The sequence below is a fragment of the Tympanuchus pallidicinctus genome, unplaced genomic scaffold, assembly GCF_026119805.1.
Source record: "Tympanuchus pallidicinctus isolate F22 unplaced genomic scaffold, pur_lepc_1.0 scaffold5, whole genome shotgun sequence".
In the NCBI taxonomy this organism is placed as follows: domain Eukaryota; kingdom Metazoa; phylum Chordata; class Aves; order Galliformes; family Phasianidae; genus Tympanuchus; species Tympanuchus pallidicinctus.
In genome coordinates this window covers 58,775,817-58,907,444 of record NW_026294769.1, presented here as the reverse complement: position 1 = coordinate 58,907,444, position 131,628 = coordinate 58,775,817, and the positions used below count along the sequence as shown (strand labels likewise).

At 39.6% G+C, this 131,628-nt stretch overlaps 1 protein-coding gene across 3 annotated transcripts; it reads left to right on the top strand.

Annotated features, from left to right (window-relative positions):
• Positions 1 to 23,535: 23,535 nt before the first annotated feature.
• Positions 23,536 to 120,483, top strand: RSPO2 (R-spondin 2). 3 transcript variants are annotated; one of them, XM_052704431.1, is made up of 5 exons: positions 23,536 to 24,262; positions 73,398 to 73,586; positions 83,964 to 84,107; positions 85,810 to 85,998; positions 86,121 to 87,329. In XM_052704431.1, the coding sequence occupies exons 1-5, from the start codon at positions 24,169 to 24,171 to the stop codon at positions 86,138 to 86,140; spliced, it is 636 nt and encodes a 211-aa protein (XP_052560391.1). In that variant the 5' UTR covers positions 23,536 to 24,168; the 3' UTR covers positions 86,141 to 87,329. The 3 variants fall into 3 exon arrangements, with proteins under 3 accessions (XP_052560391.1, XP_052560390.1, XP_052560389.1); XM_052704430.1 differs by lacking the exon at positions 86,121 to 87,329 and adding an exon at positions 117,850 to 120,483 and having other exon boundaries at positions 23,538 to 24,262; positions 85,813 to 85,998; XM_052704429.1 differs by lacking the exon at positions 86,121 to 87,329 and adding an exon at positions 117,850 to 120,483 and having other exon boundaries at positions 23,541 to 24,262.
• Positions 120,484 to 131,628: the final 11,145 nt, after the last annotated feature.

The following is a 131,628-nucleotide window of genomic DNA, read 5'->3' as shown; positions in this document are numbered from 1 at the left end:
TATTTGTAGTAGTTTCCAGTAGATGCTTAAATCTGACTTATCAGTGTATTACAATCTCTAATCCTGTAATGTTTTGTGCTTTTTTTATTAAGTACAAAGGAATAATACTGACAAATTATCTTTCTTGATATGGTACAAGGGATGGAACACCTTCTCTTTGAGAGCAGGCTGATAGAGCTGGGGCTGGTCAGCCTGGAGAGGAGAGAGCTTCAGGGAGACCTGATAGCAGATCTTCAGTATGTAAAAGGGCGCTGTAAGAGGGAAGGTGACAGATTCTGTGGCAGGGCCTGTTGTTTCAGAACAAGGGGAAGTGACTTCAAACTAAAAAAGGGCAGATTTTCTGTAGATATAAGGAAAGTTTTCTACAACAATGGATGAGGCACTGGAAAAGGTTTTCTAGGGAGGTGGTTTGTGGATGCCCTGTCCTTAGAGACATTTAGTATGGACCAAACTCTGAGCAACCTGATCTCTGTAGATGTCCCTCTTCACTGCAAGGGAGTTAAACTAGGTGACCTTTAAAGGTCCTTTCCAACTCAAGTGATTCAATCATTCTGTAATTTTGCTTTAATAAATACTGCTTATTGTTACTGCTTATTGTTCTTACTGATGCTTCTCATCTCATGACTGTCAAAACAATTTTGCTGCCCTGATGGAAGTTAGCAGTTAATGGTGAGTTGTTTTGGTCTGTACACATGAATACAGAAAGCTGTTCTAATGCACAAGGATTCGCCTTGCTAATATATGGGATTAGTTCCCAGGATGAGAATGGGGAGGGAGGAGGGTGGGCAGAATCAGAGCTGGAGGTAGTATTTGGTATTGTAGTTTCCTAGAGCTGAGCACATTCATCTATGCTGAGCTTCTTGCTGTTTCTCAAGTTTTCTCTTGAGAGTGATGAAACTGCAAAGTGTGAATTTGTTCCAAATTATTACAGTGCCAAGCTGCTAAGTGAAGTAGCTTTAGAGCAATCCAAATAGTGTAATAGCCATGTTCTGTTTGATAATGCAGTCACAGTACTGTTGTGTAATAATTAAAGAATTTTAAATGAGATAAAACTTGAATTTTTTTTTTTTTTTTTTTGTGAACTGAGGGGAAGTGACCCAGGTACCTCTTTACTTTTGGCAGTAAGAATTTCTTTGAGTATAGTCATTCAGTTTTAAAATCATTGTCATGTTACAGCTTTCAAATCTTCAGTTTTTTCTGACCTTTCATCTTTCAGATATGCGTATACAAGGAGGTGTGTGCAGACTGTAGCACTGCTTAAATTCCAGAAGTATGAGCCTTTATGGGATCAACTGCTTGCTGCAGTGAGTTTCAGTAACATGTCAAACTCAAATCTTCACAAAATAGAGTTGTGACTGAAACAAACAAAACTGGGAAGCAAAACATGTTCTCAGCCGAAGGATGAAGCTGTCTGGAGCATGTGTTGCAAGAGGCTGGCAGTAGATGAAACTCATTTTAAGCATGACAATTGCAAATTCCATCATAACTTTCTTTCCATTGACTAATCTTTATAAATATTAGTAGTGATGTTTTATAAGCATCCAAGAATAGTTGCTCTCATCCTCAAGTTACATGATAATATCAACTTTGTGCATCTTTTGACTGTTTCACAAAAATATTTGTAGCGACTGTCTGAAGGAGTCCTTGAAAGGGGAAGAGATGAAGAACTTTAAAGATTTTTGGGAAAGAGAATCAAAAGAAAAAACAGGAGGGAAGAGGGAGGAAGACTGAGGATGGAGAAGTCTTCTAGTTTTACTCCTGCAATGGCGTTTTGAACAAAGCTTTTTTTTTTTTTTCCAGTAAACTTGAGCATTTGCAATGTTATGTTAAGTTCTCTGTTAGTAGAAAAGATTAAAAGATTACAGTCTTTTTAAAGATAGAAAAGTGCAAATCTGTAAAGCTGTGATTTATTTATTTTTTCTGAGGGCTAGGTTGTTGGTCATTTCTTAATTTTATGACCGTTTCGCAATGTCTTCTGATGGCAGATGAACACAGGAATAACTCCTACAGCATCCATTCAAGAATTCTTAAACAAATAGGGTTCTGCCTCAAATAACAAGCTCCCTGTAGCATGTGGAAGTGTAAGAATGGTATGAGGATCTCCCAGTGTACAAGTTATGTTCTTTCCCTGTCCACTAATTATCTTACTGCTAATGAGCTTTAACAAGCAAAATCAGGTGGCTATGAGCTGTGTCAGCAGCTTGGAAAGGCAGGTGTGTAGAAACATCATGAGGCTGTAGCTTTCCTGTGAATGGGAAAGGCAATTCGTCTATTTGTTGGAATAGGCAGATGGAGGGAGTTGGAAATCGTGGTTGACACACTGCTGGAAATCTGACTATGTTTACCTTGTGCCTTCTGTGGTGCCTTGGTGTACTATCTCTGTAAGTAAACATGGCAGCAGTGAAGAAATACCTGCCTCCTCATAGCAAAATGATGCAGACAGTGGGTATTGTTATGGCATGTTGCTCAGTACTGAGAGCAAGTTGTGGAAAACATGCATAGGAATTGCATGTGAGCTCCCTGTGGACACATTCATAAATCCTGTATCCTACGAAAAGAAGACAACTGGCATCAGGAGCACAGTTACAAAATATTTGTTACCAGATCTTAGCAGCAAGCTAACAGGCTATAAAATAACTCTTTTTTTTGCTTGTATAATGCAGTCCTGAGTGAATAAACTATACTTTTAAATAGATGGAGATGCTTCTCTGCAAGCCTCCTAATGCATATTTTCACTTCAGGAATGAGTGGTACTTTACAAAGAGCAAAAGCATCATTGAATTATAGCTGTCCAAGGATATATTAAGTTACTGAAGTAAATGTTATGGTACTTTTGCAGTCTGAGCTAAACATTAAGCTACACCTCAGCACCTTTCTTGGTTCTACTCCCTCCACAAGCACCACCTTGGAGATAGGATGTTTGTTTCTTGTTCTGTGTCCTCAGTGTTATGGAGGCATTTTAAATTCAAATGGTATACAATCTCTTTTTCCCCTTTGTGAAAGAGTAGGTTTCATGGTGGCAGTTGGACTGGAAACAGCAAGTCCACACATCTACACTGTGCTAATGATGTGGACTAAAGTTCTTTATCCTGTGTTCCTAGACATCCTTTATGAGAGTTTGCATTCTTAAGTCATGGACTTCAGACACATTTGATCTTTAGTAGCCAGTAAAATCACGATGTGGTATAAACATGTTCTATAGCTCAAGGAGCATGAAAATATGCATTAGGTTTTAATGTTGGAGCTTGTTTTCCTGGAGATAATTAAGTACCAGCTATGGACATACTAAGATAGCTGTGAAGAGAAATCTAGTGCTAACTATGTGAACATTTAAGCCTATTTAACTAGGTTGAGGTTTTAATACCCTGAACACCGAGTATCCATAGGAGACTGGCACAAGGAAACACCTGGGTGCTGGTGAGAGGGCTAGCAGTACAGGGCTAGCTGTGCATGTGCAAAGAGGAGCTAGCCCTGCTGCTCAGCTCCCACAGACTGGATCCCATGCTACGAGACTCGAGGGTTTTATTCCTCTGATAATAACCATTGGCAGCGTATGCAGAAGTCACTAGGTCAGAAACCTTTTTATGTCCAAGTTGGGAACGCTTATTTGTTAACTCTAGTGAGCACAAGGCCTGGTATTTATCTCATGCTGCACCTAAGGGCTCTTTATTGATTGCATAAGCAGGTTTTGATGTCATGGTTAATACAAGACTGGATGTGATGCGTGGCTTGTGTACCTGGCTTCAACATGGAACTTTTGTGCCTGCAGTAAGGAGTTAAAGCACCTTCTTAGAGTATTGTGATGTTAACCAACTATTTCAGTGTTTTCATATCCTAGTACTCTAAAAAGGGTACAGAAATACATGATATTATTTCTTCAGATGATACTTAATTTTTTTGGCCTATTTTCACTGCTTTAATGAGCATGTTTCAAGGATCCTTGTTTCCTCCCTTTATTACTAGATGGATATGTTTTGAGTAAATAAGAAGGTAATAATATTTACATAGTACAAGTTTATCCTACATAAAAACATAGTTCATCCTTCCATCCTGCCAGAGTGTTGTGATGAGTAATTTCTTTGATGTGAAAACACTTTTCCTAAGATTTTTGGAGGAAAAAAGCTTGTTCTTAATGGAGGAAATTTTGACCGTTAAGCATATATAAAATAGAGAGTTATTTTCCTCTCTGTTCCACGCTTCCTGGTGCCTGAAGGATCTGAAACTCGCTGAAGGCAGTCAGCCTCCAAAGTTTGCAAAACATTTGTTAGGAGGTATTAGTACAAAACTTATAGTTCGTATGTTGCACAATTTGAATATAAAGACTGATCAAGAGTGGGAAATGACATAATTTCTCTTGGACTACAGGGGGTTCAAATTGAGTTAGAGGGAAAAAAAAAAAGACACAACTATTTTAGCTTTCAGTGTGTTTAGGTGTCAGTTTCTTGCACAGATTCAACTGGGATTACTGTGTGGTAACTGTTGAGTCATGGCCTGAACCACTGATTGATCACCTGGGGAAAGGACCCAGTTAGTCCTGGGAGCACAGGTGAAGGCAATTCAGCTGTGTGACTGAAAGGGATGGAGTCTGGCTGCAGCTCTCTTAGACATCATTTAAGGGCTGACTGCCACTGGGGAAGAATCTCTAGTTGGAGAGCCCATGCTTGTAGAGTTTCCCTTGTGAGCCTTGATCTTTAGAGATGGGTGAGCACTTTTCCTTTTGCAATACCTTCCCACTGTGCTAGTCCCTTTGTCATTACAGCTCTTGAATCACCATTCCATCGCGTTGATCTCTGATCATTATAAATACATCATAGCCTTAGTTCTGAAGGCTAAAAAATTATTTGCACCATTCAAAGGTGCCAGTAATTTGTGAAGCCCCCTCCCACACAGTAAACAGAATTTGCGAGACATCAAGCATTTGTGATTATCAACTTATTAACGATACATCCAAGTAAAGACCAAGAGAAACCTAATTTGGGTAGCTGTGATAATTCAAGTCTTGGTTACAGCGCTTAAAGTGCCTTTGGAGTTCTTTGGATAAAGGTGCTTCCTTTAATAGTATGTTGAGGAAATACCCCTGATGTGAAGTGAGCTTTTTGTTTTGACTTCATTCCATCCTAATCCTCCCAAAAAACTATCAGACAGCATCTTGTTATATAATTTGTCAGCTCTGTCAAAAAAAAAAAAAAAAAAGAGCTTGTGTTACTTAGAGGGCCTTCATGCCAGTTTCAAAATAAAAAGCACTGCACACTGCCAGTGCAGCAATTGCCTTCAGGCTTATTGGATTTCTGTCTTCACTCCCACTCACCACCAAATTCAACTCAGAAGAAAAAAATCCTCAAAAAGTCTTGTTAGAAGGCAGCAGAACTGAAAGCTGATAAAATGCTAAAACCAGAATTTCATTGGGGAGGGGTTGGGAATTGCACATTATTTATAGCCTATCGTATAAGTGCTTTAGTAAAGTGTAGCACTGGAGTCAGTAGGGCTGTTTAACATGTGGGCCAAAGCTACAAAGAAGTTAATTGTGTGAGTTTATGAACACAGGTTTCAGTAGCCTAATAAGTTCTCTTTACCTTTGCTTTGTCTGCTAGATCCTGGATTTATTTGGAGGGGATTGTCACAGGACCCTCTTTTTACCCCCTTTATATGTTGACTGTGTTATGTGAGGAAAGCAAATAGGATATAAAAGTATATCTACCACCTGGCATTATCCTTCCATAACAGCATCCATCAATTTGTGCAGACTGCAGCAGGGAATCTGAGATGCACTGCATGCCTCACACAAGTTCTTTACAGCTCTGTGATATGCTTGAACTGAAGCTTTTTTTATGGACTGTCACAAGGGAGTGTAAAGGGTGCAAGGGGAAGCCATGGGGGAAAGTCTCTGCTCTAGAGGAGAGTTTGAAAGAGATATCTAAAGAAATGGGATGCAGAAGTGGAAGAGAAGACTGAGGGGAAAGCACAAACAGTGCTAAGTGTGTTGTGGAGAAGACAAAAGAAGCTGTTAGAAACAAATCAGTAAGTACTGAGCAAAGGTAGGAGGAAATGAGAGCTGAGGTGTGGAGAAATAAGTGTTAATGGCCATGTATATGTGGAAGAAGTGTTAAATTTGCATCAGTGTAAGGGGTTGTTGGCCAATGACCTGGCAACTTTTTCTCTGAATACCTTTCTACTTTAGTTAATGGCAATAGTGGGGCTGGAGAGCCAGGCAAAGCATTTGGGGAAAAGAAAGAGGATAAAATAGTCTAGTGTTTTTCTCTTAATTTTATCTGGTCTTTTTTTTTGTTGTTGGCTCATTAAGAATCCCACCCATCTTCCAAGAGAGAAAGCAGTTTGGTTTCTCCTTGATAAGATATTTCAGGCACACCATGCTGTTTGCATGGAAATATTACAATTGAGGAGTTAAATGGCAGAAACAGAAATGGAATAATAAGCTTGGGGAAAGTAGTCTCTGGCAGCTGGTTGGAGGTTTTGGTTAGTACTTATAACAATCCAAAGGCTTCTAGTACCACAGGCTTCTTCCTTTCCTCTTTGGTTTACTTGTGATGAGAGAAGAATGACAAAAAAGATCCAATTCTAAATTTCCAACATACTTTATTTTTTTTCTCTTGTGTTGGAACTCTGATTTATTAAGTGACGCCGAAGCAAGCTCTCTGCTGGGGGAACAGCTCTTGCTATCAATCTGATGAAGGCTCCAAACTAGAATTTTCATAGGAGCTGCAAGTAAATAATACAGCATGAGGACGGCTGAGAGCAAGGAGTCAGCACAGTCCAAACCTCCCAGAGTTAGAGGAGCAGTCTGGCTGGGAGATCGTTGGCTTGAACAAGGGGGAGAATGCTTCTCATACTGAGGTGGCCTGCCAGGAACTGTAAGAATCAGTTTATTAATGCTAGATTGATCTAAAGTGAGGGCAGAAATTTATGGAGTGTGATTGTTCCAGGTGGCTTGTGCGTCCTGGTGCTGTCAAATCACAAAATTGTTGGGATTAGAAGGGATTTCTGGAGATCATCTAGTCCAACCCCACTGCTACAGCAGTTCTCTACAGCAGGTCACAAAGGCAGGCATCCAGATGGACCTTGAATATCTCCAGAGAAGGAGATCTAGAGCTTCTCTGGGCAGCCCTGTTCCAGTGCTCTGTCACCCTTGCAGTAAAGAAGTTTTTCTTTGTGTACATAAGGAACATTCAGTGTTCCAGTTTGTGCCCTTTGCCCATTGTCTTACCCACTGAAAAGAATCTGATCCAATCCACTTGACTCCTGCACTTTTTGTATTTATCAACAGTGATGAGAGATCCTGCCTCAGCCTTCTCCAGGCTCAGCGGTCCCAGGTGTATGAGGAAAGGCTGAGACAGGAGATGCTCCAGGCCCATCATCATCCTTGTGGCCTCACCGCAGCAGAGTGGAGGGGGAAGATCACCTCCCTTGATCTTCTGGCCATGCTCTTTTTAATGCATTCCAGAATATCATTGGCACTCTGGGACACAGGGGCACACTGCTGGCTCATGGCCAACCTGTTGTCCACCAGGACACCCACCCAGGTTCTCTGCAGAGCTCCTCTGCAGCAGATCAGCCCCTAACTGGACTGGTGTATTCCTGCTGCCTGCCTGCCTGCTAGGTGATGCTCACAGTGCAGATGTAGTGTGTTTAAAAACACCTACCTCAATCTGCAAAGCCATAGCAAAGTCATAGCAAAGCTAGGATCACCCAGTGAACATCAAAGAGTCAGGTTATGCCAGGGCTTCTATAGCAATACTGTCCTAGCCACACTGTACATCCCTAAAATTTTCTGCCTAACTTTCTAGTGAGCAGTGTGCTAACTGTACTTTTACATCCAGTGTCAAGTAGGTGGGGGATTTACTGCAAATATTACTTGGATCCTTAAAGACTTACAGTATGGTGTTTTCTTCATGTTTTATTTTTAAACATAACTTCATTGACAGAGAAGGAAGAAACGTGCTGCTTAGCACACTAGGCTGCATGTGTTAGTTCAGCAGACAGAAACATGTAAAAGCAGTCTGTATTCAGCTATCTCTCTTCAATCAGCCAGTGGGACCAGAGCAGTTTGGGCATCTAGCTGACAACCATTGCAGCTTTTGTCAACAGCAGTGTCCCTGTGTGACCCCACAGGATGAATTAGTGGAAATCGCTCCTTTCACCCCCAGGTGCTTAAATCCGCAATTTAAATCTGTGCTGCCTTTCCCAGCTGCAATCCAACCTCTGGGGCTGCTGAGCTCCCTGCGTGGCTGAGATCCTGAGGCCATGCATGCAGGCACAGCTTTCCAAGCACTCCTGGTGTGATGTGTGTGCACGCAGTGCCCAGCCTGTGTGGTTCACACCCCGAGTGCAGCTCTCAGACCTGGCCAAGAAGGAAAACAGAGAAAATACGAAGGAGGGAGATTGTGTGATGCCTTGTCTCAGCATGTGTCTCAGCTGCAGGCGTAGTCTGTCTCTTGCTGATTTGGAACTTCAATATCACACCTTTCAGGAAAGCATTGGAGTGGCTTTTTGTCTTTCTGTTTTTGCACTTCTTGAATGGTTTCTTGGAGCAGTTCTACTCCAGCAAGTGTTAGTTATTCCCTTATAATCAGTGTTTGCGTGCTTTTTTTGAAAGCCAAAGAGCTGTCTCGAGGAAAAATAAACAGGCTATTAACCTAGAAGCCAGTAACACAAACACACATGTTTTTTATACCTCACATACAAAACAGCATAATTTAGGGAAAGGTTTGAGCAAAACTCCCCAGTAGCTTGTCAGTTGTGACAGCTTTTTTGGTTGATGCGTCAGCTAATGATATCAGAGATAACTGAGACAGACACAAAGAAAATCATTCTAAGTGTAGCCATGCTAATTGCTAACTTCAAGTAGTTAACTCAAGTTGACTTTGTTCAAAAAAATTTTGTAATACTGCAGGATTTTTCCTATATGTCCTCAGTCTGTTTTATCTGTTAAGATACTGTTTGCTTTTACGAAAGCTCTCTGCTTCCCAAGGAAGACTGAAAAACCAAATCATAATAATGAATCAACTCCTTGGTCAATATTGTAAGTATTACAGTGGAAAAGCAAGAGCAAAACTGGGTGCAGACCACTGGAGGTATAATTAAGCGTGCTGGAGCTACCTCAGCCAGATTTGCTGACTTGGTGGTACAAAAAGACTACCAAGTCAAGTGCTGAGATCATACTTGTCACATAATGTTTGTGACCTCTATTCTGATGAATCTGGAACTGTATGTTTTGGTGGCTTATCAGCTTGTCTGATGAGGTTTTCCATAATAAGACTCAGACCTGTTGTCCTTGTGCTACCCGAACAGAGTCAGGACTGTGTCCATCTCAGCTGGCATTTCTGTGCCACCATTCATTTATCCCATTCAAGAGAGAAATGGACGTATTCAAGTGATCCCAAGAGAATTGTGGACTTCCTGGAGTGAGCCCAGAGAATGGCCACAAAGATAGTGAAAGGACTGGAGCATCTTCTATTGAAGAAGGGGCTGAGAGAGCAGGGACTATTAAGTCTGGAGAGTGGAATGCTCAGGGGATTCTTATCAATGCGTATAAATATTTGGTGGAGGGGAATGAATAAGAGGGATATAGGCTTTCTTGGTGCTGTGTGACAAGGTAAGACAAATTAAAAAGCATTCCATTAAATCTGAGCACAAGAAAACATATTTTTACTGTAAAAGTGATCAAACTCTGGCACAGCTTGCCCGGAGAGTTCATAGAGTATCCAAAGAGTTATTCAAAATCTGACTGCTCTAGTTCTGGGCCCCCAACTCTGGGTGAGCCTGCTTGAGCAGGGTTAGACCTGATGGTTCCAGAGGTCTCTGCCATGCTCAGCCTTTCTGTGGCTGTATTCATCTCTGTACTTGAGATAGCCGAATGGAAATGTGCAAGTACCAAGCAGTGCAAGGCACCCATACTTAAAAAGAATGTCACAGCCATGCTAGGGCTAAAGTCAGGCCCCTGGATGGGGCCATAGAACTTGTTAGGAATGCTTTCTCCAAGGCTGGCAGTATGTGCTCCCTCTTGCCTTGAATGGAAATCCAAGCTTTCCACAAGTCCACAACCTGTCCACACAAGGGCGATGTCTGAGATAAATTGGTTCCTACCCAGCAATTGCAATATGGGTGCAGCCAGGATCTGGCACGGGACTGGACAAGGCTGACTGGTGGAGGTCTGGAAAAATGTTTTAAGGGTACTGATGGGGTCTTTGAAGACAGAAGGATGTCCTGCTCCTTTTCCAAACATCTGAGTCATACTCTGGGCATGAACATAGATGGAGAGCATTCTGGAGGAGCCATCTTCCTTTAAAATTAGTTTGCATTTCTCAAGAGAGAAGCTCAATATAAGAATGACATATAGCCTGAGTGAGTAAGAATACTGTTGTTGGATAATGGTATGGAGAGGGCTGCCCTCTTGCCAGCAGTATTTTGTGCTGCAACAGTATTACCCGTGCACTGATAAAAAAGGTGATTTACAGCCCTCCCATCTAAGAAGTGTAGAATTAGCTCCTCAGAAATTTTCCTCTCTTTCCACATCCCTCTAATTATGGCTGATTTTACAGTTGTGTGTAATGGGTTTGCTGTCTTTCAGCATATCATGCTGCTGCTGGCTGGCCCTGGCTCCTACTTGTGTCCTCCTGAGGACAGCACCGTTTGCCTTTTTCCAGGCATCTTCCAAACAGGAATGAGCAGTTTGGTTGGGCAGTGAGCAGGACAGGCTTTATTGACAAAGCTATATGTTGTGACCCAACCAACTTGGTCTCTTCTATGCTCACCGCTTTTGTTCTGTGTTGGTCACATTCCAGCACATTGTGACAATCTTGAGAATCCAAATGAAGGTACAGAAACAGCAAATATAGCTTGTTACAGAAGGAACAACATGGAAAAAACTTGTCTAGCTTTGGAGGTGTATGTGCTGCTCCCTGCCTTCCTGTACCATCCATTCCCTGCAGACAATGATAATTTAAGCATCAAACGTCTGACAAGACATCTTGGTGATAAATGTGAATTTTAACCTGAAGTAGCAAACCAGTGCCATTTATTACACGTCTTGTCTAACCTGGCAGGCAGCTACTTTGCCATATCTACACATTGGATGATATGAGACATGCAAATACTGATCTGGACTTCCTGTAGCTCGGATGAAGAGGTGTTTCCATGCTCTGGATTATCACATTCTGCAGTTTTGAGGACTACAAGATATGTGCCAAAGCAAATGAGTGAGGTTCAGCAAACACTATTAGTGCTGGTTCTCTTTTTGACAATTTTCCCACCCTTGACTCATGATAGGTATTTTTTAAGACTTGAAATAGTAGATGGATGCAAGCCAGTGAACCACAGAATTCTGCGCCCTTCACAGTACCCCAAAACCTTCCCTGATCTGTTGCATGGAGAACTGCTGAGGAAGTCCAGGTGTAGATAAGAGTTCTCTATGAGCAGCACCATGATTCAGGGTGGTGGGGAGGCAAAACAGCGTGCTGAAGCCTGGCGGGAGATGTGTTACTTCCTTTACTCACGGCAACTTCATCATTATTGACCACAGCGTGTTTGCTTTCTGACTGCTCAAAAGGATACACAAAGGAGGCTCCTTTGTGAAATGGTTTTGAATTAAAGAATCATAAGGGTTGAAAAGACTACTAGGAACATCTTGTCCAACTGTCCACCTATCACCAATATTTCCCACTAAACCATGTCCTTAAGTACAACATCTAAGTGTTTCTTGAACAATTCCAGGGATGGTGACTCCACCATCTCCCTGGGCAACATGTTCCAGCACCTAGCCACATCCAGAGAAAAAATTTTTCCTAATATCCAACTTGAATCTCCACTGGTGGAATTTGAGGCCATCACCTCTAGTCCTATTACTAGTTACATGGGAGAAGAGGCTGACCATCACCTTGCCACCACCTCCCTTAAGGTAGTTGTAGGTCTCCCTGAGTCTCCTTTTCTCCAGACTAAATAATTCCAGTTCCCTCAGCCACTCCTTATAAGACCTGTACTCCTCACAGCTTTATTACACTTCTCTGGACATATTCCAAAGCCTCAATGTCTTTCTTGTAGTGATGGGGCCTCAAACCAGCCAGCTTCTCTAAAAGAATACTGTGTGAGACAGTGTCAAGTGTTTTGTTGGACAGTAGGCAGACTACATCAACAGCCTTTCTCTCATCCACCAGACTGGTCACTCAATCATAGGAGATCAGGCTGGTCAAGCAGGACCTGCCCTTCATGAATTCATACTGGCTGGGCCTCACGACCTTGTCTATACCTCTTGAATATCTTCAGGGTCATGACTCCACCACCTCTCGGGGCAGCCGGTGCCAGTACCTCACCAGTTCTTCTGAGAAGTAATCTTTCCTAATATCCAGCCTGACCCCCGCCTGGTGCAACTTGAGGCCATTACCTTTCATCGTATCACTGTTACCTGGGAGACAAGGCCAATCCACACCTTGCCACAACCTCTTTTCAGGTTGCTGTAGAGATCGATGATGTCTTAACTCAAATAAAATTTTCTCTAGTGACTGATGATGGACATCTTTTGGGGCATAGAAACTGAAAGCTCAAGGATGTGTCTTTTTGATGCTACAGACTGGTTTTTCTTGTGTCCCTCTAATTTAATAAATCCTGGTTCAGTGCAACGTAGGGACCCAGCAGCAAGAAGGAAGATATAGATTGCATCCACCTGCCTGCCCTGCCTTCTCCTCCTGAATTCTTTGGTGACATTCAGAATTGGAGATTTGGGTATTATCAGGCAAATGAGGGAAAATAGTTACATAGTTAGATACAGTTTTAGTAAACATATATTAAAAAAACTATACATACGTATATATATAAACTATATCTATAGTTGGATATAGTTTTTTCACCCTGACAGTGGTGACACATTGGAACAGGGTGCACAAGTTGGTTGTGAATGCCTCATCCCTGGAGGCATTCAAGGCCAGGCTGGATGTGGCTCTGGGCAGCCTGGTCTGATGGTTGGTGACTGCACATAGCAGGGGGGTTGAAACTAGATGATCATTGTGGTCCTTTTCAACCCAGGCCATTCTATGATTTTATGATACTGACTGAGTCTTCAGGCAAAACATTTTGCAAGTGGGCCATTCTGAGAGATTTTTTCAAAATGTATGTGGTAGAACACTCCAACAGAACGAGGGTGATAGACTGAAAATAGCAATATACATTTTGTGCCTGTTCTGCATTTGGAGTTTGAGAATGATGCTGTCAGAGAAAAGCTCTGCCTTTCACATTTGCTGGTTTGAGGTAGACACAAAACTCCTCTCCTAAAGGGTATTTGAAATCAGACTAAAAGTTGCTATGGAGGTAACAGACTGCGGGATGAGGAGCAACCTGGGAGAGGATTTAGTTTTATCATTATTTCAATTTTGGACTTAGATGCAATAATTCAGGTGAAATTCAGGTGCAGATATTCAGATACTTAATCCATCCTTAAAGCTCTTCAGGGATTCAGCCCCCAGTTTCTATTCCACACATATGTAGCACAATATTTATGGTGTCTCACCTTTTCCAAATACTTAAAAAGCATCTTAATATTTCTAATCTTAAGAATAGTGGCACTGCAAAGGGGACAGCAATAGCACAAGATGAATTCACTTTCAAAATCAATTGCTTGAAGCTTTCCCAGCCACGTCCCATGATGATAAAATGTGGATTTTGATACTGCAACAACTGCTTACTGTGCAAGATGCTGTTCCATAGCAGAACTAAGCAGCAGGGGATGGGCTGGGGCCGAATGTTATTACTGGTTGTATTCACCAACCCAGCTATCAATCCAAAAATATTCAGCTTTCAGTGATGGGCCAAACCAGGGCTGGGGTGAAGGAAGGTTGGAGAATGTCATGAGGGCACTGCAGCTGATCAATAGCTGTTTTCAGACTGTGCCATGTGCTTTGTTATATTCCCTTTGTTAATTGTCATGCTGTCTGAAAACCCAAACCTTGTGTTTTACCTAGGGAGAAAAGCTGATATTAAGCAACAAAATCATCACAAAGTTCCATCTCCAGTCGCAAGATATTCATTTAAGTGGTAATGAAAACTTCAGTGTTGATTTCAGGGAAAGCAAAGTGAAATATCTCTGGCATGTCCTCACTAATTCTGTTTAAAAAGGCCCTATGGAGAAAAAAAAAGAATGGTCCAAAAGGAAGCAGTAATTAAAGGTGGATATCATTTACTCGATTGCTATTTGTATTATTCTGCCGGTGCAGGACTGAGTCCTTTAATACTTATTTAAGCCTTTTAGTCCCTTAAGAGTGAAATTTATGGGCTCTCTGCAGAAGATTAGCAGCACAGAGCCATAGAATCACTAAAGTTGGAAAGACCAATAAGGTCATCCAGGGCAACTACCACCCCATGCCTGTGACTGTTCTAGACCATGTTACTCTACTAAAGGCATGGTTAAAACCTAACTCTTCTTATGTGCTGTGGTTTATGCTTTTGTCTCTAGCAGTCTTATTCTGACCTCGCAGTTCTTCTGTTCTATTTTATAACTTCATTTCACACTGAAGAAAGATAACCTTAAGATTGCACTTTTTCCCCCTCACTGTTTAGCTTTATCCTACTGTAAGGACAGTTAAGGTTACATGTTTGTTTCAGAAGCTGTATGATTTATCTTTCCAAAATGTAATAAAGCAAAAAGCCATTCGGTTTTGGTCCCATCACTACCAGAAAGACATTGCAGCCCTGGAGCGTGTTCAGAGAAGGGCAGTGGAGCTGTGAAGGGTCTGGAGCACAGGTTTTATGGGGAGTGGCTGAGGGAACTGGGATTGTTCAGTCTGCAGAAGAGGAGGCTCAGGGGAGACCTTATCACTTTCTACAACTATCTGAAATGTGGTTGTGGCAAGGTGGGGGTCGGCCTCTTCTCCCAGGGAGCTTCAGGTTTTGTATTAGGAAAAAATTCTTCACTAGAAGAGTGGTTGTATTTGCACAGGCTGCCAGGGAGGTGGTGGAGTCACAGTCCCTGGAGGTGTTCAAGAAATAAGGAGATGTGGCACTGAGTGACATGGGTTAATGAGCATGGTGGTGATGGGTTGATGATTGAAATAGATGATCTTACTTGTCTTCACCAACCTTTATGATTCTATGAAAAATTGGCATTCAGCTCCTATCATTATTAGCCGAGCATAGAGCCAAAACAAAACAAGATTCTACTGTGGTTTTTGCAGTTTTTAAATTAAAAAACTGTTGTGACTCTCAAGTTGTAAAAATATTTCCTTGGGGACATCAGTGGAATTCCTCTGGCAAGACTGAATGTAACTCCTTTTCTTGCTCTTTCACTGGAAACCTTCTTTTCAGTGTGTGGATATTTGTCCCAACACCATGCCAAGGGCTGGTATGCTGAGCAAAGTGATGTTTCATGTCTGTTTCCTATTAGCATCACCACTGGTGTGACCCTGGCTCCTCTCCTGTAGGGTTATCTGCCAATCCCAGCTTTCTTCTCTGATGGGCTGAAGAAGGTAACAGTGTTTCAGAGAGAATAATAATGAATCCTCTCTTAATTTGTTTTCCTCAGCTTTGTTTGCCAGATAAATAAGACACGGGGTAATCAATGAGGTGACAGTGGAGAAGTGCAATATTCTACAGATTATGCAAGTATTTCGCACATATGTTTTTATATTAATGAAGGCAGTTTTACTTCTTAAACTCATTGCAGATTAACTACACAATTTGTTAGGATTTTATCTAGGGATTCTCAATTGTCCAAAATTCTTCTTTAAGTCTTTTCTTTACTATCACTTGGCAAAAATACTTCTCATATATTCCAACAAATATTGTAATCGCTTTATTGCTAAATATATATACTGGAGAAATCATGTGGTTAACATCACAACATTTAGAACTTTATTAACAACAGATATTAAAGATCTCTAAGTTGTACTGGAACACTCCTCCAAAACAAGTTACAAAATTAGATTATTCAGACAAGTTGTTTTACACAAAATCTATCTATCTATGCTGTACTGTGCCTCTGTTAGAAGTAAATACTCTGCAAGCTCTGATGTCACAGCCGTTTTTTATTGCCAACGCTTATCCCTGCAACAACTCTCATGTTTGCTGCTTTTTTTCTTCTGTAATCAAGAAAAACAGAAAACATGAGGTAGATGTCATGTTGGCAAATCTTGAAGATGTCAAAAAAACTTCAGTATTGTATGATGTGTAGGTAGCAAAGAAATAGAGGAAGTTAAATGTAGAAGTAAAGGGAAAATATTGAAAACAGAATACGCCAGCAATATACAAATATTTATGTATAAATATGTAGACAAATACATTACAAATATACATGTAAAGGTGGATTAAAAGAAGATGAGGTGTACTGGGAAAGGCCGAGGGGTAAAATTCACAGTTTGCATCAGATATATGGCAGTAATTTGTGAGGGTGAACAAGTCTCAGAAGAGGTCTCCTGGAAAGGCTGTGGAATTTACATTTTCAAATATCTTTAAAACTCAGGTGGATAAAGCTCTCAGCAATCCACCCTAAATCTGAAGTTAGCTCTGCTTCGAGCAACGGGCCAGATTTGATGATCTTCAGGGTCTCTTCCAAACTCAGTTAGTCTGTGACCCTGTGTGGATTTCTTTGTATGAATAAGAGCAAGAAAGCAGTCATTAAGTCAAGCTTGGGGCAAAAAATGGGGAATCTATGTAAAAGGAGGTAAAAAATACACGTAAAAAAACAGTTCAGTTTTCATCTTTGCATTCAAAAGGTCCATTCTTGTGAAGTCAATTTTCTGAAGATATACTAGAGCAAATTTAAACTCATATGTACATGTTGCAAACCACAACTCTGTAGTTTGAGTGTGATGAAAAGTATTCCAAAACACAAAGTCTGATAGGCATGGTATGCACTAATTTTTTTTTGTTGTTGTCATTTTCTGATCTATACGCTGGCAAACTGATTCACCATTCTCCAAGAGAAAAGGATTGTCAACTGCCAAGCTGGCATTTGAGCTCTCTCACCTTAAAAATGTGATATCCATGCACAAGCAAACTGTATTGTGCATTCTCCAAGAGAAATATGGTGTCCACAGCTGGCAGACAGGAACTGGTTGTCTTGTGCCAGTCCAAATTGGACGAGAATGACACACATCATTTAGAGCATATTTTTCTCATTATTTTTCCTGTGCTTTTTCTTCTTCTTTTTTTTTTTTTTTTTTTTTTTTTTTTTTTTAAAAAGAACTGGAAATTAAAGTCAAGAGAGCTACTAAAGTCATTTTAGGGATGTTATTCCTTCTTTCTATGTTTTGCCATTATACCTCCTTTCCATTTATTTTGCTGAACCCTCAATGAAAACATTTATTTTTAGTGAATTTGTTCTCATTCAGACAATATCTTCATGGATATTCTTGGAAGATTTTCATGAGGAAAGCCTGAATAATTGGGTCAGAAACTGTGAAGTTTGATTGTTGCAGAGAAATCAGAGTCAAAATGATGACAATCTTTGATCCCTCACTCAACTTGTAAGAGAATTTAGTTGGATTGCTTCTGATCTCAGACTCTTAATATCTACAGTCTTCTTCTATATGACACCGGATATTTTTTCTGAGGCTAAACTTTTTTAAAATGAAAATAGCTTTCCACAGAGATTATTAACATTTCCATAACCTGACAAAAGAGTATGAGATAGTTTTGTTTCACTGACTTTATGCAGAAAATAATTTTTAAAGATCATTGTAGCTTAAAGCATAAAAGAATATGATTGGAATTCTTCCTGTTGCTTCAAAACCAAGAGACAGTTTTATGAAGATTTGTTTATGAAGATTTGCTTACTGTGGATATTTCAGATTAATCAGGTGTGGCCAGTTAGAGCTTGATGTGAACCTAAGCTGGTGTCAGAAGGATACAGAACAGACTTCTCACCCTATTTTGGGAACTCGTGGTTGTATAGAGTTGGTAGGGATGCTGGGAGGTCCCCAGAGCAATTTCCTGCTAAGAGCTGGGTCACCAGAGTTGAGATGAGGTTGTTCGAGGCCTTGTCCAAGGAGGGTGAGTCTACAGCTTCTCTGGACAAACCTCTTCCTGAACTTATTCATTCCCATAGGGAAATTTCTTTTCTATGCTACCAGTGAAAACCCTCCTATTTCAGTGCATAAACACTGTCTTAACCCATTCATAACCCCTTCTGTCATAAACCCATTCTTCTGCCTGTCACTTCCATTAGCAGCCTAGCTTCACCTGCACAGTAACCCTCTCGTGGGTTCAGGAAGGGGCCTTTAGGGCCTCCCCAAATGTGCTCGGCTCCCTCAGCTTCCCCTCAAAGGGCCACGCTCCAGCTCCCAGATGTGCTGGTGGTCTTCCCATGGCCTTGCTCTAGTTTAAGAAGGCTTAGAAGTGGGCAGAATGTTCTTGTATTACTAATGTAGATCATATTTTGAAGAACTCATTAATTAAGTATATTTCAAGAACTTAAAGGACGTAAAATTTGACTCAGAAAAACAGTGTTGGAAGCAAGGTTGTATATAACTATTTCTTTCAGTTGTAAAGCTTATCAAGATAACTCATTTCTTCCTCTGAAAATAAAAGCTGTACCTCCTCTACTGCAGTACAAAACTACGTAGACTTTCATATTCTTGCTGATACTCTGATCTTGGGAAAGACAGTGACTGAAGCATGGAGGAGTTGAGTCTCCCAGGCATAGCAATTTGGAGTGATGTAGCAATTTCCTTTAAAATTAACTTTGGTATTGTTTATTTTAAATCTCTCTCTGCTACATGATGAAGTTAGGATGGTTGCAGATCACATCCTATGGAAACCAATAAGGAATAGAAAGATTCAATTACTTCATACTGTAAAAGCAGCAGCATTTTGGCTTTAATATAGCCGAAATGTAGAAGTCAGTGAAACCTCTGTGGAGCACCGCACATAAAACTATTCATGGAACAGAGTTCTAATTCTACAAAATAATATGATTTCAGGACGGTGTGTAATGAATCATTTCAGCACTGTTCAAGTGCATTAAACTGGCTGCTGAGACTTCTGAATAAACTATCTAAAATGCACCCCTTCCTGGCTATCCACACAGCTGAAACTGCTGCCCAGACTCATCTGGTATTTCAGTTATTGCCACATCATCTTTTTGGGCCTTCAGTAATGTATTCTTCCCATGAGCATGTCCATCAAGCAGTGCAGTTCAGATCATATTCCCAGTTTCTCACTTTGACAAAGCCTCCCTGGAAGGCACAAAGTGCTGATTAATGGCCTAATGCTGCATGATGGTGCACAAATAGTTTAATGCCTACAGTGAGTTCTTCTCTGATGGTTTCAATGAGACTCAAAACAGATGCAAAGTTTTATTGTGTCCAGCAGAATCCATCCTAGTACCTTTCCTTCCTCTGCTCATTAACATCACAGACAACTTGACTTTTCCCTCTCCCCGTAATTAGGCTTCTGAACCACCAACATCATTCTTTTCAAAATCTTTAGTTATTTTTTATTAATCAAATCTCAAAGTTACCTTCACTCTTCTTGATTTACCAACCATCATAGACAGCTGGCTATATTTGAAGTTTTGTTCTCCATTAGCTCTGTGGTTCCGCTTTTCAGCTTTCTTTCCTGTTACTGTTCCTTCTGAAGTTCACTCAGAGGTGATCCTCATCCACCTTCTAGATGCCCAACAGGTGCTGACTAATCTCTTCAAGATATTTCTGCTTTCTCCCTCTGCCTTCTATTTTCTTCTCTTAAGAACACAAGTTCAGGTATCACTCCCATAACAGTGAATAACAGCTGTCATTTTTTCTCTCTTTCACTGAATCCAGAATCTGTGCCTTTCTCGAATGCTTGTGTAGACAAAAAGTAGAGCTTTAAGAGACTTTTCTGGTGCTTTGAACACATTTATTGTAAACAACACTATCACATTTGATCAGTGTGAACTATCGTAGTCATCACCTGTGACTTACCTTTCTGTTTGTTAACCAAGCTACACCAAGAAAGATTATTTCTATCCATCATCATGTCACAATGATTATTCAGATACTTACGGCCAAATATCTTGCTTTCGGCAGCACGGCATTCTGTGAATTTAAATGTAATTGTAGTCTGACATCTGTCTGGAACTCTGTTCTTGGACATTGGCTTTGACTATAATGTTCTTTTTCTCGCAAACTTCTACAGATTCTTCCTCATGATAGGAAGCACTTCCTGCCTACTATATCTCACGCAATATTGAGAGTTTATTTCCCATCTCCAGAATGCATCCATCACCCAAACACTGAATCTTTCTGACAATTGCTTTCATACCATCCCTTTAACAGCCCTTCAAGCATGGAAAGAGCTATTGAAAAAATACTGATAAAATAAAAATAATATTTATTTAAAACTGTCATAGCTATGATTCCTATAGCAGTCTTGAAAATGCCTCTTGTGTTGAGCTGTCTGCCTGTTACAAACCACTGGTGGTCTGCAGGTGTTCCCCATCATCTGTCTTGACAAAAGCCATGCCCTCTGTTTACAAGGTCAAGGTACTTCACCTGGAGATACTTTCCAATAGGTATTTCTTTTCCAGATCTGGGAGACCATCAAAAGAGCCCAGAATAGAGAGAAGAGTGGCATGCTGTTCTGCCTAAGGAGCTGGAGAGATGCCTGAGTCCTGCATCCCCTAGAAGCCTGTGCTATCCTCAGGGAGACCTCAGTCGCCTTCAGTGGTAGCAGGCCACCTATCTGAAACTCCCCTTATACCCTTACATATTTCTGACATATCCAGGTCTGGAGCTGAACTAGCTGGAAAGTGCAGAAATCAGCACTTACACAAAAGACTCCCAGGCTGATCTCTAGAGATGAGATTCATACTCAAAGCCCCAAGGTTCATAGATCTGAAAATAGGAAACAGTGGTTCCTGAAGCTGTCTTTAAGGTGTGGTTAACACCTCTGTTTGATTTCCCCTTCTTCCACACCAAAAGATGGTAACTGCATACCCTAAAGATACTGCTACTGAATAAAGTCTTATACTCAGCTATCTCTGGCATACCCGGACTGGATATACTCATCCTGAAGAACTGTTTACCTCTAAATATCCTCCACTAAGGTGACTTATGACCTCTGTTACAGTAAGCCCTATCTATCTGTCCGTCTGTCTATCTATCTATCTATCTATCTATCTATCTATCTATCTATCTATCCATCTATCTATCTATCTATTCATCTCTCCTTTGGACAGTTTAAGTGTATAAGTAAGTATGGCCCAGGGCCCCATCCATCCTGGCCTTGAATGCCTTCCAGGGATGGGGCATCCACAGCTTCTCTGGAAACTCTGTGCTAGTGATTCACCAGCATCAGAGTAAAGAAGTTAAAAGTAGAGTAAAAAGTAGACTGAAGAAAACAATAAGCCACAAATTACATATATGCAAGCCTTATTTCTTGCACTTTTCCTTAGCAACCACTTTGAATCCACTCAGACATCTCTGACGCTGAGCTGGAAAGACCTTGGCTGACCTAGTTCTTAGGCTGAAGATTCTGGCTCTACAGGAGTAGCAGAGTGGGACCTCATACCCTGAAATCTCCGATAACAGTTATGGTAAATAAAGATTTGTCACCAGAAGTTATTATTCTATATTGTGGTCACAGAATCAATAAGGTTGGATAAAACCACTAAGATCATCTAGTCCAGCTGTTAATCCATCACTGCCATGCCCACTAACCCATATCACTCAGCACGACATCTCCTTGTTTCTTCAACACCTCCAGGAATGGTGACTCCACCACCTCCCTGGGCAGCCCATTCCAATGCATTACCACTCTTTCTGGGACAAAATTTTTCTTCACATCCAACCTGAGCTTCCCCTGGAGCAACTTGAAGCCATTCCCTCTCCTTCTATCACTGTTACTGGAAGAAGAGGCCAACCCCCACCTCCTTTCAGGGAGTTGTAGAGTGATAAGGTCTCCTCTGAGCCTTCTCTTCTCCAAATTGAACAGTTCCAGTTCCCTCAGTCGCTCCTCATAAGACTTGTGCTCCAGACCCCTCACAGCTTTGTTGCCCTTCTCTGAATATGCTTCAGGGCTGTAATGTCTTTCTTGTAGTGATGGGCCCAAAAGTGAACACAGTACTCAAGGAGCAGCCTTACCAGTGCTGACTACAGAGGGACATTCACCTCCCTGCTCCTGCTGGCAATTTCTAATACAAGATAGGATGTCATTTGTCTTCTTAGCTGCCTGGACACACTGCTGGCTCATATTCCTCTTAGCATCGATCAATATTCCCTGATCATTTTCCTGTGCGCAACTTTCCAGCCACTCTGCCACAAGCCTGTAGTGTTGCCTGGGGTTGTTGTGGCCAAAGTGCAGGACATGGCACTTGGTCCTGTTGAAGCTCATACAGTTGGCCTCAGCCCAGCTATGCGGCCTGTCCAGGTCCCCCTGTGGGCCCTTCCTACCCCAAGGCAGATTAACATTCCTCCCAACTTGGTGTCATCTGCGAACTTATTGAGGGTGCACTCAATGCTCTCATCCAGGTCATCAGTGCAGATGTAGAACAGGACAGGCCCCCAGCAACAACCACCACTCTGTGGGCCTGGCCATCATCCAGTTCTTTACCCATCAAAGAAAGTAGCTGTGCAAACCAGAGGCGAATCATATAACTTGTAAAAATCTTCATCATTCATCCTCACAGTTACACAAGTGTAGCACTGCTGCTGAGCCACAGGTGAGCACAAAGGAAGGCAGCCCAGGGGTTACAGCACTGGAAAACTCAGGACTGAGTTTTGGCTCTGTCCTATCCCTGCCTTCTGGTTCCAGGCAAGTGACTCAGATTCCTCGTAACTCACTCTGCTGCCCAAGGGTACTGATGCTTCTCTGCTTTAGGACATGATTATACTGATAAATACAGTCAGAAGTTCTGAGGTGTAAGGGCAGTGTGGTAAGGTAGATCAGCCAAGCTGTGGAGGAAGAGGCCTGCCCAGGTCCAGCGGCTGTCAGTGAAGTGGATGAGGAGATGACAAATCCTCCTGGACAGAGCTACGTGTGCCTGAGAGCTCCGGGGTGCTCTCCTGTTCCATCCTCTCCTGGCATTGCTGCTTGGTTCCAGCTTCACCAAGGAATCGGAGTTTGCCAAGTGGAGATGTGGAGAGGAATGGCTAAAAGTCACTCTGTGCACGCATATCTGAGGACTTCAAGAATGATTTTCCCAGAACAGTGCAAGTGGCTCCTCAGGGGAGAGCTTTGGGAGCTTGAGAGGTATGATTTTAGGAGCTGAAAGAAAAGAGGTGAAATCAAGTGGCTTAAGGTCTTAAAAACAGGGCTGAAAGAGAGAAACATTTAATTACTGAAGGCTGGGGGAAGAAAAGAAAGAAGGAGCGAAGCGAGTACGCTATAGGCACGCCAGGAGTCTTTGCAGGAGAGGCAGCGGCGCGCCGAGGCGAGCCCGAGCCCCAGGGGTCGCGTGGCGGGCGGCGCTAGGGCCCGGGCGGGCGGAGGCGGGGGCGCGGCGCCGGGCGGCGCTAGGGCGGGCGGCGGCGGCGGCATGGCCGGGAGCGCGGCGCGGCTCCATCCCGCGGCCCCGGGGGGCGGCCCCCGCCGAGCGGCTGCGGGCGGCCGGGGGGAGCGGGCGGCGCGGCCGGAACGTGGACGTCGCCCGCATGCGGCCGGGAGCTCCCTCCCCCCCGACTCGGGCCGAGCGCGGGGGGCAGCCCCGCGGAGCCGTGTAGCTTTGCGGCCCCGCCGACGGGGCGGGCTGGTCGCGGGGCCGCGCCGCGGAAGGTAGGGGAGGCGGCTCCGGCCCCGCCGTGCTGCGACCTGAGCGCGTGTGGGCGGGGTGCGCCCCTGCGCCGGGATAAATAGCGGCTGGCGAAGCTGACAGCCCGGCCCGGGGCGCGCGGGTTCGGAGGCTGCGCTCGAGGTAGCGCCGGGGAAAAAAGTTGGGGCTGTCGCTGACTCCGCTCCGAAGCCCCGCTCCCGCCCGCAGCCCGCAGCCCGGACCGAGCCTTTTTTTTGTTTCTTTTCTTCGTTTTGATTTTCCCAGCCTGGGAAAGGGGAGGACCGGAGAGCCGCGCGGAGCTCGAGCCGCGCTTTCCCCCGCTCTACGCGCACCGCAGGGGCGATGCTGGAAGGCGCCGCGAGTTCGCAGCGCGCGTTCAGGGCAGCGGGAGGCGCGTGAGCTCCCGCAGCAGCCGCTGCCCCCTCCGCCCGCCCCGAGCGCCGCCGCCGGAGGAGGCTGCCCGCCCGCCCCAGCGGCCCAGGATGCGGTTTCGCCTCTTCTCCTTTGCCTTGATCGTCCTGAACTGTATGGATTACGGCCACTGCCAAGTCGGCCGCTGGAGACGCGGCAAGAGAGGTGAGTGAGGAGGAGCCGCGGGGGCCGCCGTTCCCGCCCCCTGCCCGAGGCAGGTGAGCCGACCCCGGGCCGGCAGCTCCGCCGACCGCGAGAGTACCGAGTCCTGCGGCCGCCCCCCGGTGCCGCCGCGCGGCTCCGCAGCTGTTGGTAGCGAGCGGGGTCGCGGGGCGCGCTCTTCGGACTGGGCGCTGGGGCTGCTCCGTCCGCCCTGCGATCTGGTCTCAGCACGGCGGAGCCTCGGGCAGTGGCTTGCAGAGGTTTCGCTTCGTTGTGTGACGATGTTGTGCTCAAAGCGCGCAGAGCCCTTCGAGAAACGGGGAGAAGCGGTGCGTTGGGATCGGGTCTGTTTGGCTGAGATGTTGCTGCGGGGATTGCGGAGTTGAGAGCGGAGCAGTGTGTCTGTACAGCACCCGTGTGGCCGCAGCGGTTACTGCAGCTCTTCTCAGCTGTCAGCCGCCTGCGGTCTGCTTCCCTCTTTGCTTCCCTCTTTTTTTCTTTCTTTCTTTTGTTTTTTATTTTCTGTAGGATGAATCACCTTCACTGTAAAATGTTTCTGTTCTCCACGTGTTCTCAGTCGCATTGCCGTTCGTTTCCCCCATTCTTTTCACAGCCGTTCGTCCCATTCCTGAAGCTAACGGTAAATCAGGTGGCCCCAGTACTGAAGACAGACGTTGGGATTTCAGGACAAATTGCACCGAATGGTTATTTGAATGGAGGGGGGGAGCGAACATCTACAATGTGAAGCCGGTACAGATAGCAGTGAAACCTGCAGAAGGAGAAGAGCTGTGCTTCCCTGCAGCCTCAGAGTAGGCACAAATAAAACTGTATAGCACTTTAGTTTTGATGGTTCTTCAACAGATGGTTTCCAGAATTTAACTTCAGTGTGTGGCTAAAACGATAGCAGTCCTTGAAAGTGACCAGCCTATCTGTGCTAACAAAGGGGATACTGTGTCTTTAATTAAATGTGGAACTACTTAGAGTGCTGACGAGACAGCGGAGGGTGATAGCGCGGTATTTCTGCTTTACAACAGAGCTTAAGGGCTGCATTGTGGGAGCGCGAAATGAATAGGCATGGAGCTCGAGTGGCGTGAATTGTCCTCTGACCAAAACCTAAGCTGGTTTTAATTGATCTTATGTTCGACGATTGATCTCAGAGCGATTGTTGGGCGTGCTGAACAATTGGCTTTTCCAAGGAGATTGATTTAAATTAGTTTTTAGTTTAGTTATTGGATAAATAAAGTCGGTATTGACAGTTGGCTTACTGGCACTGTTTTGTGCCATCACCTAAGGGTTCTGTTTTGTGCTTCGAAGAATGCAGCCTTTTCCAGTCAATAAGGCTGAAGAAGTAAGCGCAGCCAGTTTGGAGCACTGAAAGCAAAAGCTAAGAATGCATTCAATACTATAATAGACTTGCCATGACACATGCAGTCTGAAGTAATGCTTTCGTACAGGATTCAAAATTCCAATAATTTCACAATTTTTCCATATCCCATCTGCAAATAATCAGGCATTCACTGTGGGGTACTGGCAGTTAACGTTTCTTTGGCATTCTGTTTTGTCTGTTATATGATCTCAGATGCTCCATAATATCATTTTCTTAATGAAATGAAAATTTTGGCATCGATTCAGTCTCCTGTGTGGTAGAAATCAATTGCATTCAGTCTGGAATCAGGGCAAAAATCATGTGTAGCTGACTTCTTTTTTCTTTTCTTTTTTTTTTCTAAAAAGTAGCTGAATTATTGTGTATTCTGAATGTTAAATATATGTATATGGACACATATTTGTGTGTGTGTGTGTGTGTGTGTGTGACTACTGTGGGATACTCCAGTAAACAAGAATTTAGTTAATTCTAGTGGACGTTTCCAGACTCCTGTATTCCCCTTCTTCTTTCTTTCAACCCTTTCTCATACCAAGGAATCATGTCACACTGCAGTAGAAGTGGAATGAAGTACTAATGCTTAGAGTGTGCCTCCTTTCTGGCATTGGTTTCTGCTCTGAATGCCCCTGCTTTGAAAGTTGTGCTTTATATGTATCACAGTCAGCAGATGCTGTGAATGCCACTGCTCCTCTTAGTTACACTGCCTGGTTCAAACAGACCAGAGCCCTTAGTTCTCTGGAAACACTCTAGCACCTCCTCACCTTAGAAGTCTTGAGCCTAAGAAGGTAGATAGGATGATTTGCCTTTCTAACAGAATCTATTCTAAAATGTAGGGGATGTAGCTTAAAGGTCAGTAGTCCAACCTCATAGCTAGCTGATATCAAGACACCTCCTTTCCCTTTTTCTTTTAGTTGTATAATTTGATTTTTAACTACTTTTGAATACCTTCTACTTGTTCATTTCAATCTTGGATTTCTTTCTCTATATCACTCAGCATAAGGTGAGTGACTCCATGTCTTAGGACTTCACTGAACATGGTGGTGTGTGTGAGAGACAAATCGTTTTTTCCTTCTCTGAGAAGTGAGGAGAACAACTTTCCTAAACTTCAGATCCTAATGGTAGCATGTAGAAACGAAGACTGTTAGCCATGCTTACCAGGAGGAGTGATAGTGTTCTGCAAAAGCACTGACTGAAAAGAGTTTGGTTTCTCTGGAAATGACTGCCAAAAAAAAAAATTAGTTGAAGTCAATGTGATAATAATGATTGCATGGATGGGGAGACTTTTCTGTAGTAAGAGAGACTAAGAAGAGTTGATGAGACCCTGCTGGCATGGTGAAGAGATGCAGTGGGACACATTTGCATGAGCAAACTGGAGTTTATCTACATCCAGAACTCCAGAAAAAGCAGCGTAGAAAACTTGTCTTTCTATTCAGTTTATGAGATTTCATATTCAAGGAGAGTGATAAAGGCTACTATATGTACTCATCTGCCAAATGTTCTCATTCTGCATTGGATAAAGGCTGTGTCACTGCAAGTGCGTGGATGGTGAGCAACAGTAGAGATGGCAAAATATCTGCAGGTAGAAATAGGAGGGTCTGGGAATGGAAAGTTCCCTGTGTCCAAGTGGCTCAGTAGAGCTCTGCGTGGGGTGTTTGTATATGCATATATGGAGGAATGTAGTCACCACAATCTGACTGAAGCTGCTTAAATTTGTATCACCTTATGCAAGATGGAGATCTTGACCGCACATCAGTTATTAATTTACATGGATTTACAGCTAAAGGAAAACTTATTGAGATATAGGGGTTTGGGAATTAGCTTTATTAATTACGTGATTACCTAAGAAGGGGATAATATCAGAGCCTTTCTCATTTGTATGTGTGGTCAGGCTATAGGAAAGATTGAGCACTCCTTTATTAGGGAAAAGGAATTAAGGAAAAATGCATTGATTCAGGCATATACCACATCTGCTTTGCAAGAGCTGTACCAACTCCAAAGAGCATTTACTGCCTTAACAACAGCAGCATACAGACAGAGCAGGGAACACCTTTTGGTTGTGGGTCAGTATCCTGGCTTTTTGTCTGTTCTTACTTCTCTTTGAACTTGAAACATGTGTTGCATTTGGAGGACTGTGAACTTTTTGCTGGTGGGTTAAAGCTTAAAATCCTTCCAGGAAGCTGTACTTTGAACTCTGTTTTTTCCTCAGGTGTTATGTAAGTGCTTGTAACAATTTGTAAAAGACATGTTAACACTTGCTGGAGTTATTCCCCAGGTACTTGTGATCAGTAGTAAAGCTCTGGAGGGTCGCTTCTGTTCCTCAACCCTTTACTACTTGGAGTAGTTAGTTACAAAACACTCTGTGTATACAGATCCTATTACACCAGCAACAATATCCTAACAATGAATCTGCTGAAAAGTCAAACTTAAAAAATAAATAAATAAAAAAAATTGGCTACTCATACCCTATTGTCTGGTAAGTCTAAGGAAGCTTCTCACTAAAATGTCAGCAGAAACCAAAACTTGTATGAATGAAGGAATAATGAGCTAGCTAATGGCACAGTGTTGCTAAGGATAATCGGTGCTCAAGTGGATTGTGAAGGTTTGTGAAGGGATGCTCGAAATGCAAAAAGTGGTTCAGTTTGAAAATGGGCTCTGAAGTCCAGGAGCTTGATTCAGTTGCCTGATGTAGGTTTCTATTACTGCTTGTGATATCTAAGCCACCCTTTTGGACCTGGCAGGTTTGGTGGGGATGTACATGACCTTCTGGAGCAACAGTTGGAGGATTCCCATAGAGCAGGTCACATGCATCTGACACCCTGAGGTGTCTTTGTGGTGGAAGATGAAAATGGAGAGCATGTCCCAGCACATGCTGTATGTACACATGCTTTCCATTCCTGTTTGCATCCATTATCTACCATTAGTGGTCACTTGGGATGAGTATACTAACCTAGATAAGTATCTGGTCAGGCATGGTATCTCTGCCTTTTACTCTTCTGTATTAAAGCCTGTAGGAAGATTTGCAGAATAGTTTCAGTGTGATGAAGGGTATATTTGTCTGCTTTTTGACTTATTTGAATACTTTCCAATGTCTGGGAACATGTCTTCCAAGGCTTAGCTGAAATCTGTTGCTAGAGCAGGTCAAAATGCATGGCAAATACCCAAAAGTGAGGGTGCTTACTGATTAGGGAAATTAAGGTGATAGAAATAAGAATGCTAATTTACAATGAAGTCTATCATCTGCAGTATATAAGGACATGCAATTCCTATGATAAAATAATACCATGCTAATATACTTGACATAAGTCATTATCAGTAAAAATTTTGACATTATTTAAAACACAGAATGTGGAAGGTGTTCTCTGTCAAAATTCAAGGCATAGAAAGAAAAACAATGGTCTTCCTTTTTATATTATTATTATTTCTCTTTCTACTTCTAAGAGCCTGACTATGCCACAGAGGTCTGCTTTTCATTTCTTATGTAGCTATTTTTAATAATAATAATAATAAAAAAACCCCAACCAAACAAAAACCTTAGCTATTGATTTTTTTTATTTGATTTTATTTTTATTTTTTGATAGATCAGAGAGTACTGTCAAGTCAAACCTGCAGATCATCACATGTTGCAAACTTTTTCCCAGTGGAATGTACATCAAACTCAAAAACTTACAGCTGAGTCGTAATACCCCTTTCCAAAATGCATCCTTGATATAAATTGTAGAAATGGAATTTACTTGATTGCACAAATTATCTTCAACATGAATGTCATACATTTATTTTGTAATTGGTGGAACTGTGGTCAATGTGGTCCATGGAGCTGTTGGTACAAGTTAATCCATCCTGTTGTAGATGCATCCCTTTGCCTGGGCTCCAGAAATATTAACAAACTCAATAAATGTTAAATAAGATTACTTACTTGCCTTTGAGTATAGTATATATGAAGTATATATGAAGAAGATATGTACATCTTTGTTGTTGGTCTCTGAAACAAGCTGAAAGCAATGGCAAATGAGAAGGAAACCCCCACATCCAGCTTTCATATGTTTTCTTCTCATATTATGTTGGTGTAGCTCTTTTAAAGTTACAGATGTAGTCCCTGGAAAGCTGTGCTTTCTTTTTTATTAGAGAGGCTTGATAAACGAGAGGCTTGTTTAGGTTTAGACATTTTTAATGTGTGTTGCTCTGAAAGTAGTACCTCCTTTTCATTTTCATGGAAACCACAACAGTTGCGAAGAGCACAATAGCGGTATTTGATAGAGCAAATTCTCATCTACAAAGCACTGTTTTTCAACATAGTCACCATCATTAGCAGATGAACTGATCTAGGCTCTCTTCATTTTATGGAGTGACAGCTGTGTATGGCCATCTGGAATATGGCTTGTCTTTCATATTGCTGTTGCCACTGTTGAAACGCACCATCCACTGCCTCACTGTTCTTACATCCACTGTTTGGTCTTGGTAAACATTTGGCAAGTACCAGCAAATGCCAGTGGGTATCATTTTTTTTCTGCATGGAGGAATTCAGTTCTACCCCTTTGCTACATAGGCACTTCTGTGTCAGATGCCATTTTGTCAGACTGCCCCTCTGCTGCCATCCTTCACACAACAGCACGTAACAGAATACTGTTAGGAAGATTCAGCCTCTGCTGCCGTACCACCAACATCTGTCTCCGATGTTGTGGGCCAACATAATAAAATAGAAGGCGTTACTTTTGGAGCAGCCCTTGTATGATACTAAATTTAATCACTTTTTTCCCCCCCCCCTCAAGCATTCTTTTTCTTTTCACCGCAAAGATTTGTTTGGGCACAGTTTGAGAACCTTCTGGTATTTGTCTAGACTCCAAGTGTTTGCTAATCCTTTTTAGTGAAAAGCGTGACTTCATACATGTTTGCCATTGATAATGCAAAAATGTAACAGCTTGATCCTTTCATCAGAGGCTGCTTTAGATACTAAAAGTAGGTACTGCCATAATGTGTATAATCACTGTCTGTGCAGTGCTTGTTTAGTAGATGCAATACCTTGGGAAGTATTATTTGGGTGCTGCAAGGTAGTGTTATGCATGCAAAATCTACTGCTTTTTGAGTAGTGTTGTTGGCTTTATAGCCTGTTAAATCTCCTAAGAATTTTGTTTTAGAGAGTGGAAAGGATTTGCAACAACTCTTTGCTACCTGGATTCTGATTAATCCATCTCACTAAGCAAAGGATCAGGTGAATCCTGCTCCTGAGGGCCATTGGGCAGGTGTAGAGTTTGAGTTTGCATCTGCTTTTGTCTACACAATGGCTTTGTTCAGCCAACTCCATGCATTAAAGCCATTTGTTGACTAGGGTTTATTTTTGTATCTCTTGAACTTCATATACCTGCAAGCAACAGTCAACTTGCCTGAATTGAGAATCAAGCGATGGAGCTATGTTTCTCTATATCTGATCCAGCTGTCACTTGGTTTACCATGAGGTGAACAGTTCTGTTCATTTTTACTAGTACTTTTGTAAAACTTTGAGGACAAACCCGGGTGATTCTGTGATTCTGTGAGATATTGGCTCCCAAAAAGGCATTCTAGTGCAGCAGTGTGTCAAGCACAGAAGAGGCAAGAATGAGAGTCTGATTGACAGGCACTTGGATTAATGGTACCTTTCCAATATAGCTTCCATATGGAAACTATACTTCTAAACTAAACTAAACTTCCATAGGGAAGGGGGGATTACAACAAACTGGTGTTTGTAGATACTGTATGCCAAAAGCTTAGTTGATGTGAAGGTCAGTGTTCTGTCTGTGGAGTAGAAGCAACCACTGTAGGTCATCAAAAGTGCTTCTTTCTGCAGATTTCCTCATCCTGTGAGACCATAAGGGTTTGAGACATTGTGTGCTTAAATTTGGCCCATTGCAGCACTTTGGTTCAGAACCAAGCACATCTCTGAGCTTTGTATTGTCAAACAGTGTTCCCAGGAGCAGGCGCATTTTGTGAATGTGTGCACCTTGTCCTGATGTCAGTACTGAAGTACTCTTGAATGCAAGACTGAAATTAATTTATGTAGCTTTGCATTAACCTCACTTCATTGTAGTACAGTTGTTTGTTTTTTGCCATTTCAAGTTTCTTTTTGGATGATGGCATGAAAAGTTGTTGGTGATTGCGTCTCTTGGTCTTTCCTCTGGAGTGTAAAAACTGTAAGGTGTGAAAGAACACAAGGGAATAAAATGTTAATGTGAGGCAAACGGGTCTTTTTCTAGTTGTTGGTTTTATTTTTTTTATTTATTTTTTTTTTTAAGTTATCTTAAGTACCTTGATTATGTGATGGTAAAGGAATGGGAGGCTTTTAAGATCCCATCAGTTAAGATGTGGTGAACAGTGTTTAGAAAAAAAAAAAAAGTTCATAATTTGTTTACCCATGATAGGAGAAGCTTGTGTTATATCCTTCTGTAACATGTAGTTTGGCATTCAGTAATTAATTAATCATGGCCTCCAGTAATTAATCAGTTATGTATTACAGTGGAGCCAAGCGTTCTATGTATCTGTGAGATTTTGTCCTTTTATAAATGAATGGAATTTGTGCTATTTACTCTGACTTCTTTTTGTTTGTTTTTATGGGATGGCATTTGAGTGGCTTTAGTGAGGAAAGTGTAATTAATTACAACCAGTATTTAGAACAGGCATGCAATTCTGTAATTACTTTTCAGAACAAACACTCATAATTGCATTATGACCACTGTTTGAAGAGGGTACCAGCAAATATGTGTGGTTTGCATAGATTCAAAATGTTGTGGAAGTCTTTCTAGTAAGATTTACAGTTAGTAAATAATAACTTTTTGCTCTCTAGGATTTTTAAAAAGTAAATATAAAAATAATCCAGAGCCTATGGTTTAGGGATTATGAGTCTCAAATTCACCTTGTAGAAGCTTGTCTGTTCTTTTTTCAGGGGCATTTCGTTTTTTTTTTTTTTTTTTTTTTTTTTTTTTTTTTTTGTGAATCATCAAGATTTTCTTCATCTTGATGAAAAAGACACAAATATGGATGTAACAAGGCAGAGGGAGGGCTCAAAAAGAGGAATGATGTTTGGGATATCAGCAGTTGGGTATTGGCACTGAGAGGTTGCGTGAACCCTATTTCCCAAGCAGACTGGATCCAGCAGTGAATCTTTGCTTATGTACTGGGTAAAACTTGTACACATTTACTCCGCAAAGGGAAAACAGCTTTTGTGTGAGAGAATTGCAGTGGTGTAATAAAGTATAAACTTCCTGATGCGGGCAAGTTCTTTTTTTTTTTTTTTTCCCCAGAGTTGAAATGCTGGCTGAAATATGTTACAGACAAATACATGTACTGATGTATGGTCTCTGCAGCCGTATGGTTGCCACCTTTGAAATTAAAAAAAAAAAAAAAAAAAGCACCATCCACCCAACCTCAGACCAGCCACATCAGAGACGGCTGTAGTGCACGCACACATCATCTGCACATGTACTGCAGCCCAGACATCAGCCGGTGTGTCCATGCTGGCATTTGCCAGGCAGGTTGGAAACCACAGAAGCAATGACTATGCTTGGCAAAGGTAGATATCACTGACTTGCTCAATTCTTTTTCCAACTGCTGCAGATTTTTTGGTTGCTGTGTTTTTATTATAAACTTGCTAACCTTCGTGTTCAATGTACAGGCAAGCCTGTAGCTAAGCCTATATTAATGGTATCTAAAGGTTAATAATCTTTTATGTTACCTGCAGTGAGTTAGCATTTAAGGATCCCAGCTGAGGTGGGGTCTGGTAGCACTGACATACTGACGTTGCTTAGCTGACAACCAAGGAAGAAACTGAATCAAAGTCACCAGAGCAAAGCCTGGCCTGGATTCCCCTCCATTAGCAGGAATGATCTTTGGCCTTTCATTGCAGCTTGTTCAGACCTGCTTTATATCCAGTTTTACACAGTACATGCTAATAACATAATGGACATGGGCTCAGTTTTGACTTATCAAGAGGAGCTGTAACTCAGCAGGAGGCTGTAATGCAGCCATCGGGCCTTAGGTTGTGTTTACAACACACCAAGGCAGCAGCCCCCTGTTTTAGTTTGTTCCAAGCTATTGCCCATCATTGCAAAATGCTTATGTATGGCCTCTGACTTGAGATGCTTCATCTTTGCTAGGGGTGGGAAACCAAACGATGTTTTGTAGGGTGTTTGTTTATTTACTTAGCCTCATGGAATTGCATATTTTAATATCTTCATCAGGAGCATTTGCAGGGGGTGGTTTCACTTCTGTGTTTGGTCTTCTCTTCTAAATTGTCAGTCTGATCTCCCCTGTTTGGAACCCTCTCTTGTGAGGAAAGCTGACCTGAGCAGGCATGCTGCCATTTGCAGATTTCCCATGCATAAAACTTTTGTTAACACATGTATGCATCAAAGCCAGTGGTAAGAGAAAATAATTTCCTGCTTTATGTAAATGTGAAGCAGCATATTGGTGTGGGGGAAAAAATGACGTTATGGCAATGAGGGAATTAATAATTAAAACATGCAATTGAAAAGGTGCTTCTAAACAAGTGCTTTGGATTCCAGCTGTGTTTCTCACAGCAGTAGTGAGGTCTGCAGGACTGCAGTGACTTCACTGATGCTGAGATGCCAGTGGCCATGTTTTTTGAAACCACCCAATTTTAAGTGCTCATCATAACTTTTATTCTGTCTCAGGTATTACTGGACTCACTGGTGGCCCCCAAGAGGAAGACTTGAATTTTAGGAAACATGGAGAAGAGAAGGCTTGGGGATCTTATCAGCATATCTTGGGAGGGTGCCAGGAAAACAGACCCAGGCTTCTTTCAGTGGTGCCAGTACAAGGAGAGGAGGCAGTGGGTGTGAACTGGGGCACAGGAGTTCCTTCTGAGGCTGTAGGTCTCTTCCTTGGGGATGTTCAGAAGCTGCCTGGCCATGGGCCTGGGTCCCCTGCTCAGCAGGGGCTAGAGGGGAACAGGGAGCCCTGCCAGCCTCAGCTATTCTGGAATTCTGGGAAAAGCAATTTGGTAACATCTCAGATACCTAGCTTGTGCCTGCTTGGTTTTTGTAATCACCAGCTGTGGAGAGGAAATATAGAGCGCCCAGTCCATTTAGGAATCTCTGAGGTACATGATCTAAATTATCTGCAGCTAAATTACCTTAGCTGTGTTGAGGGACTTGGTTTGGACTTAACATTGTTAAGGTTTTGAGCAGTGCAGAGGAGTTTCCTTATGTTGAGTGGTGATACAGGAGTTCTGAGTTCAGCAAGACTCTGAGGCTTGCAGAAGTCACGAAATATCACCTGCTCCATCCCAACTTCCCTTCTTGTCCCTATGTAAAAAAAAAAAAAAAAAAAAAAAAAAATCAAACAAAGAAAGCCAACTAATATTGTTGCACAGGGGAAATGAAATGTTGGAGGCAAAATCAAACAAAAAGAATACATGAATTTATCTGGGTGATTTGGGCCGTTTCAAGTTACCAGGCAACACAAAATTGGGTTCTCTATCATACCAATTTTACATCATAGGAGTTCTTTGCTCCTCAACGTTTTTCTTTCTGAAGTTAACAGTTTCCAAATACCAGAGGCTGGCTTGTGAATGAGGTGATTGAAATACTGGAACTAACTTTGGTCTCCCTCATTTTATCAGTGGATGATGCCAAACTGATCCGGTAGAGTGCATACAACCAAAATGGTGCTTGTTCTGGTAAACACTGCACTGTCATGCAGTAGTATTGTCAGATTATACAGGAGGGCCAAATGTCAGGCATTTATCTTAAATAAGAACTGTAATATGCTTTTTCTAATGCTGTATCTGAAAACTCAAAACTTTTTCATTCCTTTTTGTTCTTTCCATCAGACTCCTGGAAAAAGTCCTGCTGCTTCCAAGTTCTAGTTTTTGTAACTTTAGCAGTGGCATAAATACATGTAGGGTTTTTCAGCTTTTGGAAGAGGGTTGAAATGTGACTCTATTAAACCTGAATCTGAAGACTGACTTGGTTCATATTGTTTTCTCTTAATAGCTTTCCAAGCAGCCGTTAAGTGAAACTACTGCATATTGAGCCGGGTGTAATATGAGGCTCATTGGGTAAAATAACATTAGTCTGTGCTACTTAAACACACTCTGAAAGGCTTAAGGAGGAGAGGAAGGAAAATATTTGAAGAGATCAACTGGGATGTGGTGGAATACAAGTAATGTCACCTGAGAAGGATTAGAATTCGCCAAAGCTTGACCTGAATGAAGACCTCCATTTAGGGCTTGTGTTCCTACCAGATGAGCTGCAGTAGTTTTTCCATGCAGGGCTTTCTACCAGCAGTCGTAGTGAAAGAACCCAGTGATTTACTTGGCTGCTGTGTCTCAGTAGCAGTGGAGCTTTTTTTCTTCTTTAGTAAATAAAAAAAAAATCCCAGTTTAACATTCTTTCTTATTAGCTGCAGCTGGCTTTTTCTAATTACCAAAGTCTTGAGAGAATGCAGCTGAGAAAAATGTTGCTATTTTCCTCATTGGCAGCTCATTGTATGCACTGTAACTGATAGGCAGCTGCATATCCTATTCACATTCTTAGATGCAGAAAGCCTTAAAAATATGTACTGACACCTCAAAATCCAGGAGAAGACTATGGAGGAGCTGATAGCAATGGCATTTTCTGTTGTGATTTTTTTTTTTTCTTTTTTTTATTTCATAATGAAGGGTTAACTAACCCAGCAGCCCCATACTCTTAACAACATGCCTGCTGTGATGGTCTCTTTGAAAACTACTTATTCTTAGATACCTAGTGCCTCTGAAGTAACAAGTAGCAATGAGGTGAGCTAGAGCTGGAAGTAGACAAAACAATTACTCCTGTGTCATGTCGCTAGGTGGATGTTCACCCCTAAGGGCCATTATAGTCAGTCATGGAGGTCTGAGAATTGCAGCAGGGTTAAGTGGGAAATCCTTTCATATGGAAGTCAACATGATTTATGCTTGCTAGCATCATAGATGTTCAGAGGAATTTTACCTTATGCTTCTTGGTTTGGGTTTGGGGATGACAGGTTGGGAGTACCAGTGTGGAGAGGAATTTGCGTTTACCAGCAAGAGGTTCTTTACACCTTTCTTTGAAGCACTATTGACTGCTGCTGCAGGGAGTAACACTTTTGCTCTGTGCATCGATGTCCATGTGAAATTTTTGTTCCGATTTCTCTTTTCACAGAATAGCAAGATCCATGCCAATGGTATTTGGTTCTGGATTTCTGTGAGGTTTAGCTTAGTGTGCACCTTTCAGGGCTTGATTTTCCTGAAACACATCGTAAGTCACAGTTAAGCCTAGCAGAAAAGTAATGAAAAAAGGCATGCAGTGAAAAGCAGCACTATGGAAGAATATGGCATGTCTCTCCAGAGGCTTGTATGGGAATGATTTAATGTCAGAACTAGTTAGTGTTATCCCTCTCTCTCATTTATGTCTCACTGCTAACTTCTGAAACTTTGGCAAGCACTATCCGTTTTGTTTAGCCACAAACATTGCTGACTTGTTTTTTCATCAGTGCTTCTTACTGTGGTAATTCATTTCTTGATTTTTGTCATTCATGCTTAGTTTGTAACAGAAACTCTATATCTGCTTTCTCCATGAAGTAAACATATAAAAGATCCCCATGGTATTCTACTGTATGGAGTAATTTCTGTTTTGTTTACGTATTTTAGCCAAGGAGAAGCCTGATTAGCTGAATGTTTAATAGCGTTCAAATACGTCCTAGAGCTTTGCATTTGCTGTTTGATGTTCCATTTTATAGCTTTACTTAAATGCTCTGCAGGGATTGTGGTTTAGTGGTGGGAGCATGAAATTTGAATCCAAGGTGCCTGTTTCTCTTACCAACAGAGCTGGTCAGTATGTTTTAAACGTCAGATTCTTCTATCCCACCACCCCCATAATGCATTTTCTCATGTATGCAAAGAGTTCTTTTTTCCTTTTCCCCCTTCCTCTCCTCCCCCTTTTGCCTTTTTTTCCCCTCCTTTTTTGAAGTGAGTGTTGAAGATTCATGGCTTAAATAGGAATTGCAAGTGCCTCTGTTTCTCTGGTGCGTAGGACAGTGTTTTATCACACTGCGTTTTAAATTGTATCAGTGATTTGTGTGGCTGAGGGGTCCTAGAGTGTTAATCTCCAGGCATGTATACAGTTCTTACAAGGGATGATAAGCACATAAATGAGTTTCCTGCCTCCTCAGGTTCACTGACGGAGCAAACATCTGCATGTAGAACATTACATCCATGCCAGTGGTCTAAGAGATTTAGAAATGTTTTGTTCTGGCTGATGTGAAGTCTATGTTCTCCGCAGATTTTTTCATGGCAAGATGTGTCTGAGAGACTTTAAATGCTTTTTTTTTTTCCTGACATATTTTACTAATTTTCAGACACAAAGGATGGAGCTCTTCATATGCAAGTAGTTATTTGCAGTAGACTGATTAATTGCAGTGTGAAAGATTTATATATGTGTAGAGCCCAAGTATATCTTATTTCATACCTAAGAAAGATAAAGACTTTGGAAATGGCAGGAGACCTTGGGGCACCTCAGACTGCAGCTTTTAAGTTGTTTCAAAGAGGTCTGCTTTTAGAGAACACCTTCCTGGTTTGTTTGCTTTTTTTTTTTTTTTTTTTTTTTTTTTTTATGGTAACTTACCTGAAAATGGAAGCATAACTTTAACACTTAAGGCATTTTCAAAATAACATAATGTAAATTTCTTACATTAAAAATGAATATTTATAATGCATATTTGTCGTTACCTCCTCAGTGCTGCCACTGTCTTCCCTTTAATTCTAAAGTCCCTTATTATTCACAATACAAACATCACCTATGGAAGGTGAGCCAACTAGCTTCTAGCTTTTTATGAACACATGACTTGTCTGCTTTTAAGACTTTATTCACATTCCCACAGAACTATAAAAAAAAATTCAGTAGCTTTTTGCCAAACAGTAATCTTAATTTCTGCCTGAAATGTCCAGAATGCTGAACATGCAGGGTGCACAGGTAAATCAAACACTTTTTTTTTTTAATTGAGGGAATTCTATAGCCATGAAGTGGTGATCTTTCTTGGCTGCTGTGATATAAGTGGATATGAAAAACAGAAGCTGTTTTTTTTTCTTAATGTAATTCCTACTAGATGAGGAGATAAAACTGTATGTATCTGAACAGCAAATGAGCTCCATCTGTTCTAATTCAAGATCTCAAAGTCTGGTCCATCATTTTTGTTTGATGTCTCAAACTCTGATGCCTTCAGTTGACAATAGGGAGGATGACAGAAGATTTGGTGGATGTTTTGAATGTGCTAAATTAGTGCAAGCAGGATGTAAAGTACTCTGTAGTGGGGATTGAATTAAAGTGAGGTACTGCAGTGAACCATGTATTTGTGTAGTATGCAAGCAGTGAGAGTTTGAGATATCTTTTTCTGTATCTTACTAAAACTTGGATACATACATGTATGGTAACATCTGCTTATTTTTAGAGTTATATCTTTCAAGTTTAGTGTTTCTCTACAATGTTTAGCAGCACTGGCTTTTTTTTTCTTACTTTCTTCCTATTAAAATGGATTACTTTGCTACTCGTCTTCTCAGTTACATGCAGCTTTGACATAACTTTTAGTATTTATTTATCCATACTATGTGAAATCGTGTGGAAAGCCACAATGCTGTGGGAAGCCAGACAAGGGCCGATCTCTGATCAGGAATTGGCTGGGTGTTGGTCAACAGGTGGTGAGTAATTGTATTGTGGATATATGTGTGTGTGTGTATATATGTATATATATATATGGATGTTATTGTTGTCACCTATTTCTTTCCCCCCCTTTTTTTTTTCTGTCTTAGTAAATAGCTTTTATTTCAACCCACAAGTTCTATTTTGTTTCCAGTTCTCTCCCTCTTCCTATCTCCTTCATCATCGGGGGTGAGAGAACAGCTGTGTGGTGCTGAGCTGCTGCCAGGTTAAATAACAGCACTATTAAATTAATGACACATCCTCCGTTGACCTGAGTGGAATGGGAATATCACCATTGGTTCAGAAGTTTTTTGTGAAGAGCCCTTCATGGGCCGCATTGCTTTGCTTGTTTGCACAGTACTTTCTGTATCTTCTGTAGATTGTGATGAGGCCTTAGATATCTTAGAAGTAGCTGAGGTGAACTGGAATCGTAGAGTCACAGAATGGCCTGCTTTGAAAAGGACCACAATGATCACCTAGTTTCCACCCCCTGCTACGTGCAGGGTCGTCAACCACCAGACCAGGCTGCCTAGAGCCACATCCAGCCTGGCCTTGAATGCCTCCAGGGATGGAGCATCCACAACCTCCTTGGGCAACCTGTTGCAGTGCATTGCCGTCCTGTGTGTGGAAAAACTTCCTCCTAATGTCTAACCTAAACCTCCCCTGTCTCAGTTTAAAACCATTCCTCCTTGTCCTATCACTATCCACCCTTGTTAACAGTCATTCCCAATCCTGTTTATATGCTCATTTCAGGTATTGGAAGGCCACAATTTGGTCTCCCTGGAGTCTTCTCTTCTCCAAGCTAAACAAAGCCAGTTCCCTCAGCCTTTCCTCATAGGAGAAGTGCTACAGCCCTGTGATCACCTTAGTGGCCTCCTCTGGACCCACTCCAAGAGCTCCACGTCCTTCTTGTACTGGGGGCCCCAGACCTGGGCATGGTACTGCAGATGGGGCCTCACAGCAGCTGGGTGAGAGGGGGACAATCGCCTCAAAACAAGCTTCTTCCAGAAGAGGCAGGGTTGTTCGTAATAAAATAAATAGAAATAAAAGAATAGGACTTCCTTCAGGTTTCTGAATTTTTATTTACTCAGTGTAGTTTTAGCATGTGAAATATTATGGGCATGAATGCAACTCTTTTGCTAGCATTGTTTCCAGTTTGGCAATAAATAAACTGTGCCCTGTCCAGCCTCTCAGTAGATAACTACTTCATATTTTATTAGAACAATTTGGCTCCTGACATGAACTGTAGTCCCATTAATCCTGTAATATAGTGCATAGGATTGGAAAAATACAGGATGTAAACATGTTCTTCATTATGCACTTTAACACAAAACAGATATATAGAGCTCATTCTAGAACATGGTAGTCAGAGTGTACTAAGAAAATAGCAAATTGTTGACTAGACTCATCTGCTATTAGTTTATTTTGGGGTTAGAAGCAAAAGGCTTAAGAAATCTCAATTATTTCACATTACATCTTGATGCCTATCATATCTTGCTGGACATTACTTAAGTAGACAGGACCAGTGATTCTATTGCCTCCATTGAATCCAAAATCAAGGCAACTTAAAGTCTTACAAGAGAAAAAGACTCAATAATGAGAATGGTTATGTTTGACAGTGATGTTGTATAATTATAAATAAAAATCTAGTCAATGTACGGAGCAGTAAATCCAGGCTCTTTTTTTCTACTGCAAACTTTTAACCTGAGACTTTGGGAAGGATAACAAGTTTAATCTGAGAGTTCCTCGGATTGTTCAGAAGTAGGAAATAATAAATTCCTTTTAATACTGTAGCATCTACTGTAGAAGTCCAAGAGGTCATAATCACAGTGGTCCCATAGCATTATGTTGAGTGAATTCATTGGTACTATTCAGTGGCAAAATGGACTGGAACAACCTCTACAAGTAAATGGTTACACAGATGTGCTTCAAGAGATACAGTCTTTTAAAGTTGAGAATTGGATAAATCTGATTTGCTGGTTTCTTGAAGATAGGTACTTAGTTGTGTAATTGTCTCTAAGACTGATGAATATCAGTTGATGTGAAGTCAGTGGTTGGGCTCCAGACTGGAAAGTGTACTGTAGTCTGTATCTTAACCTCATCTATGAGAAGCATGCACGTGGAAAAGAAGATTGAAGACCTTTTAATACAGTTATCATATTCTTATGCAAAGTTTGCCTCTTAGATTGGTACTGGTGCTATCAAGGTGGTAGGTTACTGCTTCAAATTGGTTAACAGCAAAATACTGATCAAATTAAATTCATATGTGATGTTTCAAAATGTAATTACAGAAATGGATCCACACTATACTTCTAAGTTTGATTTTGCTTACTGAAAGCTATATTTTTTGGTGAGTATTGGCTTCCAGGGTAGATGAACTTTCAATTCATTTGTGTATGTAAAAGGACAGTTCCTTTAAAAATGAATTTGGAGACATACTTCTGGGAGCACTTAATTGTAATGCTGCAAAATTCTGATATTGCATTAGCGTGCTGCCATATTACCTCTTTTCCTGTCCTTACATGGTAGGATAGCAGAATTTTCAGGTACTCTGAAACAGTGTTTGTTAGAATATGATTTCCGTGACGCTGGTTGCTGAGCAGGAGCTGTCAGTACTGGTTGAGATGGAGAGTAAAAGAATCCGTAGCCTTACTATTGTCCCTTTCCAAAGTCTTAGATCTTTCCTATTAGGAATGAAACCACTATGCTTCCACAGCACAGATATGGTTATTTGGGAAAACAATCAAAGGATGCAGTGGATTTGATGGAAGAAAATAAGGAGGTGTTTCCCAGTGGGAGGAGGCTAGATAGAAAAGTAGGGAAAGGAAACAAAACTAAACCTTTTCACGAATACCACTCAACTTTAATTAGAAATATAGCTAAATAAAAGGGCAAATAATTGCTAAATGAGACATCAGTGTGATACTTACAAGCAGTTGCAGAAAACAGCATCTAATTGATTGATAAGGGATTTGGGGGTGTAGCTTTTATTGGGTTTGGCCAGAATGTGTTGTGTCTCTTTGGAATGAGACTTCATGGAAATACACTAGCAGCCAGCACACAGATTCAGAAAACATTCCTGTATTTGAAGTGGTTTCACAAAATTCATTTATCTATTAAATCAAGAATTGTGTTTAGGCTGCAGAACCCAATGGCCTGAATAACGTGCACTGGGCTCCTAGCAGTCATATGTAAACTGTCTAATCGCTGTCAGCTGTGTTAAAACAAATAGTCAGAAACTTAATATCTACAAGTATTGGTACCTGTATCTGTTACAGTAGCATTCCTGTTTTCTAAAAGAAAAAAAAAAAAAAAAAAGACAAGATCCCTCAGGAAAAAAAAAAGTTGTTTAGATTTCTTTAAATTCCTTTTTACTGCTACTGTAAAACTGCTTTTTAGAGCTTGGCTGCTTTTTGTCCATTGTTTTCTTTGAACAAAAGCCAGTCTTTTTTTTTTTTTTTTTTTTTTTGGCAAGTACTTTGCCATCTGAACAACTGTCAGTAGAGGGAGATGCATTTGTGTGTTAAGACAGTGATGACTTTAACGGGTTGCTAACGCAGTGGAGGATGTTCCTGAAGCATTCCTGGATATTCAGTTCTTTACTATGAACCCTTCATTTTGAGTCCCAAGGCACTGAATAGAGGGCAAGTCTGTCTTGTCTGCTGTGTTGGTTTTCACATGGGTTAAAAGACCAGTAAACTCTTTTGCAATAACATTTTATGTTACTCAGTGCACGTTTTGCGTAGGTCTGAATGTGTGTGTGGGTTGCAAAAGCAAGGAAAAAAATTGCACCCTGTGTTATGCAGAAAGATTTTCTGTTTTTGTAATGTTATTTGATATATTGGAATTTTCCAAATATCAAATTGAGAAACCCAAGTCTGCTGAAATGTAATACAAGACCTGGGAGAGTAGTCGGAAGGTAGTATTGTGGTGGGCAGACAATATAGCTGTGCACTCCTTTTAAAAACAGAAAGGACACTTTTATGTGAAAAATCATAAATATTTTGCTTCAGGATGTAATGAGATCTCTTGAAAACTCTCATTACATACACTTTGATTTTTAATTCAAATATGAAACTAGTGTCTGTTACAAGAAATCCTTTTTTTGTCAACAGAGGCGTTTGAGCAGATATAGCAACTTTGCTATTCTATGGTTAGCCTATTGATTAGCTGGAGATTGCTCAGCAAAGAATCCAACAAATCAAGAATACAATATCTCATCTGAGATATTTGCTGTACATGATAGTTCCGTTGTTAAGTCTTGGGTATATGATTACTGCATGACTTATTCAATGTTTTATAACTACAGAAAGGAGATAAAGTATAAGAGGTGGTGGTTTTCAAACAAAAGTTATTTTCTTGGATTCAAATGGAGATGATCTTTCTCTTTCCCATTCAGGAAGGATAAAATAGGGAAGGAGAAAGCTGCGCTAGTACTGGTGATGGCACCTGATTGATTAAACATTTAAATGGGAACCTTATGTTCAGTTAACTCTGTCCTCAGCTTTGTAGTATTTAGTTATGTGTTAAGTTCTGACTACTTGCATGTTCCAGCATATGGTCACCTCCACTGGATCTGCTCCTGAGCTGAATGTAAACTAGTGATGCGCCCTGGGCTGATTGCTCAACTAAGACCCATGTGTATTAGCATCTACATATCCTTGCAACACTTCAAAGGCCGAGGGAAGCAGACCAAAGGGAACAGTCTTATATGGCTTGTCCTCCCTTCTGTTTTCAGTATATCCATATCTAGTGGACAGTGTATCTTTGCAAACTGTTAGGCGTGGTTAGAACGCCTCGCAAAAACTTATAGTTTCTCCTGCTCAGTGTTACTACATTAAATTTAATGTGTTGGTGATGTGGACTTGAAAACTTGGAGTTTTCATGAAGACAAGAGAATTAGTTCCTTTACTTTGGTTTATGCCTTTCAAAATCTTTCTCCTTCACTACTTGAGAAATTTATTAAAACCAGCATTTTTGCATCTTAGCAGCATCTACAAGCAACAGAATTCTGAGTAAATAACCCTTCCTGTCTTGCTTTCTTGTAGTTTTGTCTGTGAAGATTTTGACCCAAAATCCATACGTGCATAAGGAAGTGTGCAATGCAGTACAGATACATTTTTCCAGATATCTCTTAAACCTTACATCTTTTGTATTTGTTACTTGGTAGGATGCTTTACAAGCTAGTCACTTGAATCTTGAGTGTGGACCCTTGCCTCTGCCTCTTGGGCTCTTCTAATGTAGCTCTGATCTTGAAGGTATGCACAAGGAATTTTGAATTAATGTAGAATTTACGTAACACAAATAAAACTGGTGTCCAATTGCTTTAATCTGGAAGTTCCAAATGAGCACAGTGAAGAAAGGAGGATGGGAAAAGAAGCAGACATGAGTGTGCTCAATGTGGCACTGAGAGGAAGTAGAAATGGAGAAGGCATTTCTTACTAGGGAAGGAGGATCAGTTGAGTTGATTGATTTCATGTGTTGCTAAGATTATTTTGCAAATATTTGTTTATAAAATTAAATATAAATTTCTTACTAGGAAGGAATATTGTGGTTGAACACGGCTATGCATTTGTGACAGATAGCAGATAGCAATGTATACGTTCTGTGTGGAGGAGGGGGAGGGGAAGACAAGACTGTTCAAAATACAGATTTATAGGGGAAGCACCTCTTCACTGACTTGTAACAGCAGCTAAATTGTGTTCCTGCCTTAATTAGTGTCAAAGTTATTTGGTTCTCATCATATTAATCTTTGTTACAGTTAGCTGAAATATTGTTCAAGTGTTAGGTGCTGATGAGAAAGTCTGTGCATCTTATAAATTGCATGCAATGTGTGGAGTTCTTATTAATTGGTGGTGGAAGTTACAATCCATATTTTAAATAAGTAGCATAATACAGCCATTCAGAATTACACCACAAAAAAGAGAGGGTTTTAATGGACTCCATATGTATGCTTTTAGAACTGGTTGAGTAAAACTTTTGCTATACCACATAATGGTAAACCATCAGTGCTATAATGTCTTTAGGGTCTTTTAAGAACCTTCTTTATAGACACTCTTTTGACAAAGATTAATTCATTAATGGATTCAAGCCAACAGTATTATAGTTTTTACTGTTATGATAAGCAGGCGTCAGTGTTGGTTGCATTATCCCTTTAAATTCCTGAAAACTGAAATGTAATAGCCCTGCTCTCTGTGGGGAAAAACTCATTCTGAACAACAAGCACTACTTCAGTGCATTGCTTGAATTTTAAAACAATTGTTTCAATGCTTATTTTTGTTTATCCTTTTTCAGAATAAAGACTACAAAGACTAGATGTATGTGGGAAGACATAGATATAGGATGTGGTATTTCTGCCCTTAGTGACTTTTTTTGTTTTATATGGAAAAGTTCATCTCTACTTCTTTCAAGTTCTTTTATAGGATGTGGTATTCCTGCCTCAGTGACTTTTTTTGTTTTATATGGAAAAGTTCATCTCTTCTTCTTTCAAGTTGTTTTTTTTTTTTTATGGCTGAGCTCTATTAATTGCTAAGAAACTAACGATGAGCTGCTAGTGGGTAGTTAACTTAAGGCCACGCTATGTTAAGTGCCTGACTGCCCATAGTGCTTACACCTGGGAGTATTTCATAACCCACTGAACCTGGCTTACAGAGGCAGAGTTGCACTTGCAGTGCAGCCTGGCCTAGCCACCCTGTAGTAAATACCAGATCACTGGGTTTAGTATCAGCATTCCTGTGGGGAGCATGTTAAAAGACTTGCAATGATCTCTCCTTCACCTCTAGCCTTTAGACATGGGCTGTCTCAGTGAGACAATGGTATGAGACTGGGCTTCTCTTCACTTGTAAGTATACCACTAATGAGACAAGCATATCTTGGTAGAAAATAAAGACCGTGACTTTATTGAAAGGGCTCACTTTTTTGTTAGGTGTCTTAAAATGATTTATTTCAGAAAGTGCATGTTTGTGAGTGTTTTTAAATCTGTGTAAGTATACTGATGAAGTTCTTGTTAAGTTCCATTTTAGCTTAAAGGCTAAAACTTTACAGAATGTGTACGCAAATGGACTTCTTGTTTTGAGAAAATATAGGAAGTTTCAACCAATTGCTTTAATTCAGTATTTTTTTTTCATGTTGAGTTAATTGCATGAACTGCCTAGATTAACTCTAAGCTATATTTAGAGCAATTAGTCTTTCAGTCTGAAGTCCGGTGCTCTGTTCCATCTTCCCACTTCCATCTCCACGTGAATATTGATACTTTGTCTCCTGACCGTTGCCTGTGGCTGTGTGCAGTGGCTTGACCTTGGCTGGTGGCCAGATGCCCACCCAGATGCTCACTCAATCCCCCTCCTCCACGGAACAGGAGGGGGAAATAAGATGAAAAAAATTTGAGTTGAGATACCAAAGTAAATGCTCTTTTGCTGTATGAAAATAATAGAAGTAAAATCTACTTTTAGTTCCTGGACGGGCAGAGAAGGCTTATGGGCCATGCTCTTGAGAGTCGTATCACAGTGCTACCTCATGACTGCAAAGTAAGATTGTTTCTTCAATAGTTAAGGAAATATCAATATATTTTGATAAAGCAAAAGGGGGCAAAGCCTCATTTTTATTTCTTTTTTTTTAAATCCTAGGAATCCAGAGGCTTTATGTGTAGAATCCCATTCTTCCACATCCTAGGTGTTGGCAGTGCCAGTTTTTGAGTGCTCTGCTCTTGGATATCTGCACTTTTTTTTTTTTTTTTTTTTTTTTTTTTTTTAAAGGCAACTGGAACTAATTAATCTACCAGCGCTGGCTGTCCATGCATTTCAACAGAAAAACAGATCCCTGCTGGAAGGAAAGGAATGATATAGCTGTCAGTCAGAGAAGGAAAGGAGGACTCTCATCTCCTAGCAGTTTAAGACCTTGTTCCTGTTTTCTTAAAAGGCTGATAATTAATTAGCTTAGTTGTTGTCAGCCCACATTTGAAAAAGAGGTAGTTACTGTAGAAGGAAACATCCGTTTGTTATTTCAGATGTTGGGATTTAATACGTTCTCCCAACTACCTTCTGCACATATGTAATACATTCTAGCTTTTTATAAGGCTGTTGGTTACAAATAGCTTTGAAATAACTACCATGTCTACCAGATCTAAAATTCCGTAATAATTATTCATTATATCACCATCATTTTTATTATACCAAAAGCGATTTCTTCACAACCCCTCCCACAGCAGAATGATGCTGTAGAAGAGATTTAATTTGCCCTCATTAATCCAGGATTGCTCAACACAGCAGTACAGCTATGTCATCTTTGTTTTAAGAGAAACTGGATGGAGTGAGACAGCCACTCCATGAAACTTCAGTAATTGGATTCATATTTAAGCAATGTGTGGGCAAGAAAACCCCTTCAGCTTCCTAGCTTAATTCTTTTTATTATCTGCATGTAATCTGAGTAGGTTCTAACTAGAAGTTCTCTAAGAATTAGGCTAGCTGGCTTTATAGCTATAATTTAGGCATAGTTATACATACCTCTGACAATTCACCACTTCCTGTTACATATTCAGAATGAGGCTGTTGGGACAGAAATTTGTCTCTGAGAATAAATTTTGGCTCTTTCTTTTAAATTCAAATTTAATATTTATCTCCCAAATTTTAACAATGTTTCTCGAGCTTAGGACTATATATGTCTTATTTTTCTCTCGAGTTTTTTAAAGACTACTAGAGGAAGTCTGATTTTAACTTAATTTTAATGTGGTGCGTGCTATTGTAACATCCAACTGCTTGAATGTCTTTTAGGCTTTAAAATGCAGTCTCTTAAACTTCTTTAGTTCCAGAGTATCTGATTTAGGTACTTGTATGACACAATGTGCTTTCACTTTATTTTAAGAAGTGAACACACAAGATACTACTTTTTTTTTTTTTTCATTATCTGATCCTTATGCATTTGAACTTGGGCTTCTGTGACAAAGACACAGTTGTTTGTCTGCTGATTGAATTTAACAAGAAGCTGGTGTTCTCAGTGCCCCATTTCCTATAGCATAACCATACAGTAATGCTAAATGCACGTATGTACAAAAAAGCATTAAACCCCAGAAAATCCCCTTAAATCTCAAAGCTGGAAATTCAACCACTGAGAGGTAATTGTACTGAAATTTAAGCCAAAAAGTAATTTTCTTATGTGGTTAGAGATTTTAAATGTAATAAACTGTGATAAAGGGAGTCTTTAGAGGCAACCTAAAGGTGATGGTATGAATTCATATGTATTGAGTGATCATAATTTCCATCTGAATGTGCAAGAAAAATGATATTTTCAAACCTCTTGTAAAATAATAGGCAAGATAACCCTTGTATTACTGCAAATTCTAAATTACTTCTCTTAGATATTTGTCTTTGGAGCTGTTGCCTACCAAACAAGTACTACTGGGAAATGTCTGTCTGCCTACCCTACAAAGTTTAGCTTCCTTACATCGCCTAAGTTATTTGAGCAATCAGTACAAGAAGATCATAGAGTAAGAGTTCAGTGGGACCCATTTTGTGTAATTTTAGCAATCCGAAGGTTAGATTCCATCTGATCTAGCCAAGAGTCAGTGAAACATGCCTCTCAGCAGGGAAATTTGGCCCCTTAGCTTTCAGGTTCTTCTGTAGTGGATGATGAGTGTCTTTGGAGGGCAATTTATCTTATCCTAAAGGGCTGACCTGTGAGTGAATCACTAAGATTTTTAATTTGTCTTATTGGAAAATGGGAAAGGACCTGTACAGGTTGGACAGTGTCAAGGCCTTTTCATATTGTCCTGCCTTCTTTATTCCTGTGTTTTCAAGGCACAAAAGCAGATCGGAACCCAAAAATCCTATAAACTTTTTGTGCAGAAAGCTAGCACAGTTCCTGTGGATAATATCCTTGTTCTCACAACTGTAAATGTGTGGCAGTTTTAAAATCAAAATATTTAGGAATAAAGCAGCATGCTTGTTTCTGACTCTGTTAGGCCAGCTTGAAAGCTGAAGCTTTTTCAGCAACAGTGCTTCTGAAGAGTCTTTCCAAGGCAGTTTGAGTTCCATGATTACCTTGAAAGCACGTTAGGATGTCCTGCCAAGCTCCTGGGTCTTCATATGTTCACTAGCACAGCAATTATTTCCCTTTGTTTCCTATCTGGTTCTGCATAGTTACCAGGGATCCTGGATTTGAAGGGGGGGTGGGTTTTTGGCACTAGTGCTTTGCTGGTTTCTGCCTTGTGTTTAATTCCTAGGTACTTGTCCTCTACATTGTAGTTTCTGATCTCTATCACTAATACTTTTGTTGTTATACATTTCTTTTAGAGTTTGCAGAGCGTGCTGTAATTTGTTATGCGTATTGTCACAAATGTTCATTTGCTAACTTTGAGAGCAAAGAAGAAAGGTACTATAAAGGAAAAAGTTTGTACGTGTTTTTTCCTACATCAGTAATCAACACAAAACACCGTGGAAAACACAGTTGTTTCAACAGACTCTTGGAACTGAGATTTAGGTAAAGTTTATAGTTTCAATGGGACTCAAGGAGCCATGCATGTTCTGCCAACACTCAAAAGACTTGAAAATGTGTTGAAATCTTATGTGTATTATATTTGTTTTGTCTGTGTAGACAGATGCTTCTGTGTGGCCCCTATTTTCCTTGATAGTCTCTGCAGCTGACCTTGTAGGTGGGTTTTATGTCTCTGGTGTTGATCAAAAGGAGTTTGTAAAGTGCATCTTAGAAGTGCTTTAAGGGTTGGTTGGACTCATGTTTCAAGGATTGGAAGGATTTATTCAAAATATGTTCAACAAATTCAGGTTTTTTTTATGTAAGGATTTAGAATAGTGTCTTGAGTAGTGTCTCCCCTTACCCCCTCAAGGGAGAAAAAGAGATTTCTATTATGCTATTTATATCTTAAATAGAAATAACAATTCCCACTGTATGGTCTGATTATTTTTACCCAATTTTTTTTTTTTTTCTTCATAACAAATATGCAGCCATCTAGGCCTATGGCTGCAGAGCATGCCTGAGCCTTTCACTGGCATTGTATGGCAGAAGAGAAAAAGAACTGTGTGAGACGTGAGCAGGTGGAGGGCCTGCTTAGCCTGGTGGCAAGGCTACATGATAGAACTGATGGGCTAGAAAGTATCAAGGGGGCAAAAAGAGAGAAGGAGCAGAGGAGCTGTGCTCTGCCCTCACTGAGATGTGTTCAGCCACAAGATCTAAGGTAGTCTGTCTGGATCTTCTCACTACTAGGCTGAAGGCAAGAACTAGAAGGAAAGGAGTGAATGGAGACAAGTCCATGCTCGAGGCAGCAAGCAAAACACCTCCTTGCCCATTCCACCCCTCAAGTATCTCTGTACAACAGGTACAAGACTCTGGTTGCATGTCTGTGGATAGAGGAACAAAAAAAAAAAACAACCATCAAAACAAAAAACAGAAAGCCTTCCTCCACTATCAAAGCTTTATCATCACAGAATTGCAGGGATTGGAAGGGACCACAAGATACTGAGTCCAACTGCCCTGCTAAAGCAGGTACCCTACAATAGGTTGCACACACAGGTGTTCAGATGGATCTTGGATATCTCCATAGGAGACTCCACAACTTATCTGAGCAACCTGTTCCAGTGCTCCATCACCTTTCTTGTAAAGAAGATCTTCTGTATGTTAGTGTAGAACTTGTTATGTTCAAGTTTTAGGACATTATTTGTTGTTATATCACTACATGCTACTGAGAAGAGCCTGGTCTCATCCATTTGTATCCTACCTCTAGATATTTATAAACAAGTACCAGGTCCCCTCTCAATCATCTTTTCCTCAGGCTGAACAGACCCAAGTTGCTCAGCCTTTTCTCATACAGGCCCTTTATCTTTGTGGCCTTCTACTGGACTCCTTCTAGCAGATTCCTGTCTTCTTTGAACTGGGGAGCCCAGAACTGGATGCAGTTGTATAAATTTGGCCTCTGGGCAGGGCAGAGTAGAGAAGGATTGCCTTTCTTGACCTGCTGGCAAAAGAGAAGAGATTGGTATTAGTTATCCTCCTTGCAGGGATCTCAATACCCAATATGCCAAGCAGACCCTCTGAGAGAAGTCTGCTGCCTCCTTTGGGCTTGGATGGAGGATGTTGCCTTCTCTGTTCAATCTGGAGAAGAGAAGGCTCTGGAGAGACCCTATAGTGGCCTTTTAATATCTAAAGGGCCTATAAGAAAGAAGGGGACAGACTCTTCAGTAGGGTCTATTTTAATAGGATGAGGGGAAATATTTCAAACTGTAAATGGGAAGATTTTGACTGGGTAGAAGGAAAGTGGTTTTATGGTGGTGGTTTTTTGTTTTTTTTTTTTTTTATAAACAATAGGGGATGGTGAGTTACTGGAATATGTTGCCCAGAGAGGTGATGGATGCCCTGTCCTTGGAGACATTCGAGGTCAGGCTGGAGCAGGCTCTGAACAACCTGGAATGTTCTGTGTGTGAAAATGTAAAGATGGGGGATCTCACAGGATCATGCTTTAAACTGTTCCATGTTTGTATGCAGATGCTCTTCTGTGGCTTGTAAAAATAACTTGATTTTTTTTTTTTTTTTTTCCCCCAGTTGTATGCCAGAATTTTACTTCTGTGTACTTTCTGGAATGGTCTGAAGCTGACAGACCAGATTAGCAAAAATCAGTCTCTTCTTCCATGTATACATGCCTAATGTTGCTGAAGACACTGAGATACCATGCAAAGGTGCTTGGATATGCTTTTTTCATGTTAGGATGCATTTCTATTTATTTGTTTCAACAGATGATACCTAGATCATCTGTCTTCAGAAGCAATGGCCAGATGGATGTGAGACTAATCCTTAGTGCAAACAGTTAAAAATCTAAACAGATACAGTAATTTCTAGAATCTTCAAACTATTTTTCTTCTAAAATGATTTATCCAACATTTTTCCTATTCTAAGAAATGTGGTTTTTTATCATCTCTATTTGAGAGGAGGAAAATAGGGAAAGAAGTTAAGTGATTTGAGGAATTATAATAGGATGTCATGTTCTACATTTTGTCTTTTCTGTAGTCTTACTGAGTTCCACCCTCTTCACATTTTAAAGACCTCAGGTTGCCCAGTGAGGTTGTGGATGTTCTCTCCCTGGAGATGTTCAAGGCCAGGCTGGATGGGGCTTTGAGCAACCTGGTCTAGAGGGAGGTGTCCTGCCTATAGCAGGGGGGTTGAAACTAGGTGATCATTGTGGACCTTTTCAACCCAAACCATTTTATGATTTTTTGTATGATAGATGCAGAAATGGGCATTTGTAGAAAAATTTCCTGAGCTGCAGGAGCCTTGAGGAAAGGCTGATGAATGGCATATGTGTTAGCTTTTCCCAGCAGGAATCCAGTAATACTTTCTGTGCCTGGAAGAGCTGAGTGATTCCCTGCCTTTCCAGCTGAGTGCAGGACAGCAGGAATCTCATCCACAGGGATGAAGCACCTCCATGACTTCAAGCCCTGTTGAGTAACCTGTTTTCTGGACTGACTGTTCCTACTGCTAAGTGAGAGGAAAGGTTTGGGATTAGCATATTTGCAGTTTATAGTTACAGCCTTTCTGGTCTGTTTCCTCAAAGATTTTTTTTTTTTTGGTTCTCTTATGTAGACTTTACTCGTAACACGCTGCAGGAGGTCTGGTGGTGAGGTTTTTATGTAGCCCAAAGGTGATCTGGTCACCACTGTGTACGTGAAAAAGATAACAGTTTTTGGGTTTCTTGGGAGACAGTAGCAGCAGAAGCTCAGGACAACCTTAAGCTTTGCTGAAGGCCAACTTCTTGTCCTCCTTGTTAGCTTCTAGTTGGATGTTACCAGTTAGTTTATCCCAGCAGCATAGAGATCTGGCAGTTGTCAACCTGGAGGTGAGCGTGGGACTGCAAACTGCTAGAGAACAGAAGAAATACAGAGCATCTTTAGTGTTGCCTGGAGTTTCATAGCATGCAGATTTTATCTGGAAATTAGCTATCACTTCTGCATTTGTAATTGAGATAGATAGGAGTTAAAAATCAGTCACCATTGTGAAATAGAGTACTAACAAACTCCTTTGCCAGCTTTACTTTGGTCTTTTCTTTATGAGATCTTTGTTCAATATCCACTTCTCTACACACCACCACCCTCACCAAAAACCTTTTCTTGAAGACTGAGGATGTGGCTTAGCACTGGATGCAGATATACATACACACACAGGCACAAACAAATGTGGCATCTGACAGTTACAGAAAGTGTGACTTCCTGTTACAGTGAGGGGTGGGAGTGGGAATGTGGGGATGAGAGTGGCACATTTAAAAAGCAAACAGCAAAAAGGCAATCCCCAATATACAATACTTATAATTTAAATAATAAAATTAACCAAATGCTGGTACATGTGCCAGTGGTTCAGTACAGCCTTTCTGACAACCGGACTTGGACTATGGACAGGGGGTGGATAGCAGAAGAATTTAGCAGGATTGGCTTTAAGCATCTTAGTACTCAAAATTAAGTGTCATTTTGCTGTCAACTAGAAAAAAAGATAGGGAGCTGAGGCACTGCATTAGAAGTTCCTTTGCTGAAATGTAACTTAGGTTTCCCCTGTGGTTGTTAATATGCATCTTGTACATTAAAGAACTGGAGTAGGGAGTAATTAAATGCTTCCTAGCCTGAAGTGCAATTGTTTGCTCTTTCCTCTGATTAAAAGGGTGGAATAAGGTGAAAATGGTGGAAATATGATGGACTCATTTTCCTCTTTGAACCTTTTCTTGTGTTCATATCCTCCTAAACGTGTTTTCTTTTCCTCCGTGAAATCTTCTCACTTGCTTATCTCTCCACAAGCTTATTGGAATTCCTTCTGTGTACCCTTGATTGTCCCACATGCCCTCAGACCAGCCTACTTTGTGGTCCTCTTGGAAGATGTACCACTGAACTGATTAAGTTAGATACTTGGGATGTAGATGCTCCTGATTGAGAGAGATGATCCTCGTTCTTCTCTCCTTCTCTAATAGAAGAATGTGGACCTATGCGTGCTAAGTTTTACAGGGGCCGTGGGAGGACTCAGCAAGGTGGTAATTTGGTTGGAACTTTCAAGGAAAGGAGAAGGATGAGTTGATGCTGGTATGGCCAAATTTTCTCATCGTCCAGTTTAAGGCCTTAGAGTTTTGTCACTCCAGGAACACAGCTGTGAGGATGACAGTGTTCATCTTTAAAAAGAAAGGGAAAAAGTTGACAACAGTTATCTGGATGAACCCAGAAATGCACTCATTATCAAGCAAGGCACTTGTTGCTCCCCAGCCAGCTATTTACGGTGAAGAAATCTCTTCTTGAAAAGGAACAACATTTGAAACTGCCATCTGTTTATCAGAGACTTCTTCTGAGCCTCCCAATGGTTTTGCAAACCTCTAAGAGAAGGTAAACAGAGCGTAACTTGGACTGAAAGAGCTATGACAAGCCATTCTTTCTCTCCTGATCACCACATTCTCCAAAATGACACCCCCCGCCTCCACCAATAAACAAATATTATACTGTATTCCTTTTCTCTTGTGTTTTTGAACATGATAAACTGTTACTCTTGTGTGCCTACAAAAAATTTTATTTAGATGTCTGCTTTCCTAAAAATAGCAAATGAACGAAGCGTTCCAAGCAGCTAACCGCAGCTTCCTGAGTTAAAGCTTCTAGCTTTAAGATAGTTTTATAAGTGATATAATGTTGCAGATTCTACACCCAGTTTTACAGCATTGCTTTCCTGTGTGCTGCTTGTTCATATTCATTTAACAATTATTGGGTGTAAAGCATGTTAGTTGACCAACAGAGCATCTCTACTTTGTTGTATGTGTGCCCAGTCCACTGCCTGACAACACTTTTTATCCTGTTTGTTGTTTACTAGACTGTAGTGCTCAAAATACTATCTGCATATTTGGTCATATATTTTATTGCTTACTATATGCTGAAAGTGCAATTCATTTTGCAGAATACATTTAAGAATGATAGAAAATGTGTGCTTCAGAATTTGCACTTTGACTCTTTGTTCAAGCTATTGTTCTGGTTTCTGAAGCCTGCTTACTCAAACTGGTAAAAAGGGACCTGGCTGGGATTTAGTTGCCAAATGTGTTCTGAAAAGGCATCGTAAATGATGAATAATGATTTCAAGTCTGAGAGAAGTCCAAGCATGATATATATTATGTTCCAAAGTTAATTTGGCAAAATGGAGTGGGAGGAGCAGAGAGGAAAGACTGAAATGATCATTTAGCATTATCAAAGCACTTAATTTTCTTGACAAAGTTCTTAATATTTTAAAACATTTCCATTTTTTTTGGAAAGAAACCATGCACTCTTTAATTACTGGTAATAAAATGAAGTAAAGGATTTAAGACCTATGAATGTTACAGTTCGAGGAAACTATAATTAAGGTTGGCAAGACTGTTTCCCTAAGGAAACAGGGAGTTCACACAGCTTTTAAAAAGAGATGGTAATTATTTTTCCCACTGAACTTCTATGTATTGATAAATGTGTTCTCCAGTCACTAAGCAGTAAAGCATATCCCAGGTAACTTCTTAATTTGTGTTTCCCAATGCGTTACTTTAGTTTCAAGATGATTTATCTGGAAATAACTGTAGCTTTTTCTGTCTGAATAGGAGTCTTCTATTTTTCTACCTTATGTTATCTGCTGCAAACAGGAGCGATGTAGAACAAAGTGAAGTTTGGATATGTTTAAAAAGTAAGCTGGCTGTGAAAGACTGCAATACATATTCCATTTAGGATTAACAGTTAGGAATTTAAACATGGAGGTAGGGATTTGCATGCTCTCTCTTGCAACCTGTGTGAGCAGGGACTTCTACTACTGGATAAGACAGCAGGGAGATTGTCAGCTGCAAAATAAATGTGGGTCTGTATAGGTGTTGCCAGTCAGATGGTTGTTACATACAGCTAAGTCTGGACTGTATCGGAATCACTGCAGAAATCAGTGTTTAGATAAAGCCACCTTGATCTTGTGAGCTTCCCTGGGTCATTTCTTCTCTAGGAAAGATGCCTTGGAGGCTGCAGCTCCTGATGCTCTCACATGACCTCAGTGCTCCGGGGCTGGCAGGACTTGGGCCGCCCCAGCAGCTTCTTAGGTAGGCTGGGCCATATGACTGGTGGCTCATGGCTCCGAATGCTCTTTAGCTCACGGAACTCTATTGAAAGGGAAGCGCTCTGTTGGGAAGCACTGGGGATGCCAGGTCTCTGTGTCCATCATTTGCTCTGGAGGCAGAAGTCATTCTTTTCTCAGGTGGGCAGTGCATGAATTTGGTTTTTCTTTGAGAACTTCATTCCTATGTTCTTGTGCACTGGGGTGAAGACTGGTTTCTGAAACTGCAGAACAGGCTTTTGTGAAGCGAAGTTGGATTTTCCGTATGTCCCTGGAATTGAGGTCCGTTTTCTGCCATGGAGATTTGGATTATTAGGTGTACTCAGATAAGATTTACACAGTTAGGGAACAGAATAATTAAAAATAAATAAACAAACCTGAAAAAAAAAGACATAGAAAGTAATCATAGAACTAGTGTTGTTAAAGTAAAGTAAAAATTCAATACTACTTTGTAGAATTTGTGTAATCAACTCCCTATTTTTCATGATGTTATTGAATTGACCGGTTGTGCTTCGAAGAGTCAAGCATCTGTGGTGCTTTTACTTTACTTTTGGTGAGCAGAGTTCTTGGCTGTGCTTTTGACCAGTTCCTTGTGTGAGTTTGTGTAACCAGATCATTCTGCATGTGAGTGAGTTCATCTTGTCAGCTTCATCAGAAAATGCTTGGTCCCAGTTAGAACAGAGTGCAGATAAATCAGTTGCTATAACCCTGTGGAGGGGAAATGCAGTGTATTCATGTGTTCTTGTTTATTTTTCCAGATACGAATGATGTAGTTTTTAAAAGCTAAATCATAATGAACGTGTTTCACAGTGCTCGCACCAAGCAGAGCTGGGCATTGCACAATGTTTTCTTGCAGGTCGATGGCACAATCATGTTTTTCTTTCCATCTTTGGAGATGCAGGAGACAGCTGTTCAGCAAGGGCCATAGAGGACACTGAGGAAAATGTGATTTTCACATGTAATTAATCCTATTAAAGCACATAAACTGTTAAAACACAAAGCTGCTGCTTTTTAAATTAGAAAGTCAGTAAGATGGGGAAAGCTACTGCTCTCTCACTGTGCTGCACTCCTAGAAGTCAGGAAATGTACAATGACAGTGCATGGGGCAGCTACCAGAGGTCAGTCTGTGCAGAGCCAGGTCTAGGTAGATGATTTTGGTTTGGGTAGATGTCACTGTTGTTATATTTTGTTGTGCTCTGGATATCGTTCCATAAGTTATGCTTTCAGTGGATATTTTAACACCTTATATCTATTTCTTAAATCTTTTGTGTAATTGGTCCTTTTCCTCTGGTTCACCGCAACATTAAGTAGCTCCAGCACACTCTTCCAATTTACGATGTCTCTGACTGGCCAGCTGGACTCCACACATAGCCCTGGTGCTCCAGGAAGGAAGAGTTGGCATCAAGTGAGTCTGGGGTTAATGAAAGCCCGGAGTGGGAGGTTATAAAAATCAAATGGTTATAGTAGCTGTAAGGAGCTATACACTGAGTTTAATAGCTCCATGGGGAATGGTGATATATGAGGAGTCTAGGAGGAGAGAATACGCATGTGAAGGTGCCATTATACATGCATACCACCTTTCCCCTCCGCTCCCATTCCATCTTTGTGGAATATTTTATATCTTTTTGCCAAAATCCAGTCTGCCTAAAGTGTGCTGAGTCATCTAACAGTTCCTACAGAAAGTTTGCAGAAAGGGGAAGCTGCTTCCAGGATCCAGCCTTTTCCTTTGGCTGCAATGAAATACATAAGTCTGATAATCCATGTGATTATCTCTCAAATATTTCATGATGGTTCTGTCATCTGCTTTATCTTTTATCTTGGTCGGGCACTTATTTGGATTTATTTACTTATTTCTGTTCAGAGAAATGTAATACAAGTTTCTAAAAGGAAAACAGCCACAAATTTAATACTACTTTGCATGCATGCATGTCCTGAGTTCAGGGCTGATGCTTCTGTTCAAATGGAAACAGGGAGTAGCTGGAGGCAGGCCTCCTCTAAGGGGTTGATGCAATCCCAAATTTACCTCCCTAGCTCACTGTGGTGGGCAGCGTGGAGGCAGCAGGGCTGAGTTAGGAGCTCACAGCTTGGGCTGTTGTTCTGCCTGCAGTGCTTGGTGCTCCTCTTCCTTTGTGGAGGTGATGCTGTGTCCTTGAGTTTAATCAGCTGGGCCCCTCATCCTGTGACCTGCAGTAAGAGAACTGTGATGTTACTTTATAATGAACATCAAAACCTAGGCAATAGTGAACACTAAAGTTAAGAGCTGCTTCATGTTCAGCATCATGCTGTATATGAATGATTGTTATATTAGTTGCTGGAAAATGAATGCTTAGGCAACAATTAATAGTGCTACACTGAGATGTTTTTATTATAGTTTAAATAAAGAATAAGATGAAGCTATCTTAAAAATAAAAACATTTTATATGAAATGAAACTTTCAGTGTATGACTACTTGGCATGTATTCTCCATCATTCTTGCTTCAGAATTTTAACAAAGTGCTTGCTTGCCTTGTTGGCTTTGTAAAGTCATTGTTTGCATAAAAAAACGCTTCAGATTCCAGCATGTATGTTTTAAGAATAATGAAATAAATTGGCATTGGCAATGTAAATTCTGCCTTTATTTACATCTTCTTTTAATCATGAAGGCCATGGTTTTCAACTGATTTAACAAAGTATGGTGACTCAAAAATCTCTGAGGGAGACAGAAAACCTTCCACGTTATGATTTAATTAGTTGGGTTTTTTTTTTAGGACTGGCTTTGGCAGGGAATAAGCATGCATGTGTATATGTGTGCATGTACACACTCAATACGTGCAGCTCGGAACCTGAGAAAGCATTTGAGGCACAAGTGTGGAACACCACAATGTTGTTTTTGCAGCCCACGTTTTGGGGGAGAGCAGCACTTGAAGAATATCCTAATTGCATAATCTATTCAATTTTTGCTGAAGCTATGTTAGTTAAGGTTAGGATAGCCTGTTCTCTTGTATATTTTACAATGTCAGGAAAAAAAACATACAAAAAATCCCACTCTCACACTTTTTTCTTTTTTTTTTAAAGAAGCCAACAAGGAAAGCAAAACCACCCCACCAAGGAAGCAAAAACATCCCCAAACCAAACGATAGGGATTGCTCGAGTAACTCAGGGTTTCAGATGAAAAAGCGAATATTTAAATATCAATTTAAATAGCAGTGTGTATAATGACATTTCTTGGAGGCAAAACCAAATGTCATTGACTTTAAAAAAAAAAAAATAAATAAATAGTCTCAGTTGGTGCAGTTCAAAATGTGCTCCTATTTCTCAGCTGCAGCTTTGTGTTAAAGAATATTCCCTAAATTTTGTAGTATGGCTGAGACACAAAATGAGATACATGTAAAATTTTTTCATTCTTCCTTTGAAATATCACTGCACAGAGAATACATCACAGGTGTATAATTGGATTTTTTAAGCTTATTTTCACTTCTTGTATTAGACCTACCCACACCAATGCTTCTTTTTAAAGATAGTTATATGAATGTCTTGGAGCTTTTTTTTTTTTTCTTTTGGTCCTTGTGATATATACAGGACTTTGGACAAGTTCTATCTAGGAGATCCTATTTATTACTGCTAATTTTTAGGATGCTCTTGTTAAGTAGCAGTATGTCTAGCTTTTACTTTACTCAGAAGCTGCTTTGCCGGCTCTCCAGGGGCTTTGCCAATAGTCATATTCTGAAAGGGCTTCTGCTTGTCTTTACAAAAACCTCATCTCATCTGTTTGCAGTGGGAAAATATGTTCTGAGTAATTACTTCAAGTCAAAAATGTAATAATGAGAATTGTAATCATTGTAAGAAATAGCTGGCTGACTTAAAGACAGTAGTTGCTCTGAGGCTGTACTTTATAGTCCTCCCTCACTGGAAACCAATGAACAAGTATTTATCACTTAGAAAACAGTACATGGAGAGCGGTCCTGATGTGGTCCTGGCTCCTCTGGACTTATTTGGGATGTACAGCAATGTCACACATAGGAACCCACTTGAATATCAAAGTATCAATTTGGCTGGAAGGTTACAGGCACCTCATTTGAAAATATTAGTCTGATTATTATTTTTTTTCAGTAGATTTTTCAGTGGCTTACACAGCATTTACCAGTGGTCTCTAAGATGAAGTGTTTTGAGAACTAAGTGAGGGGAGAACTTAAGAGAAATCTTTTTTTCATCTATGAAATATTTCAGGAATGAAGAACTTATTCATCCCAAGCCCCCTCTCCCCCACCTTTTTTTTTTTTTTTTTTTTTTTTAATGGATTTAAAATCAATTTTAAGAATGAGGCAACAAATTTCAGTGTTAAAACAAAGTTGCTTGCTGTACAGGTTTTGGCTGGGATAGAGCCAAGTTATGTAAACAACTGTGACTTAATTACAACTTGAACCTGGATGTTTTATCCTACGCTGAGGGCTCCCTTAAGTAGTTCATTCTTCTTCTTCTCAGACATACAGCCTTTATAATAAAAGTGAATGATAATAAATACCTTTTTAGACTACATAGAGGTATAGGTAAGACTGGAACTTGGAAGAAAACATTTCATTTCTCAAGGGACCAAACTGTGATACAAACTGCAGCAATAACTGAGGAGCCATGGAGCACTTAAGGCCAGATACCTTAACTGAAGAATTGTCCAGACAGTCCTAGCAAGTAAACCACACCACATGTTGCATGTCTCTTTTGATTTGATGGAAGAAAATTCCTTTCTGAGTGTAATCTGATAACTAGCTTGATTCTGACTATGGGGGACATACACAAACCAGACACAAGTGTTGATCTAGCATGCTATTTCCCCTAGTCATGGTCAGTCTGATTACTCAGAGGAAGAATAATAATTTTCCCTTGTTCTTGGGAACTATGTCTGCCTGCATGTGAGTAATCTTTACAGATTACTCATTGAGCCCTGAAATGTGAGACCATGTATGATTTATAACTACTGCTCTAACAAGTGTGAATCAAAGGCAGTCCAGACATTTGTGATCTTCATGAGATAATGGAGTCCACTCACTGACCATAGCTACAACAGATACCAAGAAATGAAGCCCAGTGGGGTGCACTTGTAGAACCGAATAATTAGTTCTGGGGACCTGGTGCCCACACTTTCACAAATTTCAGGGTTTTATGTTAGGCTGCCTCTGATCCGGTCCTGTGGACTGAGTGATGCTGCTTGTTGAAGTGTGTTAGTTGTACACTTGGAGCACGCGTTTCAGTTCAGGTTAATTTGAAGGAAATGTAGCTCCAGGACTGCTCTGAGTTGTGGAACAAAGCTCAGTTTATAGTATATAAGCTTGCTGCTGATCCAAACTGACAAACACACAGATCTTATATTCTGAAGTGTTTGCTTGACATCTCTTGGGTCAAGGACTTAATACTTTATAGCTGAATGAAAATGCATGCATGAAAATGCATGAAAGCATCTATGTTCTAAAGTCTCTTCAGCTCTGTTAAGACAAGGTCTCCAAGCCAGTCCAAGCCTTTTTGCATTCCATTCTCCCCTTGCCTCCATCCTACAAGTAACATTCCATTTTGCAAAGTGGATGCATTCAGTTTTATTTTGAGCCTACCTACATTTTCTAATCATCATCAGCAAGATGTACTCTTTCTCTTCTTTCACCTGAAGAGCTCATATATTTACTCAACTGCATTTGTTGGATTGTATTTAGTCTTGAATTGAGTCTGTACCAAGGATGGGTCCTTCTGCTGATGCGTTAACCCATAGTTTTGTCACCTGAAGACAATGCTAGAAAAGGTTTTGCATATTCACTATGATTAGCATTGATTTGTCTCTAATGTCAGTATACACTTTGAGATGTGTTTGTAAGCTCAGATTTAAAATCAAAATGCTGTGTCGTACTAAGATGACTTGAAGAAATGCAATTATATCTTTCCAACAGTTTTTGTTCCTTCCATATTCAAAGGGAGTACCAGTTTGATCCCAAACCATACATATATACATATGTGTGCAGTATATATAGATACATAGATTCTCAGTCTCTTTTTATGATGTTGCAGCACTTAAAAACTTAATTTTATTTATTTATTTTTTTTCTCCTGACAGTGATGGTGGGTGAATTATTTTTTTGGTACATAGTTACCTTCTAAGCTGGGCTAAGTTGGACTTTTCTGTTTTCTTAGTAAAAATAAATAAACAAAAAATAATGATTGAATAGCAGTGATAGTTGATTATTTAATCTCTTTGATAGATGCTCTTGCATAACTTTGTTTAGTAGGGATGGTAAACTTTGGATTAGAGCTATGTTATCACATTGGGTGGATACATCCTGCTTGATTCCAAACAAGAGGTGTAAATGTTAGGGTCTTTTTGTTTTCTTTCTGTCTGTTATTTTAAGTGTTACAAATATGGTTTATTATTCTTGTCTCCATTCACTGTCAAGTTTGGGGATTTTGAGAACATAAATGGGTGGGGTTGAGGTTTTTCTTCTTACCATTATTTTTTTTTTAACCCTTTGAGTCTTTTGTCAGTCATCTCAAATTTTATTTGCTGTTTGTCTTCTTCTTCCATTCTCTGAGGCTGTGCTTTAATGCTACTTCCACATATTTGTTTGTTTATTTATTTTTTAGACGAGAGAGAGTACATGTAGAGCTATAGCTTATTATTCATCCAGTAGAATATCCTCAAGCAATTCCCAATTTTAACTCTTCCCGACACCTAATTTTTGTTTTCTGACAATTATGCCAATATGTAATTTAAACTTTACTAATTTGGCCCTTGGAAAGTTTACAAAATAGTCACATTTATGTCTTATACTGTATATTACTTAGGCAGTGGAAACATAGCCAGACCAAAACTCACAGATATGCGCTAATTTTTCATTAGCAGCTGCCTGTTTATTCTCTTAATCTATATATAATCTAATTTTGAATTGCTCCAAAGCAAGTCCACTGAAACAGTGCTCTTTAGAAACAAAACAACTAAAAAAATTCCCCAAACTTTACTAAAGATGCTCTAAATTGTTGTTATTATTTTTAATTCTTAATCAGGCATCTCATATCAGATTTTTCTAATGCCAAAATTTTCTGAGATACAGTTTTTCTTTTTGATAGCTAATGACTAAGAACAAGTTTATCCTGTTCTCTTCAGAGGGCTGAAGGACCAAGTCTGCTTTTGGGAGTGAGAGTTTTATAGGCCTTGGAGTTGCTTCTGTGTGTGTGACATTAAAAGGTAATTTTTGGCATTTGAACTTACAGGTCTTTCTTCTTAGCCTTGTTAAGAAAAATCCATATCTGTATTCAAGTTGTCGTGTTTGGTGTGTTGATAATGAAGCTTGTGCTCTGGTGACCAAACCACCACAGGGCAGGTGGTTCATCATTGCTGGAAGTCCTCTACGGTAGGTAGTGAGTTGCTACCTGTCCTTCTGCAATGTTGTTTCTGCCTTTTTCAAAAGAGAGTTATCTATAAGGGAAGTCTTCGGGTGTTTTGGCCAGTGGTAGGTGCTTTTCTGAACTTCATCTGGTTGGAGTTAAATCATATTACTAAATATAGGCCTTTTCTTTCTGTGAACTTTTGCAATTTTTTCTCTTAAGATGGTTCGCTTTATATGGAGGTTACTTCCAGCTGTGAAGATACATTTTAGGTTCTCTTTTTACAGTGCATTTCCAAACTACTTTGCTTCTTTGCTTCCTTGATACTTGTTGGCTCTGGAATCTCCTGTACAATAGAATACATCTGGACACCCAGAAAACCTTCCACGTCCCCATGTGCTCTGCTGCCCATTCCGCCTCTCTCAGAACTATACAGGTCATAGCTCAGGTTATCTCTTTCCTCAAGCAAGAAGTCAAATCTGTGTGTCAAATCTTCAGGAGTGCAGGTCATAGGACCACAGGATAAGTCAGGCTTAAGGAGACTGTGGAAGGTTGCCTCTGTCAGGCTTGGACAGTTTGCAGTTCTGCTTGAATAAAATCCTACAGAAGCTTTGGTAGGAACTGTCTTTTGCCCTCATAAGGAACTATACAGCATTCTTTCTGTAAAACATACAAGATTGTGAATATAACCTTGCCTGAATTTTAAAGGTTCCTACACAAGTTATGGCTGAGGCCATTAAAACTTCCAGACTACTCACAGCTATCAAAAACTTAGATTTCTTCATCCTTAGTGGGTATGAGTTTCTGTACTTTCCAGTTTAATAATATTCATAAATAAATAGACAAAAGGCTACGTTTGCATTCTGTCAAACATTTCAGAAATTCGGTGTTTATAAAGCACTCATCATTGTGTTCATTGCTATATAAACTGGAGAACTAGGGCATGTTCTTCACTATTACAAATTTACAATCCACAGCCAATATTTATTTGTTTGGCATTTCCTTTACGTGCCGGTTCCTGTTGCACAATAAAAATGTGATAGTAAACAATAGTTGAGCATGTAGTCATTAGTGTTAGATGCCTAATCTAGCAGTGAAAATAGTCGTATAATCTTTGCATCTTTTAATTTCTACTGGAATTGCTATATACCGTATCCAGCTTCAGAGTCCAGATTTGATATCTGTCTCATAAAAATTGATTGAATTTGGTCTTCCAGGAAAAGAAATACTTCAGCTCTTTCTCTCTATTTTTCCCCTTTTGTTCCTCAATCTTTCCTACCTTTTTAGGAATTGGTCAGTAAAAATGTGAAATTGGAAAATGAAATGTCATGCATCTACATAAAGTCTTCTTATACGTCACTGTACTTTCTGTGTTAAGCTGAGTGTTCTGGATCTTCACCTCTTTAGATTTAATGCTTCCAATAATGTTTTGTCTTCAGCGGTTTGGGTGGATCTGGATTTAGAGCTGTGTTTTTGTTGGAGTGCCTCTATGTTGGATCCCTGCAGCTTTCAGTGCTTGGAAAAGTTATAACTTACAATAGAAGACAAAGTAAACACACCATCAAAGAGGAAAAACTTAAATCTCTGTTTATTCACCTGCGTGCTAGAGATGAATCTTATTCACAGCAACTAGTTGAAATATTCTAGATATTAAAAGGCTTGGCCAAAAATGAATTTATTTAAATGCCTGTGACTGTGTTCCAATAGAATTTGTGTACCAGATGTTGGTTTGCAGAAACAGCGTGCTGGATGAAGTTTGAAAGTAGTGTCAGATAACAGCGCAGAATATATAGGTGGGGAAAGTGCATTCCTGGACAATTTTGTAATTAAGGAATAGGCTGTGGCAGCCTGTGCATTTCTAGATGACTATGGCATGGGAATTTTAAATAGACTGGCGAGCAAGTGGTTTTTCAAGACTTGACAGGTGGAATTACACCTTGTGATCTCCAGCTGATGTGACCTTCTCACCAGCATGGCAAATAAGTGTTTGTTGGTTTTTCTTTGTGATATCTGCTTTAACAATTAAAACAAAAATTTGGTCCAAGGTATAGTAAGTCACTGGAAGAAATAAAGCTATTTTTTCTGTTTTAAAAGTAGAACTGTCTATGTTTGAGACTATGTTTTTGCTTCCAAATGCAATTTATTTTCAGTGGAAGGCAAGTCAACTTAGCATTCAGAATAAACAGTCCCACCACCCTCTTCCTACATATGAGTATTAGAAGGAGCTCCTGGACCTCATGCATAGATGAGATAGAATCATCATAGAATCATAGAATGGCCTGGGTTGAAAAGGACCGCAATCATCGTTTGTTTCAGCCCCCCTGCTATGTGCAGGATTGCCAACCACCAGACCAGGCTGCCCAGAGCTGCGTTCAGCCTGGCCTTAAATGCCTCCAGGGATGGGGTGTCCACAATCTCTCTGGATGACCTGCTGCAGTGCATCACAACCATCTGAGCGAAAAACTTCCTCCTAATATCCAACCTAAATCTTGCCTGTCTTACTTTAAAACCATCCCTCCTCATCCTGTCTGCTATCAACCCATGTAAACAGTTGTTCCCCCTCCTGTTTATACGCTCCCTTCAAGTACGGAAGATAGAAGAGATACAAGTGAAAAAGAGAAAGATTAAAGTGGATGTTTTAGCTTAGTAATGTGAGTTTTTAAATTAAAATATGAATTTGAAAAGCAAGACTAGGAGGATGTATAAATTGATTTACAGTTCCCTGTTATCTCTGTAGGAGTTTTAGATGGGCCCAGTGCAGGTGCAGGCTGTAGCTGACCAAAGTTGCCTGGCTGAGACAGAGAAACTGTGGATATCTCATCCCTGAAGTTTTTCAATTGCCAGATTGGAATGGGCTTTGGGTGTAGTGGGAGGGGTCTCTGCCTATAGCAGGAGGGTTGAAACAGGATGATCTTAAGGTCCATTCTGACTCAAACCATTCTATGATTCTATATAGCATTAATTTAGTGAGATTTACACCAAAATCATTGAAATGAAATGTCACCCCCCAGTTTGTATCTTCAGAGGAAGATTGTCACTTTAGGTAATGTGGGAGTTTTCTGTGTGGCAGGCAGCTTGGAAGAAAATTATTCCAGGTGTTTAAGGATCAGTATCTTGAGAATGATCACTGGGTGATCTCCAGAATGACTGCAGAATGCACTGGGGAACAAAACGGCTTCTTCTTACACAGAGCAGTGTGGTACTTGGGAAGCAGTGTCTTTTCTTTGTGGCAAAAAAAAAAAAAAAAAAAAAAGACAAACAAAAAAAACCCCCACACAAAAAAACTAAAAACAAAAAAAAGCCCTTACATAATACATAAATGTTTCAAGTGAGTAGTATCTAGGAATAGTAGAGAAGCTGTATCACTTCTGTATCTGGCACTGGTACAGTCACTTTTCCATTGCTGTGTTCTTTTTTGGTGTCCCTAAGTCTGTTGATAAAATGGTAAGGGATTGATCAAAGGACTGGATACTTTGCCTTGCGGTGAGACATTCTGGAATCTTGCTCTGTTTATCTTATCCATGAGAAGGCTAAGAGTTGACCTGATCAGAGTGTCTGCACTGGGGAAAAAAACATTGAAAAACTGTTAACAATCTGGCAGACAAAGATATAAAAAGGTCCAGTGGTTGCTATTTGAAGTTCAGAATTCCATTGCAGGTTTTCAACAGTGAGAATGATTAGCCCCTGTGATATCTTAACAAAGGTTGTGGTGGTTTCCTTACCACTGACAATTTTAAAATCAAGACTGAATGGTTTCTTAAATGATACGTTTTAGTAAAGCACAAGTTTTCTGGCTTCTTTGTACAGGGCATTGGAGTAATTGATCACAAAAATGCCCCTTGACCTCGAATATCTTAATTCTTTTAAATTAAGACAATAGCTAGAGTCTAGCTGGTCATTTTTTGTTTTGTTTTTCATCCAAAACTTGTGTTTACATAGCTCGAGTGAAAAATATGCCTTTTTCTTGGCCAGCTCCTTTTCGTAGCCCATTAGATGATTTTCAACTGTTATGACTTTGCAGTTTTATAGAGTTGGTACATTAGTATACTATAGGATGTTGGTGCATCTATGTAGCTGTATTAGTTGTTCAATTCCTAGGTACCCTGAACTCATATGCCAAACAGGAGTGTAGTTTATTTTCTTGAACTGGAGAGAGAAGTATGGGATAACTTTTATAGCATTAATTGAATTTCAGGTTATGAAATCTACTCTTTCTGCAATAAGCGCAGCTTGCAGCAGTCTTATAGTTGATTCTCTCCTCCGAGTTCCATCTGTGCACCTCATGTTTTGCTTTCAGTGATAAGTGTCTCAGAGACATTCTTGCTAGATCTGAGCTAGAATCCAATTACCAGAGTCTGTGTAGCTGCAATCACAGTTGTTAACCTGACCAGTGTACCGATAATCTCAGTTTCTGAATTCAGAGAACTTGGAAGTCCAATAACACAATGAACGGGCAGTGAGCAATGCTAGTATCGTAATGAGCATGGTGTCCTGACCCTCGAAAGAAATTATGTTCAGATGATGTTATTTTCTACTGCTTCTTCTATTTCCAATTGATTTTGCACCCGTTCATCCGTTTTTACAGCTGCATAAAAATTTCATGTTCTTGGGGTGAAGTGAACACAAGATTCTGAAGCGACTTGTAACTACTTGCAAGTGAGTGTACAAGAAAGAAACAAATTGGTAGCAGTTATTGTGGTATGGGCTGCAAGACATTAAAATCGATAGGAAATTAAATGCTGCTAGTTCTTTTGCTCACAGAACAACTTGTCTTACTGTGGGGAACAGACTAGACTGGTTTTGCATCATTCGTTCTCTTGTGATTTCAAATAGTCATAACAGTTCACTTTAAGCCATATTGCTGAAGTGGTTTTAATACTTTTGATCCAGACAAGAGTTAAAGTAATTAGCTGACATTTGATTTTACTTGATATGGATCCAAACCATGAAACTTTGAACACCCCTACAGTTTAGAAGTGTTTCATTCAGTGTTTGGGTATTAGTCTGTGTTCTCAAGTAACCTTTTCTAACTTGGCGTATTTTATCCCAGATTTAAAATAATAAAAAACCCAACAACACAGGCAATCAAGTCTGTAAACGATTTTTATTTAAATACAGAGATGCCCTGGAATGTAGCTATAGAAGCAGCAAGCCGAAGGAATAAGAAGGACACTGCCTGTGTGCTCTTGTGTTTATGTGCAGTGTTCACACCTGGCTACATATCTGTGTGGCTGTACAAAACTTTGCTCCTGCTGCAAGGAGCTTACAATGTTAACAGACAGCCAGGGCAATCATGTGCTTTGAGACCCAGAGGATGGTGCTAACTTAGAGCATGTGTGCATTTTTGGTTTTATGATGTGATGACAGCAGCATTCTGACACTGGTTAACATTTGTGGGCCTTGTGGAAGGAGTGAGTTTTCATGAGGGATTTGGATAGAGAAAACCTGCCTGCTTGGCACACAGAGTCGAGGAGGGTGTTCCAGGCAGAGTTGAATTAGGGATGTGAGAACTGAGAGTGTAGTGTGATGTTTTACATTGTATGTGACGCAACTGGTAACTTGGAATGTAGCTGACCATGTTTTGTAAGCTCCTTATTTTTTTTCTTGCAGTCTAATACAGAAGGGGAAAAATATGTTGTTATGAAGAAATTCAAAAGGAAACATATAGATATTACTGCTGAACATAGATAAGTTTACTTCCTCTTTCAATTATCTGGGGATTAAGAAAGCTGTATACCATAAGATGTATTTGTTGTGTTAAGAGACGAGATGGAAAGAGAAGGCTTTCCAAGGGGGTGAGGGATTTGTAGAACTTGATTATAGCCTGTGTGTATAGGGGCAAAGAGCTAAAGGTAAGTTGATATCTTCAAGATGGCATGCTTATGTGATGCTGGAAACAGTGCTGGAATACTTGATTTGTTGAAGTATGTGCTCAGTATCCAAGTAATTTAGCAGCAGAGCATATTGTGATTCTTTCTGCTTAGAGACAAGTTGAACTGAAAGAAAGGTTGCAGAAGTTGTTTGTCTGCTTCCTGTGAAGTTCTGCTAAGAATGACTGATGGCAATGTAGAAGAAAGGCAGTTCTGTGACATACACTTCACAATAACTTTGTATGCAAAATAGTTGCAGGCTGTTCAGTTGCCTGAAGCAGCACAGTCAGAAATTTTCGGACTCTCTCAGAAAGTTTACTCTGGACTATAGCATACAAATAATTTTCTGTCCATATATTCTTTTCCCTTACCGCCGTCTAACCTTTTTTTGACTTTTTCCTATTATGGCGAAGAAAGAGAAAAAAATACCTGATGCATTTTCAGGTTTTTATTGTAACTTAGTAAATAGGAGAGCGAGAGGGAAACTCATCATTGTATGACCATCATGATCTCCCCGTTATCCAAAATCAATGTGTCCAATAATCAGCCATTTAATTAGAAATACATGTACTTTATCTGTAACACCTCTCATGAGGATTTCAGAGCAGCTTACAGGTTTTAATGCTGCACCTCACAACAGTGTTCTGAGAAGAAAAAAACACAGTGGAGAAATTGCAAATTCGTTTAGGTTGTTCATGAGATAAAAAGGCCAGTTGATATGTTATAGTTCGGTGAACCTATACCCAACTTAAAATTTTGGGATAAATGTACACTACTTACAGAATCTCTCTTTCATATATTCTGTGTTATCTGAAGCTGTGAAGGATTAACCCTTCATCTCCTAAGTAAGACTAACACAAGGTAACTGAGGACCATTTTATGCTGTTAGCTCCGTGTCATATGAGAGTCTGTTGGTACAGAACTATGTCTGAAGTCCAGGGAAGTCAGCATAATTTAACTTGCCTTGTCGATCAAAGGGTTGACAAAAAAAAGCGCATCTTAACAGAAACAGGGAAAAAGGAAAGTAACACACGGACAGTCATAGATAAAGGAAAGCTGGGCAATGGAGTCAAGTTCTGTAGCCAAGATGCCAAAATTTGAGAAAGTTCAAGGAGGATAGAGACTATGACCTACGTGGATTCTACATATCTGCTCTGATGTCATCTGTGCTCCTCTAGCCACACTATTGAGAATTGCAGCCTTTAGCTTTATCTCTCCTGTTGTGCAATTAGTCTTGTGTTCCTTTTTCACCTTGGGTGGTTGCACTAAGTCATAATCATACATAAGCTTCTCTCTGTTCAGTCTCTGAAATAATGTAAAGATTGTACTGTGTGACTGAATAGTGTTTTTTTATGAAAACTGTTAGCTGTTGAGTGGTGTGGCTGTACGAGGCACTGCGCATGAAAGTCATACTTCTAGTATAAAGGGTGGATCCTGCTCATGGCTGCCAGGAAAAGGTGTGAGGGCTGTGGGACAAAGCAGGGCAGTCTTCCTGCTGCCTACCCAGAAGATTCTCCAGTGCAGACTGTTGCTGTGGAGGCATGCATGGGTTATGTTGTGGAAGAACTTAGTTCATTCCAAAAGAGAGCACAGGGCTGGAGCAACAGTTACAAAGGTAGATGGGCACGGCTGAAGCTGCCTTGTTTGATACCGGTATTGTGCAGCTGCTCCAGAGGGGCAGAGAAAGAAAATTATCTGTGATTCGAGGTAGAAATATAATGCTGGAAATGAGATCCTGACCACTACTCTTTCAAAACCCCGAAAAGGTTTATGAGTAGTGGTGAATAACTGAAAGCATCTTGTAACTTTACTTTTGTTTCATTCTATTTAATTCTTTTTCTTAAAGCACAGGATTCTGTGAGGAACCTTGAACGAGTTTGAGGTACAGATTTGCTGGAGGTGAGATGCAAGAAAACTAAAAGGGGACCCGGGTCTCACCATGTGTTAAAGCAACAATTGCTTTGGAGTGCACAGTCCTGTGTTTGATGTGGTTACAGAAAGGCAGTCCCTGTGACAGAGAGGGAAGGGATGCACTCAGGCCTAGCTCATTGCCTGTTTCCTTCATGTACATCTTCAAAGAATGAGGGTATTTGCAAGATGAAGTTGTCTCGGAGAGAGTGGATGCAACAGGATGCGTGCACAGGTTCAGGGATTTAAGGCAGTTGGTCTTGTAGTATGTGCCTTTGCCATGGGCGCATGGGTGTGAGAATTTAGTAGTATGTATACCAGAAAGGATACCATTCCCATCAAGAGAATCTTAGTACATGAACCTGGTCTCAGAGAGCTTCAGCCTTCACAACGTGTCCCACAGGCTGAGCAGCTTCCCACCACTCTCTTGGCTCCTCATCCTGCCTGCCACACACCCAGAGTGTTCTGCACAGGATAGGAGCTGAACACTGCCATACTGAGCTGGGAGAAGCGTGTTGGGGGGGATGGAGCAACCACAGAACGAGAATGTGTTGTGCAGATGTGTGAAGGTGAGAGTAAAGCTTATCAGCTACTGGTTCCAGAGGGTGGTGGGCTTTTTCCTTTCTTCTTTTCCCAGCTCGGCTGGTGAAGTCAGCCATTAAACAACAGCTCTTATACATCCGCATAAGATAAAATTATTGGAGTACTATGTTAGGGCATAGATACACTGGAATACTTTAAAACACAGCAATTAAGCATAGTCTTTGCTCTTTGGACCAGCTGCTGTCAGAATGACCTCTATTCAAATGCTCTTGACATCTCAAAGACTTTTCCCTTTTCATGTATAATGTTTCTCTTTTGTTTGTAGTAAAATAGATGTAAACAGGCAGACTTCTGTGAAGTCCTGTAACCAATTTCTAAGAAAGAACTATTATTACATTATTCTGGTTTCAGGAACAACTTGAGCCTTCAGACCTCTGCTAACCTGCTGTGCTGACTCAGCGCCTAAGAAGGAGCTGACTGTGTATAGGGCAGGGACTGTTCCCTGACTGAAGGAAGGCAGAACAGTAAAGGTTCATAAGGGCATGGAAGGATGCAGCCAGGGTTTGTTGCACTATCACTCAAGTCACAAAAAAGAGAGTATATTTAGTTGAAAGCATAACAGCTAGTGACCTAAAATAGTGATTAGATGCTAATGCCTTTCTTCTGAGATGCCTGTGCATGCTGTATTCAACTCATTTTGGGTAGAACCTCATAGAAAATAAACTTACAGATTCTCTTCCTTTTTGGAGATAATTCATTTTTATCTTCACATCTTCACATCACATCTTCATTTTTATTACAAAGACCTAGAAGTGCAGGAAGGCGCTACAGTAGTACCTGAGAGATGTGCACATAGCAGGTGTTGTACCCATTCTGTAGTTTGCTACACTTAATGCTGCTGTGTTCACAAGTCAGAAGTTGCATCTGTGTTGATAATGGGTTTCAATGGAAATAGCATTCCGGATGCATAGATTATGGTGCCAATATTATTATATTTTGTTGCTGTTTTGTACTTAAATGCTCAGCTTGAAATTAGAATTGAGCATACGAGTTTTGTTTATGTTTTGCTTTTGAATTTTATGTACCTTGGTCTCTGCTTGTTTATACCTTTATTTAAAATGTATCAAGTTCATTAAATTGCTGTATATGCTAGTTAAAAATACAGAGATTATATTTCTTTTTATCCACTTCCCAGTGCAGATGCTTGACAATGAGCACGCTTGCAGAACCTCCTTTTCAAAACTATTTGTAATCATGCAGTAGAGAACATTTTACAGCAAAGAGGACCTCCAGCCAGAATAATTTCCAAATGATCTTAAAGTGTAATTTTTCTTCTTCTTATTTTGTAGCTAGCTATGGATCAAATCCAATTTGCAAAGGCTGTTTGTCTTGTTCAAAGGATAATGGATGCATCAGATGCCAGCATAAGTTATTCTTCTTCCTACGAAGAGAAGGAATGAGACAGTATGGTGAATGCCTACATTCCTGCCCATCAGGATATTATGGACTCCGAACACCAGATATGAACAGATGTTCAAGTGAGTTCCGTGGGTTTTTTATTTGTTCTGTTGATGTTTTTGAAAGCTCAATGCAGTTTTTATTGGGAAGCCATAATTCACACTCTGTTTTTAAGGTGATATGTTGTGGAACACAATATTTTTATAGAAGTCACGATCTTCATAAAAACTTATTTGCTAATGTCCAAAGTCACACCAAGATTTGTTATGTTTAGCAAATTAGATAGTTGTGTTAGCCTAGCTGTTATTGCTTCTTTAATTTTAATTAAAACAAAGGTTAGGAAAGAGTTATGATTTAAGCAGCAATTTTTAGTTTAAAAGAATTAATTCCCTTTACATGAAAATAAGAAAAGATTAAGCATATATTTAATAATGCTTTGTGTAGATACAAGCCCAGTATACGCACTGGGATATGGGTGGGCTTCTTATCAAGCCTTTTGCTCCGACACAATTTTCAGGTGACCAGACACCTCACAACATACATGTTTTAATATGTAAGTGTTGCTGTTTTAATAAAACAGATGTACTATTAAGAACAAACAAACAACCTTTCACTGTTAGTGCTGCATTTTATTTGGAAATTTACAACCTGCTAATGTGCAACAAGGTTCCTTGTTTGTGTGTTTGTGCCTCACAGTACGGCTGTTAAAGCCTATGAGTGCTCTGCTATATCTGCACGTTGTTTCACTGCTATCTGGCACTTGTGCCTATTTGTATCGATTTTTCCATATGCTCATATGTGGACGATTACCCATATGGATTATTAATCATTGCTACCACCCCTAATTCATAGCTTTTTCATGTGTCATAGTCTGACCAGAATTAGGTCACCAAACTGAAGAACCTGAAGTGAGAAACAGTTTTCCTTTGCTTCCTGAACTAATCAGACGTTCATTAAATGTAGGGCACTTTCCCGTGGGTCCTGCAGCATGTCACAGGGATGCTCTGTGTTGTGAGGAAGTGGGTGCTGTCCTTCAGATCGCACATAATCTTGACAGGCCTATGAGGTCATTCTGTGGCACTTTTGGCTGGAATAAGAGCATTAACTGCAGTGCTCTGGCCACATTCCAGCCCTTGTAATGACATCTCGCCTGTTTCTCCCCGATCCCTGTGCGGATGCAGTGGATATGGTATTCTTTGCTTTGTGATAGGTAGTGCTGTTGAGTGCTGCCTAATCTGTACCAGGTGGCCAGGTTTTGATGAAGAATTCAATGAGAGCAGAATAGCATTTATACATCCCTTCTGTAAAACAATTTAGGAGCTTGGCCCTAATTTTCATTGCACGGTTGTGAATTCAGCAACTTGTCCGCTTTCAGCCTTTTGGGAGCGGGCTGTAAAAGCTGGGCGACATGAAAATGTTTTTAAATATTGTTACAGTTTTGGGAAATAGATGAATGTTTTTGTATTAGCCTGTATTGTGTTTTTGAGATAGGAAACGTTGTCTATGCTGATAGTTGTTCTTTGCTTTCTTTCAAGCAAACAAACCGTCCCAAAAAACCCCAAAGCTTGCAAAAGGTGAACTGTGAATTCAATACCACTTATTCTACATTTTTACCACTTACAGAAAGTGGCCTTTTTTCCTGAATTACAGGATTGGTTTTGAAAAGCACAAATGTGAGGCTGTGTCCAATCTATATTGGCATGTGTTGAGTGCTGGATATTTAACTCACCCTCATGCCTTTGACAGTCTCTCCCTCTGAGAATAATTATACAGTTGCATTTACCAGACCAGTGCTGGTTCCCCTCCAGTGATTTTTGAGCTGTGTATTTTTATTTTGGTGTGATCGCCAACTGGTGTATTTATAAATCATATCTGCGTTTTTGCTCTTGGTTTGGTGATTTTGCATGGTACACACGTTGCGCTGTGGACACGGACATTTTGTGGATTCAAGCTGAGATAAAATAAACATTCCTGAAAAATAGAATAGGTTTCTTCCTATTTGATGTCAGATACTTTTAGTTACAGCTTGTTACAGACTATTGCTCAGATAGTATTATCTCAGCTAAAAATAATAAAAATTCTGGCTCCACTAAAATCTGTCTGTGAGTTATAGGGCTTGAATTACTTGGGTTGAAATGATTTCTGCCCTATTAATGCCTTTACAGGCACAAACGCTGTTTAACGTTTTATTACTGGAACACTTGCCCATTTTTGTTCAAGAAGCTATAGAACATATTTTTATGGAAAATGTTGACATGATTTTAAAAGCCAAACATAGTTAGTGCCAAACGTAACACAATAAATACTACAGCCAAGTGCAACAGCTCCAAAATTATGGAAATTTTGAATTTCAAGGCTGATTTTCTTTTCTACATGTAAGCAGTATGTGTCTCTTGAATTTGCTGAATGGTTCTAGACTGTTTTTCTAGTAACAGTGAATCATGTACTTTCTAAATTGGTTTTCCCTAGAAATCAGTGTAGTGCTTCCTGCTTATTTTCATCTGGAACACTGAAGTTGAAACACTTGAACATGAAATTGAAAAGTGTTTGGTCTTTCCTCCACAAGAGTGCCCAAGAAGAGTGCTACACTTCATTAATTTTCCAAGAAATTTTCATAGTTAATTACTTTGAAGCAAGGAGGAAAAATAAATCTTCGGAGAAAAACAAAACAATAAATTTGAATAAAAGAATAGAATGAACTCTGTCACCACAGTGGTTGTTTCAACTTTGGTTTAATTAATCTCTCAAGCCTGTCTTGAACCTTCCAACCTGGTCAGTGTCTGTGGTAAGTTTTTTGGCGGAGGACCTGGTAACAGTTTAGAAATCACAGTTCCCTTCAGCTTGAGTTGGCAACTCCATTTGTTTATGTTCACCTTCTTTCCTCGTGGGAGGACCAGGTATTTCTAAAATTGTCATTAGCTGTTCCATGTGCCTTCAGTGAAAACAAGATAAAGAGAAGCTTTTAATAACTAGCTTATTAACCCATTATTTATGATACACATGAAGTTAATTCACTGTGTAAAGAGAGGTAATGATTTTTTTTTTTAAGCTTTCTTACAAAATAGCAAGATATCATTGATATCTAATGGTTTAATTATTGCTTAGGTAATATAGCAGAACATACAAAGCTCAGGGGCTGTTTATTTAATTACTTATTTATTTACAATTATGGTACAGGCATCAGAGGCATCAGACTTTTTTTTTTTTTCTATTTATTTGCACTACTTTTTCCTTGTTCAAGTGCTTCTTGGTAAGTATTTGGTCGTGTTCCTAATTTTTTTTTTTTTAATTTTTGACCTTATTTTGTGTTTTCCACCATTCTGGCAAGAAAAAATCTTAATAGTGCTTTGAATTAAAGATTTCTTAATGCTGTAGTCAATTTAGATTTAATATAGCAGTTGTGTATTTGTAAAATACTAATTGAAACCACTGTGGTTTGGCAATTGTTTAAACGATCTCAACTAATAATAAATCGAGATTAGAACATAATAGAACTATATTAAGTGTTTAGTAAGTGAATTTATTAAAATAATAATAATAATCCTCATTATGGTATTTTATAAGCAGCATTTTATATTGCAAGCACTGATCTCTGTGAAATGATAGACCTGGGGTAAACTTCAGTAATGATTACTGGCAAGTGGCTGCATTTGTTGTTCTCCAGACTCATGTTCATCCACTGCCAAAAGCTGCAGCTTGAAAAGAATTTATAGTTTTAATACTAAATCCTTCAGCTACTGAAGTCTCTTCTGTTTAGGAGTTTGTTAGCACCCTTGTAGTCTGAAGCTCTTTTGCTTGTGATTTTACTCCTTTATTTCCTTAAAGCCAATTGATGCTTTGGTCTCTGTTTTTTCATAGAATCACAGAATTGTTTGAGTTGGAAGGGACCCTTAAAGGTCAACTAGTCCATCTCCCCTGCAATGAACAGAGATTTCTACAGCTAGATGGTTTGCTCAGGTCTTGACTGTGTCCAGGGGCAGGCATACATCACGTCTCTGGGCAACCTGTTCCAGTGCTTCACTGCTCTGATTGCAAAAAACTTATCCCTATATTCAGCCTAAATCTCCCCTAATCCATCAGTCACTCAGCTAATTCTCCATCCTTTACAAGAACTGCTCACATCAGAGTTTACTTTAGCTCTGGCCATATCTCCTGCTCTTAATAGCCCTGTCTGTTCCCCACGTGCCTTTATCTTCTGTCTTCAAGGTGAATTATGAAATCCACTGCGGGGGGTTGGAGCTAGATGATCTTTCTAAGCCATTGAAGGATTCTATGAAATGTGTAGTCCAGCTGTATTTTTGAATTGTCTCCTAGCTCAGGAAATTCTGCATGGGAATCAGTGTAGGAGGTGGTATGGAGTGCCAAGGAGTGCTAGCAGGCAGTCAGGATGGCAGCCTGGGGAAAAGACTGGAGCACCAGGGCTGCAGAAGAAAGGTGAGAGTAGAAGTAGAAGCATTTTATGCTTCAATTTGATTTTCAAAGGTATTATGTTTCCTTACAATTCATCTTATTCTGGCATCTTAACTGCTATTTGCAGATGTACTGTGGAAGGACAGTATTTGTTTCAATAACATCATACTTTCTTTAACTGCAGTAAAGACTTGAGTATTCACAGGAGTGCTTTTTTTTATTAATCAGACCAAACATATCTACCTGGTCAAAGTTTAATTTATATTTTGAATTCCCAGGCTTTTGATTTTTTTCCTTAAAATATGAATCTGTCAATTGTTTAATGCTTATTATAACAGAAGAATTAGTAGAATTGTCTTACCATGACTGTCAGGAAGTCAACACAGGCCAGGGAAACCTTTTTATGACTGTAGTTCATTGGACTTGGCTTGTAATCCAGGCCTCTTCCCTCCAGAGTTCTTTAATTTACCATTTATGTAGTGCCCTATAAATACTGAAAACTATCTACCTTAATTAGATATATTTTTGTAATGATATACAATATCAATATTCATATCAATATAAATGACATAAAGCCTAAATCAAATATTTCATTGCTGATTAGCTAAATACCCTTTTTCTAGAACAGATTGGTTTCTCTAATATTGACTGATATAAGCTTCATGACTATTACATAAAATAATAATATAATAGAAATGGTTTGGAAGAAAATTATTTCTAAAGTACCATGGGGTGCTTTGCTTACTGAAAATTAAGTAGAAGAATAGTTTAATTTCTAAATTTTGCCCACAACTAATTTTTTTGCTACTCTGTTTCAGTAAGCAAAGTCTAAGTTGTTTTAAATTTCTGTTTTAAGAGTCTTTTCTGACAGTGACCCTTTTGAGGGAGATATTCTCTTCCTCTAGAGGACAAAAAGATATTGATGCTCCGGTTCTGTGGGTCTCCTGACCATTGGTTGAGGTGGGAGCATGGTACTAGTTCATGCAGGGAATGATGGTGATGCTTCTTTCTTGAGTATGTTCTGTAGCTGTTCTCAAGCATGGAAGCACTGTGACGTATCATAATCTATCTTTGTGCTGCACTGAAATGTCACTTAAGTTCTTACTCTTCTCTCAGGCTAAATTAACAGATTGCACAGTACCAATAGACTTTTCTATCAGAGTCAGTATATATTTTGTATCACAAATCAAGCTTTCAGAGCTCTATCGAAGGGATACATCTTTGTTTAGCTTTGTTTCATCCAACCGCTGAAGACACTTCAGCAGTGCGCTTCAACTTAATTTCAGCCCATCTCAGCTTCACCAAACTAGTGACTTCTTTTCCACCCTTTCCCCTGAGAGGTGAAGTCATGGAGCTGTGTATTTACAACCTCTCCTGTGACACTTTGTGATCGAAAATAGACTTGTAGAAAGTCAGCTTTTCTGACTGCTTCATTTCTCACTTGTCATTCTGCACATGTGTATTTGTCATGACAGATTGTATCTCTTCAGGGGGTTTTAATATTGTTTTTGTCCATTAGGGTGATTATAGTGGGTTGTGGTCTATCTGATGGCATAAAAAAAAAGTTACTAGTTTAAAATTGCTCTTGCTGCAGCAATTAGGACCTTTGCCATGGATTTCAGTGAAGTCAGAATCTTGTAGCATTTACATACAGCTCTTGTGGGAATATGGTGTAACACTTTAAAAAGTGCCATCTGTTTAGAAGTGGAGTGTGCTAATCAGATATAGCACAGATTTCTTTGGGCCCCTCTAAGTGCGTTTTGAAGTATGGACATATGAAGATTGTAGCAGAGGAAGATGTCTGGTTTTCATGTGGTTTTATGGGTGTCTTATACCTTTTGAATTGGTAGGACAGAAACAATAATGTAACTTCCCTTTGAGTACCAAGATAGGAACATTAGAAAGAAAAAACTATGCTAGATGAGATACAGTGAGAGTGCAACAGTGAGTCTGGGAGATCCTGGCTATGTAGTAGCTGGTAGTTAGTTCCAGTGGGATATAGGGATATAGGGAGACATGATAAGCAGAAATAGAAGGTATTTGGGTCTGGTAGGAAGCAGACCCACTGAGAATTGAGTACAAGGGAAAGAAGAGATAAGGATTCTAACGTGCAGACTTCTTGTTGCTAGCTGGATGGGAACAGCAGCAATGGAGCACTTTTCTTCATTCAGGTTCTGAAGACTAAGTGTCCTAGATTCTTGTTGCCCTGCAAGAGTGGTTGGCCTGCCAAAGGTATGTGATTGCTCCTTAGGGTTCTTCTGCATTATTGAATTAATCAGTTAATTCTCTCCTTGACATCCGCCTTCTATTTCTCCAAAGCATCCATTTCTAGGCTCCTTCTTGCTACTTTTGCTCCAGAATTTCTCAGCAGTTACCCCTGTCTATCTGGAAGCCTATAGTGACCGTAATTTTCTGTTTATTTTTTGAGCAAAAATCAATGCATTTCGGAAGCATACTGGGGGTTGTGAATATCTGTTTCCTTCCTTTACAGAATTGCTTCTATGTAAAATCTTAATTATGCAATTAGATCTACAGGTGGTAAAATGAATCCACTCAACTGGTTTTGTCAAGAGTCTTCTCATGATTTAAAAACAAAAAAAGTCTCACGTTCCAGTCAATTAAAATTAGCTAGTAAATTTAAAAGGCTTTAGAAAATTGAGGAGGATTCTACTTTTCATCACCACACTTAGAAATAAGATGCTAAGATGAAAAAGTTCAAATGATTGAAAGCTATGGCGATCAGAAGGAAGCAGTTCAGCTCAGTAACTGTGAACAATATTTTCAGATTTTTATTCTGTTGTTTTGTGTAAAAGAGAAAACCACTTTTTAAATGCTACTTTTCTTAATTACAAGGCCTGCTTTGAAAGTAGTGCCTCCTGTTTATTTCCATGAGAGCTACAAGAGGTACAAAGAGCACAATTTAATAGAGCAAATTCTCAGCTACAAAACACCATTTTTAACATAGTCACCACCAGCAGTGAACAAGAGCCTGCATGCCGCACTCATAAAAATCTGCCTGTGTGGAGATGGTCCACTTTTTTTCACAGCTAGTACAACAGCATCATTGCTAGGAAGTTGAACAGATGGGAGTAAGAAGGCACCAACTCTGGACTATACAGTGGGTGAGATAAGATAATCCAGCCAAGATTTGCAATATGCTCTATGGGATTCAAGCTGGCACAAGGCCTGGTGTTATCATCTTTGCAAGAGAAAGGTTGTGTTCTCCTCTGGCCTGATGCTGGAAGTTTGAGCCTTTAGCTTAATCAGTGTCGTGATGTGGTGGTCAGAGTTGGTGGTTTGTCCAAGTTCCAGGGAAATCCAGAAAAGATCATCCATTTCCTATCCCAAAAAGCACCACACATCACTTCATCTGCTTATTCTTCAATGGTTAACTCGTACACTGTCACACTGTGGACTGCTGATTTGACTCTGGTGACATCATGTCTCACCACTGGTAATGATTGGATCCAGAAAACGGTTACCTTCAGCTTTGTTTTGGTTCAGTAGATCCTGCCAAACATTGTGTGCATTTGCACACATGCACACACACCTGGAAAAAAATTTGCAACATTCCAACACTGCCACCATCATTTCCAGTGCACTGAACCCAAATTCAGCTCCCTGGTCATTATCCATTGATTTGTGTGGATGAGCTGGTCAAGAATCTCTTCATTTTGTGGTGTGACAGCTATCCGTGGCCATTTGGAATGTGGCTTTTCTTTCATGTCACTGTTACTGCTGAAACACACCACCTGCCACCTCACTGTGCTCACATCCGTTGTTTGATCTCCATACACTTGCTTCAGCAATCACTGATGCCTGTCAGTGAGTGCAGTTTTTTCAGTTCCACAACTTGGCTTCATAGGCACTTCCATATCAAACATCATTCTGTCAGACTTCCCCTCTGCAGCCATCTATCTCATGGCAACATGTACTGCGATGTTGTTGGTAAGGTTCAGCCTCTACTGCTGTACCACCACTTCTCTGATAGTTTGTGATTGAAAATAGGCTTGTAGAAAGTTAACGTTTCTAACTTTCGGAATACTTTCTTTACCTCTTTAGTTGATTCCAATTGTCCTGCAAGGCTTAAAGCTGCTTGAGCATCTTTAATGGTTTGAAACGTCACAAATAGCACCTAATGATCTCACATACCAGGAATGGTTATCACTCTGGTGAATTAATGCTTCAATTTCAAAAATCTTCAGATTTTTTTTAGTATTTTTCCCCAAACTGCATCTTATATGGATTAAATAATAGGCGTTTCATATTTGAAACCTTAACCATAGCCCAAGAGCCCCTACTATGTCTTCAAAATATAATTGTCATGGCAAAGGCTCTATTGTAACACAACCTTGCAGACAATTCACCTAGGGAAGTGATTTTGAAGTATTTGTTGCATGAAAATTGATATTCTGTTCTTTGGAGCCTGGTGCAAACTTTGGGAGAAGGAAGTGGTAAATCTCGGGAATTTCCTAAAGGAAGACTGTGGGTAAGAAGGCAAATTTTGCTGCTGTTATGCACAGGAGTTCTAGGAATCCCTTTTAGAAATGCTGTATACTGGATTTGCTAGGAAATGGATTGTGTGATTGTCTCTACACAATGAAATGTGTATCTTTGGCAGTGGAGGACTTCAAATTTTGATTTCTGACTCCTTTCTACACCAAAGATGTGCCAACATTTTCTGCTTCTTATTATTATTTTTAATCCCCTCTATGCTGTCTGTCTAATTTCTTGTCCAGTGTCACAAGAAAGCTGATCTGAAAAGTTTCTATACCTCACAATTCTCACCACTCAGTTTAAGTGTTGTGGTATGCCCTATTACAGCCTGAAGCTTATGAATAAATGTTAAAATCCGTTTCATAAAGATTGGCTAAATTTGCAGTGCAGGGGGTGGAATACCAATGGCTATTTCAGAAGTACCGATGGTTATTTATTCATTTATTTATTTATTGCTTTAGATAAGAATGAAAAATAAATGAATGACATGAATGACCAAAATATTTAGTACATCATTACATGAAACAAGTAACAAATGCTTATTGCTGTAACTTCAGCTGAAGACAGGATACAATTAATGTAATTTACATGAATTAAGCACATTTGCTTAAGGAGTGGATAAAAAATGATAAGCTCTAATGTGTTCATTACTGTTTCAAATATAATGACTTTTACTTTTGAAAGTTTTTCCAGGCATTTTTTCTGTGCATGTATGAGGGACTTCCATAGCCTTCCATGGAAGTGTTTCTGTTTTACAGGGGTGCATATTGTTGTTGCTATCTAGTTCGTTACCAGTTTGCCAGTTTTAGTATGAAATAACAAATTCCTGAATGGTCTGCTTCCGAGTCCGTAGCCTACTGAGGAGGATAGTTGTCCAGAATTATTGTGAAATTATTGTGAATTATTGTGAAATTGTATATTTTAAAAGTCAATAGTTTTTGTTTGTTTGTTTGTTTTCCCCTCATTATTTTTATTGCTTTGTCTTTCAATCACTTAATAACGGTTAACTTTTATGCATGGACTTCAACGATAATAGAGAAGTTACATCCAGAACAGTTCTATTTAATTATTTGTTTTTGTCTGGTAGGAAATGCAGATGTGTAGATATGGAAATCAAACAAAGCTAAATAAATGTTTTCATGTATTTTTTATAGGAGAAATAGGGAAAAATTTGTATCCTGCTTGCGACGACAAATAATAAATCAATTGCAGTACATGTAGTGCAAAATAACCTGTTTGCCTTATGTTCCTTAATATTAATAAAACAGAAAATAATGTACATTTTTCCTCCAAAAAGATCAAATCAGCTCAGAAGTCATTTAGTTGGAAGCTTTATCAACATTGTTTATTGTACAATAGAATTAAAAGGATGTATGGAACAAGCAATACAGTTAACTGGTTTCTCCTAAATAGTGGATAGATTTTGGGATGGCAGTATTTCTCAACACAGTTCTTAAGATTTTGCTATTCTATTCCTTTATAAATCCTTTCAATTTGAAGGTTCCCCTAACTTAGCAGCATTTTTGTTCCTTATGATCCTTTCAATTCAGGATGCAGAATAGAAAACTGTGACTCCTGCTTCAGCAGAGACTTTTGCACCAAATGCAAAGCTGGTTTCTACTCCCACAGAGGCCGCTGTTTCAGAAGTTGCCCACCTGGATTTGCTGCCTTGGAAGAACTCATGGAATGTGTGGGTGAGTCTTCCAGCCCAGTAGTGCTGCTGAAGCCACTTTTTTTTTTTTTTTTTTGCCAGGTGGCCAGGTTTGATTGCTGATGACACTGCTTTTAAGCTAATACTTAGTAATTCCTCTACAGTGAGTGCCTGAAAGGAGGTTGTAGTGGAGTGGGAGTTGGCCTCTCCTCCCAGGTAGCAGTGAAAGGACAAGAGGTAATGGCTTTCAGTAGCACCATGGCAGGTTTGGGTTCGGTTTAGGAAAAATTTATTCTTGGAAGGAGTGGTGAAGTATTGGGGAAGGCTGCCTAGGGAGGTGGGGGTGTCACTGACCCTGGAGATGCTTAAGAAAAGGGTAGATGTGTCACAGAGTGACGTGGTCTAGTGGTATGGTGGTGATGGGTCAGTGGTTGGACTAAATGATCTTAATGGGCTTTCCAACCTTAATGATGCTATGATTCCTATCAAGAAATATTCACTAAAAGATTGTGTCTGGATATCTTTCTCCACAGTAATATATATATATATATTTCTTCCAAACTTTGAAAGAATACACTGTTGGGAATGCTGTTGAGCATCTGAAAGGTCTGTCCTGTACATCATCACGTATGTACATGTGTAACTCAGAATTTGTAAGATTTCAGGAAGGCCTCTTTTTGATGAGAACTTGAGTGCCCCTTGAGTTTTCACCTCCATAAGCTACCTGCTCCTTTTTTGTTTCACAGAGTCCAGAACCCAGGGACAGGCCAAGTAGGATCATATGCCCTGTTCATGAAGCTCAGCAGTAGCCATAAAACCATGACAGGCATCAGAGTCACTTTTAGTTTCTCTACAGCTCTCCCCTGTTCTATTTTGCAAGTAACAGGGAAGCAAAGGAGTTGGATATAGCAGCCCATATGGATTGCTGATTGTATCACATGTATTGTACTGGGCATTCATTCTATAACCAACACTTTTCTGCTGGTGGAGGGGAAAATTAAAAAACAACAACAACAACAAAAATGTTCAAGTCCTTTAAGCAGTGTGTATAGGTGGTCACATCCACATGCAGGACAAATGAGAAAGATGAGAAAGAGGAGAGTGAGCAGTAGAAACTCAAGTTGGTCTTCTATATTTTGACTCTCTTGATTCAGACAGGGTAGATAATTCTTTGCAAGCTCTATAAACTCTGTAGCACTGAGTTTTTTTTGTTCAGACTTTAGTTTTTTCGAATGTAAAACTGAAAATGTGTTTTTTTAGTATAGATTTACTTTGCAACTCTGAGCTGTTTCTGGCAACTTTGTTAGCCTCATAGCTTGGTGTTTTACTTGAGGTGTGGGAGCTATCAGAACAGACTCCTCATTTCAGGAAAAGTCCTTTTGTTTCATGATGAAGAGGACCTAGGAATGTGAACTCCTGAGATGTACGCATCCAGGTTACAAATGAGTAGGATTTATCAAAGAGAGGAAAATGAAATCAATTTCAGGATTTTAGGAGGGCTTTGCGACTGACATGATGTTCATACAGGCAGGTTAATAGTGTAACTCTTTTATGCTTGGGGTGGGTGTAGACTGAAAAGATTCTTTCAGATTCTGTGAGATATTTTGTTTCTATTTTTTGCCAGTAAATAGTAAATCTTTTAAATAGTACGTTCTAATTTAAGTGGTCCTTGCTAATTAAAACATCTTAAAAAGAGAAGGAGAGAACCAGAAGAATATCTAATAGGTTTTCTTTTGCTTTATCAGAAGGCTGTGAAGTTGGTCAGTGGAGTGAATGGGGAACTTGCAGCAGAAATAATAAAACATGTGGATTTAAGTGGGGCCTGGAAACGAGAACAAGGCAAATAGTGAAGAAGCCAGCGAAAGATACAATACCATGCCCAACCATCGCGGAGTCCAGACGGTGTAAAATGGCCGTGAGGCACTGTCCAGGAGGTAAGCCTAGAGCATGCCACAAAAATCTTTATAAGCATTCCTTAAGAGAAATCCTAGTTCTAACTTGAAAACAGAGCCATTTCTTCTCAGCTAAAGCAGAAATCCCGTCTCTGCTCTGCCAGACGAGGCTGATAGGCGGTAGTGCTGCTGTGGACCTCATTTCTGCAGCAGGACTTGAGGGAGAGGCTCAGCATGGCAATGATTAGTCTCTCAGTGGACTGTGAAACTGCTTTCCTGGTGTGGTTTTTCAAAGAGGTAACTCATCAAAGGACTGGAACGTGTTATAGCTCGAGCTGCACCATAAGAACTGTTGGGACTGTGGAATATCTAGTTGTGTTGCACACTGCAGGAAAGGTCATGAGTCTAAATGTTTCTGCAGGTGACACACAGTGCTGGTGTTATGGGCATTTAAATTAAGAAACTTACACGTGGCATTGTTAGCTGGAGCTATTAGCTAAAATGTTACTTGCTCTGAATATCTTGTTTTGGTCAGGGCCGAACCATGCATTTCATTTCCACAACAAAAGGAGTAACAGTCAATTACAAACTGGATCTGGTAAAAATATCACAAAACAGAGTGAACAAAAGATGACTGATGTGATATGTAAGCAACAGTGTCGCACACTGCACTCTGAGGCTGACCAATGTTTCATACAGATCTCTGTGATTAGCAGAAGTCTCTGGAAGCACTCTGAGCTTATTGCAAGTAATTTTAAACATAACCCGAATAAGAGATTGTGTGGAGTTCTTAAGCTGCATCACAATGATCTATGGTATAAGTGATTAAGGCCCATATCATCATCATTTGAATTATTTACATTTTTTAAGACTTTGTTCTTACATTCTGAGTTTATTGGTTAGTTTTCTAATACATGTAAAATAAGACAGTAGTCTACATATTAAAAAAGGGGGAAAAAAGTTATTCTGTCCAGCAGAATAACTGGATTTGGTATCAGTTTTGTCAGTGCAGAAGAGAAGTGATATATCTTGAGATGAGATGAAAAAACCTACAAGATGCACAACTTTGGAGAAAGGAAGAAAAAAAACATAAAAATCGATGCTGATTGCTCTGTCAAATTTTATTATCTGCAAATTTATTTCACAGACTGAAGATTTACCTTATTTTTATTGGATTTCAAGATAGAGGTAGGTTTTCTTTAGTCAGGAAATCTACTGTCTGGTCAGCATCAAGATCTGTGTTCTTTTTCTCAATACATATCAGAAGAGTTGTAGTACAAAAGTACAAATTCAGAGTGAAAGGCTGGTTTCCCACAGGTCCTAAAGATTCTAGTCCTTTCCTGTCCTCCCACCGTGTGGAATTCCCTGATAGCATTTTTAGAGATAAAAAATAGATATGTACAAAACTGCAGGTGTGCATTCTCCATGCTGAGTGCTGGTGATTGCTACTGTACCAAATGTTTCCTGCTTTGTAGTATGTTTCAATTATGATTTTCTACACAGTTGGTCTACAATCTTGTTTATCGCATTTCATTTAGTTAGCAGGCCGCCCTTTTAGTCATTCTAGAATGCTTAGCTGCTTTCTCAATCGTGGTGAAGTATCAGGAAGCAGTGATGCTGGTTTTGGGGAAACTCAAGCGGATTTTAGATTGCTTCTGTTAAAGAAGAGATTCTGGGACTTGAAAAAAATGCAACGTTTTAGAAATTTTCAAATTTTTAACTGAGGAAATCAGAAAAAATGCAGTTAGTGGCACTCAATGAGCAAAGAGCCGTAATCCCTGGAAATATCTGTTGAGAAGCTACGTTAAATCCTTTCATCCGAACCTTCTCAGTATATAGAATCACATAGATTGTAATGGATTAAATTGAGCACAGGAAGTAAGGATGTTTTTGGTTGAACAGGGTCAAATGAAGTGCTTTTGGCATGTTTTCTATTTACGTACATTTTACTGTTACTATTTATGATACATAATACAGAAAAACTTCTGAAACAGATTTTTCGTTTGCAAAAGAAATGGAGTTAAATTCAGTTTTCCTACTAAATACTTCAGTTTCATATTTATCAGGGATTAAGATGTTACCCATCTGGCCATATGGCTGTAGTACAAATCTTGTTGATGAAGAATTCTTTATCGCTTTCCTATTCTGTGCAGAGTTATAGAGATGCAAGCTGGAATGCAAGTGAAAGATGATTTCACTTCTTTCCTACTGAAGCCAGCAACATGTAAGAAGATACTCTCCTTGATTTCAAAGTAGATTCATTACTTTGCAGTATTTTCTTATTGTCAGTACTAACTGATTTAACTGTTATTACCAGATGGGATTGTCACATTTGTATATCTGTTCACATTATGTATGCTGCCCTGTGGCTTGGGTGTGACGTGACTCATACAGCAAGAGGTTACACTTAGAAAAAGATGGCTTGGATCATTCGCCTTCTAACATGTTGGTCTCTCTCTGATCAGTCCTTAGCTCAAAAAGAAAGAAAAATAGATTATATTTTTAAAGAACAATTCAGTTACAGGGAATGGGGAAATTACCAAGCAGAAGTATGGGCAGATACACATTGCTGTCTTAAAGGTTTTTCATGCTTACTACAAGTATTCACTTTTTACCTCTCCTTTTTGCATGTTTCCCAAGTTCACATAAATAAATTACTTATTTTGCCTTCTTTTGTTTGTACCCCTCAAGTACTTGCAATACTCGTGCTTTGTGTTAAGTATTACAAAGCTAAACAGCTTTCTACTTTTAGTCTTCCATGACACTGCAGATCCTCACGCTGTCTTGATACACAAATACTACTCTACACAAAGCTGTTATTTCCAATAAGAATCACTGTGCCAATCAAGAATGCTTATTTTGGACATGAGGATGAGATGTGTCTGCTTTAATTTCCTAATGCTGAAAGGGAGAACATCACGAGGTGGGAGGGAGTTCTTTCCTCAACACAGACATATAACTTAATGTACTTTACGCTGTTTGATTCAGTTTTGAAAGCTTGTATCTTCCTATTGCTGCAAAAGAATACAAGACTTCTGGTGGAGCAACAGTAAAAACACCCAATCAGGATGTTTCCTTTTTTAAAACAACATATTTCCTCCGAGAGTGAATGTGTTAAAGATGATGGTTTAAATTGACAACATGCACTACGAAGGATCAAAAATGTCCTTGTCATCCTCTCCTCCCCTGCCAAGCTTGATGCTAGCTACATACATTCAATTTCTTTTGAAATCAGTCAGAGGAAATTTGGATTTCTCTTTGACTATAAAGAAAGTTTTATTTAGAAGAGGCTAATAAGATTTTTTTTACTTGCACACCCAACTTAGTCATAGAATCATTGAATAATACTGGTTGGAAAGAACCTAGAGAGGTCACATATTCCAACCTACTGCTCAAGGAGACGATCACTTCCGTGCTGTCCTGTTAGTACAGTCAGTATATTGTTTGCTTTCTTTGCTGCCAGGGCATGTAGCTGGCTCACATTTAACTCAGTTTTAAGCAGGACACCTCAGGGCCTTCCCTTCAGCCAGTCAGTGCCTATCCTGTAGTTTTTTGCAAGAACTGCTTCTTTCCCATGTGCAGTACCCTCCACTTGTCTCTGTTGAATTTCATGAGGTTCCCTTCAGCTACAAAGAATCTCTCTTTTCTAAAAGGCAATTACAAAAGAGCTCGAAATAAATGCAGCACCAGAGTGAGTGATCTCTGTAACCAGAGAGATTATTATGTTTGAGCTTTTTGACTGCATCTACCTTAAAGTGTGCGATCTTGAAAAGTTTATAAGCCAGGATGCACTTTTCTATATTGCATGTGTCTCAGTTCACAGTACCTACAAATACCATCTGTCTTTTGAGAGCCAATACTAGGGGTTTCTAGACTGGACTCAATACACATCAATACCACAGTTTGTTTCTTTTTTTGGTGATGTTATATTGGTGCAAGAGCAATTTGCCTGAGTGGCAAAGACAGTTCTTGCTGTTCCTGGACCTGTCCTCTTCTTGAGGACGGTCAAATACTGAGGTAGATATGTCCAGTAGACTGTGCAGTCACTATCTTTTTGAAGTTTCCAAGGCCTGACTGGACAATGCCCTGAACAGTGTGGTCTGAATGGCCTTGACCCTACTGAGAGCAGGAAGTTGGACAGGAGACCAACCAATCTGTGGCTGTGAAACTGAAAGAACATTGTTCTTCCTGACTAGATTTCAGAATTTCTGATCTCTGCCACTGCCAGTTAGAGAGAAGCTAGAATGAATGCCCAAAGGGAAAAAGAACAAACCAAGTCTTTCCCATGTTTCCTATACTACTGAGATCTCCTCTTTTGTATCATTTAATTTTAACTAACATCTAAATTGTGTCTAATGTTTTAAGTGTAATTCTGATTCACGCATTTGAATCTAGCTTTCATCCAAATTAAAGCTTAGTTGAAAGTTCTGATTATTACTTTACCTAATTATTGTTTGATCTGTTAACTTGTCTGTCTGTGGCTAAATGCCTCACAATCTAAAAGAGATGCACCATGATGTATACTTAATTTAATGTACTATGGCAGTATAAGAAAGCACTTTAAAACTAGCAGTTTTACTGTAGAGATGCAGATATAGTACTCCATGTTAGTTTAAGAGCTTTGATATATCTTTTAAGGGCTGTGTTAATTTTCAAGAAACTTGAAAGCTTTATAATGCATGTAAGAATTTGTATTGGAGTGTTTCTACACCTGACGCCTCATAGATTTGCAGATAAAAGTTGGATGGTGTACCTCTATGCCAACAGTGCATTACAAACTGAAGTACAGCAAGAAACAAACAAAAAACCCCAACTCCTGTGCAGATATGTTTTATTTGTCTTTTTCCCTCCTGCTGTTGGGATGGGAAAATTAGTGATTGGTTATTGGAGGAGTGCACTCCTCCATGCTTTCATTTCAAAGCAGTAAAGAAAACTGAGGTATAATAATGCTGAAAGGTAAGTAGATACCTTTTAATATATGCTAATGAATAACAAATCTATTAACTCCTGAAAAAAGCAGTATGATATATTGATGTTTTTGCTGTAAGATAGGTATAGAAAGGTTAATATAAATAGTATTTATTATACAGCGTAATGTGTTGTTTAGTCATATAAATGAGGAAATGATTGAATTAATTTATGAAATCTTATTTTAAAGTTTACCTTGCACACAAAATATTTAAGATTAATTTGTCTAGCAATCTTTAAAAAAATTATATATCTATATATCAAAGAAGAATGTCACCTTGTATTTTGATGAGTGAAGTTCTGCATTTTATAAGAGTGAGCTCAACTGTTATGGTAGTGTGTCCTTCAGGTTCAAGCTAAGATATCGTAACATGGTTATACGGCTGTTAATTTAGTTATTTAGTAATTACATGGAGAAGGTAAATGTTACATTCATCTTCAGAGGGGAAGGCCTGGGGAACTAAGAGGTGGTCAGCTTTACCTCACTTCTTGGGAAGATCATATAATAAGTCTTCGAGACAACTTGCTTCCAGGCAAATGAAGGACAAGAAAGTGTTTTCAAATGTGGTGTCTTCAAGCGAGCATGGGTTTGAACCTGATTGACCTCTGAGATGAAACAGCTGCCTCTATGGATGAGGGTACAACAAGGGCAAGGCTTCTGATAGACTCCTATAATGTCCTTCTTGTCAAATCAAGAGATAGAAAATGTTGCACCTTTATCACAACTTGTCTAACAAATGATCAGTGAAGTGGTTTAGGAAGTGGAGCATATTTTCCGCTAGTAGAGGCTGGCATCATAGAATATAGAAAGTCCTGAGTTGGAAGGGGTTCCTGAAGACATCTTTTTCAACTTGAATGATTCCAGGACTCTATGACATTGTGTCCATCTCCTAACTCCACACGGGGAGTGCTGTTATAGTGAAACCTAGGTTGGATTTGTTTGTTTATTTAGCGAATGGCTCATTTTGTTATAAAAGTTTTAAGAGGCTTAGTTCTTTGACTTAATCAGAGATAAGAAATGATTGTACCTTAATAAGGCTAGAAGTAAAATTTGTCTGAACAGACTGACCTTTGAATGGAATCCTTCAAGAATTCTGATTTCTTTTTTAGTTTTCCAGTGCCCAATGAATGTCTTGTAAAGGACTGCATATACTTGGGTGCAGGACTTTAGTTTTATTCACCTTAACTGGACATTTCAGTCTGGCCACTGTTTTATCATATTGCAGCAGGATAGTTTTCCAACTTTCAGAAGACTGTCAGTGAATTATTGGAGTGCCAGCTAAAACACATTTTTCCCTTTTCAGTATAAATTATCCTTCAGTCCTCCTTTTTAGTTAAAGTAAAGCAATAGGGAACTTTTTCCTTCGAAGGCTTTCATACTGTTTTTCCAATCATTAAAAAGTTTTACATTCAATTTACTTACTGCCATTTTTGTATCTTAGGTCAGATAAATACTTTCAACATGTGCGTTTCCTTAAGTATAATATATTTCAGAAGTAGCGTGAGTATCATCTGATGCAGCAGCTCTGATGGGAGTTATCTGTTTTTAATGAATAACTAAATAAATGGCAGTGCAAATCCTTGTAAATAACCAGAGTATGAGTTAGAGCCGTCCCATGGCAATTACACAGTTCAGGATTGTTTAAAACGTGAAAAGAGAGCCAGATGCTAATCCACATGGAAATACAAATACTGGAAACAGTTGTAGCTGATCCAAGTGCATAAATTGCATTTGTCCATAAAAGGTACCTGACAAATTTTATTGTCCATGCCTTTATGAAGTAACTCCTGTTGGTTTTGTCTCTTGCTCATTCTGAAACTACACTTCACCTGTACGTGGAATGCTTTCTCATTTCTCAGCCAGACAGTTCCTTTTTATGCAGTACAGTGTTTGCTGTTTGCGGTCACAGCAGAGAAACCTGCAAACATACACCTACCTGAGATTACTTTTTCCTCCCTAAGGATCAATGAGTGAGGAAGAATTCTGTGCACATTCTCTCCCAGACCATGGGGCTGGGTGTAGCAGGTCTGGAGATGCATCTGCTCCAGGTGCGGTATGTCTGCAAAGCATTCTGATCATTTTTAAGGATTCTAGGATTCACTAAGCCTTTCCTCACTCATTGTACCACTGTACATTGGTACAGGACCATATTCTGACAGCATATTTGGGTGATTCTGATACTCCTCGTCAGTGCAGTTCATCGTTCCAGCAGTGTTAACGATGGCAATGTTCAGGTATTGGAAGTGTTGTTCCATAAACAACAGCAACAGTGACTGGAGTAGTGAGACAGAAATAGGATTCTTTGGATGCAGATGTGATTGCCAACAGTTATATTGTCATTTTAAATAGTTAAAACTCTTCAGCTGAGCCACAGTTGTGTGCATACTCCCTACACACTTCCAATGCAAAGTAAATTATCCAAGTATACATCACCTTCTGACTGGCTAGCAGGGTGCTCGCAGCTAATTACAGCTGCTTGGCTGTTAAGCAAAGAGCTTCTTATGCTTCTGTAACTTGATTGATCGTGATAGCCTATCTTTACCCTTTGTGATAGCTTTCTTCTTCTGGAGAATCATTTTGAGTGCTGTACCCTGCTTGCTTGATAGCTAGTAGCAACCTAAGGTAACCCACAACACAGGCCTCATGGGTTCAGGTTGAATTCAACAGAAATTGTTAGACCTATTCCACAGCCAGGCAGTTGAAACTTAGAGAGTGAAAAATTCAGCAAAAAAGAATGAGAGAGGAAAGAATCTGAGAAAGGCTGACTCACATCAGGCACAGTGATATGCAGTTCAGAGACTCTTGAGCTGGTGTGCTGAGTAAGGGAGCTCCAGAAACTAAAAGAATTTAAAAATGTCAGTGTAATGCTATGCAAGAGCTGATTGCCTCTACTGAGAGACAGGATTTATTAGGTCTTGCACTGTGCTGTGCAGATTTTTCAGGACATGAGGTAGCATTTGTGATTAGGAACTGTTATTTTCTGTAGAGATGCATGGCTCATGAATGTAATTTGGGGGTCTCATTTTCTTGTATGTTTCATTCCTGTCAAATAGTTATTACAGAGAGGCTTACAAAATTCTGGAAGGGGACACTGCTCAATTTATAAATGCAACAGCTTCTATTGCTCTGCTGTAGGTCAGATTTAATTAAATTAGCTTGCACCAGCTGGCTTCAGGAGTCAAAGGGGAAGGCCAACAGGGAATAGGTGGAGAAGCAGTTTCCCCAGCTGCTCTCATGTGATCACCACCAAGGTTAAACCCCTGGAGTCAACTGCACTGTTTTTTAAGGATGTGCTGTGGAAATCATTTGTTGATTGCTTCTAGATAGGGCTGCATTCTTTACCTCTTATGAGATGCGCAGAAGGAGCAAAATGGAGGCTGTGATATTATGTATTTTAAGAGCTTTCTAGGATAATGTTTACCTCAGATTGGAAAGCTTGGACACCACTGGTTCCTGTAATGCTTTTTGCTTAACGCTTCAGATATGAATATAGAACTTCTTGGAGGATTCAAGTTCTGGGTTCATTCTGAATCACTACGAAAGGGCATGCAGATGATGTTTAGAAGAGGAGTAGCTGTAACTAGCAGTGAAGGGAAGCAATAGAAAGCAAGCAGTGTTAATAATGTATGGGGCTTCCCTATTCTTTATTGCTATTTCATGATTTCATTGTCTCTCATTAATAATTTGAGTAGGTTTAAATAATTTTTAAATGTAGCTGTAGATACAAATTAGTCTTAAATGAGTAGTAACAAGTGAAATAACTTTGTGTTTCACAGGCGTAGTTCAGAACTGTGCCTGAGTCAGTATGGCATTTTGCCCCAAATGATCAGGGATAGATGTGGTATTATGACAGAAACAATATGCAGTCAATATATTTGGTCCCCAGAAGGGCTCCTTTATGCCTTGGCAATTGGTCTTCTCTCTTCAATTTATTTCTTTGGGGTGTCTAAACTGGCATAACTGATTCTGAAGGTTCACAAAATATTAACTGCCTGCCACTATATTAGAATCTGCTGTATCCTTTACCATTTAATATGTAAATATTAATATCAAATATTAAATATTAAATCAAAGAATAATATCAAATCAAATATATCAGTAATATATTAAATGAAATATAAGGAAACTGGATCTCAAATTAAGGCTGCGTTTGCACTGCCCATCACCTCTAAGTATAGCACTTCAGTGTTATGCTCTACACATCTATTGCCTGCAATACATGTATGCAATGGTACAGTCTCCTAAGACTGTTTGTTTGAGGTATTATTTTCTTGTAGAAGCTGGTTAGCTTGGCTCCTCACATATTTGTATGTTTCAAGCCTTTTAAACAAGTTACCATGTATTGGTTTTTCTGTGAGCATGCCTTTACACTTAGCTCTTCAGAAACCAAGTTGGATACCTTCTGAGAACCTGGTACAAAGTCAGACTGCTGGAGAGTATCTAGCTGCAGAGAGCAGCAGCAGTAGGATACCTAGCAGAGCAGTTGCTTTCTGTCATGTGAGATTTATTGAGAACTTTGTTTTAAAAAGTTCAAACAGGGGACATGTCTTCCAAAAACCTATGTTTGAGTTGCACTATCACGTAACATAAAGATCACCCATATATCTAGTGATGTTAATATCCTATGATAGCACTGTGGCAGGTGTTATAATGAATTTCCAATGAAAATGACAGGCAGCTCTTAAATTATTCTGCTTACCTGTTGGATACAAATGTGGACATCATGAATGGGTTGCCAATTGTACCTATGTGAGCAATTTCAGCATGGTAGAAATAGGACTGTGAAAACAGTCAAACTGATTTTTCTTCCTTTGTTACATTTAGAGTGATACAATGAAATCTCACCTCTTGACAAGATGTGTATGCCAGGCAGCTTTAGTCAGATCTAACACAGTTGTCTTGAAGGTATATTTTATTTAGCTTTAGTCCCATGGCATCTCCAGTACAAAGAAATCTGCTCTATTTATCTGCTACTTGAGGTGACAAATGTCTAAGTGGTTTATAAAACACAGCTAGTTTAACTACCACAAAGATGATTAAATTCCAGCATTGTATTTTCACTCTGAATTTGTGGATTAGATTGTTACCTCCTGATTTACCATCTGTTCCTTATAACGTCTAAACTGGAAGAAATGACTTTTATGAGGCCTAGCAAAGAAACTCCCAATTTGGCAAAATACAAAGAATAAATTTTAAGCATTGCAAAAGATTGTGCAGGAGAGACACACTAGAAGTCAGTTCACAACTTTGCCATATAGCACTAGGAGTTGTATGTGTAATAGAACTCTTTTGAGTGTATTTGTAACAGAAGGAAAGATTTTGTGTTTGGTAACTGATGGCTGAGGAAATTTATGAGCCGTAACAACTCCACAGTTGAAAAATATCTCCTGAGCAAATCCTGTGCCAGGCTTCAAACCATTTCTCTGGTTGGAAACTGGGATAGGTAGAAGGTTTCTAGTTTTAAAAAAAAAGTGGTAAGATACAGGGGGGTAACTCATGAAGCAAAAATGAAGTTGGTTTCAAAATCATTACAGACTGTGTCTTTTTTATAATGTAAAATACTGACATTTTGATGAAATGTTCAGAACCAGTTTTTCATAATCGCTGAAGGATCTCTACAGGATATGAGAATAGATGCTATCAGCTGTAATATGCAGCGCTCACTCAGTACACAATTATTCTGCCACCAGACTTTCCTAATCAGCTCAGCAATCCAGTGCCAGCTTGAGCGTAGGCTGTAATACCTCATTTGAGAGCGAGGGAAGCTAGTGGATCATGAGTCCTACACATATAAATGGAAAATTCCTCTGAAATAAGGTTCATTTTTCTTGCAGCTAAGGCAATGAAAAGGAGAACAAGGTTTTATACTTTTTGCAGAACTCAGTAGTAGGGATGCCCAAAGAAGGACAGTGTGTTTCATAAGAAGTTTTATAACATGCTGAATATTTCTTTCAGCTGGAGTGATTTTATTAAGTAATTGTTAAAATTTCAAACTCTACAAAATATTGATTCATGCATTCTTTGCAGAATAATGTTTTTGGGGTGGAGTATGTTATGAAAGATTAGTATATTCACTCTCTTACTTTTCTTCCAACTATCAGAATTAGTTTTTGAGGGAATAAAACAAAACTCCAGACTTTTATTGAAGGGGAAGAAAACCCACCTCTTTTTTTTACAGTGTCTTGAGCTAATTGTATCTCAGACTGTGATTCTAGGTCACAAAGCAGTCGCAGCCTCTTTGTATGAGATACTCAAATGGAATAAGTCGGTGTTGCTCTATAGGTGAGCATCTATTAATCTCTAACAGCGCAGATGAGTGAGAGCTTTTTCATGCCTATGGACAGAAGACAAGAGAAGCTCCAGCAATTTTTCATTATTCTAAGATTGGTAGAAAGCAAGAAGCACATCTGGCTGCTTGGTAATAAGTAATTACTCCACAAAATAAATAGGAGCTCAGAATTTAGTAGCAAAATTAAAATATGAGCCAGAAAATAACTGCAGTTCTTCACACTTCATTGAGAAATCTGTACCTAAAAGAGAGATGTTTGTCATAGAAAAAAGATTAAAAAAAAAATCAAAAAGAAAAAGATACACCTCTCTCAAGTGGATGAGTATAGAATAAGTAGAGCTGCTGGAGTCAGTTGTAGCTGAGTGCACTGCTATGTGCTCTTCAAAGCTGGGAGAAATATGTTACAGAGGAACCTTTAGAAAGTTATTTTAGACATTGTTCGTTGTTCTCATTAGAATAGGATGTGGATCGGTTGGTAGGACTGACTGTTACTATTTTTTATGTGAACAAAAATTTCATCTAATTATGCAATTAATTATGTGAACCAGAGGACTGTTCATTTTGTGGTAAAAAAAAAGTCCTGAAAATTCACTGGCATTTGAACTGTTCTGTCTAGATTTATACCACTTAGACTACTTTTTCAGATGGTTTTGTTTTACAGTATTACACAAAAGAATAAGGAAGGGCCCTTTGCTGAGAATAAAGCTACAGGGAACATTTGTCCTTCTTCCAAAAAAGTAAATAGTTGACCTCAGAAAGATGCTTTTTCTGAAAGCGAAACTCTGGTACTGTCAGCATTGCAATGCTTCAGCTGCCCAAAGGAAGGTATGCTGTATCAGCAGTGAATCTACTGTAATCTGTACTCTCAGTTTGCATGGACTCTTGCAGAAAGCCTGATTGCTTCCTTAAACAGAATGCTTGGAGCCATGGAAGTTGCCATGCATCACTCTTGCAGTAACTGCTATCCTTATTACTTTCAGGGATTTCAGATGATTCAGGGAAGTAAACAAAATATTAATGAGGTCACTAATGAGAGTTCCCTTTCATGCATGAGTTTTGTCACTAGTTGACTGATTTCTTAGAGTTCAGCTGCTGAAACTACTGCATAATAACAGTTTTTCAGTCATTGTAACTGCAGGAGAAATTCTGAAAACACAGACATTGTTTCAGCACCAGAAATGAAATAAAAAGCACTGCAAAGTAATTATTGCTTTAAAATCTCATGATTTTTAATCTTTACTGATGGCATTGAGACTGACTCATTACATTTGACTCAACAGGGTTGTGAAGCTTGTACCTGACGAGCAACCCCAAATGGTGCTGATTAGGAGTTTTCATTGTCTGCTGTGTCCTATTTATTCCCATGAAAGCTCTGATATATTTCTGTATGAAAGCTCTTGGTATATGTTTTGTGAAGAACAGAATGATGCCATGTAGGACTGAGGATACGGTGTGTTTCTGAAGGGCTTCCTTTCATTGTATTTAAACAAAACCTGGTCAGCAGCAAAAAATCAAGTGTTATCAATGAAAGAACACTTGAATGCAATAATCTGGCGTGCTAATTTGAGAAGATTAGAAACTCATATTTTCATTTCGATTCTGAAAATGATGTAATGTAATACGCCGTGTCCAAGCTAAATAGCTGATAATTTACTTCCTCAGCTCCTGTCAGCCCTTTCATTTGTATTGAGTAGGTATAACTGTGCGTCCTCAAAGAGACGGTGCTAAAACCGGTGATGAAATAGTCAGGTTTTCCGAATGCTTTATGAAGCACAGCAATTTCCTGCTGGTGATAAAAAGTACCTCGGTCTTCAGTTATATTTACATTCTGCTAGCAAAAAGTTGCAGTCTTTTAAAAATGTCTTCAAAGTTGTCCTGTCACATCTGTGTTCGTATAAACGTGGAATTGAGCTGAGAAAACTTTAATAATAAAAACCCCCCATATTTTTAAAAGGCAGTGAACAGTAAGGGGCACCATGGTACCCATGCTGAGAGCCAGTATCTTCCTGTTGTTCAGTTGTCCAAAGTTAAATAACGGGAGGGCATGGAGGTTTCAAGTTTAAACTATTGTTCAGAAAATGAGCTGATAACAGCTACTGCTGCTCACCACATGATTTGGTGCAATAAGTTTGAGAAAATTTGTTTACGTTTGTCAGAAGCTGAATACTGAACAAGCTCAGTTTCTCATTTTTGCTAGCTAACCTATTTTGCCTCTAAGAAAGAGATCAAATATACTTATGGTGATCTTATGCTTCTGAAGATAAGTGGAAGCAGTACATACTTTGCCTACAATTGAAGTTCCTGCTGAATTTGAAAGTAACAATCGGATCTGGATCTCCCTTGCTTGAAGCTTCATATAGTGTTTATTGTAGCCTAGCTTTGTTTTGAAGGAAAAATAACACACTTTTGAGTATTTTGAGTATTTAATCATGTATATAACATTAATGTTTGGAAATGTTTTTGAGTTACTGTAGCTCATGAGCCAACGTTAATTATTCTGCTTTAATTTTCATTTGGTTAATACATGTGGTCAGTGCATTTGATAAGATATGAAAACTTAGATATTGTAGATGGTTAATTTTTTCTAAATAGACTTGTCATCTCTCATGTTTTTCATTTATATCTGTAACTTAAATTATCACCAAAAACAAATGCTCCATTTTACAGAGATTGGGACATTAGGTGTTTATATTTATAAAATGGAAATATTAATGTGTGTGTAGAAATAAAGGTGTTTGTGAGTTTCCAAACTTGTAGTAGCTTCTAAATTAGGAGATCTCTAGCTCTTGATGTTTCTTTTAATACACAGTTCTTGTTCAGGCTTTTGAGAACTCATCAAATATACTAGTTCAATTATAATTTTGTTATTGAACATTTGCTGCTTGAAGAGCATCTTTTCAGAGGAGTGTGTGTGTTTAAACAGATTCCTTGGCTTCTTTCAAAATGCTTTTTGAAATGTACTGACTTCTAGTTGCTATTCTGAATTCCTCAGATGCGTGTGCTAGTCTTTTTCTGTCTAAAGTAATGATATTATAGAGGTTGCTGTGGGATTTCTGCAGTCTTCTCCATACTGAAATTCAAGATTGCAAACTCTTAGATTCCAAATAGTTCACATAGGAGGGGATTATTTGCTCAGAGGGCAATGAGGCACTGTCACAGGCTGACCAAAGAAACTGTGGGTGTCCCATCCTTGGAGGTGTTCAAGGCCAGGCCAGCTGGGGCCCTGGGCAGACTGAATTGGGGGTGGCAGCCCTGCCTGCAGCAGGAGGTTGGCACTGGAGGAGCTTTAAGCTCCATTCAAACCCAAGCCATTTTACAATCACTTTTCTTTCTTTCTTTTTTTTTTTTTTTTAAGCAGTGGCCTAAATTATGAAATATTTCTGAATATATCACAGTTAAACTTAGTCCAAATGGGACAAAATAATCTGGTGGTCACATATACTGAATGCTCCTCAAGCATGACTTTGGTTTAGGAATTGGGTTCAAATCTGGCAACAAAACCTTTCATGCACTATTCTTGGAATTGCTTGACATCAGTGAAAAGTTGCTCAATTTGCTTTTAAGAATTTTAAAACATATTTTTATAAGAGCTAAACCAAGGAGTGGAGTAAACGGGATAGAGAGGGACAGATTTCTTTATTGTGATACTTGCAAGTTGTGTATTAGTTTGGAATAACAATAGCACAGTATGTCTTTGAGTAGTCAGGATATCAGCCCACATCCTTTCAATCCTAACCTGCTTCCTTGACTTCAAGAATATTTGTTTGTCTAGATTATGGCAAAAAGGCTACAGCATGAGTTAATTTATCTTACTCTTAAAAAGAAAAGATGAACATTTCACTAGATAAGAAACATGTAGAATCTTTCTGTGAAGCTATGCCATAAGAACAATCATTCTCTCAGTTTTTTTTGAGCTTCCAGTACTGGCTAAAAGTAGGAGTTGCAGAAGCATATGAAAATATTCAAATGGTGGTTAACGGATAGAGTTTTGTTTTCTGTGATTATATTGTTATTGTACTGTGTATAACTGTTACTTGATATACAGCTATTTTTCTAAATGTCAAGATGTGGCTAAGTAAATAACCTTAAAACTCCATCTCATGGTAACAACAGTGAGTGAGTTTCAGTGGAATAATACAGTTTGGAGAGGAGACAGAGCTGCTGTGCACACTGTGCATTTTTGTTGGGAAAGACCTACTTCTTTTTTTTCCCTTTTCCCCAGCTCCCTAACATAGCTCTCTTCCTCCTCATCCCCACAAAACAGGTCTTTTTTTTTTCTTTTAAAGTCACTTCAGAAAACATTAGTCCACTGATATTTCATAATGACTCCATTCAAATCTTATGTGTAATTTGTTCTGTGTTGAGATAAATTATGCTATTCATTGATAGTCTGATGGAGCTGTACTGCACTTGGGATGCTTACACAGAGCCAGAGTAGCTAGCAAGTGCTAGTAAAGTTTCCTTGCATGGTGTGTGCTGCAAATGAGAGTCCAGGTATGTATGTCAAAATGTAGTAGCCTTAACAGAAGCTGAATTTTTGGAGTTGCTGAGTTTAGTAGTTGTACGTAATGCTATCAGATTACTGCTCTCCCTTAAATTAATATAATTATTTCTTTTAAGAATAATATATTAAATGGATAATTACCCCATTTGAGGGGTATTAAAAATACAACATAAATTCAATCAAATTCTACATGCCATTCCCTCTGCCTTTAGTTAGTGCCTAATGACTATCAGTGTGTCTATCTTAGCATGTTTCAAAATTTTGTGGAATCTCCTGTTTCACTACATGCTATCTTCTTTCTTCCATCTTTGATACAGTTCTCTCTTTTTAACTACATTCCTCCTACTTTTCCTGGTCTCTTTCTACAGCTATGAGATAACTTTGAAGATATTATCCTCTACTTATTAGATACTGTAACGTTGGCATATTTGTACAGACTTCAACTAAGAACTGATGTCCAACCTGTTTGTATGCATAATTTGAATGCAAAAAAAACAATTTGAAGAGATGGTCAGTAACAATTGTATTGGTATCTGTCTTTGAAATAAGATTGTTGTCAGAACTAGAAGGTTTGTCAGAACTTGAAGGCTTTGAACTAGAAGATTTTATTATTCATTATGTGGTTCTCCATCAATAAGAGGGAAAAAAAGTGATGTGCCTGGGTGCTATACAGTTTAGAACGTGTGATGCTTCAGTTCACCTGCAGATGTTGCTCTACGGGAGAGAGGCAATATATGTGACTGGATGAGTGATGGGAATCTTAACTGTCATTGGAAAATTGAGAGCAGTTGTTGGCAGTTTTAAAGCATGTGGAGAACTGTGTAAAATAAAAATAAATATAATTTTTAAAAGTCCCAATGACATAATAACAGAAGCAAAATACCTGCAGCCCACTGGATGTATTTTAAGAATATTTGTAGAATATCATTATTTGTTACATTTGTGGATGATCTGTCCTTACGCATGAGAAAATAGCGCAGTTCTTTACTATCCTAAAAATACTTCCTCTGTTTGACTCTGGCTCTCGCTGGCTCTCTATTACAGTAATAATAATAGGAAATATCATAAGCTACTGTAGAACATGGAAAGATTCTCTGAAAGTATCAGCACTGAAGCTTGAAACCCACTAGCAACTTGTGTGTCCTTTTCTAAGTCATCCTACATTTTAATCTTCTCTAAATAGTATTTGCAACCAAAAGTGTGCAGTTTTTTTGGCTGTGGCAGGGTTGACAGGAACACTCTGTGCTCAAAATTCTCTTTTGAAATGTTTATTGAACTTACCATCATCTCTGTTGTGGAGCTTTTCAACGCAAAAAGTGCTGATGATTTGACTGAGTTATACGTAACGGCACATCTGCAACAAACTGTTACCATTTGCATTAGCACAATAGCTGGTTGAATAAGCGAGCACCAGCACAGAATATTAACAGATGTCTTTCTGCTTTCTGGCCCCACTTAAGCATAAGTGGAATAATTTTGTTTCCTTTTCCAATGGTCATGAAGATCTTACTTCAGAATGCTGTCTGATGTTAACAATTTATAAAAGAGGGGATCTTAACCCTACAGATCTACAACAGGGAGAATAAGGCTTTGCCAACCATTCAGTTATTTTATCAGAAATTAGCATCTCCATATGCTTTTGTGTTTCATAACTAACATTCAGGATTACTTTTCAAATCTGTAAGTAACCAGAAGTCATAAACAAAAATATGTAATACTTTCTATGGCTGTAAACCTAGGATAACTGAAAGACAGATCACAGAATCCCAGAACAGCTGAGGCTGGGAAGGCTCTCTGGCCCACCCCTGCTCCAGCAGGGACACCCAGAGCAGGGGGCCCAGGTCCATGGCCAGGAAGTTTCTGAGCAACCCCAAGGAGGAGATCCCACAGCCTCTGGGCAACCTGTGCCAGCGCTGCCTGGTGCTCAGAGGGAGCCCCTGTGCTCCAGCTGGTGCCCATTGCCTCCTGTCCTGGCACTACTGGGAAGAGCCTGGCTGTGTCCTCTTGGCACATTTCCTTCAGGTATTTACGGACGTTGGTGAGATTCCCCTGAGCCTCTTCTGCAGTATGATCAGTCCCAGCTCTCTCAGCCTCTCCTCCTGTTGTTGTAAGCTTAACTTGCAAGGCATTTAAATTAGCCTAAATAAATTAAATAAATGAATTAAATTGATGTATTCAATTAAATTTATTTAATCAAATTAATTAATTTATTTGATTTATTTAATTAAATTTGTTTTAATAAATAAATGATGCTCATGGTATACAATGAAGCTGCAAGTTTTTCAGCGTCAGTTTCTCTACAAGTGAATTGTACTGTAGGTTGGCATGGAAGAAGAGTTTGGTTCATATCCTGCAATATCACAGTACGGCCTGATGCAGGGAGCCGTGAAATAAGGTATGTAAATTTTAGAATGGGAGCACTGATATGGTCAGCTATAACTCTACTTTCTTCCTCTCCCTTTTGGTCTCAGATGAGACTAAGATCTGTATTATCTTTATTATTTGTGGTCTATCATGCCACAGACATTACAGGTTCAGTGCATGTCTTTTGCTTTTCCCTTGGTAAAACTAGGCTTCATGCATTTTCATTGTCATGTAAATTTTGCTGTCCCTTCTGTACAAAAGAATTCAGCCATGATCAGCTGTAAATAGCTGAAAAAAAGACTGAAAAATTATGAGCCAAAATGCTATAGCTGCATGATCTTAATGAGCATGGCAAGGTGAGCATCATGCAGCAGTAAAAAAGAAAATGAGCAGCAGAAATACAGTGCAGCATTCACCTCCAATTGTTTTACCAGAAAGTGTATTCCCCACTAAATTCTGTTTGCAGGCTCTTCTGCAGAAAATTACTCAGTGTGGCCGCTTACATACCAGGCCTCATGCATGAAATTCTGGGGGAAAGAAATGGTTTATTTTTGTCTCCCTCTTCTACCATTACTAACACATGAGTTTTGGGCCGCTGCTACAATAGTGGTTTGGTGGACTTTTGGTTGAGTCAGAGCAGCCACTTCTATATGTTCTTGCTACCAGCTGTCTGTCTCAGCCTGTGACGTTCTGCACCTGTGCTGTTGAGGATTTGTCGAATTTAGGGCCATTCCATTGCTTAAGACTTCTGGCCAGAATGAAGTGAACAAAATTGTTCTGTTTGCTCTGTTGTATGAAAGCTCAGTTGTGTCCCCAAGCAGAATTTTTGTACTTAAGGAGAAAATAAATCAGCTCTTCAAAAATGACCAGATTTTCATTGCCAGATGAAATTTTGGAGCAGAATCACTTACCAAAATAACATTTTGGAAAAAGGATGGGATTGGATCAGATAAATTTTACATTATGTAAATTATGGATAAAAATCAATCCCATCTATTACCATCTAGTAAAAGAAAAGAACTGCCTTCCCACTTAGAAACATACTGCATTTATTCAGTGTTAGTTTTAGCTTCTGTTCTTGGCCTGCTCACAGATCTGCAGTCCATTACAGTGGCGCCTGTTAGGGTAAATACAGTGAAAGTTGGGCCAGTTTTTCTATGATAAACGGTGTTTTCCAGTAATTCATACTAAATCATAAGAAAAAAAATCCCTCGTATTTGACACTTGGCATGGAAAGCCTTGTTTCACAAGGGTTTCACTTGTAGATTTATACAGATTTAAAAAAAAAAAAAATTAAAAATAGATCAACCTCATTTATTACAACAAAAATATTTAAAAGTAAGGCATTGTTTAAAGATCATGTGCTTGTATTTGTTAGCAAAGAATAATATAATGATGTGTTTCCTGAAGTGAGTAATCACTTTGTTGCTCATGTAGCACAGATGACTCTTAAACATTTCTTTGTGTTTCTTCTCTTGGATAGATCTGTGCAGAAAGCGGTCGCATTATTTTTAGTATCCTAAAAATATTCAATTTCCACGATGTTTTGCTTTGAAAAGCCAATTGTGTACCAACGAAACTTTAACTGTAGAAATAACCTTTATGGTAGGATGTTGATCTTAAACCCTAATGGTATTTTAGAATTTAATTTTCACAATTTAATTAATTACATGCAAATAACCACATAAGTGCATTCTTAAGGTTCACCATGGAGATAAGAGAATTCATCTGCCTTGTAATTCTTAACTTTCTCATACACCAAGAAGTTTTTTGAATAGAAAAACAAAATAATTGCACATTTTAAGAGGTAAGTTCCTAATAATATCCAAAAAACAAACAGATGTGTACATATGATAAATAAAGTTAAAAGAGAATATTCTCTACCTTTGTATGATTCTGAAAGAAAGAAAAAATTGTAAGACTTGCAGTTTCTAACTAATAACCCACATAACGGTGAAGATTTTAGTTATTTGCATAGACAGGCAAACCAAGGTGGAAAACATATTTTTTTTGTTACGAGCATTTCTTTTTGCTTGGATATTAGTATATGATCCTTTCCATTGAATTCAGGCCAGGGGAAAGTGCTATTATCTAAAGTTTATTTACACAGAAAGTAACAAGAACAGGAATCACATCAAAGCCAAACATGTATGCAACACTTAAATGAAAATAACTGGATGGTGTGAAGGAATCAGTTATTGTTTGGCTACGTGGAGGAAACTGGCAAGATGTTACATGTAATTAGAAAAATAGATTCCAGCAGATTTGAAAGGAGTCTCTTGAAGTCAGCAAGTGAGAATTCAAAATGTTCTCCACTCTCAATTAAAGAGAAGGAAAGTGGCGTAAAACAGATTGTCTCAGTAGAGAAAATGAACAGTTGAGTGGATATTTGTAACTAATGTAGTAATTATGTCACAACCTAAAATGATCCAGTTGTCACCCATTATTTATCTTATAGTACAGGTTAAATTAACACATGGAACAAATTGTGATGAAGGCAGTGGCAAAGAAATGGGTGTTTGCTAACATGATGAAGTAGTTAGCATTCAGTAGAGATCAACTCTACTTCAGTGTGTGAAGCTGATAATCACTTAGCTGAGGTTGGTTCAAATAAGTACTTCCTTCCCACACTCGAAGCAGTATTAACCCAGTCAAAGTATCCATTCAGATGTCTGATTTTAGATTCTTACATTTGAGTCTTGGGGCTTAGCACACGTGCATCCAAAATCAAAACTGTAAGAACTGCTGCTTGAAAAGCAGCTGCTAATTTGAAGTTGGTCATGTCTTAAAACTTACAGTTAATTTTTTATTTTTTTTTTAATCTTCTCTTGATCTGCAAAGGAATGTGCAGTCTTTAGGAGAATGACTTAGTTGTCGCAGGTTGGAAATGTGCATGGTGTTTTGGGAGAGCATTCAGACCTGTGCTATCTTTGTGGTTGGCCACCAGTTAAGCAAGGAATATGTCTGCACTGCTGTGCCAGCTGAACTCTGTGTCAGGATGGGCTCACTATTACTGGCAGCTTTAATATCTGCTGGTACCTTTGGCCCGCAGAGAACTGTTAGCATCAGGCATTTGGTTTCTAAGCCTAAAATAAATTTCATTTATGCAGTCTTTAAACTAACGCCATCACAAAATAATGAAGCGAAGATCCTTCACCTATCAGATGTTTACCCTAAAAGTCAATGAGAGTGTGATGATGTGGAACAGGAATCGCATATACATTGAAAGTTTCATATGGTTAATTAAACCCATAGACTCGCTCTGTACATAGTAAGGTTTTATTGGTATTAGAATAAAGAATTTCTTTTTGGAAAAAAAAAAAAAAAAAAAAAAAAAGACTGATAATTACTTCTCTCTGTGCTTCTAATCAACAGTCTTTGATGTACATCTGTTTTTTGCATACATCTGTGACTTCCAGTCAGGAAAAGCCTTTTATGGCAAGTGGCCTTTAAGCTACATGCTGAGTTTATTTCATATATTCCTTTTCTTTTTCTTAAGAAAGCATCCATGTTTTTTTTTTTTTCCCCAGCTTTATCAGTGAATATATACTTAAAAATATTTTATGCAGGAAAAACCCCTCTAGTTTGCAGTTTAGTTTAGAATGACTTAAAACTGTTGGAGGATATTAGAGTTGTCTTTCTTGCAGATGTATATCAGAATAAGTAGAGAACCTAATCTGTCCACTCCATATGTATTATTAGATACCACGGTATACTGCTTCTTATCATGTGATGCCAAGGCTGCATCCAGCTGCTGTGGATGTGAGGGGGGAGGACAGACCCTGTGGTGCTGAGAGCATCTGTGGCAGCAGGCTGTCCTCACAGCAGAGTAAGTTCTCCCCCCACAAGTCCATGTCTCTAATCTCTGGGAGAAAAAAAAGTATTTTGGTGGTGTTCTTCTTTAAATAGTGGCTATATATATGTAAATAGATATATTTAAACATTGCATATTTAAATTCTGGTGAAATTTGTACTCATTATTCAGCCTAAATTTGTGGAACAGCTCATGGATAAATTTATTGTCAAGGGCTGACTTCAGTTTAAGGTTGTTTTCAGAGTGAAGCTATGTCCAGTTTTGCATGTTTGCTCTATATCTGAATGCAGCACTGACCTTTTGTAGGCATTCCTGGCCATACAGCTGTGCTGGGGAGGGACCAGAAGTACTCTTGGGCAGGCCTGAAGCATGCAGAGAGATGATTTGAGCAGTCCTGCAGGCCCTATTTTGTACTTGTCTGAATTAGCACTTGGTAGTGAAGTTTGCATACAAAGCTGTGAGAGTGAATTATCATTGTCAGGAAGTGGCACTAAAGCTACAGCTGGGGCAAAAGTGTACTCAGCTGTTCCGGCTGTAGGTAGCAAAGGGATGTTCCACGCAGCCTCAGCAAAGCTGATTTCATTCTGGAAATATTGTCTATTCAGGCTTCTTATAACTCTATGTAGACATGAGTTCTAAAGGGAACTCAGTATTTAAAAGGGGGCTATATGAAAGAAGGGGACAGGCTCCTGCAGGGGCTGTTGTGATAGGACAAGAGGAAATGGTTTCAAACTGAAAGAGGAAAGATTTAGATTAGATGTAAGGAAGATGTTTTTTACAGTAAATCCCTGTTCAATGCAGGGGAATTGGACTCGATGGCCTTTAAGGGTCCCAACTCAAAGGATTCCATAAGCTTTTATGGAGAATAACAATTTCAGGTTCTGTGGCACTTCACTGAAAAGTCATGTTATTATCAATTCTGAGCTAAGATTCATTAGAAGCTCTAAGATGCCTACAGTTAAGTCCAGCCCACTGAGGGCTGTTCTGTTTTTGTCGTAACATCAGCAAATAACTTCATGCATACAGAATTCATTTCAAGGTAAAATTTTTCCATGCGAGGACTCGGCCTGTGGAAAGTTTCTGTAAAATCAATTGATCTCGTTTTAGCTTAATATGTGCACTTGTAGAAATGAAGCAAACAAAAGCATCACAGAAGTCCCAGGTGGAAATAACTACTGACTTTGTTCAAACTTGGGATGTTTATAGATCTATACAGTTTTCTTACCTTTATCACAATAAAATTAAACTAAAGGCTGGCAGAATGACGAGGAGAAAGTGGTGATGGCCTTAATGTGCTTCTGTAAGTGCTATTTGTTTCAGTCAATTGTATAACAATTTTTATTAAAGAAAGAATGTGAGTATAATGGTAAGCAGCGCTCTAGAAAATAATCCTTTCTTTGCTTTGTAATTGGTGAAATGCAATGTTATACAGGTTGATCGAACAAGAACAGACCTAGGAATGCATGCCTTCAGGAACTGCTTCTGTTAAAACTGTTTCTGAGAAGAAATCTTAACAGGAGTCCACTACAGCATTATGGGAAAATTTCAAATGCTTTTTTTTTTTCTTTGTTTTTTTGGCTGTGTAATTTCAGTAATAGTGAAAAAGCACAGAAAATTAATTGTATCCTGCAGAACTGTAAGACTCAGTCAGAGGAGAGTGTTTGAAATGTTGACTCTTTCTTTCACTGTGAAAATTTCCGAGCATATCAGATTGAATTTTCTGCATTTGGCTGATTTTATACTATATTGTCATTAAGCTCAAAGAAAAAAAGTGCCGTAAGGGGTGGGAAAGTTAGGTGGTCCTGTGGTCTGTGTATGTCTAGCTTTCAATAAAGCTTAAAAGAGATAATCTCAGTTTACCTCAGGTCCTTGGTGATTTGGTGACATTTCCTATTGTCCACAGCCAGCTCATGTTCAAGCCACAATTGCCAGTTGGTCAAAAAAGGTCATCTAACAGCACTTCTCAGCAAGGCAGGGACAGTTCAAAGAGGTTGCTGCTGTTGCTGTTTTTGTTGTGGTTGGTAGTGGGGGTGCAAAGTTTATCCTATGGCAAGAATTATGCAAACACTTGAACCATTCATTGCTCAAACACTCAAAAAAATCTAGGAGGGAAGTTGAGGAAAACTGGATTAGTAGTTTTAAATCCATGCTGAATGTTTCTAAAATTTTAATGGCCAGATTTGAGGTGGCTTCTGCGGGGACTGTGTGCCAAAAACACTGACTTGCTGGGAGCTGGGGGTACAGCAAAGCCCTAGGCTCATGGTGCTTAAAAGTTAAAAATAGGCATCATAGTACTTCTTCAGAAAACAGAATAAATCAGAATGCAAATATCCAGTGGCCATACACGTTCTTTCTTTTGTGTTCTGGGCCTGGTCTGGTTGGGCAACAGGAGAAGTCACTGTTTAGTACTGTAATCTCAATACATCTCCTTTAATGCCAAAGAAGTAGTACCATTTACATGTTCTGTTGAACACAGAGTAGCTATGTGAACACATGGTGCACCTATTTAACACCAGTTCTGTGATAGGAAAGGAACTGTGCTTTCCCTGGAGTGCTGAAAGTCAGTTTTTAGTCCAGCTTTTTCCATTGTTTTCTCCATGGCATGTTTGCAGCAAAAAATAAAGGCATCAGTGGCATCCTGGGAAAAGCTGTGCTGCCCTGTTTTGTCCCTCATGTTCCATGACCCTTCCAACAAAGTCAACAAAGGTGTTTCTGAAATTGTGACAATGGTTTGAGAATACTGGGCACAAACAAACGTTTTAGCAAGATGAAATGCCACGTTGGATATTATACTTGTCTATTTTTGATATTACATTTTTATATTTTTTGAGTGACTGCACTGTATTTTATTATCTGTGAAAAACTGATTTGTGACTATTGGGAAACAAATAACAAAATAGGCAAATAACAGAAATGTAAGATTCAGGTATAAAGGGCCCTTTTTTCAAACCTCTGGTAGTGAAGAATCCTTTAGCAGCTGTATGATACAGAAGTAACTCATAGGCTGTTGTGAGAAAGTGCCAGTGTTTAGGCTGGCAATAGGGCTGCCCTGATACATTTAGGGATAAAGCTGTGTACCTCAGTACATCTCTTAAATCCAGACTGACCATGACTGATATTAGTGACTCGGTCTGTAGCAATTAATTAAATGTGCTGGGGGGTGCTGTGTTGTAGAATCTCAGAATCGTAGGGGTTGGAAGGGGCCTCCAGAGATCAAGTCCAACCCCCCTGCCAAAGCAGGTTCCCTACACCAGGTAAGTCACCTGAGTCAACAGGCAAAGGTTGGCACACATCTGCGTTGCTCTGCTCGGAGCTCCCACACCAGGAACACAACTCTATGTGAGCAGTTCTTGGCCTATGCTGTCTCCTGAACCATCCCTTGTGAGGGGCAGGGGAGAGTGGCAACCAAGACAATTATTCCTTAACTGTTCCTGTTGCCTGTGCAGATAGAATATATTTACGTGTGTATGCATATTCTTAATATTATATAAATATTTTTTATTATTTTGAAATTTGCTTCATATTGGACTGCCAAGAAGAGAAAACAAAACCACAAACCTTCCAAAGGAAACATTTTGCTTGGCTCTGCTTGCAAAGCATCTGATCTGACACATCACTGACAGAGAGAATACTAGTGAGTCACCTCTGTGCCACTAATGTCCACATCATTTGGATTCAGAGATAAATCCACATTAGGTAAACATTTAAACTTCACTTGAGACCCACCTGTTTTCAAATTACTTTGAAAGGATGATCTGATTCAGCATTAAAACATCTGTACTATTCAGTTCTGGCAGTTTTCTATGATTTCCATGTCACCTTATGTTTTCGAGCTTTCCTCTTTCCACGCTGTGCTTCTTTTTGCTTTCCTCCTAAGTCTATTAAGTGTGAAATCCTAAGTTTTGTATTGTTTAATTAGTAGAATCAATTGTTCTTTCTCTAAGCAGAGTAAATGGTACTTCTTTAAAGAAAAATGAATATTCTTTCTCACTGCCATCTACCATACGTGTTGTAAAACTGCACTGTGGAGAATGCACTGCTTGTCAGCAAAACCACTCTTCTCAGTCAATTTGCCCTAAAGTTGAGGAGAAATCTACTAAACTCTTAGTAGCTTGTGGCATGTAAATTCTATTCTTTATGTAGCCCTAGTTTGCTAAACATTGTTCAACCCTTGTAAATGAATAAAGAACATTACATAATTAATGACTTTCCTGAGGAGTCCACTGTTATCATGCTATCAATTTGTTTTGCAAATCCACCTTTATAATGTCTGCTATTTCAGGACTAGAAATGGTGGTGTGCACTCCTGATAAAAATATTTTCATAACATCCTTTCTGTTGCTTTTCTGAGGCAAATATGTGTATGCAAGACTTCAAACTAAAGCAGAATTTCACCCAAAAATACAAGGCACTGGCTGCTGACAGTTGGCTCTTTCTGTCCCATGTCCTTAATCCATCTCCTTTTTTCCAGTGTCCATCCAAATCCCAGTGTCTTTCTCTGCCTGCTCAAAATGGCTGTTTTATGTTGGGTGATTCCCCCCAAATTATGTTGGTTCTGAAGCACACACCGAGCACAGATAATTTAAGCCTAAATTTAATAACATTAAAAATAATTGCACACTAAATTCTTATCTGGCATGAACTCCATAGCAGGTGACATTGGTAATGATGCCAATGATTTCTGGTTTGCTATGCTATTAAACCTCACTGTTTTATCTTCCAGTGTGGCCACTTGTCAGACTTGGTTGGTAGACTGCATGGTTTAGCCATACTTTAAGCTTGACTTAGTAGAATGGGGATTTTTTTTCTTTCAATGTGTATACACTTATAAAATTTCTTAGCCATTCATGTATTTCTCTGGCAGATTCTGTATCCACTATTTTTCATTCAACTGAAAGTACTAGCAGATAATTTGCCTTTGGAGGATCATTTCTGGGTTGAATCTTTCTATTATTTGAGTGGAGTTTTTTTGCAGTCACTGCTTTTGATCTGCACTGTAAATGAAGAGGAAATGATTAGGCATCCATGGATTTATACGACAGAAGCTTTTCTTCCATCATGTGAGACAGGGTTCTCCAGCATCTTACATCTTGTTTCTCTTAATGTGACTTGACTGGTACTAGTCATCCATCCTTTTGCTGCTGCCATTAGTTCATGCAGTGTCTACTATCCTGCAGTGTTCCAAATTGAGTCTCAAAACTTCTCTAGATTACCTGCAGAGTAGATGCTGCCACATACAGGATCTGAAGTAGAACTACATCTGGAGGGGAATGATTTACAACTATACAACATGAAAGGACAGAAGAAATGAAAGAAAAGATCAAATAATGCATTTATTGAAGTTTGTTTTTATCCCAGGACATCACTGTGCCTTTACAACTAGCAGTGGAAATTGTGCACGTGAAAATACTAGAAAGGGAAGAAGGCATACCTGCCCAATGCTGTTATTCAATAGTCATCGGTAGAAGAGAAAAAAAAAATTTAAATAAAAATGGAGTATTAAGCATTTTGATCTCTGTAAAATAATTAATATTTTTAATAAGAGAACACTGAAAAATTGTGAGGGAATTACAGTATGAAGTAAATATGCAGATAGCTGCTTCTTTTTCTTTTCTTTTAAAATTAAATCCTTGCTGCCCTCGTGTGGATGTATGCTGTTTTCTCTATCTGCTGAAACTGAAAACGGGCAGGTCTCACTAGAAGAGCTGTACATACAACAGTATTTATACTGCAAATGAAGGATAAATTGGCCATTGAACTGGGCCAGTGGTGTTAAGCATTGTGGCTGGGATTCTCTGTTGTCAGGCATGCCCTGAGTGTTAAGAATCCACCCTCAAGATTCTCTATGTGGAAAGCTGCCTTTGCAGCTGACAGGAGTTGATGAAGGCTCCCTCTGAACCAAATGATGTGCATCCTGAATGGACCAGGAGGAGGGTCCATCCAGAAGGAATCTGCAATGTTTTCAAATTCCTTTGAGCTCAGGGCCTGAGACAAACCAAGGAACTGAGTAGCAGAGCAGAATGCAGCTGCTGTAGGAGCAGTGATGATAATGTGATAAAAAGCAGTAACAACAAAGAATTACCCACATAATACCAATTATTTATAGCTCTTTGGTGTATGGACAATTGCTGCGTATATTAGCATAAATAATTTTTTTCAGGAATGGATGTTGGAATTGCAGAATTACCTGTATGTTTATGTACCTTTATCTATATGTCATTATACTGCTAGAAATTGTAGCATAATATTAGCTAACAATTAACTGACCATCCTCCTACCATGAGCATGTAATCCAAACAGAAGTTTCATGGATAACACTGTAAAGAGACTGATGACTGTGATAATGTATTTAGTATAAAATGATGACTTATTTATTGGTAATTCATAAAGCAAATAGCAAAACTGAATTGTATAGTATTGTAATAAAGGGTGGCTTAGCTTTGCCAGTTTTGCTTCTGGGTAGAACTTGAGATACAGAGTGAAAGATAGGCTTATAAAGGGTTTCAATTGCTAAATAACCGAACACCAAATCTAGGTGTGTTTTGTCTCTTTCCTAAGCCCTATACATATTTCAGTGTCCACACCCAACTGTACAGATTCTGTACATTTCTACAAATCATGCTCCAAGCTGTCTCAGATAGTGAAAGTTGAAGAGCCCTTTGTTAGGTATGAGGGCTGCTCTGACATTTTCTTATGTTGACCCACAGCGTCAAGGATGGATGTTGGTGGTACAGCAGCAGAGGTTGAACCTTCCTGCCAATATCCTGTTACATGTTGCTGTGCGACAGATGGCAGCAGAGGGGCACTCTGGCAAAATGCCGTCTCACACAGAAGTGTGGATGAAGCAAAGGTGTGTCACTGAATTTCTTCATGCAGAAAAAAAAATTGCACTCATTGACATCTGTTGATCTTACTGAATGTTTCCGGAGACCAAACAGTGGATGTAAGCACAGTGAGGTGGGGTGTACAGACTGTTCTGAGTGCGGCATGCAGGCTCTTGTTGGCTGCTGTAAAAAGTGCACAGCTATGACTGTGTTGAAAAACAGTGTTTTGTAGCTGAGAATATGCTCTATCAAATAGCATTATTGACGTCTTTGTTTTGGTTTCCATGGAAATAAATAGGAGGCATTACTTTTGGAGCAACCTACATAGTTTGAGATTAAAATATACTCTTAAGCTGGAAAAGGAAAAGTTAGCGAGTTAGTTAGCATGCAAGAGAAAAGCCAGTTGAGGAATACAGTAATTTGAACAGCCTGTGTTCTGATATCCTGCTCTTCAATTGAATTACTTGTACTTCTCCCATTGCTATTAACACTAAGGACTTTCAAGGATACGTTGTCTGCAATAAAAAAATGAAGATTGTAGATCAGACCTGATGTGGAGGCCTATAACTTGGAGAGAAGAAATGAGGCCTGTGGCTATCTGCCAGCTAACAGGCGGGTAGATATCACTGCAGATGACCCAGTGTCACGGGAAGAGCATTGCTGGCTGCAGCCCCAGGGCTCTTGCTGCTAAGGATCAGGCTGTGGGGATGGGACATTCTCTGTGAGATACCGTTACCCTGTGTCTGCGCAGTGATGCTGTGACCTGCTGTTGGAGGAGAGCTGGAGGCAGGCTGGGAAGAAACGCTGGGCTGAATAAGAGGCTGTGTCAGAGCCTGGTGTGAGGCTCCAGAGCCTCCAAGCATGTGCACAGGGGGACTGTTGAGTTTTCCCTTTCTAGCAGGCCTATTTTTATGCAGACTGGGCCATGTAGGTTTCAGCGGTTTGTAGAGGCAGCTTCATCACTTGTACCACAGGGGTGGCTTGCTCTTCTGGAGGCTCTCTGCAGTCACTGGGATGGCTGCTGCAGGGCATCTGAAACACAAGAATGTGTTTGTTGCACAGTGCCTTGTCAAATCATTTGAATCTACTACAGTTTAAGGATGCTGTAATGGGAGCATGCTAGCAATATGGTTTGGTACTTGTTTGTTACACAAATTACTTTGTAAGGCTTAGAGATGCACACCAAGTGGGTTGTATGTCCTTTTACCTACGCATGTCAGAGTTTTTAGAGGACAAAGAATAGAATTTGTTACTCTCTGAAACATACAGTGAACATTTTACTTCAGTGGAGGAGGCCACAGGGAAAATTAGATGTGCTGATTGGAAATTGTATTTCCTTTGCTGACTGGTGCGGTGAAACTTCGCAATGAAGATCACTAAGCAAGCTGGGTAGCAAAACTCCAGTAAAGTTCTAATTGATTCCAATGGTCTTTTGACTAGTAGCACTGTCACTTGTTTCAGATCGTCTAATACTTCCTTAATAAGTATTTCCAAGATTCAGGTTAAATAATTAGAATATATTTAAAGTTCAAGAAAGAATGCAGTGTTCAACTATATATCAACTATATATTTTGATGCTCCACAATATACCAACTAGTAGAATCACATAATAAAAATTTGGTATGGAAATGTGTATAATCAAAACCATCTTGTTGTAATGCCGCTCTGTGTCAAGTATTCCTTCTCCCTGACCTCATTAGGTGTACCTAGTCATTAGATACAGTGTTACTAAAGAGTTTAAACTTAAAAGCGGCTTTGATTAATGATTGGTTGGACTGAAGTTTAACTGTGTAGGATTAACTAGATTTAAAAATGGCAAAATGCCATAGTAGCATTAATGCCAGACTTTAACAAGAAGCAGAAGTAAACTCCAAGGACCCTTATGATTTTCATATGGACTAAACTCATGTTCTCATTAACTTAATGTCCTGTCCTGTTTTCAAAGCTAATGTTCTAATAATTCCTAGAGAATAGTAGCTTAGGCAGCACATTGCAAATATGTAATCCTTGTATGTTTAATGAATCATACATCTTGATAATTTTAATATTAGTTAATTCAGCCATGTGCTGTCATTGTAGCTGAAAAGTACATTTTCACATTTCTGTGTTGTCTGCCATTTGAATTTTATTTTAATGTCTTCTTCTTTTAGTTTTCCTGAAAGTTTACAGTTGGCATCTCTACAGCCTAATATCCTTATTTTTTTCTCCACTGATCACAAATTTCTTTATATCACACTGCTGAGAAAACGCAAGCAGTCTCACTTAAAGCGCTATTCAGTCATCTTAAATCCTACTAAAGTATATAGGATTTAAATATAATGTAATAAAATAAAGTTAACATAATGCTGAATTGGGTCCATTCTGTCTAGCATTTTTTCCAGTCCGTGGGATCTTTGCTGAACTAATCAGAATTCATTGATTTACTATTGGAGCTGAACAGGAGAAAAACATTCTCATTTCAGGAATCTGAGAATCCTTTTGGCTGCATTGATCCCGATTTCATCATTTGGGTTATTTTTCAGTGAGCTTCTAGTCACAAGAAGTGCGTAATGAAACTTGTGTTTCAGCGCAGTAACGCATTGTGAGAATTAGGCAGTGTGTGTTAATAATTAATAATAGCAGTTCTTTACAGAGGCAGCACTCTTTCTGCCAAAGCACCCAGCCAAATACTTGGGCTGCAGTGCCTAATTTCTCATTGAAATCCGGGATATATTAGACTTGACTTAAATAGGATTACTCACTCAAGCAAATTTACGCAAGTGTATGAGGCATGTATCCAGCTTGTAGTGAGTTAGGAGTCTACCTACTTGTTTGGCTCTGGGCCCTAGGCACTTGCATAACGTTGCTTGCATGAATTATCCCATTAAACCAAGACCCACATAAATACTGTTACTCAAACCAGCAAAACAGTGTTGTGGACAAGTGCTGACAGTCCAGGATCTTGCTTCCTCTTTATACCATATCAAAAGGTTCTGTTTTTACTAATGATCAGATTGTATTAACTAAACTTTATATCTGCAGTCCCCGTTGGTAATTCCTGTGCCACTGAGGTTTTTGGTTGCATTCTAATACTACCTTTGTATTTTTTGCTTCATTGACTCAGTGATATTTTTTCTCTCTTTTTTTTAGGAAGAAGGGCAACAAAAACAAAGGAGAAGAAAAAGAAGAAAAAGAATTTGATGGAGAGGGCTCAGAAGCAGCACAGCATCTTTTTAGCTACAGACAAAACAAGCCAGTAAAGACTTGATTTACTTTTTTTAATATATTTTTGCAAAGTGCACAAAAGCTGCTATATGCTCCTGCCCATGGATGCACTACAATTCAGCTGCTTTAACAGTATTGGTGGCAAATAACTTGTGAAAAGAAGCCCACAAGCTTGTTTGTTTTATTTATATATTTTTTATTTTATTTTTTCCTCTTATTTTGACCTGAAGACTTCAAGGTCAGGAGCACACTGAGTTGAATCAGTGGAAGTGGTGCTGAAGTGTGTCAAAGATTTTGTACTGAGTGTTTGGTCACTGTGTTGACACTGAGTGGAAGCAGGAAAGAAACCTATGTATCACCATTAGGCGGACTTGTGCATATTTAAATAAAAAAAAAGAAGTCTTGGAGGTGTAGGTACTATTGCATTTATGGCCTTTGTCTCCTATATTTGTACATTTCAAGAGTAAATGGATATAACTCACATACTTAGCATTAATATGCGTTGTTCTCAACACCTACTGCATTGAAACTGTTGTATGAGTATAATAAAACTGCTTTATGACAATATGCCACAAGAATCACTGCTTAGAGTTACGAATGTGCAGCAGACTTTATGTGTACATATTACTCTGTCTACGTATAAATGAGCATATTTACTGTACATCTATGCATTTTTATGTATAATACTATATACATGTTTAAAGTTATGTCTGTTGGTTCTAGTAATACACTTTAAAGTAATCCAGTAAATGTTTACTTTTGACTATGTTTTAAGGATCTTTTCATGTTTCTCAATAGTTACAAACTGGATTTTTTTTCTTGTTTGTAAAGCACATTCAGATGCTAGACTACCTTGTACTGATGCTCATAGTGGAGTGTCAGCTCTGAAGTATACTTGCCAGACTGGTATAATGCAATTCTTTTCTGCTCTTCTTTACTCCTATCTCAGCCCTAGTGTATTTTGTCTCAGAAAAAGTAGGGTAACTTTTAAAGATGAGGCATGATGATAGATGTTTTGAGTGTCAGGAAAGAAATTTTACAGAAAGTTCTTGGTATCTAAGATTGTATATGTAGTTTTTCAAATGTAATGCACAATGTTTTATTTCTCTTAGTCCTGATCCAGTGAGATACAGCAACTGAATACTTGAATAAGGAGAAACAAAAGAAAAAGCAGTGTGTAATCAGTCATTCAGCAGTATAGCGAGCACCAGTCAGTTTCCCAGTATTGCCAGTGAACTGTCAAAGTTTAGCAAATTTAAACCCCATCTGGGCTGGGGGAAGGTGTCTTTTTACATAGCTAAAATGGCTCAGGATGTGTAATTTGGTATTCTTGCATTATGGGGCTTTTATTCAAGGAGAGTTTTGAATATCTTCTTGGAAAATCCCACAACTAAAATGCCTGCCACTTATGCTGTCACTTACAGAAGTTATAGTTCTAGGACTAAAGCTTGCATCACTATCTGCTCAAACAAGGGTGTTTTTTTAAAAATTATTTATACTTAAATTTTGACAGGTCTGGCTAAGAAGTTAATTCTAACAAAAGGATAAATCTAAATCTAGGACTCTGTGAATGTTTCTAGCCTCTGTTTCTGTACTCACTTCTGAGCTAGGATAATACTGGCTCCACTGCTACAGTCTCCACCAAAAGCCCTCTCTGCATACTGCCACAGTGGACAGCTTGAGGAGTCCACCTCCCCCAGGCATGGGTATTTGGCTTTATTAACACAAAAATGATTATCTGGAGCCCATCTTCCAAGGGTAGACACTTAGCTTAGTATCTGAATGGTTTTTCTCCTCTCTTGTCCTTCTGAAGTAGTTTTTAAGTGGGGTCTCTGCAATCACTTGCAGAGAACTGGGGACCAGAGAGAAAGAAAGCTGCTTAAATGTTCTCTCACTGTGATTCTAGTTGATAAAGCTTCTGTACGACCTGGTTTAAATTGTACTTGTGTTACCAGGCACATGGAGTCCTGATGCTCTCGAACAAAGGAAAAGGAAAAACAGACCCCAGAGCCCCACAAATATATTTTTGAGATCTATTTTAGAAAAATCCCACAAATCTTAGTTTTAGTTTTATGGTTTATATGCTTCATAAGTAAACTAGGAAATAAAGCATCTATAAGTACAAATATATTCATAATTAGCTAGAATAAGCGTTGACTAAAAAAGAAGAAAAGTGCACTATTTAGACACATATGAACATTACATGAAACTGCTTGTGGACTTCCACTTAATCTTAAGGTTTTCTCCCTTCATTTAGAATATGACCGTATTTACCTAGAACATAACAATGATAAGGACAGTAAGATTTTTCTGACCTGGGCTGCTATTTCAGACTTTAAATGCTCATTTTAAAATAATAGGAAAAAAAAAAAAAAAAAAAAAAAAAAAAGGCAATATAAGCCGTAGCTGCCTGTTTGCTTACTGGTTATCAAATTTGGCTGTAAGTGCAGTGAATACCGTCGTACCATCCTTCTAGTAGTGGTTACAGATGTTGTATTAGGCATGTCATAGAAAGAATGCTACAAAATACAATAAAATGTCACAAGCTTCTGACTAAAACATCTCTGGTCCTTTTTAATTCAAGGAATGTATTCCTTTGGAATAGCATGCACACAGATGAATTGGAGAAGGGCTGTAGATCCAGATTTTTTCCCACTGTACTGGAAAATTTGAGGATTGTGCAAACATTTATTATTTTGTTGATACTTACAACACGTTTGGAAAGGATACAGGCACTGTGCATTAGCTACACACTGATTTCCTTCTTCCTAGTCATCTTCATATTGAGATTTTCTTGAGAATACAGACGCTAGAAACTCAACCCTAAGTAACAAGTGCCCTCATACGTAGCTTCTGCTTTGTCCTAAACAACTGTTTCAATTCCCTTTTGCACAGTAGATCCTGTCAAAATATTTATAACATTCTGAGTTTCATGAGGTCATACTTCTCCTGAAGTTGGAAAGGACCTCAAGAGACCACTTAGCCCCAATCCCCACTTATAACAGGGCTAAGGTATGTCTAAAGTGGAGAATTTTGTAACCTCTTTAGTCCCTGGTGCAGTATTTGACCACTTTCACAAGGAATTTTTTTTTTCTTTTCCAGTAAGAATTTTATCATTGCAATTTTTATCTGTTCCCACTTGACTTTCTACTGAGAAGAGTTAGGTTAAGTCTCCTCTATACACTCTGTTCAGGCAACTGAAGACTACAGCTAGATTTCCCTCTAACTCCTTTCCAGATTAAATACTCACACATACAGTTTTTTTCTTTTTTGAAGCTGTCACTACCTTTTGAATCTGGACAATTTCTTTAAAATACTGGCAGGAATTGGAGCAAGGAGTTTCTGTCTTCATACTTAGGGTTTTGTGCCCAAAGGTTAACCATTAGCTACTGGAAATTTGCTTAAAACTAAGGAAGATTCAAATTAGTCAAATAAAGAACTTTCCATGCTATGTGCATTGGTTTAAAAAAATGCTGTATTACAATTATGTGCAAAAAAACCTTTTTCGTAAGCATATATTCTTTAATATTGTATTCACCTTTCTCAGAAGAGACAATTTTACAGCCTCTCTCTCCTTTCAGGACCTCTGTATCTTTAGCACGCCCAGCCTTCTTCTGGCCTCCTAGTTATGTGTCTGCTTAAATGAAACAACTAAAAATCTACAAAAACACAGGTGCAAGGTTAAAGTAATTATTTTGTGGCTGACTGGTTTTTAATACATCTCAGCTGTTCCTGCTAGTGAGAGATTATTGCTACATTTCTCTTATTACTGGGGGAAAAAAAAGAAAAATTGTGCTTGACATTATGGTAATGCAAACTTTCCATGCTACAAATGCCAGTATTAGAAAATTGTTCTCTGACACTGAATGCTTAACATAAAGATGTCAATGAAAATTTAAAAAACAAACAAAAAAAAGATAAATGCTAGATTGAGAGCTTCTAAATTAAGAAGACTTTTGCAAACAAAGACCAAAATCAACTTTTCTTTCCTTCTTCTATTGTTCTATAGTGTTGAAATACAATACAGAACAAAACTGACTGGGTATGACCTGCACAAGTGCCATACTTTTTTAAATGGATGAGGCTAGTAATGAGTAATAATGCTACCACTTAACTGGAGGTAAAACAGCCTTTTCAATTCAAAAAGCATATCTCCTTCCCTCTGCCAACAAGATGTACTTGTCTCTTGACACTAGTTCACTTCCACTTGTGATGGTGTCATCCAGCATGAATTTCAGTACACTGATGTTATTTTGGACAGACACCAGTAAGAACAAACTGTACCCTTCTGAACATGTAACCTACAAACAACTATCAGCTTTTCGTTTAGCTCTTTACTGAAAACACTGAACTTGGCATCGTTTCTTTCATGAAATCCTCTGTCCACGAGACAGGAAACAATATTAAATTTAGGAAGTGTTAGAGCAACCTGACCTACATGATGCCTTTAGCTTACTATGTAAGCTTACTTTTCAAGGCTCCAACAGATTTTTAAAATTATTTTCATTTTGTATGCAAGCTAGAACAATTCATGTCTAATGAACTCCAGTAAAGCTGGATCCTTACTTAAACTGGCAAGCAGTATCTCTGTGTTTATGTCTGCAGAGAAATTGCTGCTCTGTCTCCCTGTTTTCTAGTTCAGTGAGGCTCATGTATTCTTGTTCACTTTAATTGAGCAATGCAAGCAAACAAGCAAACAAACAAAAAAATCCCTAACTAATAGCTTATAGATTACAAATGAATAAACAGTGATTTGTTTTTCGCCAGTCACTTCTCAAAATAGAAATTAACCTCGAGAGATAAGTGATTACCCAAATAGTGGCACTTGAGTACATGTCTTGGCTTGCAAATATTGTGGTTTTCTGACTGAACTTTAAGAGGGCTTTATAGGAATCGCAGAATCATTAAGGTTGGAGAAAACATCTAAGATCATCTAGTCCAACCATCAACCAATCACCACCATGCCAACTAAATCATGTCCCTGACACCTATCCTTTTCTTGAAAAGCTTCCCACCACCCATACAGAGCAGCCTGTTACAACACATTACAGCTCCTTCTGAGAAGAAATGTTTCCTAACATCCTGCCCGAACCTCCCCTGGTGCAACTTAAGGCCATTACCTTTCATCCTATCACTGTTACCTGGGAGAAGACACCGACCCTCACCTCGCCACAACCTCCTTTCTGGTAGTTGTAGAGAGCGATAAGGTCTCCCCGAGCCTCTTCTCCACACTGAATAATTCCAGTTCCCTCAGCCAATCCCCCATAGGAATTGTGCTCCAGACCACTCATTTTGTTACCCTTCTCTGGACACACTCCAGTGCCTCAATGTCTTGTAGTGATGGGCCCAAAACTGGACACAGCATTCAAGGTGCATCCACAGTGGAACTGATTACAGAGGGACATGAGGTGGTGGGGTTGAATATCTCGAGTGAAAGAAGTAAGACAAAAAGTAGGATTGCTACCCTGGAGAACCAACTTCAACCTCTTCCAGGGCCTTCTTGGAGATACCTCACGGGCTGGTGTGCTAGAAGGTAAGGGGGCCTGTGAGAACTGGGCAGCATTTAAACAGCACTTCTTCCAAGCTCAGAATCACTGCATCCCTAAGAGTAGGAAATTTGGGAAGGGAGACAGGACACCTGTGTGGATGAGCAAGGAGCTTATGGATAAGATCAAAGAGAGAGTTTATGAAATGTAGAAAAAGGGCCTGTCCTCTTGAGAGGAGTATAGTAGTGTTGTCAGGACCTGCAGGGATGTGACGAGGAAGGCTAAAGCCCATGGGCCTTGATGGGATGCATCCATGTGTGCTGAGGTAGCTGACAGAGGTGACTGCTGAATGCTTTCTATCATCTTTGACAGGTCTTGGAGAACAGGAGAGGTGCCTGAAGACTGGCGGATAGCCAATGTCACTCCAGTCTTCAAAAAAGGCAAGAAGCAGGATCTGGGAAACTACATGCCAGTCAACCTCACTTTTGACTATGTAAAGGTGATGGAACCGCTTATTTTGGATTCCATCTCCAAGCAATTGGTAGAGAAGAAGGCTACCAGGAGTAGTCAGCAGAGATTCACCAAAGGGAAATTGTGCTTGACCAACTTCATAAAAGGAAGAGGGAATGGCTGTTTACAACACTGGATAGTGATAGGACAAGGGAGAATGGTTTTAAACTGAGACACTGAGGTTTAGGTTAGATATTAGGAGGAAGTTTTTCACACAGAGGATGGTGACACACTGGAACAGGTTGCTCAAGGAGGTTGTGGATCCCTAGAGGCATTCAAGGCCAGGCTGGATGTTGTTCTGGGCAGCCTGGTCTGTTGGTTGGTGACCCTATAAATAGCAGGGGGTTGAAAACAAATGATCACTGTGGTCATTTTCAACCCAGGCCTTTTTATGATTCCATGATCTTATGATGGCACCATTGGCTCAGTAGATGGGGGGAGAGCAGTGGATGACTGCTACCTTGACTTCAGCAAAGCTTTTAATACTGTCTCCCATGACATTCTGATAATGAAGCTGAGAAAGTGTGGGATAGATGAGTGGACAGTGAGATGGGTTGAGAACTGGCTGACTGGTTGAGCTTAGAGGGAGGTGATTGGTGGTGCAGAGTCTTACTGGATACCTGTGACTAGCAGTGCTCCAAGGAGTCAGTACTGGTTCTGGTCTTGTTCAATATCTTCATCAACAACCTTGATGAGGGGATAGTGTCCACCCTCAGCAAGTGTGCCAACAACAAAAAGCTGAGAGGAGTGGCTGAAAGACCTGAAAGCTGTGCTGCCATTCAGCAAGACCCGGACAGGCTGGAGAACTAGGCAGTAAGAAACCAGATGAGGTTTAACAAAAGCAAGTGTATAGTCTTGCATCTGAGACGTAAAAACCACAATACAGGTTGGGACTGGTGCATTAAAAGGAGTGTCAACGGAGATGATCTTCCCCCTCTGCGCTGACCCTGTGCTGGTCAGGCCTCACCTGGAGTACTGTATCCAGCTGTGGGCTGCCCAGTACAAAAATGACAGGGATCTTCTGGAGAGATTCCAGCGGAGGGCCACAAAGATGATAAAGGACCTGGAGCATCTCCCCTATGAGGAAAGGCTGGGTGACCTGAATCTGTTCAGCCCTGAGAAAAGAAGACTGAAAGGGGATATTATTAATGTTTGTAAATAACACAAGTGTGGGAGACAAAGGCCAACCTCTTTTCAGTGGTCTGTGAGGACAGGACAAGGGTCTGCCTGTGCCCAGGGCCATTAACTGGAGCATGGGGAAGTTCTGCACCAGTATATGAACTTCTTCACAGTGAGGGTGATGGAGAACTGGAACAGGCTGCCCATGGAGGTTGTGGATTCTCCTTCTATGGGGATAGTCAAGACCTGCCTGGACATCTACCTGTGCAACCTGCTGGAGGGAGACTGCTTTGGCAGGCGGTTGGACTTGATGATCTCTGGAGGTCCCTTCCAACCCCTCCAATTCTGTGATTCTGTTTCTGTGATTCTGTGATTTTGCTATGTAACAGGCTGCTATATTTCATTGATCTGAGACACATACCTAGGTGCAGGACCCTCATTAGATATTGCAGCTGAATCTGTAGATTTTCAGATGCCACTGTAGTCATCTGATTTCTAAGATCCCACGAGGACCACAAAAACACCCAGTGAGTCACCATGAATTTGTACAAATAGACTTGGCTATTGTCTGAAGCGTCATCTCATTTTTTGAGAAAATTCATATTGGCATTAATTCAGATGCAGATAAAGACAGAAACAAACACATTCCAAAGATTTTCTGCCCAGGCTGAAGAACAATGTAATCTTAAACTGGCAAAGTTAAACTTCCAAATATTTTGGAAGTTAAGATCAGATGTAGTCAGAAGCACAGACTCACAAATGCTATTTGCCAGTAAAATCTCTCTAGCAAGATTACATGAAGTTTCAACCTTCAAAGCAAAGTACTTCTAAAATGCATGTTGTATTTACATATTTCATAATTGTTTTTTAATAACAGTGGTTCAGAAAGATAAGATATTGAGTATATGCGGAATTAAAAAATGCAAGTATTGCAAGAGACATTTTAAAATAAAATGAGGTCATTGAATATCTTTACTGACTAGGAGCAGCTGTATCTTTAGGATTGCATAAAGCTATGTGCTGTATGGTAGTGTGTAGCACATTCAGCTCCAGATCTGATATGAGGATGGATCTGGTCAATATTTTCTTTATGAATGGGAAAACGGAAATTTATTTCATTATTAAAATCTGAACTTGTAGATGAGATCCTGGCTTCTTCCCGTTCAGTCTATGTAGGTAAACTTGTTGTCTTCTGACACAATAAATCTTTCATGAAGACAAAAAGTCTTCAAGAAAAATACAATTGCTAATGCAGTTTTTCATCAGTGGGGGACAACATGAACTGAAAAACTAATATAAGCTTAGTAAGCCTTCAGAATTCTGAAAATACTCTCATTTCTTCCAAGAGTGTTGTTTTTACTAGTTCTGGTATCTCTGGATCACAGGAGAGATAGAAAGCATGTGTGCAAATGGAAGCTTCTCAACAGAATAAGAAGCCACTGGCCAGAGCCCAGTGTCTTGCATATTCAAAGCCAGTTCAGTGCCAGCTATACAAATTGCTACCCAGAAGACTGTGAGCTTCATAATTGTTACTTGTTTTTTTTTTATGAAAAGTTGCTAGACTTCTAACTTCTACTCTTTTGTTTGTAGAAAAACTAAAAGGAGAAAATATTATTTATTCATAGAATAGAATCATAGAATCATAGAATGGCCTGGGTTGAAAAGGACCACAATGATCACTCAGTTCCAACCCCCCTGCTATTTATAGGGTCACCAACCAACAGACCAGGCTGCCCAGAACAACATCCAGCCTGGCCTTGAATGCCTCCAGGGATGGGGCATCCACAACCTCCTTGGGCAACCTGTTCCAGTGTGTCACCATCCTCTGTTTGAAGAACTTCCTCCTAATACGTAACATAAACCTCCCTGTTTCAGTTTAAAACCACTCCCCCTTGTCCTATCACTATCCAGTGTTGTAAACAGTCATTCCCCCCTTCTGCTTATACACTCCCTTCAAGTACTGCAAGGTCACAATTTGGTCTCCCTGGAGCCTTCTCTTCTCCAAGCTAAGCAAGCCCAGTTCCCTCTACCTTTCATCATAGGAGAGGTGCTCCAGCCCTCTGTTCATCTTAGTGGCCCTCCTCTGGACCCGCTCCAAGAGCTCCACGTCCTTCCCCAGCTCCAGGCCTGGACGCAGTTCTGCAGATGGGGCCTCACTAGAGCTGAGCAGAGGGGGACGATCACCTCCCTCTCCCTGCTGGCCACCCCTCTTTTAATGCAGCCCTGATCACAGTTGGCCTTTCAAGCTGCAAGCGCACACTGCTGGCTCATGTCCAGCTTCTCGTCCACCAGGACCCCTGAGTCCTTCTCCACAGTGCTACTCTCAAAGAGTTCTTCCCCCAGTCTGTATAAATACCTGGGATTGCCCCATCTCAAGTGCAACACACTGCACTTGATCTTGTTGAACTTCATCACTGCATATGGTGTTGATCCCTCAAGAACTTTATTACTGTAGTCCCTCATCCTGCCCAATGCTGTGCAGTGCTCAAGTGTCATTTTTTCCTCACTCACCAAAAGAAGTAACAGTGACAAACTTCAGAGTGTGGCATTTCTCATCCAAGGAAGAAATGGTCAAATAGGCTTGTTGAATTAGAAGCTAGGGAATACTTCCTTGCTAATTCTAGTTCTAGTAAACCAGAAGCATTTCCCAGTTGCCAATCTTTTTCAGCAGGGATAAATCCCTGGTGGATGTCAGGCTGGCAATGAACCAGCAGTGTGCCCTGGTGGCCAAGAAGGCCAAGGGGATCCTGGGGTGCATTGAAAGGAGCGTGGCTAGAAGGTTGAGGGAGGTGATCTTCCCCCTCTACTCTGAGATGGTCAGGACTCTCCTGGAGTTCTGTACCCAGTTCTGGGCTCCCTGGTACAAAAAAGACAGGGATCTCATGGAGAGAGTCCAGCAGTGGGCCACAAAGATGATAAAGGGCCTGGAGCATGTCTGTCCTCTATGAGGAAAGACTGAGCAAACTGGATCTGTTCAGCTTTGAGTGGCAGTACATAAGCAGACTTTTCTGCACTAATGTAATAATTGTGTCTCTCAGTATCTTTCCAGGTCAACAGTACGGACAACATCTGCTTGGACGATAGTTTCACACATGTTCCACTGCTATTTGACAGCTACTCATCAGGATCTCACAATTCCTCTCCATGTTAGAAATAATTGCCTCTATGACCCTTTTTAGGAGGCTCCTTCAAGTAATTTACATGACTGTCACAGTTCTGTGATTTTTAGTTATCAGTATTCCACATCATAACATCATGTGGTACACTGACAGTTAAAGAGTTAATGCTCCAGGACCAGGTACCATTCCCAGAAGAGAAGAATTACAGACAGCACCTCCCAGAGGGCTGTTTGCTGTTCTGTTATCATTTCCACTCGGAGGGAAGGATAAAAACCATTTGTAGACCACGACATCCACCTTTTCTGACTGCCTGGCTTGTCTCTGTTGCCAGTGCTGTATCACTCCAGCTTACTTAGAGTAAGGCCTTTTGTTTTTGGACACTCTCTCTCATTTGATTTGTTAGCTTCAATTCTAATTATATTGTATTATATTTATTATAGTGTATTATCTTGTATTCTGATATCTTATTAGTAAATTAGTTTATTTCTCCTCAGATTGTTGCTGCAGTTTTCTTTTCAGGCCCTTCTCCCTACCCTTTTCCTGTTTTCCTCTTTTTCCCTTTCCCAGGTCATGGGTCCATGGGTCCCCCCACCTCGCTCATCAGAGAACTGGGCCAAACCAGCCTGTAAACTGTCGACAAAGATACATAAGCATTCCTACCAAACAGAAATCAATACAAATAAGTACAAACATCAGTAGTGCAGGAAATCACATTTATTTAAAAAAATAGTGGTCTTCCAAAACCATCCTGCTTTTGCTGGCTGGATGGCTGGAGTCATGGCCCTGGCCTGCCTGCCTGCCTTGGCTGGCTGGTAGGTGTTGAAGTCCCTGCCTTCCTGCATTAGCTGGCTGACTGCTGTTGCAGCCCATGCCTGCCTTATTTGGCTGGCTGACTGGCTGGAGTTGCATCCTCTACCTGCCTGCTTGTCCTGCCTGACTGGCTGCCTGGAGTCACATTCCCTGCCTGTCTTCCTGCCTTGGCTGACTGGCTTGTAGTCACAGTCCTTGCCTGCCTGCCTTGGCTGATTGGCTGCCTGGAGTCGGGTCCCCTGTCTGCCTGCTTGCCTTGCCTGACTGGCTGCAGTTGTGGCCTCTGTCTGCCTGGCTTGGCTGACTGGACGTAGTCATGGCCCCTGTATACCTGCCTTTGGTAGCTGGCTGGCTTGTGTCACAGTTGGTGTTATGATGTCAGGATCCTCCTACTTATAGCATTTTGCTGGGATGTGGCACGTAATGTCATAAGGCCGTGGCATGAAGATAAAAACTACCCAGTGATCTTTACAGAGAGATACTAGAGTACTCAGTGGTCATGCTGGAAGACAGAATCATAGAATAGCCTGGGTTGAAAAGGACCACAATGATTATCTAGCTTCAACCCCTCTGCCATGGGCAGGGTTGACAACCGCTAGACCAGGCTGCCCAATGCCACATCCAGCCTGGCCTTGAAAGCATCCAGAGACAGTAAGTGATTTACAGGGAGATGACTACAAGAAATTGGCACTATTGGCACCTGTCAATCAGTAAAATTACTTTATGAAGTAAATAATCCCACCATCATTAACCTGTGTAAATACTAATTACCAGAACAAATGATTCATTTGATGAGAATTGTTCGGAAGTGTAGAACATTAGAGTACGATATAAATATCTGATGTATTAGAAATTCAGTGCTATTTTCACAGTATCTTGTCACACATGATCATTTTATTTTTCAATACATTTTATTTTTTCCAAATTTATATTTTGCATAAAAGTGTAAGTGGGTATAAGCTGCAAGATTTAAGCCAAGGGGCAAGCAATGGTGACCTGTACAAACAGGTGGTGAATCATACATTGATGGCCACTACTGCATCCAGCTGGCTCTGAAATAGGGAAAATCCATCCCATATAAACAACCTGAGCCAAATCCAGAAGCTACAAGTGCTGTTATCCAAAAATACTTTAGGAAGACACTGACAGCTGATGGGGTCTGAAGTGGTACTCTTATAGCAGAAAATGCTCCATGCTGAAGGGGTTATGGACACTCTGAGGGAACTTTGGCCAATTTGCAGTAGGGCACTGACAACCCCCAGGGCACTGCAACCCACTCTGGAGCAAATACACCTCTGAGTCAGTGCAGCTGTGGATATGCCTACGCAGGGGCACCCTGTGGGTCTGCAGCTCAATCCTCATGGGAGGAGTTTTGATGGACTGAGTGAGACTAACAACTTGAAGAAACATAAACCAACAGCTTGTACTCGGTAGCAGCAATATTGTTAGGTATCCAGGTTAAAGAAAATACTATTAAATGGAAATTATTCTGAGTGTCATAGAATCATTGATGTTGGAAAAGACTACTCAGATCATCTAGTCCAACCATCAACCCACTAAACCATGTACCTCAGTGCCATAGTGCCCCACTGAGTTCCTGCAGGGCACAGAAAAAGACAGCTGAGATGCAGTGTTCCAGCTTTGGCAGGATTCCTGTGAACCAGGAGTTGACAAGCTCCCATTAACCATTCATTTTTGCAACATGTGTATATAAGAGCAATTTGAAGTTCCAGGAGTGTCATGTCGGGATGATGAATCCATCAGTTTTCTTTGGTTGTATGTTTCTCTTCAGTGGCTGTAATGCAAATATGAGAAGCCAAAGGAGAAAGCTGCAAATTATTGGGTACTGTCAACTTCAGTATCATCAATCCGATGGATCTGTGATTTGACAACATTCTCCTTGTCAGTCATTCTTGTAAAATATTAACACATTTGATTATTGATTATTTGATGAGTTAACCAAATGTTCACTCCAAAAGCAAGCACAATCAGAAGTCCAGCGACACTATGGTTCACTTAAACTGCTCACATTTGTGTTGCAGAGCATCTGCTAAAACTCAAGGGCTGCTCAGCTGCTCATTGCTGGCCTGTGACAGCTGTTTGGTGTTGTTTAGAAAATCCTCACTGAGGGATTTCCGAGCACAAACGTTGTTGTCCAATTGCAAGGAGATGGAACCACAGGGAAGAGTCCACCAGACATTGGTGGGATTCCTTGGTGATGGGAATAGGCTTGTGGCAGTGGGAAGAAATCCACGGTGCAGTAAAGGAGGGTTGCCCATTCTCTCTTCCAAAGAAATATGAATTTTAAGATTTTTTTTTTTTTTTTTTTTTTTTTTTTTGTTAATGATGAAGGAAAACATCACTAGCATTACAGCATAAAGTGAAAGAACTATGTGATGACAGCCTCCAGCACCTCTGCTTATGGAGCCACTGTAGCAAGGTATGTAGAAATATCTACTAAGACGACCATCTGTTCTTAACAAGCATTAGTTTAGTTGTCCCCACTCCAGACGTCGCAGCAGCAGGAAGAAGAAAGGCAAGTGGAGTGGGAGTGACAGGACAGTCTGCAATATAGGCTGCTGCACTCTGTTGTATGAAAAATAAAACTCCCAGCCAGCAAGAAATTATGAGCTTAAAATTAAAAAGGCCTCTTCAAAATT

Coding starts and splice junctions, on each gene's coding strand:
- RSPO2 (XM_052704429.1), top strand. CDS start 24,169: ATGCGGTTTCGCCTCTTCTCCTTTGCCTTGATCGTCCTGAACTGTATG. Junction 24,263..73,397: donor CTGGAGACGCGGCAAGAGAG/GTGAGTGAGGAG, acceptor CTTATTTTGTAG/CTAGCTATGGATCAAATCCA. Junction 84,108..85,809: donor AGAACTCATGGAATGTGTGG/GTGAGTCTTCCA, acceptor TTGCTTTATCAG/AAGGCTGTGAAGTTGGTCAG.